Below are 144,071 nucleotides of genomic sequence, written 5' to 3'. Positions count from 1 at the left end.
AAATAGAAAAAAATATAAGTTGCAAAGCTATGTTTTACCTGAGCTTGAAGAAAATTATATTAAGTACTACTACTATAGTATTGTTATATCATGTAAATTGTATATTATGTTAGAGTTTCTAACCTTTTCCTTTCGTATTCTTTTCTACTTTCCCCTTCTACCTAATTGCCTTCTTATTTTTCCTCTAGCCCCCCACAGAGTAGGGGGTGGGGTTCTCATCTACCATGTATCCTGTGGTTCTCTAGATGGTCCTTCTATCCTCTGTTGTGCAGTGTTCAATGAGCCCTCAATTTTTCTTCAGGAGGAATTGTTCTATATGTAGGTGTAGATTCACTGTGTCCATAAGAGGAGGTAACTTCAGGGTCTTCCTATATCACCATTTCGGAACCCTTCTGTTCTAATTCTTGTTACTGAGGAAATAAAAACTGCAAGACAATAAGCAAGTGATGTTGTTCAATGTAAAAAGGAGACAAAATTATCAAAATTAAATAGTTACATTGTTAAATGTTTATCCTGTACCAGACTCTAAATACTTTTCTTGTGCAGCACTTTATAAATGTATAAACTTATTTAATATTTAGAGTAACTCTAATGGATAAGCACTATTATTATTTCCAGGTCACAAGTAAGCAACTGAGTCATGGGAAGATTAACAATATACTTAATGTCAAAGAACTAGTTACAGCACTGAGATTCCAACCCAGGCAGTTTGCTCCATAGGATATGTCTTTAACCACTCTACTATACCACTTCCTTGTTAGAAAAAAGTGATTCAGGGGATTGAATTAAATATTGAAGTTAGAACCTGTAGGTATCCATATATAGATATTTGATCACACAGGATGCATCAAAGGTGAGGATATAAATAACATGGAACTATTTAAAGATACTTCCCATTTATACAAATCACTTAGAGGAAACTATAATTATTCTAGAGATAACCACTTATTAATATAGACAACTTAATCATAGCTGTTGACCCATGCGTTGTTTTTGAAAAGGACAGCAGGTTTAATTTATTAAAATTCACCGTGTAATGACCCAGAACCACATTGTAACAACAGGTGATTTAACCTGTATAAAAATAAACCCAATGGTATTAATGAATCAAGGAATCTCAAGGCCTTGGTGTGAGGTGGTGCTCAGAACAAAAGGTCCTTTCATAGTCATGCTTTACATGCTGTGATTTTTCAGTCTAATTTTATGTGATACAAAGGATTTGTTCAAGGACCAAATTCATCCTTTGTATGTTTTGTAAATCTTATTAATTACATGTTACTTTCTCTGTGGTGATGGGCAATTTTGTTTTGTTTTGTTTTGTTTCTTCTTTCCCCAGACAAATTCATCCTAATAAGATGCTTCTGTATTTGTATAGTTTAAATACCACACTAAACTTCAGTGTCCTTGATTTTGCTTCTCGTATTTTGTCATCCTTGTCAACTGCAGGCAGATAACTCTCTTTATGGATTAGCTGTAACTCTACAAATGTGAGCTCACTTCAGCACATTAAAATCCCTTTCCCTTAGACCCCCCTCTCTACTTTTCTCTGTGGCTTTCTTATTGCCCTGAAATCTCATGTGCACTTGAAATTACTCTTCTTGCTTTTTCATGGCCTTGGTCACATACAAAGGGATCTTGATTGTGTTCCCCAGGGTTCTGTCCAGAGCCTTCTCCCCATTCTATGCTGCACTGGGTGATTATATCCAGGCCGATGGTTCCAACACTCATAAATATACCTATTGTTTATAACAATAGATTTTTAGATCCATCCTATATGAAAAAATAAAAAAATAAAAAAGACACTGGACACTCCTACCTTGGGAAAACTCACACTTCAGTGGGAAAGAAACAAAGAGAAAACTATAACTGAGAGATATAGGAAAGCACAGAAGAGGGGCATCCAACACAGTCTGGAGTGTCAGAAAGATTCCAGGAGGCTGATATATTGAGGATGAGTAATAGGAGCCAGCCAAGGAAATAGACAAATGGTGCAAAATCACTAAAGGCAACAGAGTGGAACTGCGTGAAACTTAGTCTGCCAGCAGCATAGTGAGTGAGACGATAATGCAGAGAAATGTGGTTTCAGAGGTAAGCAGGGCCAGATTCTAAAAGGCTTACCTTTTGAATTCTGTTGGATACATGCTTTAGAAATAGAACTCTTAGTGTGGCATTGAGATTAGATTTTAAAGTAGCAAGACAGGAGTCAAGACCAGATGTGAGTTTATTGCAGTAGTTCACGTGACAGAGATGGATTGAATTGGGGTAGTTAGCTATTGTGTTAGTGGTAAGCAAGCAGAATCAAGAAATAATTTAAAAGGTAAAACTGACATACTTTGCAGTTGGACACCAGGTATATGGAAAAGGAAATCTCAATGATGACATAAAATGATACGGCTTGTGAATGTAGGATCTTGGGTTAGAGATGGAAATTAGGATTATATTTGTAATATTCTAAATTGGGGTTTCTATGCAACATGTAGATGGAGATGCCCAATAGAAACTTAGCAGTTTGGGTCTAGGCTCAGGATGGATATATGGGCTCACTATTTGGCTTTAGATTTAGAGAGGAGCTAATAGCATATAAAAAATCAGTGGCTGATTCTGCATAGGGGTCTTCCCAAACTGGAAAGAAAAAGCAAGGATATGGATGTATTTGTTGTTAATGAGCACACTAGAAGTTGAAACAGATCATATCTTACTTAGTTCTTCATGATACAGAAACTAATGATACCTACTAGATGTGAAGTGGATGAGACTGAATGGTGGCTTGAAGAATGTTTGATTTTGGACTGGTCATAAAGATAATGGAGAATGAATTGAGTAAAAGCAAGTCAGAGAGTTGCTAGATGATATAGAGAGCTGTGCTTAGTGTGAAGAGTAGAAATTCATTGCGGTGCTTGTGGGGTAACAGTGATGTGGTCCAGTTTGTGGTCAGTTTGTGATTTTTTATATGCTATATGTTTGTGGTCATGGCCCCAAGAAGAGATAGATGTTACCAGCATCAATGGGCTTATTCATAAGCACACCGATAACATAAACCCAGTTTTCTGATAACTTCTTGTAATATGTGCTAGCTTTGAAGTCCCTAAAATAATCCCATATAGTAATACCACTTCCTTTTGAGTTTAAAGATGAAAAAAGTATTTAGGGAGAATAAGTGATTTGCTCAGGAAAACCCAGAAAGTCAATGGTGAAACCATTTTATGTGGACAAATAATCTGTTTCTTAGTTTGATAAACTTGCTTTCCTCATAAAGTGACTTAATTGTGTGAGTGGCAATGGCCACCAATCTCTAGTCCGAGCCAGTCTCTGATCCGACTGGTGATGCCTGCCTAGAGGCACTGGAGGGATTTCTGCCCAGAGCTGAGTTGGATAAGCATCTTCTCAAATTGAAATTTGAAATTCTGACTATCCCTCTTTTAAATGCCAATGACAGTGTCTTTTTTTTTTTAATTTAATTTCATGATGTAAAACTTCAGAGGTGTCTGAAATTTTAAGTAACTTAATTGCCTTCTTCACTTGCTGCTAAGATAAAATATGAGTTTGTTTAGTGTGGTTGTGTGTGTGTGCACAGAGCCAGAGATTTGACTTTTGGTCTTTATTACATTTCTTAAACCAGCTACACTTGGCAATTCATTTACATCAATAATTGAAAAGTCATAAGTCTCCTCTTGTCTTAAACTCCTTGCTATGCACACTAATGATATGCATGATTGGCTATTGCCATAAAAATGCACCATAAATTTTTTAAAGATAATTCAACTACAGAGAATGAATCAATATGAACTATAGTGATAACATATGAGACAATCTCTATTGCCACTTCAAAGCAGTTAGTGCTCCTTTGGATGAGAACCTATCATTGCTTCCTGTTGGGGTCTTTAGGCAGTGGTTTAGGATTTTCCTCTTTCAAAACTTGCCATAGGTACTGTGTTCTCTTCGACCCAATTTTGTGTATCATACATCCCTAATGCTTCTGCTTTTGTTCTGTGCTTTCTGGTTTCTACCATTCTTCAGTGCCCTGTAAGTAGAAAAGACCTGTTGAGTATGTGATAGACTGTATTCATTCATTCATTCATTCATTCATTTCACAGACGGTCATTGTCCTTAAACTGAGTAGCATATATGTGAGATTATCATCCATTAGAAGGCACAAATTGCATTAGAAATCCAAAATAAAACCAACTCTGAGGCTGGTCAATACTCCAACAGAGGTGCAGTGTCTACACCAAATGAGAAAATTCTGGGCACTAAGCATGTGATGATTTTGCTTATTTTTTTATAGAAAGCTAGACAATTCCATTTCCAGGTAATTCATCAGCCTGGAGAGCCACCCTGGGGAAAAGGGTCAAAAGACAGAAAATCCTCTTCTAGAATTGTCTCTCCTAAGTCAGCAACAATAGGGTTGTTCATAGAGACTAAGCTTCACACTTCAACATTTTAAGTGAGAAAGAGTTATGGTCCATACTTAACCACTTTCTCTATGTAGGTGTTTTTATAGAATATCCTATCATCAGATGGGAATGTAGTTCTGTTTGGGCAACAAAGATTTCCAGATTCCTCTCCATTTTGCCTTATAAGATAGTCTTCTGTCGAAATGCACATTTGTAGCATGTACAAACATATATGCAACAACACATACTTTGGGACTCAGTTTTGAGGTATGTGATTCATTCTCTGGAGCTACTTTGCATGTATTTGCAGAGAACTAGGCCCCAAAATTTTTTGTTGGAGTGGGAAGTTTCTAAAGCCTCAAAGTAAATTATTTTTGAATCTCAGGAGCTAAAATCCAGTTTATTATATTTTTGTTACCTAAAACCATAATCATTAATTAAAGAGATACCTTGCTTATTGTTTTTAAATTTTCCTTCTGTTCTGCTTATAATCCTTTCCCTCATTAGTAGATATCCATTCTAAGATATGTATAACTATATATATTAGGTAGTATTGTTTGCCATGGATAACTTTAAACTGCATACATATTATGGTGCATTACTCTCATTATATTTCTTACATTATTCTTTAAAGGTAGATTTTTGAATCTACTTATATTGCAGTGTATTATGACTAGTTCTTTGTTTCTGTAACATATTTCACTGGATCCACGATATATTGCTTATCCATTCCCCTGCTAAGTATCCCTCAACTTTTTGCTTACAATAACATATGCATCTATACATGCCCATTGCAATCAGTTATTTGATGGATCCCTTTATAGAGCTCCTCTGAGATGTGTGTGACAAGGAATGGAAATGGTTAATCATAAGGCATAGCCTTGCTTAATTACATGATATATCTTCTGAATACTCTCCACAATAGCTGAGGACTGACATGATCAATGTGCCTGAATTCTTGTCTGGCCACATCTTCACCAGTATCTAGCATCATGTGCCTTTCCAAATTCAAAAACATTTTATGTCTGAGTGTTGCCAAGTATAGCATTATTGTTGGATTTTCTTTTGTCTCATTTCAACTTAATTTGAACAATTCTTGAGAGAACTTTCAGATATTTTAGCATACACCCATGTGGCTTCTTTTTGCTCATTTTTCTGTTGGATTTCAAACCTATATTTTTAGCGTTGGGAAAATATTTAGGAGAGGCATATTTAGGAAAGGCATACCAAAATAATGGTAAAAAATTGGGATTCGGAATCAGATAGGGTCTTGGATTCCTGGATTCACTATTTATAAGCTACATGACATGATGCAAATTGTTTAAGCTTCTATGCTTTCTTCTGTGTGAAGTGGATAAGGTCTTAGCAATGTAGGAATCAATGTAGGCATCTATTTACTGTTACTGCTGCATGGCCCATAAGTACCATTCAAACTGTTAACTGATGTTACTTATGGTAAAGAAGGCCTCATATTCTCTATCTTCTTCCCTCCCTAACTTACGGAAATTTTTTGCCAGAATGGCCAAGGTAAATAGTGTTAGACTACCATCTTTATATTTTTTGTTACTGTTACTTTCTTTTCCTTTTTTGACAAAGTAATATTGTACTGAGGTATAATTTAAGTATAATAAAATGCACAGATTTTAAATGTTCATTTCTATTCTTTTTGACAGATTCATACATGGATGTAACAACCACTCAAAACATTTCAAACATTTCCATCATCTCAGATAGTTTCTTTATGCTTCCTTCTGGTCAACCATCTTCGTATCTACACCTCTGACACAATTGTTATTTTGATTACCACATGGCAGTCCTGCCTGTTCTTGGGCTTCATATAAATATTTTTGTGCTCTGTTGTGTTTGGCTTCCCTGGCTCAGCACAATGCTTTCTAATCCACTGTGTCATTACAATTATCAGTAGTTCACTCCTTTTCATCACTGACTAGTACTCTATGATATGCAGGTGCTGCAAGAAGTTTATATGCTCTCCTATCGATAGACACTAGGTTATGTCCAGTCTGGGGGTATTATGAATAAGGCTGCTAATGAAGATTCTTCATTAGAAGCTCTGTGCATGTGTCTGTCTACCCATGCTTTAATCTAATTTGGAAAAATAGTAAGGGATAGACTAACTAGGCTTAGGGTAGATGTATGTCTAATTTTATTTTAAGAAGCTACTAAATAGTACTTCAAAATTATTATACCATTTTACATTCCTAGCAAAATAATAGAGTGAGGGTACCAGCTCATCCAGTCCTGATACCTGCCCCTTGGGACATAGGACAGGTCAAGCCAATCCCTACACTCTGGCCATTGATTATATGATTATACCATTTTACTTTCTAGCAAAGTAATAGAGCTCCAGCTGTTCCACATACTTGCCAACAATTGATATTGCCTATATATATATATATAAATATATATATATATATATATATATATATTTTTTTTTTTTTTTTTTTTACTTTAGCCAACCTTCGCCAGCCCTCCTCAACTGTCTGTCATCCCTGAAGTGGGACTCTGCTGGGTGGGGGAGTGATAGTGCAAGGGTAGGGCTGGTGGAGGGCCACATGTCTTTATTTGTGGAGTATCTATTCAAATCTTGTTATGCATTTTTGTTTGCATTATGTTGTCATCTCTGTTGTTGATTTGTAGGATTTCTTTATATATTCTTTATACAAAGTCCATCTATATCTATACCCATATGTATAATATTATCTTTTTAATAAGAAGAAAATCTAATTTCAATGAAATTCTATTTCTCTTTTCTTTCTTTTTTGCTTTGTGCTTTTGGGGTTTATTTTCTATTTAAGATATCTTATTTCAATGTCATGAAAACATTCTTTGGAATTCTTTTATAAGATTTATTTTTCTAGCATTTATGTTTCAGGTATTTTGATCTATGATTCATCATTTTTTGTTTGGAGTGGAGTTAGAGGGTCACACATTTTTCTTTAAACATGTAATTCCAGTTGTTTTAACACTTCTTTTTTATTTCAACACTTTTTCTTCCTATTTAATTGACTTGGCTTTGGTAAAAAATCAATGGACTGAATATTTATGAGTGTTTGTGAACTCTCTACTCTGTTTCATCAATCTTAAGCCAATGCCACACCTTTTTGTCAAGGATTTGTATAAATCTGAAATCAGGTAGTATTAATCCTTTAATTTTCTCCAAGATATTTTAGCTATTTTAGACAATACACATTTCCATGTAAATTTTATGATCAGTTTGTCAATTTCTTCAACAACAAATGCTTGGTGGGGTTTTCATTGCCGTGAATTGTTACTATAGAAATTTAATGAGAATTGCCATCTGAACAATATTCAACCTTCTAATCCATAAACATGATATAAATCCCTAGTAATGTCAGTCTTTAATTTCCCTCATCAGTGTTTGGTCATTTTCAATTTAGAGGTCTTGCACATCTTTCACTGGGTTTATTCCTAGGGCTATGGTGTTTTTTGATAATTTTATAAATAGTAGCCTAACATAATCTTTCAGTTGTTTGTTGATATTATGTGAGCTATCGATGTTATGTAATCTATTTATCAGTAATTTTAAATTAATTTTTATGTTTATTCCAGTAAAGTTCACATTGTGTTATATTGTTTTTAGGTGTACAACATCATGATTCAACACTTCCATGCAACAGCTAATACTTATCACAGCAAATACACTTTTTAATCCCCATCGCCTATTTTACCCCTTCCCATAACCATCAGTTTGTTCCTATAGTTAAGAGTCTGTTTCTTGGTTTACCTCCCTCTCTTTTTTTCCCCCTGCTTTGTTTCTTAAATTCCACATATGAGCGATATCATATAGTATTTGTCTTTTTCAGACTGACTTATTTTTAGGATTTCTTTTCAGTATTGAAATTATGCTGGCCCCCTAAGACTAATTGGAAATTGTTCCCATCTATTTCCTGAAAGAACTACTGTAGGATTGGTATTATTTTTCCTTAAATGTTTAATAAAATTCATGAGTAAAGCCATGCAGGCCTGGAGATTTCTATATGGGGATGTTTATGATTATGATTTAATTATTTTAATAGCTATAGAGCTATTATAGTTTTTAAGTTCTACTTGTATGACTTGTTTTTGAAGAAATTCATTAATTTTATATAAAGTGTTGAAATTATTGCCATAAAGTTGTTTATAATGTCTCCGTATTCTCATGTTAGTCTTTGTAAGATCTGTAATAATGTTTCCATTGTGCATTTCTAATATTAATAATTTGAATTTTGTCTTCTGTTCCTTGATTAGTCATCATGGGCTTTATCAATTTTATTAACTTTTTCACAAAGAAACAGCTTTAAATTCACTGATTTCCATTTTGTTTCTCCATTTTCTGTTCAATTTATTTTTGCTTTTATTCTTAGTACCTTTTTATCCTTAGTTTTCACTTACTGTACTCTTGCTACTTTTACATACTGGAATATTATTCATTTAACATTTTTCTAGCATGGGCATTTAAAGCTATAAAACTCATTATAATTAACATTTAGCTGCATTTCATATATTTTGATAGTCTATGTTTTCATTATCATTTAGCTTGAAATACTCTATTTTCCCTTGTGATGTATATTTTATTCATGAATTATTTGAAATGGCATAGGTTTTATTTTGTAATACTTGGAAATTTTCTTCATGATACTGATTTTTAACTGAGTACCATTGTAGGGAGAAAATATGTTCTGATTATAGTTACATAATATTTATTATGGTTGTTCTATTTTTTGTCTTAATGTTACATGTTCCTTTAAAATTAATATGTATTTTTCAGTATGAGATTGTAACATTCTGTAAATGCCAATTCAGTCAAGTTAGTTGAGAGCCATTTATTGTTTTGAGGGTTTTTCCTACATCCTCTATACTTTCTGACATTTGGTATAAATGTTCTGTGAATTATTGAAATTGTAGACTTATCTGTATTCCCTATATAAAATCTCTTTATATTTCCCTTTAGTTCTGTCCATTTTTTGCCTGTGTATTTTTAGTAAATATTGAGGTGATATCCATATAACAAAATTGATCCATATAACAAAAGTGAACAATTGAGGAACATTTAGTACATTCATAATGTTGTTCAACTACCACTTTTATCTAGTTTTAGAATATTTCCATCACTTGCCCACTTAGCAGTTTCTCCCCATCCTTCCTTGTCATGGTCCCTGGCGACCACAAATCTGTGTTCTATCTCTGGGTTTATCTTCTTTGGATAGTTAATATAAATAGAGTCATACAATATTTGTCTTTTTTTGTTTGGATTTTTAAATTTAGCTTAAAGATTTTGAGATACCTCCATGTAGTAGCATGTATCAGCACTTCATTCTTCTTTCTAGTTAAGTAATGTCTATATATATATATATGACACAATTCTTTTATCTACTAATCCATTAGTCAACATATGAGCTGTTCACACCTCTTGGCTATCACGAATAGCATGCTACAAATGTACATGTATATGAACTTGTATAATTTTTTAATTTTAGGAGGTATTTACCTAGGAATGGAACTGTGGGATTATATGATAATTCTATATTTAATTTTTTAAGGAACTACCAAATGTTTTTCTACAGTAGCTGAGCCTTTTTGCATTCCTGCCAGCAGTGTAAAAGTGTTCCAATTTCTCACGTCCTTGCCAATACTTGTTATTTTCTATCTTTTTATTATTACTATCCTTGTGTGTATGAAGTGGTACCCCACTGTGGTTTTTATTTGCATTTCCCTGATGACTAATGATGTTGAGCTTCTCTTCATGTATTTCCTGGGCCTTTGAATATCTTCTTTGGAAAAAAGTCAGTTCAGGTCCTTTGCCAATTTTGAAATTATGTTGTTTGTCTTTTTGTTATTGGGTTATAAGATATATCCTAAGTAACAGGCCCTTATCAAATATATGATTTGCAAATATTTTTGTAGGTTATTTAAGTTTTTCATTCTCTAGGTTGCCTTTTCAATTTTTTGATTAATTCTTTTTAAAATTTTTTTAAAAAATATTTTATTTATTTATTCATGAGAGACACAGAGAGAGGCAGAGACATAGCCAGAGGGAGAAGCAGGCTCCATGCAGGAAGCCCATGCAGGATTTGATCCCAGGAACAGGATCACGCCCTGGGCCAAAGGCAGATGCTCAACCACTGAGCTACCCAGGCATCCCTGATTAATTCCTTTTAAGCATAAGCATTTTTAATTTTGATGAGTCTTATTTATCTATTTTTTTCTCTTATATATGTTTTTTGTGTTCTAAGAATTCATTGTCAAATCTAAGGTCATGAAAATTTACCTCCAATATCTTCCATTGGTTTCATGGTTTTAGTCAATGCAATAAGGTTATAATCCATTTAGAACTACTTTGTATACATGGTATGAGCAGTCCAACTTCATTCTTATATATATATATTCAGAATATATTCACATATATATATGAATTCATATATATATATATATATATATATATATATATATATATATATATTCAGTTGTCCCAGCACCATCTGTTGAAGACATCCTCATTGAAAATCATTTGATAGTAGGTATATCAGCATACTTATGGACTCTAAATTCTATTCCATTGGTCTCTCTTTCTATCTTTATGCCAGAACTGCACTGTTTTTGTTTGTTTTGCTACTGCTGCTTTCTAATAGGTTTTAAAATCAAGAACTATGAATTAGCCAGTTTTGTTCTTTTTCAATATTGATTTAGCTATTCAAGATCCCTTTAGTTCTGTATGAATTTGAGGATCAGCTTTTTCATTTCTTCAAAAAAAAGACCATTGGAATTTTTATATTCTTTGCATTGAATCTGTTAATCATCTTGGATAATATTAAAATCTTAACAATACTGAATCTTCTATTTCATGAATATGAGATGCCATTCAATTTTTTTAGGTAGTCTTTAATTTATTCTTTTAATGTTTTATAATTTTCAGCATGCAAGTCTTTCACCCCTTAGTTAAATTTACCCCTATATATTTTATACTTTTAGATCTACTGTAAATAGAATTAGTTTCTTAATTTCCTTTTGGGATTCTTTAGTTTTGGTGTATAGAAATATGAGTGTAGAATATGTGTTCTAGTTTCAAATGGCAGTGCCAGGAAATGTTGATTAACACGTAGCCTTGTTTTTGATTTGCTGATTGTAGAACTGTGGATAGCTCACAGTGATTCCTAAGCCCCTCAAATTTGATGAGATACAACCTTCAAATTCTATTCCCCCGAGGGTCTTGTTAAGGTTTGGTTTTAGTGTTCTTTTGTTTGTTCATTTTGGGTTTGTTTTTGTTTTGTTTTTTGTTTTTATTGTTCATTACAGTGGGTATAGAATGAGTCTTACTCTAAGGGGTGACCTCTATTCCTCAGGAGCAGCCTGTTATTTTAACTGGCTGCTAGGGCTATTCAGAACTTGTTAATGAGATCTCTCTACTCTGGCACAGCCAGTACTCCAACATCCTTCAGCTTTCTTTTCTCTCAGTAGTGCTCAACCCTTCGTATCTCTGTTCCATTCTCAAGCTCATAGTGGCTGCTCTCCAGATAGTCTTGGTTGGTCTCTTCCTGAACACCTATGGCCTATCTGTTAACCTCAGACTTACAGAGATTTCTGAATCCATTCTCTTCACAGCCTCCATTCACCAGTATTCTACTCCACAAATTTGATGCATTTCAACAGCTTCAGATTTGGATTTCTTCTCAATTTCAATAGGACAGTTCTGCTCTACTGAATTACATCAGTTCTTGCCCAAATAGGGATACTGTCCCCAACCTGGTGATCAAAAGCTCAACTTAGGAGTTCCTTTTCTCATAGGTTCGTCTTGTACTACCTGTTTTCCACTTCCTGAAAAATAGCTGACAACTATAACCATTTTTACAGTTGTTGTGGCAGGAAAGATAGTCTGGTAAAAGTCATTTCACCATGACCAGAAGTGGAAACTCCACTGTAATTATTTTAGTTTCCCTGTCTGTTCATCTCATCTAGGCCATATTTGAATGCTTTTTCCTCTTGACCATCAGGTGCATTCCTTTGCTTCATCATGTGCCTTGATATTTTTTATTGAATGTCAGTCTTTGTGTAGAAGAATAGTAGAGATTGAGATAAATTCTAACTCCAAAAGAGGGCATGCCACTTCTTCTGTTAAGATCTATTTAAGATTATATATTAATATATATTGGAGGTGAAGGTCTGAGTGAGTTTAATTTTTTGGTGACTTAGATCTGGGTGTTATTGTAGGTTTAATTGATTTAATTAATCTCTAATTTCAAAATAGTGAGAGCCATATCAGGATTTTTCCTTGGGAATGGCTTGGGATATGAACACTAGAGGTATTCCAAATATCTTTTTGTGCTTTACAGACAAGTGTCCAGCTTTCTGAATGCAGGAGATCTCTTTGTAGTTTCCAGACTAGCTCTAAGCTTTTAGATTGGTGAAGAATTCTCTTTTTATCTAATTCCTACCCATCTCCTACTTCCTTCACCTCCAGAGATTTCTCTTCTCTTTGCTGCCTCATTCCAATTTTCAGAATATAGCTGCAGTATTCTTTTTTTTTTTTTTTTTTTTTGCTGCAGTATTCTTGTATTCTTGTTTAAAAGGGATTTCTCTCAGCTTTCCTACCCTGTGTGTGACCTTTGGTATATTACCCCTTTGCATTTGGTATGGAAATGAGTTTTTGTGTGGGTGTAGGTTCAGTCTGTGGCTAGGACTATTTAGAATTCTCATCCATTTGCCAGGCCCCACATGTATTTCATGCATTTGTAGAAATTAGTCTTTTTCTTCAACATCTCAGCCTATGGCAAGTTTGTTCTCTTTGTGCTTCTTTGTTAGGGATTGTAGCAGTCATGGGTCTTTTTTTCTACTAGCAAGTGCTCATGACTATTAAAAGTTCAGTTTAAGTTGTTTAGGCTATTCAGTGGGTTCCCAAAGAGTTACCGTGTTCTCATTATAAGGTAGAAGCAATGTTCTCTTGAAAATATCCCGTCTGTGCTTTTGGTTTTGTACATTTATTTCTAAAATCAAGCTTCCCCAAAAAAGCCCAAACCGAGATCTACCATACTTTGAGTCTTTAGTTTTTTTGTTTTTTTTCGACTTTGAGTCTTTAGATAATCACAAATTAGAGTTCACAAATGCAGTGTGCAAAAGACGAAATTCTAAGAATGATCTAGTTAGTACTTAGGGGTTTGAGAAGTTTAAATACTATATAAATATACCTTAGAAGCCTAGAAACCATGTATAACTGTTCTCCTTCTGGGCTATAAGCCCTCAGAATTCTCCCTTCTGACTACTTAATCTACTGACTGCATAAATAAACTTCTATACTTAACTGTTCCTATATGACAACTTCCTAGGATAGCCCCTTGCCTTTCTTGATTGAAGAAGAAAGGGTGAGGAAATGAGGAAGACTCCAAATGGGAGAACCCTATAGAGGGAAAGGTGAAGGGATAGGAAAAAGGCAGATAAGGGGAGAGGCAGTGTGGGGCTTGAACATAGGGAATAGTATAAGCAGGGAGGCTTTGGGGAGAACTGAGGAAGGCTTCCTAACAGAGCAGATTGCTGATGGCTAGAACTCAGTAACTCAGTTCCCGTGAGTCTTCAGCATCATTTGTGGAGAAAGTGAGCAAAGGAGGAGAGAAGGCTGGCCTGTTCCTGTGAGTTATTTCTGGATGCATTATTCATATTTGATAAATCATTTAGAGGCAGCTACTTTATTAGCTTATAAAGCACATTATATGGTTTTAAATTGTTAATACAGGCTGTTGTGATGCATATTGTACCTCAGAAAAGCTATGCATCACTTTAATTCATAGCCTCATTATAAAGCTTGTTACAAAGTGCTGCATTATTGCATGAAGGATAGTGGAGTAACATTTCTGCAAGAAACCTGAATGTTTTATTTACATCATTGGTGGCTTGGTATAACCTATAAGAAATGACTTGGAATAGGGAACCAGATTGGATTATGAGTTTTGAGGACAGATACCTAATATCTGCCTCCTCCAGACTTATCTTAATCCAGACTTTGCACCTGGTTCAAGGCTGCATAATAAGTATCCAGAAAAGTCTTGCTAAAGTGATCACTTCCTTGGAAGGGTTGGCTTGTCCACTTCTCTCAGACCCCAGAAACATTGGTGAAAACCTGAGCCTTGAATTTGCTTTTCATTTATTCATTTAAGAGACAATGATCTCTGTCCATTTACTAGGCACTTTGGTAGACATTAGACATAAATAGTTAAGAATATTGCCTTATTCCCTGATTTCATGAAGTTTGCCAGTGCTTCCATTAAGAAGAAGAGAAGGGTGGATTTGTGCTGGAGTACTGAAATTGAGTTACAATCTACACCTACAATTTGTGGGTGACAAGAGTAGTATGCTACTATATAACCAATTTTTTAGAAGTCTAAGTGATCAATAGACCATTCAAACAAATTCAGACTACCTCCTCCAGGAATCCCACCTTGATAAAAGTGTCAAACAAATCTAAGTTGGAATCCTGGTTCACTTACTGGTTGTTTGTCTCGGGTAGGTAGGTCAGTTAGGCTCATTGGTACTCAGCGTTCTTATCTGTCAAATGAGAATAATTCTTGTCTTATCTCACTGACTTGCTATGAATATTAACTAAAGGACTTAGCTGAGAGTTTGAGACATTTCAAGTGCTCAATAAATTGTTGGTGTTTCGATCATTCAGCAATTTAAAGGAAGAGGTAGACATGCTCCTCAAACTCACCTGAAACATTCCTAGGTACACACCATGGCATTCACAATTATAAAGTATCACAGATAAAATTATATTTTAGGTTAGTGTTAAAGCCTCTAAAAATTAAAGACTCTTATTAGAACATGTATAATAGAATTCAGTATCGTGCCTTAGCATCTTTCTCCCTTGTGAATTGCTACTCTGTGCATGGCTCTCTAGAATTTAAAGGTGGACACTGCCTCTCATTTGTAACCAATGGAAACACTAGTTAGCTCATGATGAGGGTTCATATTGAAAAACAATTGGGAATGATGTAGGCTGGAGGAGGAAAAGTCATGAAGACATTAAACATTAGTTCAAAGGATGCAGGGTTGAAGAGAAGATAGTAGGCAGCCAATGCCACTCCCCAAAAATTTAGAAAAAAAGGTTATATCATTAGAGTTTGACTTTTGGGAGTCATGTGGATCAGTATGTGGTTTTGGCATGGGGGGAGGCTAAATTAGGGAAAACCAAGTATTGACCAATTTGGATGGTAGAACAGTCTTAGCATCTTCCAGATTCTGTAGTTACTGCCTTCCCCAATTTTCCTGACATCTCAACCACCAATTCATGTGGGGCACCCAAGTCCTGTGTTGTTATAGTCTTCCCTCCATAGCACAGAGAAAAATAATGCCACCTACAATTCTCATTAAGAAATAAGTGCATTTGTAAGTTTCTTGAGGATCTCTAGGAAAACCAGAGTTAAGAAAACTTTGAAAAGGAAAGAAAATTAATACCTGAGTGATACTATTATATTAAAATTTGGAATTGAAAAGTTCCTTCTTCGTATATAATGAAAATGTGCAGTAACATTTGCCTTTATGTTTATTGCTGGCGTATGGAATGATTGAAAGTGGATGTCTGTGCCCCCAAATCACCTGCATGCTACAACTTAAGTCTTACTAGAAATAATTTTTTATGATTTATGAAACACTTTTTTGAATGTCAAAAACAGAAAAAAAGACGAGACTCACATATTTGAGAGTTAATGAAGCTCAGTGTTAGCTAGTCATTTACATTAAAACTAAGCATAGAGGAGGAAGGAGAATCTGTGCAAATACTTTTTTTAGATGATATCTGTCCTAACAGGTGAATATCCAGACCAAATAAACTTCTTATCTGGCATGCTTTGATTTCGGAATCCATTAACTAGAGTAAGAGAGAGAAGTGCCAACATCTCAAAGATCCTCCAGAAAATGAGTTGCTAACATTGGCTGACTTCCTTCTAACTTTTCGCTTACAAAACCAGTACTTCTACATGCTTTCACTCTAATTTCAAAACTTTGGCATTTTTATTAAAGTAAGTAGCAGATGAATGATTAATTCCATTCACATTTACTCGGTGTTAGATATGGCAAGTGAACAGAAAACCTAGTCTTAATTGAAATACAGGAACTCATGAGTCCATACAGTAATCAAGACACAATCAACACAGTATCTGTCCAAATGATATGCTCAGGAATGGATTCTTCTCTCTTTTCTCCTCTCTCTCTCAATCTCTTTCTCTCTCTCTCCCTCTTTCATTTAAAGTTGAAATACTTAGATAGAGAATACCTTCAGTCATTTCCAAAGCTATATTTACCAAGTTCAATGAAGTTTCCCAGGAGTCACCAAAAAATGGTTCCCATGCGGCAGCTGGATGCTGTTAGAGGAATAGGATCTCCTTCAGATTTTGAACTGTAGACAGTTTATCAGTCCCCTCGTTGCCTTTTCCTAGCCCTCAAGAGCTCTAGGACTTGACTGCTGTTTTCTGCTCTCTTTTGGGGGTACTTCTTCCTTCCCAAAAGAAGAACAGAGCAGAATAGTTTCCTAGATACCCCTTTTGTTTCAAAAAAAAAAAAAAAAAAAAAAAAGCACACAAGCTCCTTTTACATTTTCTGAGGTGTTTACTGCTAGTAAAAACAAAGAAACAGGGGGTTAAGAAGAAGCATAAGACACACATGCACATGCAAACACACACATGCACACACACATACACAAAATATCTTTTGCATTTATGTGGATTTTTACACCGTGTAGACTCACTCTATAGACAAGATCTCATTGGGAAGGGGCAGCATTATATCTTTACACTCTTTCCTACTTTATGAAGCTATGAAGGATATGGAGGTCCAAAGGATTTGAGAGGATTTACTCTGTAGCTAGTAATGGTGAAAGTGGACCTACTATCAACGTAATGTGAGTCTTGTCTGCATGGCTCCTTCTATCAAAGCATGAAGAATATTTTAAAGTGCCAGGAAGAGTTTCTCTAGAATTTGCTAAAATGTTAGTGGAATAAAGCTGGTTTATATGTAATTGTTATCATTTTGAAGTATTTACCATTTGCTAAATAATACATGTGTATGCATGGACAAATGCATGGACATTTGATCCTAACAACAAACTTACAAGGGAGGAATTTTCTTCCTTATTTTATAGACCGGAATCTTGCTTTATTCTGTGTATTTCTGAATCATGTACTTAGTCCTTTCATTTCCCTCATGGCCTATTACATACTTTCTCCTCACAGACCATTCCATAGGATGCTCAGACATGATCATATTCCTGCTCTTCTAGGCATGGGTTTTTCCTACATCACTAAGGGAAGCAGGGAAATATGGGCTGGAGGATGGGAGGTAACTTCTTTTCTCATTCCTCACTGCCTGCCCCCATCTGTCTCTTCGAATCCCATCCTCTAAGTGCCATCTGATTATCTTAGACAGTAGTCACTGTCTTCTTGTACATGGCTCAGCCCGTCATGCAAAGTTTCACTGGTTGTACACTGCAACTCCAGGGGGTGCCATTACTTTTATAGTAGCCGAAAGGTATTTTCTGGAAGCCAACAGTAAAGGGTCTTGAGGAACACATGGCTTTTTCTTCTTACAAATGCATCGTTTGAGCTATATGGTGACCATGGTTTGGCGGTGCAGTCTGGCTGTACAGTTATCTGGCTGTGCTCCCTGCATATCCAAAGTCTTTCCCAATTATCTGAATGGCACATAGTTCTTTTTCTGGATAGAAGGTTCACAATGTGATTGTTACAGGTTATAGGTATATATTTCTGTCTACACATAACTAGATGCAGCATTTTAGTCAAGTCTAAACAAGCACCCTGTTGTCAACAGAACAGATTGTTTTACATTTGTAATCTGTACAATTGCCACATTTCCTTTGCATTAAAAATAAAAGTTTGTAGCATGATAACTAAATTGTGCAAAGTATGTTTATTAACTCCTTTTTAAAAAAGAAATTTCCTTTTTCCTTGACTACAGGCCACTGGTAATATATTTTTTGAATCTTTTCCCTGCTCTTTTGATAATTGACTATTTAAAATTTTTATATTATTCTCTGAGAACATGAGCTGCTACATTTCTTTATATGAATATTCTGAAGTAGAGTAACCACATCTTTTTATTGGACATGCAGAGTGCTTCCATTTCATTTTGCTATTATAAATATTGTGAGCATCTTTTTGCACATCTAAAGGATTTTTTTTTCCTTTAAGATAAATTCTGAGAAATGGAATCATTTGGTAAAACAGCAGAAATATGTTTAACGATCTTGAAACACAGAACCAAATTGATTTACAAGGAACTCTGTTATTTTATTCTCCTAATAGAAGCATTTGAAAAAGCCTGCCTCATTGCACCATCACTAACCCTGAAACAATTTGATAGCAAATAGAATACCCATTTTTATATGCTTTTCTTTCTTATTTTATAGAAATGTTAAATATTCTTTCACATGTTTATTAGCTATATTATTTATATTTCTTCTTTTTAAAACATTTGTTCATGTTTGTAGTCCATTTGTCTCTTATTGTGTTAGTGCTTTCCTTATTTATTTTCAGGGGCACATTACTTATTAATGGCATTATTTATTTATTTATTTATTATATATTTAAAATATATTTTTGAGTTGAGAAATTTAATCCTTTATTTTTTTCAGCTAAGAGAGTCTGCTACCCTGAAGTCTCCACAGAGGTCAATGAAATATTTTATGGTTTTAGAATGGTATATATTTCTTGTTTAAAATAATGTCTTAAATTATCTGTAATTCATATGTTTATGTGACATGTATCTCTGTTATCCAAATAGTCAATTTTTTCCTCTACTTTTACTAAATATCCAACTTTTCCCCATTTGTTTGTGGCTTTCCTCAGTTCCTGGGCAATCAGCTTGAATGATGCCCATTGCTGACTCTGCTCATACCACTCCAGCTCATCCTCAAAGGAGTATACCTTTCTTCCCTTTGTTTTTTTTTTTAAGATTTTATTTATTTATTTATTCATGAGAGACACAGAGAATGAGAGAGAGAGAGAGAGAGAGAGAGAGAGAGAGGCAGAAACACAGGCAGTGGGAGAAGCGGGCTCCATGCAGGGAGCCCGATGTGGGACTTGATCCTGGGTCTCCAGGATCACACCCAGGGCTAAAGGTGGCACTAAACCACTAAGCCACTGGGGCTGCCCCCTTTCTTCCCTTTGATTTGACCTAATCATCTTAATAATCTGAAGTTTTTTAACAGATATTTTAAATATACTGTGTACCTAAAGTCAAAATATTAATACCCTGTTGGATGTTTAATATTTAAAAAATTCATTGGATAACTTTGCACATCTTGTCTGTTTTCTTACAAAAAAATAAAACTACAAAATACCTGATAAGACTGCTGAACTGGTAATAATATACAGGTAAATTAAGAAAATATGATAGAGAAATAGCCATCTGCATCTCCATCAGAAGGAAATATAAAGGGAGAACCTTTTGGTAATTGGAAAAATTTGGAGTTATGTTGTTATGTTACCTGAAAGCACTGAGTTCTCTAAGTTGTCTGATATTCCCTTAGGAGGTAAACTCCATAACCATAAATATGAAAAAGGGTAGATTTTGAGGCTTTGTGGAGGATGGATAAGCATTAGGAGAATGGAAATCTTTAGGAGAATTGAACAAGGAAAAAGAAGGCTGTAGTCAAGGTGGCTGTAAATCAGGTGAGAGCATATATGAGTATATTTCAAATACTGTTTTATTTCATCTATTGGCTCAAAAGTGAATCTTAGCTGTTGTTTTGGCATTTAGCTATCTACATTTTAGCTGTTTTGATAAATCTATATATTTTCACATATCTCTTTTTAATATTTTATTTAAAGAGTCTGAAATTCTATTCTTTAAAGGTATCAGAACTGCTTCCCCTGACCAATTAGTGGTCCTTATCACAGATTTAGGGACTCTCAGATAAAGAAAGCCCTTTAGTCAGTACACAAGTGTTTAACTTATTATGGGAGTTGGTATCATGTGGATATACGGAATTTAGACTCTAGCATCAGAAAATAAGTGTTATAGGTATTCTTCTACTACCTACTTACTAGACAAACTCTCTATGCTTCAGGTGCATTCTTCATAAAATAGAAGAGTAATCATTGTAACTACTGTTTTGAATATTGAGGGGGAAGGCAGGTTAGGGGAGAATTCAATGATAACCGTTGTAAATTTTTTTTTGTTTGCATGTTTTTGTTGTTGTTGTTTTTTAAACCCTTGTACAATTCTTATTCTGGTACTGAGCATTTAGCAAATACCATACATTAGCTGCATAATTGTAGCGTCTCACCCTCTGGGGAATGTGAGATGTTGTCTAACTGAGATGTGGAAGAAAAGGAAAGTTATAGCACCTCACTGGAACAGCATTTTATCACAGCAAGAAGAAAAGTTTGCAGATAAGTTCTTTGAGAGCTAAGATTGTTCAGAGCTCCTGATGTTTGGAATACAGTCCCTAGACTTTAGCAGATGAATAATTAATATTTGTTAAACTGGGAATCAAATCCACTATGTTTTGACCTTGGTAAATAATCATCTCTAGGGTCTTCATTGGATCTACTATGAAGGCAGTCAGGACTGTTTTTAAGCTAGCTCTCATGGATCTCATTTTCTTTATGGGTATTAATGTAGGGAAGGAGAAAATACCCTTTCTGTAAGCTCCATACCAGTTCTGTGCTGCTGAAATTCTCAGACTCTCTCCCTAGTCTGCTCTGACAAAATCTTGCTCTCTGAAAATACAAAAGGCACCAAAGCTGGGTTGGGTGCAAGATGGAATAAATCTGGAGGTGCAGAGCTGTACTGTCTAGCCCTAGGTCTTGAAGCCCTAATGCACATCCTGTTTTGCCTCCTTTCCCTTCCAATTAACTGGAGTTCTGCTGCATTCCAACTGCAAGATAAACAAGGCATTTATCCCAGTCAATTTTAACAACCTTCCCTTTGTACATTTGCATATAGCTTAACTTTCATACAACCGTGGGAAGCTCATAAAATCTCAGCCTGTGCTGACCATAAAAAAAAAAAAAAGCATTTTTGTATATTGTTGAGTTTGTATACTTCCTTGAGGCACTGGAGGAACTGCAGGAGCCTTTAAAACTAATTAACAGCCCCCTGTTGGGGACATGGCACTTTGCAGTGATTTATCCTAGGTGGGAGTGCAGACCTGTGCTAAGAGAACTTCCAAAGCAGTGTGCAGATCTGAGGGGATCTGTGAAGTGGTGTTATTTACCACACACCTCCCACTACCCATTTTTTTGGTGGAGTGGAATAGAAATATTTAATACATTCCCATCTTAACAGGAGAGGTAACAACAGGTAATTCTTTACTACCATGCCACTGCCACAATGATAGCCTCCCAGAACTTAAGATGAGTCTCCCCTCCTCCAACAAATGTTACTGTGTGTTTTAGAATGTCAGGTAAAGGCACTGTTCCTGTACAGCCTGCAGTACTTCTGATGTGTTTTAAAATGTGTGACTCTAGAAGCTGGTGTAGTTATTGCTGCCATAATGCTTTGGGGTATCAACAATTTCCCTTTCTAACAGTAGCAGAATGATCTGATGCTACCAGATACTAGATTTTTAAAACACCTTTACCCTCGGGTTATTTTCTAGCTGCGGAAGCAGACTCATTTTCAGCAGTGAATTTCCCCCCAGAAGTCCCTGAAGTGGAGTCATTAAGGACAGAGATGAGGGCAGGGCAACATGGTTGCTTCCATTCCCACTGACTCCTTCCCCAGGTTCCCTTCTCTCACAAGGGGGTTTATTAATTGACCAACAGGTAGGCTTGAGATGAAGCAAGAAAAAAATGAAAACTAAAAATAAACTTAATATAGAAGAAAACCCATATAAGCATTCCAGAGAAGAGGATCCAGAATAACTGAGAGGATCATGGGTCCACCTACATCATGTGCTAGCTGAGTAGCCATCAGGAGTTACTACAGCTTTCCAATCCTCAGTTTCTTCATTAACAAAATGATAATTAAATGAGACAATCTTCTTTTAAGTCTTAGTATAGTCAGCATCCCATGGGAAGGTTGAAAATGGATTTAGAAATGAAAATAGCTTTGAGTGTAGAATTTCTGGCATCAGAGAATTTCACCATGTTTGAACTATCTTTGGGCCCTATTCTTACCGTGATAGGTCTGCCTGGTGTCTGAATGAGAAAAACAAGTAGGCTTTCACTTTGTCCTTCATCTCCAATGTCTTGTGACATGTTCTTCTTCTTATCTAGGCTCTCAGGGAATCTCCACCCTTGGCTCCCTGTCTACATATGCCCTCTGAAAGGCCACAGGAACTCAATAAGCCTTTCTGACACATTCCTAAATGTTTCCATAATTATTTTAGTCTTGAGTCTTGAATTGTAAACCTTTATAGCCAAGAGAGTAGCAAGATCCTGTGTGTACTTGCTATGGCCATTTGAACGTACAGATACTTCAACTAGAAATACCATCTTGAACTGTAAGAGGATAGAGTGAGATTTATTCCTATCTTTAGAAGAGCATTATATATTTTAGTATTTCCATTCTTTGTTTAGTCTGAAGGATATGAAGGAAGAAGGAAGAGAGAGAACATGCACAGAACTCAAGCACAGAGAGGCATAATATGGACACATTCTACTAAACAAACAAAACCAACTTTTAATTCAGTTACATTTGGATATAGCAGATTTTTTACTGAAATAAAGCCATTGAGGAATATGATAACATTTAGTAAAACTCATGAATGAATGAGAGGCATTGAAAAAGAAAAAAAAATTAACAACAGAAAATACCACCTTTTATTTATACAGCACTCTGTATATTTTAAGGACTTTTTAAGACCAATAAAAAACTGAATTTCACATTACTCGTGAAAAGAAAGCAGGGAGGGTATTTTTATCCCAAATTATGGATAAAGAAATGGCTTCAGGATCCAAGGTTATGCAAAAAATAAAAAGTTCTCCTCTATGACAATTATACTTATGAAAAAAAAAAAAGGTCAACAAAGTCTAGAAGGTTGGTGTGGTTTTTTTTTTTTTTATATTGGGAGATCCAAAATTCAATCCAGAAAAATAAGATATGGCAAAGGAAGTCAGTGGAAGAAGAGAAAAAAATTTTCCTTTTTTCTTGAAATTAATTAAATGCAACTGCAGTTATCAGAACCTGAATATGCAAAATCTGAAATTAGCCAGTACTAGAAACGCACAGTACCAATTTGGATTTATAAGACTTAAACAGTGAAACCTGTTTTTGTACTTTTAGATTAATGACAAAATTCATTCTCATAAGTTTAAAATAATTGAATAGATACAGGTCTATAGATGTGGAATGATATGGTGATATCCATTATATACTTTTAGGGGAAAAATGAAATGAAATGTAACTTTGTTTCTGTTTAAAATACATGTTTTCTTATATTTAGCATTCAACAATAGAAAAAAACCTGAAATAGCAACATGAACATTTTTTCAGCTTACTGAAGTATAATTGACAAAATTATAAGATATTTAAAGTGTACAATGTGCTGATTTGATATATGTAAACATTGTGAAAAGAGCACAAACATTTAATAGCAGCTATCTTGGAGTGGAGGGATGATGAGTGTTGTTTTCTCACGTTTACCTTTGTGCGTGTATGTGTGTGTGTGTGTGTGTGTAAGAACATTTAAATTCTACTTCCTCAGCAAATTTCAATTACACAATACAGTGTTATCAATTTTAGTCACCATGCTATACATTAGATCCTCAGATTTTATTCACAATGCAACCTTTTACCAACCTCTGTCTACTTCCCCTACTCAAAGTTTCTGACAGCTACTTTTCTACCCTTTGTTTCTATGAGTTTGACTATGGCTTAGATTACATATGTATATAATACCTTAGTGTTTGTCTTTCTTGGTCTGGCTTATTTCACTTATTTCACTTTCACTCTCCAGTTTCATATATGTGATTACAAATGACACAATGTCATTCTTTTTCAAGGCTGAGTAATATTTCATTATATATATATATGATATATCATATATATCATATATATATCACATTATTTGTTCCCTTCACTAAAAATAATGTTAACCTCAAATATTTCACCACTCAGAGAGAAGAATGCCTTTTACTGATCATTTTATTCTGGAGGTGATAATATAGAGCCAGTGGTATGATTTTGGGGCAGAAGTCACAACAACATTCAAATCATGCAGAATCATACCAGAAGAAAAGCACTGTGCACTTCACTGGTTATTAGAATTCCTTTTGTAGGTATTCATCTATGCAAACTCCTTTTTCCTTTGTAACAAATTGCTGAGAACTGATCCTGAAAAACTGAAGTTTTGTTGGAAATTAGGAGAGAAAGAAGGAATACCTTTGGAACCAGAATTCCAAATCCTTCCTCAGATTCAAACCTCAGCCCTCCCAGTTACTAATTTTGTGCTTCAGGAAAGTTTTTCGACATTTCTGTACTTTAAGTTATAGGATTGTAGTACCTATATCCTAGGGCTCAGTGAAGAGTACATGAGATATAGCAGAGTACCTTAGCATGAATAAATAAATGCTCAATTTCATTATCAATTGGCAGGTCTGATGACTTGCTTGAAAGCCCAAGACAATGGCAGTTCTGAGGAGAACAGAGAAAGATATCACATTAATAATTAATAAGATGTGCTTGACGGCAAGTAAAAGAGGCTTTAAACAATGTTGGTATTTAATACCTCATTTATTACACAATCCAGTGATAGCATTTCTAGTGTCGGTCTCAGCAGCTTATGATGACACCAATGACTCAAGGGTTCAGTCATCCTCAAATGCTACTTTGTCTGTGCATGATACATATTGCAGCTCTAGCCAGAAAGCATATGGTGGAAACCAAATTATCTGCAAGGAAAAATTTTTCTAGGAACAGTACCCCATCCTTCTTCACCCCAAAGATTTTACTTTATGCCTCATTGCTCAGAAATGGGATGCGCAGCCACCCATAACTGTGGAAAAATCCAGAAAGCAAAAATATGTAAAAAAGAACTATAATGCATTATTCATTCTCTTGAACTGGCACATAGTTGTCTGAACAGAGTAGAGAGGGGTCTTGACATGGATGGAACTGGAGGGTATTATGCTGAGTGAAGTAAGTCAATTGTAGAAGGCCAATCATCATATGATTTCACTCATATGGGGAATATAAGAAATAGTGAAAGGGACCATAAGGGAAAGGAGGGGAACTGAGTGGGAAAAATTAGAGAGGGAGACAAACCATGAGAGACTCCTAACTCTGTGAAATGAACAAAGAGTAGTGGAAGGGGAGGTGGGTGGGAGGATGGGGTAACTGGGTAACAGGCACTGAGGAGGGCACTTGATGGGATGAGCACTGGGTATTATACTATATATTGGCATATTGAACTTCAATAAAAACAACCAAAAAAAGAGAGGTCTTGAGCATGGATAGAGGAGGATGTGTGGGATACTTTGGATATACATTGATTGTCATGGAAAGACTTAATTGGACCTGAAATCTCCGTACCACTATGGCAGGCATTTTAGGCACCATTGACCCAAAAGCTTGGCATTCAGTGGTGAACATGGCAGGTGAATGTCACGTCATTAACACTGTGGCATATTTTGCCTTTCCTTTTTGGAAAAAGTATTGCAAATGTCACTTTACAATATAGTTTAACTTGTGTAACTGGTTGTAAATTCTGGGCAAGGTAGACTTTTAGGTGGCATGGAGAAGTACCTACAATTAAATAAATGCTTTTAATAATAGTGCCACAAATGTGATGATCAGTTTATCTCAGAGGATTTTACAAAGAACTTGGAGGCTTGAGTGGGGCTTTTTTTTTTTTTTTTTTTTTTTGCTTACATAGGTTTTGCAGTGAAGACTAAACTTTCTTAATTGATTTTATTACTTGTTTCACCAAAATCTCATTTTTGCAGTGCTTTGCACATTACCACATAGCTTCACAGCCTGAAATCATCCCTGATTTAGATTTATGGGAAGAGTTTGCATATTTTACAAACATGGATTTTCTTCTAGTTCTAACAAAGTGCATTTATTTTGTGTACAAACAAATAATATATCTATTTTGGAATACTTTTATTCAAATCCTTATGATTTATGGGCACTATGGTTTGGCTGCCCATGTAGCATTTTATCTGGCCCTTTCTAGAACTCTAAGTCTTTAATTGAGCACGGCTATACTGCAGAAGCTCGTTGATCACTAACTTTTGGCTTCGGCATTATCTCTATTGGGGGAAAGGGGGGGGTAGATAAGGTTCTATTTAGTTTTTGTTTGCTTTTATTATTTCCTTCAACTCTCTGGCTGGTTATTGCATTCCTGTATCATTTTGAAATTTATAGTCTATTTAATAGCATTTTTATTTTTTATGATTATGTCAGTCTTACCCATAAGAGGGTCTTAGGGAATATGTTTTGAGTTTCTTTCAATAGCAACCACATCTAGAAACTACCTAACTGAATTATGAGTTTTATTTTTTTACCAGAGGGAGCTATGAAACAGAAATGATTTTAGATGTAGATTATAATAATAATTTGGAGGCATCTTTATGATGTGTGAGTTTCATATGACTCTCAAGCCTAGTGCTCCTTTGATTATTACTGTTCTAATAGAGCACTGGAAAACTTCTAAATGTATCCAGTAACAATCTCCACTTCAGGGGTAGGTGCAAGGAAGCGGGATATGCTTAATACTGAATCATTCACCAAAATGTCAAGAACAGTTTGTTCAAACTATCCCAACGGACAGCACAAGTTGGTGTTTCTTCCTCAGAGATTAGGTGTTTACAAGGACTAAAACATTAAACTATCATTAGTGGGAGGGAAAAAGGTAATTTATAGGAAGGCTACAGGGATGTTTCAGGGAAGCACAAAGTCCTTTTATTCAAGACCAGATCAAGAAACTATTAAATTATCTAGAACAAGATCTCTCCCATCTGTCCCTCTCACCTACAGAAATGTGATAGTAGGTCATCCTCGTAGATGTATGATGTATGATGGTAGATTAAGAGGATAGTCATAATTAGGAGTAACATTATAGAATGTATAGCATGTCCCAGGCCTGCTTCCAAGTGCTCTACTTATATTGGCTTGTTGGATCATCACAGTGACCCTACGAAAGATTAAATTAATCAGAGAGAAGTTAAGTAACTAGCTTAAGATGTCATAAACTGGTAAATAATAAAAAGTAGAGACCTGATTTGATGCCAGCTACCCAGCTTCAGACATGAGTTCTATTTTGCTCCTCTCTCTATTGACCTTTCATTTCTATTTTTCTGCTTCAGCCTGTGAAAGACTGCCCAGCCCCAATATTATGCATTTTTCTGGTTCAGATGTTTGATAGAGATAGATTAGATTCTCTGGGTTCTAATTCTGAATTTCTGAAAAACACAGTCTGGATGAACAGCTCAATTGACTGTGGAGAGGGTGATGGAGTCGTATGGTTTGGACCTAGATGCCTGTTTTCACTGTGAGTGGTTAGGACAGATCTTGTAGAGGGGATATGGCCGATTAGTCTCTTGCAAAAGCTGTCTTTTTAATTTATAACCAGTAATATAAATATCCACATCTAAGGAACTCATTCACATGATCTCCAGTACTTCTCTATATATCGTCAATTATTAATTTTAAATCAATTTAATTTATATTTCCTTAAGAACAATTTCTGAAAGATGAAATAATGGTGATGTATATACTTTCTAGAGTCATTTTATTTCTGTCTTTTTTTGCATCCACTGCTATCCAGATTAAATTCAGAAACCAAATAAATACAATGTAGATCTATCAGTCTAAAATTACCCTTAAAGATAATAGCTAAAATTAATTACCTTAATCTTCACAATAAATCTATGAGGCAGATTCAATACTATTCCCATTTTAACAATGAAGAAACTGAATCAAAAAGGTTTAAATGAATAATGCAGTTCACACAATTAGAAAGTGACAAAATCCAGGTCCAAAACCAGTCTAAGCACAGGAACTGTGCTGAACTTTAAACAATTATACAAATTAACACATGTGCTTGTTTTTACTTATTTCAGCCAGTATTCAGGGAGTGGGGGAAGCAGGCTCCTGTCTAAAAATATCATAGGAATCTCAGACATAAAAGTTGTTCATAGAGCAAGATCTTACCATGTGTATCTGCATCTGCTCACTCTTAGAAGTACTTGCTACGAACCTTTACAACTTCATGCACATCTGGCACTACTTGCCTCATCTCAGGGAACCTTTGGGAGCTGGAAGCAGTTAACCTTTGTGGCTGAGACGGGAGATGGGGATCTGGATTCAGGCCACTGAGATTGCAATGCTAAGTACATTTCTTTAATCTGTGTAAATTTGAGCAAAGAACCAAACCATTCTACACTTCATTTTTAAAATCTGGGTGTTGATGCCTATCTCCCAATTTCTGTGAAGATTAAATGAGGCATGATACCCATTTAGTTAATTTCGCTGCTAATTTTAGAGCATCCTCAGTGCTTAGTTTCAACTGCCTCCCATCTCTTCCATTTCTCCATCTACCAGTATTTAACACCATGGTCCTCACTGGCCCTTGCACATTTTAGCTTTAGAACTACTTTAATTGTGTGGCTCTTCAGTCTGCTGTCCTGTATATCTTCTGCTGTCAAATTGTAGCTTCTGTAATAAGTGAGTGAAACTCAAGAACTTGTAAATCTCCCTGAATTCTCTGCATAGGAAGGCTCAAGAGGCAATACTGTGGTATTTTAACTGGTCTTTGGATTTGCAAAAAGCCAAGGAAATCATCATCCACTGGTAATAGCTTCCAAGGAGAATCCAGCAGAATAGAGAGATGTTAGGTCATGCTTGGCTTTTTTGAGAGAAATATGAAATATATTCAGCCATCACTGATTTTTCATGGGTGGAATATTTAGGAAATATGACATTTTATGTTCTAAAATCATATTTTATGATCAGCAGAATCTGAAGTCTTAATACTGCATTAATAATAATATAGATCTAATTTCTATTGCTCTTAGTTTCTGTAGAATACTCTGATATAAATTTTTCCATCAGCCCTTATAAAAATGAATGAAGTATTTGTTATGATCCCTATTTTATAGGTGAGAGAATTGGTTTCCAGAAAGATTAATGGCTTCTCACTTCATTGTTCCGACCAAGGGCTCTCATGCCTTGCAGCATATGGCTTGACAGCATTGAGTTTGGAATCAAAGGAACTGGTTTACATCTGAACTTGCAGGGTAGCAAAAATAAAGATAGTAACACCTCCTTCATAAATGGGAAATGTGTTTGGCTGCAAGTACCAGAAAGCCAATTTACAGAGATGTAACCAAGTTGGGGCATATAGATCTCTCACAAAAAAGAGATGTGGGCCTAGTCAACTGCCAGTACTGATTTCCTCCTTTGACAGTGTTGTTGACAACCAATCTGCAGTTGCCTTGGCTTTTCCCTATGCCCCACCTCTTCCAGAGCTTCAGACATGCTGCCTGTGTCTAGGGTAGAAATAAGAAGGATTAAATATTCAGCCTCTGTTTCCTTTCATAGACAAAGCAAAAGCTTTGCTTTCTGTAACCTCCCCATGGACTTTGCTGCTCTGCCACAGTATGAACTGTTAAACATGACCACCACCTGCTGCAAGCATCTCTGGGAAAAAGAATGCTGACCTTGGGGCTGGCAGTGCTGCTGGCCAACTAGAATTGGGTCATTGTTAGTAAAAAATAGAGGGTGGATCTTAGCAAGTGTGTCTATCTCACATAGCTTTTAGAGATATTTAGTGTACATTGTTTTGTTATAGAATAGATAGTTAATAAGCAGTATTATATGTAATAGCATCTATAAGATTAATAATTGATGATATGATGACAGCTCTGTTTTTTTCTTTTCCATAGACAAAAAGCCCTTTTGAAAGAAAAATGGTAGTTACTAATAATTATCAAAGTCAAATGCTATATTTTTATTGTGTTGAATTCTTAATATTTTTCAACTTGTCTTAGCTTCATAATATTTCTCCAAATAATGGTCAAAACTATATTATTATATTACAGACAGGAAAACTGATCTCCATAGAAGTGAAGGGAATTGTTTAAATTAACAGCAGGGCATGGTTTTACTTCAAATCTTGTAGTTGGATCTGAATATCATGTACTCAAAAGCCACTCCTTCCTCCAAACTGATACAAGGAGTGTCATAATGATAAGTAATGGTCATTTTATTGTTCATTCATTGCAGAAAAATTAAAAACAGTAATATTCTCTAGTAATAGGAGCCCTTGCAAGTTAAAAAGTAATTCACTATTTGACATTCAAAAAACACGAAGTAGACATTTGATTTGTATATCTGCTCTCTATAGGCAGGTAAGTTTGTGACCTCTAATTAACTTCTAGAGAAGCCATTTCCTGGAACTAGTCACTGGAGCAGATGATACAGTATTTTTCCTTTTTCATTTCTGAGATTTCTGTGGGATCTTTGTACATTCAAAATATGAAAGGAAACTGATTATTTTCAAGTGAGATGGGAAAAATGTACTTGCGTTTAGTCTGTTTGGCAGTGATTGGTGTACACTAACTGCATTCAGTAAGGACTGGATATACATTTGACATTGTAGGCCTTGTCTGAAACAGAACAGTGAAGTTGAATGAAGCAGCTAAAAATAAGGCGATGGGACATGGATGTAGATTGTTGTATGAAATAGGCCAATTCCGCACAGGCTCATCTGCCACCAAAGCTCAGATTTAGGCCAATTGAGGACCACCGCTTGACAGAGAACTCCATACTTACTCACCATTAATAGTAAAGGAAGCCTTCTTAAAGGAGTTGACTTATCACTTGTTCCCCCCACCCCCCCACATAAATATAATTAACTATGAAAGGTGGTGATGGCAGCAGAACATCTGTCTTTAGCTTTCAGATTTTTCACAGTCTGTTGATTAGGTTATGTTTTGTATTATTCCAATGTCCACAGCTGTCAAGTGAAATGGGAACAGGCCTGCCCGAATCAGGGAGCTGAGGTCTGCAGCGGCTTTTCACGTTCCACGTGGTAATAGCCGGTGACAGCTTCTACTCCGAACAAATTGTTTTCCGTTGGTTGATGGGTCTCAGCTGTTCTAACCTGGGAAGTGATGAGTTTTGCTTTCATTTGGAAAGTAAGATCTGTTCAAATAGAGTTGCTGGCTTCTTTGGGTGTTACTGTTTGTTTGATTTTTTTTTTTTTTTTTTTTTTTAGCTACGCGTGTATGCACATGCAGTGGTGCCTTTGGTCCCTTTTGACTGCAAGTTCCAAATTTACCAAAGCAGAATATGTGGAGGCTTCCAACGTCTGTGCCGTTCTTGGTGCATAGGAAGGAGTGATCAACACAAGGGCAGAGGAGCATTTTGGACAGTCTCACTCCCACCAAACTGACACTGATTGCCCATCTTGACTCAGGAGCATTTGTTCCCGGGCTGATACCTTTTCCTCATGAGTGAGGTTCGTGCACACCAATATCCTTGGTAATGCCAAACAGTGGAATGCTAATTAAAATAATAGGATGGGAAAACATAGAGGGTCTTCCTTCAGAGTTGTCGATCTACTGACTCAATTTATTGCTGTAAGTGTGAGCAAATAACATGGGAGTTGAATGTGTTTAAAATGGGAAAGTTGAGAAGAGTTTCCTCAGTACCTTCATGTTCCCTTCCCTTTCTACATATCAGAACATGGCCTTAGAAAAGGATCTAAACATACTTTGTCCCAATGGTATAAATAATAAATGATTGCTTGGTAACTTGCACTTTAATAAGAAACAATGAAAGGTATCTATTGCTATTCAATACAACTTTCTGTGATGGTAGAAATGTCCCATAGGAATGTGGGTGGTATGCCAGAGGGACTCAACTTTTATTTTTATTTCATTTCAGTTAACTTTAAAGAGCCACATGTGTCTAGTGCCTACCATATTGGAAGTGTGGAAATAGGCCATTAATGATGAGCTTTAAAGCCTTCAGCTATTTCAAATGAAGTATGTTTTTTTGACAAGAGTTTAATCATCCTGGCATTGCTGAAATGGTACCATTGCCACCTGAAAGAGTAGCACTGACCATTTCTAGTGTCTAGCACAGCAGTATTAAATCATAGGCAACAGTAAGAATGAAGAATGAATGTATGAGTATAGTGTCTTAGATTTCCAGTGTTACCTTCCTTTCTTAACTTGATGATTATATTTAAAATAAAATGTCTATATACAACTAGCAAAGAGTAAACACTCCATTAAAGGCAGCTATCTTCCTTTTTGCTATCATCATAATTATATGACATTTCTAGATACTCTAATTGCACATGTGGTATCAGTTAGAATGGTCATTGAGTCATAGATGAGTCCCATAAGTGATTCTGCACTTAATGTCACCAATGACAAAAATATCACAAAATTATTGTTCTAAAGATTTAAGGGTCCCAAAGAGAGCACTAAAAACATCACATTCCAAACAGAAGAGCTTTTGTCATATGTGATTCTATTCTCAACTCAAAATCAGCAATGCTGCTTAAGAATATAGTTACCAATATCACAGAATTTTGAAATTTAAAAAAATCTTATACCTCATTGTCTAAATAACTACTACACAGTGATTTTCGTGAGGGTGAGGAAAGGGAAAGTGTATGTAAACTATATTGAATTGTTAATTAAGAGTGGATTGAATCTACCATCATTTCCACTGAGTGCAGTTATAACTTTCTGCCGTTCATTCTCCCTGAAATGTATTTCCTAGTGTTCCCACCCATAGGACTTGTCAGCCACTGCTCCAGGCACTGAGATTGGTAGAAACTTATCTACTGGTTATATTAACATGAGAAAAAAAATTCTACCACAAGGCACTTAGCTGTCAGCCATATGATCTGAAGTAAATTCAATGAAATTGATTTGTTTTAATTCTTCAGTATTTCTAATTGGCCCCGAGCTGATTGCCAGTTAGTGTTTATAACATTAAATTCAGCTTAACCATTTGATTGTCAGTCTTTGCATTATCATGGACTCCGTAATTTCAGGCTTTTCAATTTGACTCTAACTCCTCAATTTGACCATATTAATATTTATTTTCTACTTTTCTGTTACATACAGAATGGTTCTGATGATGCAAAATATATTCAGTGGGCCTTTAATAGATTAGCAAAGCAGATGAATGCCTGGAGAAGGGATCAAGGTGATGAATTTTTTTGGTCCTGTAGCAAAGAAGACTTACAGATATGGTCTGCTGTGCATTAAGATGAAAGTAAGAAATCAAAATAGACATCATAAGATATGTGAGGCTTGGAAAACCCAGGAGTAAGAGTGTAGACTGGTCATTGGGCAGGAGTATTGGTGAGCAAAAGGCCAGTGTTGAAGGCTGAGCCTTGAGAAATGTCAAATATTTGAGTAGGGTGAGGAAAACATGGCAGGCCCAAGAAACTGTTTAGGATAAAAAAATAGAGATGAAGCAGAGTAAAAAGATGAGCTTGAGTCCTCTGCTAGAGAGCCGAGCTTTGTCTCTGTAAACCCAGGCACAGCATCTGAGACTGGATAAGTAGGACACCGGATTCAGTTTATTTTGTGCATTTTTTTCCTTTGATAAAAATATAAATCTCTATTCACTCATTTCCTTCATTTACATTCACATTGATCTGTTAAGACAAGCAGTTGAGATGGGGATAATTTTCCAGTTGAGCATGTGTCAGCATGATACTAAAAAATGTAGTTGGTGCACTGTACTCACCCCCCAAAAAAAGTTGTATATATTTCCTTTTAAGTAAACAGGCCATGAGAGAGGAGATGTTAATAAGTAATAAGGAAGGAAGGGATAATAAACCTTGAAAAAAAGTTAAAAGTTAAAGCACAGGCTAGATCAGCAGCATTTCATTGAGTAAAATGATGGTCCCTCTTCCTTTTCCTGCTATAGGTTATAAGGAAAGGAAAATCACATTGACTTGGTTCTGAAATTCTTTACTGGGAAGCCTGCTCATCTGAGGCCATACCTTTGCCTGTAGTGAGTTTTTACAAACAAATAAATTCTAATCAGAAATTAAAGGAGGGCATATTAGGGTTGGTTATGAAATAAATTATAATCAGAAGTTAAATGAGTGCAGGCCAGAGATCAAGGTTTGAATAATGGGACCTTAAGGAGCCAGAAGCTGCCAAATATTACCACCACAATTTCATGCTTTGAGGGGTCAACTGAGTTGATGGAAAAACCAGGTAGCAAGGGCATATAAAATTCTGCATAAAACATTCTGTGATGAACATTCTCTGCTACAGCTCTTCACTGTGTACAGGAAGCAGAATCTTATGCATGCTCTCAGAAAAAGCATAGAAGTTTCAAAGAAAGATCATTATGCCATAAAAACACTTTCTTTAAAAAATATATATGTATGTACATGTGTATGTTTCCTTTGAGACAGTATCTTTTGTGCTGTTATATAATATGCTTTTCTCACTTGTATATTTCCCATATAAATATTGAAATCTAAATTCATATTAATGGTTCTATATGGTTCCTATCCAGAAAAAAAATGCTGTTTGGTTTATATCAGCCAGTTAATTTTATTGATCTCATGATATCTGATAAATCACCATTGGAGCTAAAGATATAGTGACCCAAGATTATCTCAAAGAAGCAAACTTTCACAAAGGTTTAATGGGCATCAATATATAGCTTTTCTCTATTCTGCTCACACTCAATATTGTGACGTTCAGAGGCTATAATAAACGGGGATAAATATTAACAATATAGGTTGGAGGAGGGAAAAATCTAGGTTTCATAGGTTTTTATTTGAAAATTGTATTGAGATAATTATAGATTTAGATTCAAGTGAAACAAAAGCAATACATTTGTACACTTTTCCCAGTTTCCCCCAAAGGAACCATTTTTCAAAACTATAGTAGAATATCACAACCAGAATATTGACATAAATACAATTCACTGATCATACATAACTTTCCCATTCTACTTTTACTGGTGTGTCTTGTATGAATACACAAGATACAAGAATACACAATTATATTTTTTACTAATGCAAATTTAGTAAAGTATTTTTACTCCTTGGTCAGATTTTTCTAAGTTTGAATATTTAATGCATTTTACATTTTTTTGGTGTCTGATATAGTTTAGGGCTTTTTTTTTTAATATGAGTATAGTTCAAATGCAATGTTACATTAGTTTCAGATTTAGTTCTTTTATTTTCTAGGTGTTGAGCCTTTTTTAAAAAAATACCCTTTCCCTTTGGATTCGAAAGACTTACTTGATCATATACTATGAATGTAATATATTCTTTCCCCTGATTTTTCCAACATGTAGCACCGATGCTTCTGCCTTTTCTTGGCTTTATCCCACATCCTTTAGTTACTAGAGCTTTAAAATATATTTTACATTCTAGGAGAGAAAATCTACTCCCATTACTTTGTTTAAAATAAAAAACTTATTTGCAATCCTTAGACATTCTTCCAAATAAATAATTCATATAATTTAGTATTTGCTTTCATTTCTTAAGCAAATTATATCAGAATAAAATTGGTTTGTATTATGTTTGTAAATTAATACTTGGAATTTTCTTTCTTCTTACAAATTTTACCATATAAATTCTTGCCATTGAACTTAATGTTTAGATTTTTATTTTTTGTCCAAGTCTTTTTCATGGACCTCAGCAAAATTATTCAGTTTGCCTCAGGTTCTGCACATTTCCCAAGAGCCTCAGAGAAGTTTCCCTAGCTCTTAGATTGAATCATTAAACATGAGTGCTTCAGTGCATTTCTTTTCTTCTGACAGGGTGGCCACAACTGTTGGAGTGTTACCAGTAAGTAAAAGGAATATGAGTAACATGACTGTTTCTCTCTGATGGAAACTCAGGGTCTTATTTGGACTGAGACTCAAAGGTGTTACTCAATGGGGACAGGATTGATTCCTGAGTAGGCTCAATGATCTCAGAAGAGTCCACAGCTTTCAGTATGGGTTTATACATCTCCCTAGTTGTGTTCTCTGTGCAATCCCATTTCCCTTAACTCCATCTATGCCCTCAGAATACAGAAAAGACAGTGAATATGCAATGTCACTTTTAAATGGCAGCTCAGAGAAGTAAGCAAATGCTTCACATTAGGCAGGAAGAGTCAAAGGTAATTCAAGTAGACCATATCAGAGAAAATAGAGGATTTGGGAATAGGTTGCTTGGAGTAAAAACAACATTTCTCCACTGCTTCTGCTACCGAAGTGTGACCATAGGACTAAATTTTGACCAATGGGAAGTGAGCAAGAAGAATGTGTATGAATTACAGGAAATATTGTCAGAGGAACATCATTTGCTCATTTTCAGCATTTCTCCTTATGGTGCTTAGAATACTGACATAGTGGCTTCCTCCAGATTTTTTTAGTATGAGAGGAAAATAAACTATTATCTTGTTAACTCACTGTTATTTTGGGTTTTACTGATAATTGCAGCTGAACTTGATTTTAACAAATATAGGATGTGTCTTTTGCAGAAGAATTCATACATAACAGCTACTGCCACAACATATCCTCAACAAATTACTGAACTTCATGAATGGAGAAAGGAATGTTCAGTCATCCAAGCAGAAAAACAACTCTCAAAGTGAAAAAAAAATAATCAGATTCACTTTCTGATTCTTTACAACAGCGCTGAATTTTTACCAAAAAAGCCTAGGTCTACAAGTTCAGCACGCAATAGTTTGTGACCAAACTGTCATAACAATCTGAGATATGTCTCATATCCAAGTGTCAAATAAAGACATCCTCAAACAGGGATGAACTTGGGAACTTGGGGAACTTCTGTACCTGTGAGAGAGTCTTGGGGAGAATTCTTTTAAAGGAAGAAAGACAGAAAAATTAAAACAAAAAACAAAAAACAAGAAATCTATGACCATGAAGTCTATCCAGAATCATGAATAGGAGCACCATGCTAAAAAGGGCTGGTGCTGAGTATCGGTTTTATTTAAATATTACACTATAAAAAGTGACACTGGAAGAAACGCCATTCTCAATCTTATGCATAATGAATGAATAACAAAACTCCCATAGTGAGAAAGAGGAAAGTGGGAGAAATGATAAAGTACAGCTCTTCTTTTTGTTCCAGACTTATATATTATGTCTTCTTGATGTTATCTTGGGCATATTAAAGTCAATATATATAAAACCAGATATGTTGTCTTTCTCCCCTAATATGGGCCCTTTGCACTGTTCCGTATCAGTGAATAATCACATCATTTATCCACAAACTTGTCTGAAAGACTCCAGTGGTCACTTTTCATAAGGAGCCAAGTCTTCTTGGTGCACAGGCACATGTGTGCTTTCCCCTCTGTCTCTTTCTGTCTCTTACCTTACCACCCTTCTCCTTTCCTCCCTCAGATGCAGACCTGCAGTAAAGCATCCTTTCACTTCTACTTCCTGGGACATGATCATGGGGCCAGAACCCCTACAGGTACCTTCCTTGAGTAGATAAATTCAATTCAGATTTTAAAGCTATGTCCCCAATATAATTTTACCAAAATAGGCACTGTATTGTGCCTCATCTGTATTCTTAAGTTCCAGCGTAGTTCAGAAGCAAGTGAGAGGCTTATAATTAATCTCTGCCCCCTCAAATCACATCATTATCTATTGTTTCTGCCTGTGTGGGTGAAGGACATTTTACCAACTCTCTGTAATTTAAAACTTTTTTTTTTTTTTTTTTTTTTTTTTTTTTTTTTTTTTTTTTTTTTTTTTTAATTTTTTTTATTTATTTATGATAGTCACAGAGAGAGAGAGAGAGAGGCAGAGACACAGGCAGAGGGAGAAGCAGGCTCCATGCACCGGGAGCCTGACGTGGGATTCGATCCCGGGTCTCCAGGATCGCGCCCTGGGCCAAAGGCAGGCGCTAAACCACTGCGCCACCCAGGGATCCCTGTAATTTAAAACTTTGATAACCTTTCTAAATCATTTGTTTTAAGTGTTTCTCTGGTATGGAGTATATGAGGTTTTGATTTGTGGTCTAAATGATATTGTTTCTTTCAATTGGTATCGTAGTCAATTTATATATGGGGTGACTGGGTGACGGGCACTGAGGGGGGCGCTTGATGGGATGAGCATTGGGTGTTATGCTATATGTTGGCAAATCGAACTTCAATAAAAAATATACAAAAAATGTATGTATGTACATATATGACAGATATCTTTAGTTTTAGATTTTTTGTGATATGTCCCTGTGCTTTGTAATCTCTACATGGTGATTTTCTTTGTTATATTCTGTGCATATGTTCTGATAATTTTGAAGGTTGTATCTTTTCTTCTATGGTGTTTCTAAAGGTAACTATAACTTTATGTAATATTTTATGTAATATAATCAGCACTTTTAAAAAAAGATTTTATTTATTTATTTGAGAGAGAGGGAACACAAGCAGGGGAACAGCAGAAGAAGAGGGATAACCTGCTAAGCAGGGACCCCAACATGGGACTCTATCCTAGGACCCTAAGATCCTGCACTGAACCAAAGGCAGACGCTTAACCAAATGAGCCACTCAGGTGCTTCTAATTAGTACTTTTTAAAAGTAATATCTACTTAGCAATAATAGCATTATAATTTTACTCTCTCTTCATGTTTCTTTTCCTGACCTCCTATGTTTCATTGACCTTTGGTTACAAAAGATGAAGAAAATAGTATCTATGTTATTTTTCCTGCCATTTGTCTGGTTATAGCATTCAGTGTTTATGACTCAATCTAAAACTAAACTTTATGACTAAATTTAAGCATAATCCCAACATTTCTTCTACTTCATTTGCCAAATGAAGTCAATGCACGTGTCTATAGACTTAATTTTTAGTAGTTTAGTGATTAAAAAAAATACAAAGGACCATGACAGAACCATTTTCAAGTTATCATTGAGATACTTGGGCAGCTCATGAAAAGTATTAAAGTAGCAATTTTAATAACCACCATAACATAACAAATATATTTTTTAATTACCCTCTGCTCCTATTTGGTTTCTGAATTGGTCAGTGTCTATAGACGAAAGAGATTCATTACTAACATGCAGAATTCAATAGAGAACATAAAATATACAAAATGGTAGCTAAAATAATGGCTAAGAGTTGTGGGATCAATGGCCTGCTTTGAAGCCTAACTTTACCACCTACTATTTGAGAAAAGTACTAATATTTCCTGTAAAATGGAGATTAGAAATGAGACCACAAGTTAAATGAGGATTATAAAAAAAATAAAGCATGTAGAAAAATGTCATCACATAGTATGTACTCAACAAACACTGACCATTATGGTATTATCCATCTTCTTACTGTTTGCTGGTCTGTTAGGTGAAAAATGGTAGCTAGTTGTTGTTTGAATTTGCAGCTTCCAGATCAATAATAAATTAAACATCTTTTTAAAAACATGTTTATTAGCCATTTGTATCCCTTCTATGAGTTGCTTGTTAATGCTGTTTGCCCATTTTTCTCCTGGGTTATTTGTCTTTTTTGAATAAATTTGTTGGAGTTTTGTTTTGTTTTGTTTTGTTTTACATTAGACACAGTAATCTTTTTTGTGTATTATATATATTTTTTTTTTCTGCAAACTTTACTCTTAGCCTTGGGTTTATACTTTTAAAGCATTTTTAAAAGTGATATACATTTAGAAAAAGGTGCATCTCCATGAACTTTCATAATCTGAACACATGTATATTCAGCTAGCACCTAAATCATAGAAAAAAAAAAATAATCCAGTAGCTCAGAAACTCTCTTCTTGGTCCATCCTTGGCAGTATCACATCCAACTGTAACTATTATCTTCACTTCTGACAACATAGATTAATGTGTTTTCATGTTTTTGTACTTTAAATGAATTTAAATCATATGGAATTGAACTCTTTTGTGTCTGGCTTCTGACATTTGTAATTTAATTTTGTTTAATTATGGCACCTTTCATTTTAGTAGGGTTTTTTATGTGTAATTATGTTTAATAATTTAATCCCGTAAAAACTCAGTGAAGTGAAAAAAGAAGATACTTTTACATATAGTTATAGAAAAGTTTGGACTAGTAAATTTTAGTATAAAGTGACTTTTTTTAGTAATTTCATCTTCTAATGTTTCTCAGAAAAGAGAATGAAAACATTTTAATCATTGGGATTCTAATTTTCAACAGTATCTCATCTAATCTTCATTATGTAGTTTTTAAAGATTTCTATAGTCTAGCTCACCTGACCTTTGCATCTATATTATGTGCTACTCTCTGAAGCAGTCTATAAAGGCAGAGCTGTCATTATCTTCCAAACCTAAGGTCTCTTTGCATCTTTCATTGTGTCTGGAGTTGCCCGTTTGGTGCCCCTTCACTATTCAGATACACGTTATCTCCGATACCTAACTCTACAGTCACAGTGTCTTGAGGCCAATGCATATTTATTGAGCAACTCCAGTGTTTCATTGAAGTCCTGAGGTTAAAAAAAAATGTGATGGAAAGTCATTGTTATTAATGTGATCACAATCCAGTAGGAGAAACATTATTTAAATGTATAATTATAATCAAGTAAGTTTGGAAATACGGACAAGTTATAAAATTTGTATAAGGGAAAGAGTGGTTCACTTTGCATACATCAAAACTCATTGAAATTAAGAAGTGAAAGCTTGACAGAGTGATATATGATGAGTGTTAGGAACAAAGCCTATGAGTTCTCAGACATGACAAAGAATGTTTTAAGAAGAGGGAGCAGATTGTGGAAATTCACTGAAGATAGAAGCATTCTAGCAGTTAGGTGTGGAAATCCCTGCATCCTAATGGAAAAGACAGAAATTGGTCCCTATTTGGAAAAGAACTCACAAAGCATGAAGCAAGATTAGGCAGTGGGGCATTTATTAAGAGGTAAGGTTAAAGAGGTAGATTGTGCTCATATTATGAAGGGATATGTCACATAGCATCCATAGAAAAGGGTATGAATTTTCTCCTATTTTTAGTGAGGAGCTTAAAGAATGTAAGGGATGACTCTATTTTATGTAGATCACTCTGCACTTATGACAGGTGCAAAGTGACAGGGCTAGAGGAATAGCTGTGCCACTAACTGATGATGCATCCGAACTTCTCTCTTACTAGAACCATCAGTCATCTTGCTATCTGCCACCTAACTCCTGGCAGCCCAGGCTGGGGGGGTGGGGGGCGGGTAACCACGGTCTGCACTCTCTATTTGTGTGCCTAGGTGACTGGTAACTTTTGAAGAAAATACCACCATGCCTGTATATGACATCTAAATCTGTGTCCACTATTACAGGAGTCTCAGTATCACTCAGCAATCATTTCAGTTTTCTTCCTGGGAAGGATTGCTCTTATTCTTCTCAGTTACTCTTTTAAAACTCAGATCTTGTCTTAAAACTGTTATCTGACTACATAAATTTTATCCTCAGCGAACAAATTTGCCTTTTATTTCTTGAAGAATATTGAAGACTTCAAGAACAATTTTTCTAAAAACTTTTTTCTCTCTCCCCACCAAGATAAAACTGCTGCTTATTACTGCTAGGTATTACTGAAGGACGCAAAAATACTGATTCAAAGGGGCACATGCATCCCAGTGTTTATAGTAACATTATCAACAATAGCCAAATTATGGAAAGAGCCCAAATGTCTCTTGACTATAGAATGGTTAAAGAAAATGTGACACACACACACACACACACACACACACACACTAGAATGTTATTACTCAGGCATCAAAAAAGAATGACATCTTGCCATTTGCAATGATGTGGATGGAACTAGAGTGTATGATTATGCTAAGCGAAATAAGTCAGTGAGAGAAAGACAAATACCATATGATCTCACTCATATGTGGGATTTAAGAAAACAGATGAACATATGGGAAGGAAAAAGAAAAAAAAAAAGAGGGAGGCAAGCCATAAGAGACTCTTAACTACTGAGAGCAAACTGAGATTTGATGGAGGAGAGGTGAGTAGTAGGGGATGGGTTAAATGAGTGATGGGTATTAAGAAGAGCACTTAATGTGATGAACACTGGGTGATATATACAAGTGATGAATCACTAAATTCTACTCTTGAAACCATTATTACCCTACATGTTAACTAACTGGAATTTAAAAACTTGAAACAGGGACATCTGGGTGGTTCAGCAGTTGAGCGTCTACCTTTGGCTCAGGGTGTGATTCAGGGGTCCAGCATCAGGTTCCTTGTAGGGAGCCTGCTTCTCCCTCTGTCTATGTCTCTCTCTCTTTCTCTCTCTCTCTCTGTGTATCTCTCTCACTTTTTTTCTCTCTCTCATGATTAAACAAACAAAATATTTTTAAAAATAAAAATAAAAACTAGAAACCACCCAACAAACTAAATATATTGCTTATTTATGGCTATATTTAGCTCTTTCCCCTGGAGGGTCAGGGACAAGATTTCCCTTCTCCTGTGTGAAAAAATCCCATCCAGTTTTACCTGTAACTCCATATCCCTGTATTTCCCCACATTGACTCATCTTCTCTGTTAGAACTTCAATTTCTCATGTCCATTTTATTCAATTTAGCTTATATTATTCAAGACCCCATCCTAAATTTAAACCTAGCAACACTGATGTGTTTCTTTGCTAGACTTAGCATTACTGCTTTATGTAAGGAAGAAGCAGTGAGCTACTTCTCTCAGTGGAAGAGACTCTCTTCTATGTGTCTTTTGCTCCTAGTACAGTTGGAGGCCACCATAGAAGTGTAAGTCTTCAGTTCATGTGCCATGCATGGTAAAAGTTCCATGTGAGGACTATCACCTGGTATTCTGTTTACAAGCCTATGATTAATTTCCCATAAGTTAATAGTTAAAAATTTCCCCATCACTGTGTTATAGCTAAATCTTGACTTCCACCCCTGCCACTTGGAGCCCAAGAGTACAGATGGGATAACATTAAATGGCCCTATTCACTTATTCCTGTGAACAACTTTTTCTTTGCTTGTGAGACTCGTGGGTCAATTAACCCTTTTCTTTCTCAAGCTGAACTGTTTGCACTTGGTTTCTCCTTGATTACAAGTGCTAAGTATTTCCTAGCTTTTGTATGATTTTGGTCAACTAATCCAAATATGTTTCCTGGAAACCTTTGTGCCATGTACTGGTCTAGATTCTGAAAATATAAATGTGAATAAAACAACTTTCCTGAACTCATGGGTCTTACATTAGGAAGAGTAGATGGTAGTGGGTAGCATGCAAACAGACAATACATAGTTTTTTAAAATAAATAAATGCACAAATTGATTTTTTAAAAGGAGTGAAGGTTAGGTAGGAGTAGTTAGAATCATTTTGCTTTCTTCGTTTCATACTGCCTGAATGGAGTTTTCACACTTCTGTGCTTTCAGTCTTTGCATTTTTGTGAGTATGTTCTGCAGACCTCAGCACAGGTCTCATTTATACAGCCAAGATTTTGCAGAATAATGTGGTCATCTTTGACTTTGAGAAAATGTCTCTTAGATCATTGAGGGTCTGCTACAGAGGGTGTTGTTTTGTTTTCATATCAATTTGTCTATATTTCAAAATATTGAAACTCTATCTCATTCCATTAAGCTAAATTGGGATGAAAGCCCTTTCTTATGTGATAACCTCTCCATTCAGTTCTTGGCATGAATTTTTGGTTTCCCACTTGTGTTCAGTCTTGGAGGAACAGGACCTGTGTCATCCTTGCATCAAGTGTAATTTTTTTTCACGTGTAATTTTTTTAAGATTTTATTTATTCATGAAAGACACAGAGAGAAAGGCAGAGACATAGGCAGAGGGAGAAGAAGGCTCTCTATGGGGAGCCTGTTGTAGGACTCGATCCCAGGACCCTGGGATCATGATCTGAGCCAAAGACAGATGCTCAACCACTGAGCCACCCAGGTAACCTACAGTGTACTGTTGAACAAGGTCTGTGATAGATGGGGCAAAGGATTTTTTTTTTAAATGGGAAGGACTCTACACTGGAAGAAAGCAACATGCTAATGTTGCTTTGGCAAATTCAGAAATCAGTCAAATCAATTAGGCAGCAAGATGAGGACCAATCTCTAGCTTGTTCACCCATAGTTTGTCTTCCTACCATCTGTGTTAGCCTCCTATGTTTCTGTCATTGGGAAAGATTTAAGTGGCTTCGGGAAGCTGTGTTTTCATCTTTTATTTTGCTAACAGTGAGTGAAAGGGCTTTGGCAAAGAAGTGAGAATGGTAATAGTATACTCAGGTAGATTTCAGCCTTCTATCCAACATGAGCCAGGTCTACACAATGGAAGAAGAAAACTTTTAAGCGTATCATATGTAGAGCTTTATAGATTGCAACCCAAAAACTGAACATTAAAATAACACATGATGACCATTTCTTTCTGGCCTTTAATGAGCCACTGCTGAGACAGGTTTTGTCATTTCCTCCTAAGGCTCACAATAGGCACTGAGTGGTCAGCAAAAGATTAATAAGACACAGAATTAAAAATTGAGTGTTTATCTACAGCTCCATATCCAAGCTTATGTTCAGGAGTAGGTGGAATAAAAAAAAATAGATCATAATGAAGGCATATTTCACAAATATCAAGTCTTCCCTGGGCTTCTTTCTCAGTGCATATGATGAGTTATGGTCAATCGTGTTCTAGATATTGGCACAAAGGGTGCTCTGAAGGAGTAAAACTTCTTCTTCTTCCACTGTCACTTATGTCATTTACTACTGACTGTTGATATTCAGGCCTGTTTTTACATGTGATAGTTTTTGTGTCAACGTGACTCATCCTAGGGTACCAAGATATTTGCTTAAGCATTACTCTGAGTATGTGTGTGAGGATGTCTCTGGATGAAGTCAATATTTGAATCTATATACTGAGTAAAGCAGATTGTTCTCCCAATGTGGGTGGACCTCATTCAGTTAGTTAAAGACCTGGATAGAACAGACAGTGGGATAGCTGAACCTCCCATAAGTTAGAGGAAATTCCTCCTGACTTACTGCCTTGAGCTGGGACATCAATTCTTTCTTGCCTTTGAAGATGAACTGAAACACTGGCTCTCTCTGGGTCTCCAGGATGCTGAATCAATCAGTCTCTCTTTCTCAACAATTGGATCTGTTTCTCTAGAGAGCCCTGACTAGTGTAATACCCATGTGATCCTGTCCTAGGGATGGTGTATGTATTTTGAAGGGAAGGACAATGAACATGAGGAGACTAAGGAACATTTCTGAGTTTTTAGAAGGCTCATCCTTCCCTCTGCTTCTTCATTGGTTCTCCTCTTCCCTGAAAAAGGGCCTTTGTAAGAAATAGCATCTTACTTTCAGGAGTTAATAAGCCAATGAAGGATGGGAATTGTACACAATTGACTCCAAGTATAAAATAAAACTCTTAAGAAACTCCCTCAGCCAGTGTGCTTGCCAGTGAATCTAGATCATTCCCAGTTTTCATTAAGTGAAACATTCCCAACTTCAGCAAAGCTCTTCTTCTCTAATGTAAGTAGATATCTGACTCTGACTCAAATAGCTTTCATGCTGCATATTATTTCCAGTGATATAGGCAACAATTCCAGAAAACAGCAGGATAGTTGTTTGCTAAAAAGAAGTGTAGGAAGAAGGAAGAATACTTAAGAAAGTGTACTTAGATTGCATTCCTCCTTATTCCATGTATTTCAACATGATGACAAAAACCTAACAAACACCTAACATTGGTGTCTCAGGAGCTTAGAGCGAATTCAGACTTGGTCTTCCTGAATATCTTAGAATCTCACATCATTTATTTCTATAAACAAGCGTCTGTAATTCAAAATAATTTACATTTATTGATAAAAGTCACTGTGGATAGACATTTCATTTTTTTCCTAATAAAGTTGTCTTCCTAGTATATCTAAATTTAATAAAATTATAATTTTTCAAACACTAGAAAAAGTGAGTGAGTACTTTACCAGTTGTTTCTTATTCACTCTTCACAATGAAAAGGAAAGATGAACATTTTTTTTTGCAGATGAGAAAAAATGAGGCTTAGAGTGTTAAAATGAACTACCCAACTGGGTGCCTGGGTGGCTCAATTGATTAAGTGTCTGACTCCCAGTTTCCACTCAGGTCTTGAGATGAAGCCCAGTGTTGGACTCCTTGGTGCTCGTCACAGAATCGGCCTGAGATACTTTCCCCTCCCTTCTCCCTTCCCCTCTGCTCTTCCCCCCACCTCACACACTCTCTCTCTCTCAAACATATTTATCATCTATTATCTATCTATCTATCTATCTATCTATCTATCTATCTATCTATCATCTATCTGTCCTCTAAAAGATTTACCCAGTGTTACCCAGTTGGTAAGTGGAAGCACTAGAATTTAATTTTAAATTTGCTAGGCTTTGGGACATGATTCTTGATATCCAACTATGGATCCTGAAGTCACACTCACATCACAGTGGACATCTAAGGAAAGGGTGAAGTGGTAGACAAATCAAGATGAAAAAAAAGTCCAGCCCTCTTTTCATTCAAACATTTATTCATCAGTTTGTCCATTTATCATGCATATTTAACCTCCCTTTGTACCAGTCATTGAGGAGGATGTCACAGTACATATATTAATCATAGTCTATGATGTCAAATAACTCACAGTTGTATCCTTTGAATTGGAAGCATTTTGTTTTTACAGTTGTCTCTCCTTTACCTCCTCATCTTCACTGCCATTCCTGTCCTTTGCTTACTCACATGCCTTGTCCCCTAATGCTTAATCTCCAGGTAGTGCTCAACCCTCATCTTTTTCAGAAAACCTGCCCTGAGTACACTAATCCTCCTCAGATACTTAACATGAGATGCAGCCCAGTAATTAATTGCTCCCTAAATGTTCTCTCTGATGTTTCCAAAAAACTGTCAGCTTATGGACAACAAGATCTGTGGATAAGACATTTTCCCCCTTATCAAAAAACATAATACTGGCCCCCTAGCAGCTGTTAAATAAATTCAGTATAATTTTTAGCTAGGTGTATTTCTTGAAATTCAGCCATACATTACTAGGGCATCACTTAAGTTGCTCAGCCCTTTGTTTAAACATTGAAATGACTGGCATCCTCTCAGTTATCTAGGTCCTTCCTTAACTCCTGGTACATATTCAATCTCCAATCTTGTCCAACTTCTCCCAGTTCCAAGGAGAAGGATTCCATTAATTTGCAACCACATTTGTTCTTCATAATAGCAGGAATGAACTCCTGAAGTCCCATTGGAAAAGCAGGTAGCTGATTATCTAAATGGTTCTCATGCACAGCAACATAATTTTTCATCTGGGTTTTAAAAAATTGCAAAACATGATACTCCAAACACAAAACTGCTGATGTACATTTTTTGTTTAATTTTGCCAAATGCACTGGGCTCAAATATGGAAGAGAATTCTTCTTTTTTCTATCAGCCAAAATTTTCTTTCATTGCTAGCACTCTGGAACCTTGTACCTTGTTGAGATTTGATGGTGACCTCACAGGTACCTTATTAATAATAAACCAGAGGGGCTCAGCAGAGCTTGGGTTTGGTGTAATAAATCATACTGTAAGTAAGTGCCGTGTTTGCAGTTTTGGAATTTAGAGGAATATAATAACTGAGATTGAGGGTCTGGCAGGTGGTAAAAGTGACTAGGGGTGGGGACTGGCCTTTTATGGATCTGACATGTGCTTATGGTTATTAATTACTTTTGAGTTTTACATTGCTAATTGCCAGTATTCTTTCCAGTTACATTGTAATTGAATTTTTAAAAATGAAGCTTCAAATATCAGGTCCAGATATTATATTGTGCCTCTACCTAAGGAAGTATATACAGTTTAGTTTACTTGAAATCCTAGATAATAAGATAACTAATGATATTCAAAGCAGCAAATACATAGTATGGGAAATGCCAGGAGGTTATAAAAGAGAAATAAGATCTCAAAAAGTTAACATGTGGATTTTTGCTATTCAGTGACCCAGTATACATTCAGTTGTTCTGTTTAGCAGAAAAATCCTTTCAGTCACTAAGAAAGAGCACTGCTAGTGTATTTCCAAGTTCATGTGTTTTAAAACACAGTCTATTTTCCATACATTTTTGTGCCCACACTGTGCTAAATGATGAAGGTGAATCTGTTAAAAGCATGTCTTCAGTCATATGAACATTGCTATGTGAGCACTTTAGCGTAGTTCAGTATTTCCTAAAAACTTGGATATGGACATCGTGGACAGTCTGAGGAAACTGTGAACTTCTTTCTCATGCACATGTATACAACATAAATACACTAGAACTTGTCAACAAATTGGGGAACACAGGTAGGGGATCCTTGGGTCTCTGTTTTGATGGATCCCAGAATAGGAATGCCTGGTGCAGGGTGTGCTGACTGATGATCCAACTATATCACCACTCCACTATGGTAATGGATTGTCATAATAATGATCCCTGGTTACTGTGAAAGATTACACCATGTCTTTTGTCCTTTCTTAAGAAGGCAGGTAGTTGGGCAACTCATTTGTTGGTTAGAATTTTCAAATAAAGTAGCTATTCCTTAATTAAGCTTTACAGAGCAAACTGTAATGGTGAAATGCTGTTTATTATAATGACAGTTTACTCTTTGACAATAATTGCTAAATAAGGAATAAATGGAAAAATGACCTGCCCAGGGTTACCTTCTGCACATGGGAGACTTAGAGTAAGAAGCTGTTGCGCAATCCCACTACCTCCTCTCAAGAAGTTAGAATGTCCTGCATGAGTAGGGCTGCACACATTTCTCAGAAAAGCCAAATTGCCCCACAACTGTACCATTAACATCTTGAAACATCACTCTTTTCCAGCATCCCCTTCCTTATCACACTGCCTACCTGAGACTTCATTGTCATCAAAGAGGAATTTGATTGGAAGCCCGAATTTCACATAATCATAAATCTCTGCAAAGATGAGAAAATAGAGGCTCCGAGAAGGAAAGGGAATGATTCTTCTAAATCTCCACTAAGCAAGAGATTGGAAATGAAGGCCAATTCAGTGCTCTCTCAGAATTGGGCTCCATGCAACCACTGGGAGTACAGTTCCTTGGGATTTAGCAAACCCGTGGTAACTGCTTTCAGGGAGAAAGCAGCCTGGAAACAACATTATTGACCTCTGTTAGAGAGAAGCCTGCTCACAGATCTAACAAAAGTTCATGTCTAATGGATGTGTTCTTCAATGCCTCTCTGTAAGGCAAGATGCCTTTAACAGCATCTTTGAAATTATAGTACTTTGTTCTAGTTTCACAGTAAATGCTCCGATGACTATGTGGACTCTCTTGGGTTTCTTCTTTCTTTGCTGTGCTGTGAAAACACACACTGCATATACATTGTTATTATCATTGTTGCTAAGAAGTAAGAGAGCATGAGTTTCTACCCCATCATCTGTGCAGAGCAGAGGCAGTGAATCCTACTGGAGCGTAATAACAATCTATAAGTAAACCAGTCATGGTAAAATCTATCAAAAATGTGGCAATTTACGAAAATATGTCCCTCAAGCACACCAAAGTTGTCATCAAAGTGAGTTAGCTGCCAATTAACTTCTACATCTTGCACAAAGGGCACAGAATTCTAGTGTAAAAATGAAACCTAGTGAAATTCTAGTGAAAAATGAAAGTTAATGCATATCTACTGTCTATGAACAAATAAATCAGAAACAAAAAATGAACATGCTACTTGGTGCTTTTCAATGTATGTTACTATCTTATGGAATGGTGCTGTTTAGACTTCTGATTTAGGGAAATTATTTTCAAAGGAGACAATGATAAAGATATTTTTGCCTACAGATTTGAGTTTCAAATTTCAGCCGGTGAGCACTTAATTGATCATCAAATACATTTTAGGCACTAGGTCACACAAAGCAGGATAATTTGTTGAAAACTCATAGCGCTGCTATTCATTCTTGTCATAGATTACAGTCAGTATATTTATAGTTTCAACAAATCATTCACTTTTCACACTGAGAATTCAGTTAATTCACTTTTGCAAAATTCACCTATACCCCAAATAGAAGTATGTAGAGGATGCTACATGTGCCTGAGAGAGAGAATGAAATGTTCAGGAAAGGAGGAGATATTTGTATTGGGCCTTGAGGGATACTTAGGTTTCTATCATTTCCAGCCAACCTATTAGTGTGTTCTTGTTCTGCTTCACTTATTCAGCTGAATTCCCTCAAAAACAAAGAACTAAACAAAAATAACAGCTACCATGCCTGTAATCTACCTCCCAACCCTGAGCTTACTCACTCTGAAGAGTTTCTGCAACACTTGTCTGTGGCACAGAAAGTTGCACATTTTTCCAGCATTCCACTATCCTGGTATCATGGGGAGTCTCTTGATGCTTTATGACTGACTCTAATACAAGACTTTCACATCATACTTCAGAGCTCATAAGCAAAGTATGTAGTCACGGAGAGTACAGAGTAATTTTCCCCTGCCCATATTCATTCACCCAGCCCTCAGCCAACCACTTACTCATTCATCTTGATGGTAACACTATGTATGATGGGCTCTTCCTGGAAAGCCTCTATGCACACCTGCACATTTGCTACTTAGCTCACCATCAAACCTTCCCTGATCCTCTGTGCCTTTCAAGATAATGCTTTCACCTAAAATCTCATCATTCATCAGTTCTACTTCTTTTATGCTTTGATCATTTTCTTCAGTCACATAATTCAATAAATATATATTGAGCCTACTGTATTCTAGGTATTGTGGAAGCTTTGAAACAGCACTGACTCAAAAACAAAAATGTTTGCCCTATTTGAGTGTACAGTGTATTATGGGGAATGAGATGATAGATAAATAAGTAGCATATATTGTAATAAGTGCTCTGGAGAAGACCAGATTATAACAAAGACAAGGAATGCTTGAGTCTTGAACAGTAGTAAAAAAGATGATCAGGGAGGCTTCATGGAGAAGGGAATATTTGAGCAAAAATCTAAAGGGGTATAATTAGACAAGCATTTATCAAGCAGCTGTTGTTTTACTACCCCCTAAGATTGTAAAATAAATAGATAGATCAGTCTCTTGTCTCTATATTATTTCAATACTATATTAGGCATTAAACAGCTTGAGACCTATTCATTATTTTTATTTTTCATATCCAATACAGAATCAGATACTTAGTGCTTATAAAAAGAATACTTAGTGCTTATAAAGTGGATGAATACTTGAAGGCATGAGCAAATGAATGCTGATCTATTTTTTCTAAACTTTTAAAATCTTAGTTTGCACCTCCCCCCCAAAAAAATGCTTTGGAAGAGGCACTAAGGTAAATTCAATATTTCATGAGTTCCTCCATATTTCCCAGCTTCCTTTGCAGTTAGCAGGGCAGACGACTAGTTTTATCCAATAAGGCACAAGCAGAAGTGAAATGTATCACTCCTAAGCCAAGGCATTTAGGAGACAATGCATGGCCCTCCAACACCCTCTTCCCTCTACTCTGGAGATCTTAAAGGCTACATGTTGAAATGAGATTGCCAAAACAAGAATATCATGGCTCATTAGATGGAGAAGGGTCTTATTAGCTTGCAGCAGATTTTAAGGGAGAGAAGTAAATTATTTTTTGCTAAGTCACTAAGATGTTATAAATTTTTTGCTACCATAACACTGTCTAGTTTGTTCTTATCAAGTGAGTTTGAGCATATCATCGTTGGGAATATGTCATCAGTCTTTTAGGCATCACTGAAAATATAGCAGAAATAGGAATGAGTGCACTGAGAGGTCTCAGTAATTATATTTAAACATTTTAGTTAGCTGAAAAGTCATGATATTGGTGTCAGATCAGTTCGAGGAAAGTAAAAGGCTTTTCTGAAGATATCCATATGGCATCTGGAGATCCTATAATAAGAAGGCCCTCAACTAAATTTCTTTGAACTTTTAGTTGCTATTCTATTCACCCTGAGTTGCATTCACCCTGAGTTGTATGGGAGAGGGGTCAAAAATAGTATCTTTGGCTTTTTAAAAATCTTTAACTGCTCCTAAGGAAATGAGGGACATGAAGTACTGAGACTCTTACTGCCTTGGAAATGCTCATGTTGAGTATATATACCGCAACTGACAGTTTATTCTCAAGATTTTCACTAGACTACCTTGCTGTCCTATGAACTCCTGGGTATTGGGAACTTTAATCTGTTACACTCCTCACATTACTGAGCAAGAGAAGGATCAATAAAATATTGATAACTGTATTTGGTTGGTTAGTTCATTAGTTGGTTGCTTATTTGGGTAATGAAAGAAAGAAAGAGAAAGAAAGAAAGAAGAAAGAAAGAAAGAAAGAAAGAAAGAAAGAAAGAAAGAAAGAAAGAAAGAAAGAAAGAAAGAAAGAAAGAAAGAAACCAGACTGGTGAGAACACAAACTTACTTTCAAATTACTTAGATATTTGAGTCTGAATCTGACCTTCTTAAATCTGAGATTTATCACTCACTTTTTTATCTTTCTCCAGTCTAGATACTGAAGACCAAACTATCAGTAGGCATACTCATTTGCAAACAAAATAAACTAACTCTGGATGATTTAAGCAGAAAAGTCAGGTGAGTGGACAGCCAAGATCACAGATATAAAGCCAAGAACATGCTCAAATCATCTAAAGACCTGATATGTGAGGTCACCAAAACCAGACACCACACTGGGCACTAAGTGCTACAATTTACACCACCAATACTCCTAGCCTTGGCCACTGGAAGGCACAACCAGCATTATTGTCACTGATGCCTAGGCTATTCTCTCTGTAATCTCTTCCTCTCAAAATGGCTAAGTATCTCTTGTATGTTTTTGATAGTCAATCTTCTAAGTATACCATTTGCTGTATTCATTTGTTCACCTCAAATTCATATTGCAACCCAAAACAATTGGCTTCTTGCTTCATCACTCCACTGATGCTGCCTTTTGGCTAAGATCTCAGTGATGTTCTAATTAGTAAATGCAATGACCACTTTGTCCAACTAAATTCTGATAGATTTAATATTCTTGATAACTCCCTTTGTCATCAGCACCTGTTTTCCTGCCCATGCTTTAAAATACTAATATTCCAAGGATTTAGTCTGCAACCCAGAGATCTACTCACTAGGAACTTCCCAGGGATCTCATCCATTCTTGTGATTTTAACTACCACCTACACGGTGATGACACCAATATCAGGATTGTCTTCTGAGCTTCAGACTTGGATATAGAGTTGCTGCTAAACATCTCTAATTGGGTATCTCACAGGAACTTTACGATTACTGTATCTTCAATTTAGCTTACCATGCATCCCCCAAAGTGATTTTATTTTTATGTTCCTTGACCCAATGAATGATACTTTCCTAGCTTCTCAACCAGCGAGCAACCTGGTTGTCATCCTTTGGCATTTTGCTCACCCCCATACTACTAAATCAGACAGTCTCATGTGCTATAGTTTTGTATTCTTTTGAGCCTGTTTGGTGAAAAAGAATAACCTCTTAGTTCAGGCTTTCACCATAATTGTCAATAATTTGCAACATAGTCCCTGCTGGGTGGGACACATAATGCTGAATGGAGTGCCACTTGCTCTTCTTCTAAAGTGAAATCTTTTTTTTTTTTTTAAGATTTTATTTTATTTATTCATGAGAGTCATGAGAGAGAGAGAGAGAGGCAGAGACACAGGCAGAAGGAGAAACAGGCTCCATGCAGGCAGCCTGACGTGGGATTTGATCCCAGGTCTCCAGGATCACATCCCGGGCTGAAGGCGGTACTAAACCGCTGGACCACCAGGCCTTCCCTGGAATCTTATTTTAAAGAGGTAATATGTTGAGATCTTTGCCTCTATGAAACTTATTCTCTGTAACTCCCGATTTGGTCTTGAAATTAGGCACTCTATGCTTATTAATTTTCACTGAAACAAGTTATACCTCTCAAATCATTTATATATCTGGCAAGTGTTGTTTGAGCATATAAGAAATATAAGATAGTTCCCGCCATCAGACAATTTACTATCAATAGAACCAGGGACAGATACATGTAACTATTTACATATGATAAAGGCCATAAATGGGCTATAAACCCAATATGGGAATTCAAAAAAGGAAACCCACCAGCACATTAGGATCAGAGGAAGCAGTGCTGTGAAAGTGTCATTCAAATGGGGTCTAGAAGCTTTTTATCTTGATTAAGTCCCAATAATTCATTTTTGCTTTTGTTTCCCTTCCCTTCATAGATGTATCTTGCAAGAAGTTGCTGAGGTCAAGTTCCAAAAGGGTTCAAAAAAGGTGTTGCCTGTGTTCTCCTCTAGGATTTTGATGGATTCTTGTCTCACATTTAGATCTTTCATCCATTTTGAGTTTATCTTTGTGTATTGTGTAAGAGAATGGTCTAGTTTCATTCTTTTGCATGTAGATGTCCAATTTTCCCGGCACCATTTATTGAAGAGACTGTCCCTTTTCCAGTGGATAGTCTTTCCTGCTTTGTCGAATATTAGTTCACCATAGAGTTGAGGGTCCATTTCTGTTCCATTGATCTATGTGTCTGTTTTTGTACCCGTACCACACTGTCTTGTTGATCACAGCTTTGTAGTACAACCTGAAATCTGGCATTGTGATGTCCCCAGCTCTCTTTTTTAATATTCCCTGGCTATTTGGGGTCTTTTCTGATTCCACACAAATCTTAAGATTATTTGTTCCAACGCTCTGAAGAAAGTCCATGGTATTCTGATAGGGATTGCATTAAATGTGTAAATAGCCCTGGGTAGCATTGACATTTTCACAATATTAATTCTTCCAATCCATGAGCATGGAATATTTTTCCATCTCTTTATGTCTTCCTCAATTTCTTTCAGAAGTGTTCTGTAGTTTTTAGGGTATAGATCCTTTACCTCTTTGGTTAGGGTTATTCCTAGGTACCTTATGCTTTTGGGTGCAATTGTAACTGGGATTGACTCCTTAATTTCTCTTTCTTCAGTCTCATTGTTAGTGTATAGAAATGCCACTGATTTCTGGGCATTGATTTTGTATCCTCCTGCACTGCCGAATTACTGTATGAGTTCTAGAAATCTTGGGGTGGAGTCTTTTGGGTTTTCTGTATACAGTATCATGTCATCTGCAAAGAGGGAGAGTTTGATTTCTTCTTTGCCAATTTGAATGCCTTTTATTTCTTTTTTGTTGCCTGATTGCTGAGGCTAGGACTTCTAGTACTATGTTGAATAGCAGTGGTGTGAGTGAACATCTCTGTCATGTCCCTGATCTTAGGGGAAAGGCTCCCAGTGTTTCCCCATTGAGAATGATATTTTCTGTGGGCTTTTCGTAGATGGCTTTTAAGATGCTGAGGAATGTTCCCTCTATCTCTACACTCTGGAGAGTTGAGCCTTGGTGTCCATCGAAAGATGAATGGATAAAGTAGATATGGTCTATGTATACAATGGAATATTACTCAGCCATTAGAAATGACAAATACCCACCATTTGCTTCAACGTCGATGGAACAGGAGGATATTATGCTGAGTGAAATAAGGGGTAGTGGAAGAGGAGGTGGATGGGGGGATGAGGTGACTGGGTGACAGACACTGAGAGGAGCACTTGATGGGCTTAGCACTGGGTGTTATGCTATATGTTGGCAAATCAAACTCCAATAAAAAATATGCAAAAAACAAACAAACAAACAAACAAAAATAGGGCCTAGGAATATAGCATTGAGTGGTTCAGTGGGAAACAAGCAAGCTTGTACGGAATAAGCTTAGCAAAGTTTGTGAAGTTTGTCTTGAACTTCAGCCCTGTCCATTAGCTGAGGGTCTTAGAGTCCATCCTCATCAAGACTATGAATTTCCAGTCATATTGGTTATTCCTCCTCCATGCTCAGTTCATCTGTCCTCCCAGGAACACCTACAAATCCTATTTACTATCTATACAAGTCAACAATCCTGTCTCAGGTATGAAGTGCAATCACATACATACACCAAGATTTGGCATTTGTTATTATAAATGCTAGAGTATATAACTTACTGCTCTTTTCCATAGTGAAAGTGTCTTTGTAAATAAGAATATATTTAGTTTTTAGTCCAATAATATATTATTATGGAGTTATGTAGAAAAGTTAAAAAAGAAATGTACATAGTTTTCAGAAATGGTCTAGTTTTTAAACTGTTTTTCCAGCCACTTTTGCTTCTTAGCACAAAGATGGGAAGGGTCTTTGGGAGGAGGCAATCTGAAACCAGCCTTGGCCAGGCTGTAGTTGATTCTCAGTATATCTGGTGAATGAATAAATGTGTGTCTTCAGTATTTTCCAGAGACTCAGAAGTAAGTTTGCCTGGGTGAAAAAGCAAGTGGGAACAGGAACTAGAATTAGTGGGTCAGTTTCTGGGATCTTGGGAAAAGAAGATGGATAAGAAATAGTATCCCCTTGTGAAGTGGAAGAGCGAGGTTCTTGTCTCATGGAGTTGAAGAATTAATCTCACAGACAAAGGAGAGTGAGTAAAGCAATAAAGTTTATTAAGCAAGTATATAGAAAAAGTTGTCAAGAGTGAGAGGGGTCCAAACAGGGTTGCCACTGGGAGCTTATAAGGGTTGGTCTTTTATTGAAAGCCAACCAGGAAACCTAAATCCTTTTAACATCTCTACTGATAGCACCATTGAGTAAGGACTAGCAATAACACCTTCAATGGCTTACTTCCTTTATAAGGTCTGATGATTCTTTGTTGGTCTCAAGTAGCTGTTTTATAATAAGATCCCACCTCTGAAACCTAGGACAAGACAGTCTGGGTTTGTCTCTTATCTCTGGTTTCCTTTCACTTCCATATTTTTGGGATTTTTGTGAGCCTGATCCCATTGCCCTCCACCTATATTTCCTTATCTAGCTCCACTTGTCCCTTACTCACTTGAAATCATCTTGTTAACAGAATTAGCTTTGGGAAAGAAATAACTCAAGGCTACTAGATGGTCTATAGATCTTGACTTGGGCTTCCACTTACCTCTAAACTCTTCAATGTCTTAGGGGAGAAGAACATGGGAAATTTGCATTTGTTTTATTTTGAGTTAGGTTAACTGAAAACAAAAGCAATCTACAATCATAGACTTGAATATTTTTTTGCTGCCTCTTCTGCTCATGTAATCCTCCTGTGCCATATGAGCCGTGTTCCCATGGAAGGTCGGAAGTGGTGGCTGAACTGATAGAACCAGTTAAAGCAAGAGAACATCCAACGTGAAGGGGTGGGCAGACAGTCTCCCTCCTGCCCAGTCTCATGCATGTGTCCGTGTGACAGGGTGATGCAAACTTGACCAAGTGGGAAGGTTGATAGACATTTATGTGTGTATTTTACACTGGATCTCATGCCAGTGTAGCCTTGTTCAATGATAGTGATCAAGACCTTCTCTAGGAGTGCTGAAGTGACTGGGCATCAAACCACTCAGCTGTGGGTTAGCCCTAAGGGATTCATGCTGCTGGGCCCTGGCCTCCAGGTCAGAAGCTCTCCAAAGCAACACTGACTCCATTCCATTTCCTGACAGCTCCAAGGCATCCCAGCTGTGCCTGTGATTGATTTCAACTGGGCTCTCCAGCCACATTCATTTCGGCCAAAAGCTGATGTTCTTGTTTACCATCCTGTGTTAAATCCTCAGCACCAGAGAAGGGGTGAATACTCTCACTGAATGCAGGAAATTAGTTGAATTTTTAAATTAAAGTCGTTTGGCAAAATGGATGCTGAGGAAGACCATCCCTAAAATAATAAAAACTAAAAAACTAAAAATAAAAAAATAATAATAATAAAAACTAGATAATCTTACCTGTGATAAATTTGCCCCAGGGCCAGTTCTCTGAAATGTTACTATTTAACAAACAAACTAGTCCTGTGTCAAGTGAGTGAGAGGGCTTTGATCTAAGTGTAAAATCTCTTTTTCCCTTTTATGGAAGCTATGTCATAGCATCTGTTACAATCTGGCAGGCCTTTGTTTGTATGTAAAATATATCAATATTGAATATTTAATTTTGCCAGTAAGTATTATCTATTTATTTTTATGGTAAAGATGCAACAGTATTTTTCAGCTTTATTGAGATATAATTGACATAAAATTGTAACATATTTAAAATGCATATCATGATGATTTGATATACATAAACATTTTGAAGTTTCTTAACCTATTCATCACCTCACATATTTATCTTTTTTTTAAGAACATTTTAGTTTTAGGCTCTTAATATGTCAATTACATAATATAGTATTATCAACTATAATCATCAGGTCATACATTAGATCCTCTGACCTTATTCATCTTATAACTGAAAGTTTGGATCCTTTAACCAGCCTCTCCCAAATCCCCTACCTCCAGCCCCTAGCAACCAACCTGTCTGGTCTCCAGCTGGTTTATTTCACTTAGCATAATGCCCTCAAGGCCCATCCATGTTGTTGCAAATGGCAGGATTTCTTTCTTTCTTGTTGCTGAATAATATTCCATTGTATGTATAATTCCTTTATCCATTCATCCAGGGATGGGCACTTAAGTTGTCTTCCTGTCTTGGTTATTGTAACTAATGGTGCAATGAACATGGGGGTGCAGAAATCTCTTTAATATTCTGTTTCCCTATCCTTTGAATATATATACCCAGAAGCAGGATTGATGGAGCACATGGTAGTTATATGTCTAATTTTTTGAGGAATCTCTATACTGTTCTCCATAATGGCTGTACAAAGAAAGTTATTTTTAAAAAAGTTTCTCTTTGACTAGTTCAAGGGAATCCTCAAAACATCTGCTAGACCATTAGAGAAGCAGAGCAGAGGGGCTGAGCACTGGGCTTGAGCCCTGCCTCCACTATTGACTGGCAATGAGAGCTTGGTCAAGGACTCATTGTACTCATATATCAAAATTATTATGATAACAACATGTTTACTTACAATAATTCACACTATTATGTATATGCAATGAGACAGTCATAGGAAGCACTTTTAAAATACTTTTTTGCAGATATTAAATCCGCACATTAAAAAAACTATTATTACAGTAGCATTTTTAGATAAAACATTTGGCTACAAAATACCTGAGGGCTTCCTTTGTTCAATATTCAGAACAGAGTAATATGTAAATAGAAGCAGGTTAAAGGAATTTGATGTTGATGGACTAGAGAAAATAATCATTTAAGCATTTTTTGGGTGATTGGATAAAAGGAATCCAAATTCTTTTAAGATTCTATTCAGTAAGAGTTGGGTGTGGGAGAAGGGGGCTTTTATACCAGCCTCAGCATATCCATAAAGAGCTTTTGAGGTCAGCAAAGAAGGAATGCAAGAGTTTTTTCTTTAAAAAAAAAATATTTTGTTTATTTGAGAGAGAGAGAGGGCACAAGGCGGGGGCAGACAGAGGGAGACAGAGAAGCACACTTCCTGCTGAGCAGAGAGTCCAACATGAGCTTGATCCCAGGACACTGAGATCAGGATCTGAGCAGAAGGCCGATGTTTAACCAACTGAGCCACCCAGGTGCCCTCAGGATGGTTTTTGTTTGTTTGTTTGTTTGTTTGTTTGTTTTTGGCTTGAGCTTTAATCTCTGGCAAACTGTGGACTTCCACATCACTGTTGTTATCCAACCAGATGGCAGTGGTCTTGAGGATAGGAGTCATCTCATCTTTTCTGAAGCAGAACAGTAGAGGGCACAAGGTAGGTGTTTGATTAACACCCCGCTGATGGATTCTCTTGCTTCATTTCAGTTCCATCCCCAAACAGAATGTAAAACGCTATTTGATGCCTGAAACATAGCAACACTAAATATTTTTATAGATTCAGTACCATGGATTTTGTGATATGAGAACCCAGTAAATTGCTCTAAGGATACACTGCCATGCAGGGCAGTGTCTCCGACCTGTTTTGCCTTGCTCGCATAAGCACAGACCCATCCTCCAGCATCTGCGTTTATTAAAGATGGAAGAAATACCTCTTAGTGCTTGTACCCAGACCTAAAAGTGCTGCTGCACTGCACAATAACAGTCTAGTGTTCCTTATCCCTCTTCTTCTATTAATAATACATTAAACCTCAGTTATAAAAAAAAAAACTCAGAGAAAAAAAGAAAAAGAAAAGATAATGATTTCTTGACAGATCTTGAATGAAAGGCTTTAGCACAGCTTTAACTGAGCTTGACACACTATTTTTTAATGTGCACGTCCCTTCTCATTCCCAATCCCTTCATACTTAATTGAGAAGTCCCACTTAGGGCTGAAGCAAAGAGTTTAATGAACCTCCTCCCTAAAATCATTAATTCAAAATATCTGATGTTGATTATGCATTTTTTGGTGATAAGTACTCTCCCTGGTGATGTCTGCATAGAAATGGGCTGAATAACCATGTTTTGTGAATAGAACCCACACTGTTCAAATTGGAATGTTTTATTAATCACAGTTCTTAAAAGATATTGAACATTGGAGGGGGTAGATCAGGAAATAAATAATACATACTCTTGAAATGGCCCTGAGATGAGTAGCTGTTCTCTTTATAAATATTACAAACCTCACATAATCCCTTAGGTAAAGACACAATATTCAACACACATAATGATAAACAACAAAAAAACCCAGCATTTTAATTTGAACCAGAGTAGCCCTGGTTGTGGTTTGCTTATCCTGTTAATATTCCCGTAGGTCTTATTAACTAGGCTATTAGTAGCCCCAAATAATAGATGATTATCCTGAGATACAACAATCGACCCACATAGTAATACATTTGGTCACTGTCAGTGATTAAATGATATAAAATGGAAGAGATAAAGAGATAATCCATATGTAGGGAAGATGACGATATCATTTTCTGATCATGTCTAGTATCAAATTAATGTTGGACATACATGTTTTTATAGCTTCTTTAATCATTTACCTATAAAAACAGGATCTTGGAGTTGCTGAAATTGAGAAAAATTTTTATTGTATTTATTCTTTAGTAAGAATTATTATGGCATACATTAGCGCTGTGAAACTAATTGCTCTAATTAGCAACTGCTATCAGTGACAAACTAACACAGAGTATTCTGTTTTCCACAACTGTCATTAATAATTTGTTTTTTTAAGGAAAAAAGGAAGAAAGCAAAAGAAAAGGAGTTTTCAAGTAGCCATTGGTTTCTCTTGGACCAGATCGATTCATGTTCCTTTTTTCCTGTATTTTGGCTCCAGCTCCTGAGATCAGATGTTGGTACTAGGGTGGGTACATCAAGTCCCTGGAACTCTTTCTGTCCAGTGGTTCATACATTTTTGGCTTCTATTTTCACACTGATCTCCCATAATCTTTATAGATAATTATTTGTTGACATATTTTAGGCTTGTCCTTTCCAGTAGCATGAGGCTGGCAACTATGCCTAATTCATCTCTGCATGACCAATATTTGAGCCTGGGATCATGTCTTATTACAATGTCTTTATACAATAGTACATTCACAAAAAAGACAAGCTGGTTGGTTGGTATTTGAATGACAAATCAATTTAGGATAAGCAAGTCTTTCCTCTGAAAAATCAGGAAAAAAAGCATATCTGCTTATATTATCCTAAAGTAGAAATGATGTATCATATATTTGCAATTCCTGATCTTGTTCAGATTGTAATAACAACAGATAGCTCTTCAGGTTTCTCTTTACAGAGAATCATACTTATGGGAAGATAGATTCTGCTTTATTTTACCAAAAATTTTTGAGGACCTACTATGATCAGGTGATGGAGGATGCAAACATATGTAAGATAAGGCATTCCTGAAGGTACACTTTGGAGAACACAGATATACATATATGATGGAAATAAAATAGATATGATAGAATGAAAAGAATTTTAAATAAACACAAAATAGGCTTGCTGTTGTCTGAAATTTAAGGTTGTTACACACCTGTTGAACTCACAGGCTCCTTGAGTACAAGATGTATGTTGTTGTTGTTGTTGTTGTTGTTTTATGTCTCAATTCCCAGGAAGTCCTACAAAGATAATCATATTATCAGACATTTATCTAACAAGGATACGCTCTAGAAATTTCTCTTCTTTTCTGATGCTCTTTGTTGTAGTTTTACAAGCAAGTAACCAACTCATATGGTAAGATTAACAGATTTATATCTGTATTTTTCTTCTCATTGTGTGACTGGTACCTCAGTGGGAATAACACATACAGGTCAAGAGGCAGATGTTCTCTTACAAATTGCTCAGCTTGTTCAAAGGAACAAGGTGTTTGGCAAAGGAAGAAGTCAATTTAATAATAATTTATCTAATAATGCTCTGAATATTTTATCTTCAAATGCTTTATTTTCAAATAAATTAAGAGTTCTACAAAGGTAAAAATATAGTCATAAATTGAATGAGGGACTGGATGTTTTATGTAAGAGCCAACAACAACAGGCATGAAATAATTACAAAAATGAAATGAACTTTGATTAATTTGCTGCCAAATTTGCATATCTGTCTTGTTCTTTTATTGGGGCATGGAAGAGAGGGTTGTGTGTTGGAAAGGTGAGGTTGCAAATGCAGTTGCAAATGCAGTAAAGGTAGTATTGCAAACATCACAAATCAAAGAGTTTTTTGTTTGTTTGTTTGTTTGTTTGTTTTTCTGAAACTGGTCACTCTTTGGTGTTTGGTAAGGTTAATCTTACAGTATTATTTCCAAGCACTTCATGTTGAGTTCTGGATTTGAGTTAGTTGAAATACTTCTCTCATCCCATGTATTAGAGTGAGCAAACCCTACCCAGGAACTAGACTAGAAGAACTAAAGAAATTCTGCCCACAGTGTGGCAGAAGCTTCTGGAAGGTACCCTGTTTTACAGTAAGTTAAAATGCATGGTGGTAACTGACAACCTAGCAAATCCCCACATGATTTGCTCTTTTATAGAGTGAGTGCTCCCTGAGAATGAGAAAGCTTATCCCCAAATCTTTTGTTAAACTCTTCTTGGGTTGTGCTTAAAGAGCATGAGCTGGTGTCTTTTGGGGTTTTTAGTTTGTGTATTGTGCTGAGAACATAGGAGATCTGGGTAAGCCACCTCCTCCTCCTGCATTAGAGCACATAACTTTCTGTAGACCTCAATAACATGCACACCTTCTCCCACTCCCTCACAAAGCCCTTTACATCTTCATGAAAAGTCTTCATCGGAGCTCCCACAGTGAAGAAGTCAAGGAATGGAACCCTGAGTTTGTTTTAATTCACGAATCCAAATGTCCACAGCACTTCAAATAAACCTATCTTTGCTGACTGCTGCAGTGCAGTAAGGACGGTGATCTTGAGCAAGTTGCCAAACCTGCCTGTGCCTCAGTTTACCTGAGTTTACAGGTAAGCCTCAGTTTACAGTGCCTTATCTGTAAAATGGTGCCAGTGATGTACCAATCTTAGGAGACTGTTGTGAAGATTAAATGAATGAACGTATGGTAAGGGCCTTGAACATTCTCTGATAAATAGGCAGCATCAGATACATCTAAGGCATGTTGCTGATACTGTTTCCTGGGTCCTCTGTATACAGTTCCTTGAGATCCACTGTATCACTGTAGGAATGGGGACTGAGAAATCCTTGCATCCTTGGATTCCTGATCCAGGAGGTTGACAAGCCCTTTCTTATCTCTCCTTCAGTAAAAGGCATCACGTTTTTCTCCAGTCATTCATGTAATGGGGGGCACTGAACCCATATTCTCCAGGCCACACTGATCTACTCTCCCGTTCCCCAACACAGGTACCCTGCACAGCTCACCATATCACCTCTTACAGGATTCTTGTGCTTCTGCCCTGCCATCCTACCTAGACTGGGAGGTCCTGCCAGTCCTTGGTATTTTATAACTTTGAAATTCTTTAATGTTATAGTTCACACATGCAGAGTACATGGAGGCTTGTTAAGGCAGTATCTAGTGGGAAATACATTTGTGTGTGTGAGGGAGTACTACTGGGGGGTGCATATTACTCTTCTTACCATGTGGGCACCAGAATTCGATGGTAATTACACATTGTACCCTCCTTGCCCTAAAACCCGTATTTAGCAATCCCTGAAGGGGCTCTCAGAACTGTACATAAAGGCAAGAAAGATTAAGTAACAATGGCTAAACCCAGTTGATAGAAATAACTCTGTGTAGCTTTCTAACTTAGCATAATTATGTATTTAGCAAACTATAAATTGATGTTGGAAGTGTGCAGAGATGTTTCTTTCATTGTTAAAGCACTGCAGAGGCTTTCAAACTACTTTACGCTATTCTATTTTTAATAAATTATTTTTTTTACCTACATGCTTCTTTCTTCTAACAAAATCTTATGCTGAGAACCAAGTACATAAACAAGAGAGAGAGAGAGAGAGAGAGAAGTATGTGGGGAAGTGCAAGTGGTAGAGAGCTGTTCTGTCTAAAGAGGGAGGGTGGGTGCATGAATGGCAGTCCTAAAATATCCCTAGTCATCTCCTAGGCACCATCCATGGATATTTAGGGAAAAGTAGAACCTACTGGCTTTAAAGAGAATGATCTGTGGAATGGAATGAGTCTTGGCTCTGTAACTTACATGTAAGAAAATTGTGGAATGAATAAGTCATGGGAATAAAAGGCACAGCATGAGAAATACAATCAATGATACTGTAGTAGAGTTGTATAGTGACAGATGGTAGCCAGACTTATAGTGAGTACAGCAGAACATATAAACTTGTGTAATCACATATTGTACACCTGAAACTAATGTAACATGGTGTGTCAAATATACTAAAAAGGAAGAAAGAAAGAAAGAAAGAAAAAGAAAGGAAATAAAGAAAGAAAAGAAAGAAAATTACTGGAAAGTCTTCAGATGTCTATGAGCTACAAGATAAAGATAATAGTCAATATATTACCTTCAAGTGTTAGAAGAATCAACCAATATGTGGTATGGGATACAGCATGTCCTCCTATGAGGTGGAGACTATTATTCCTTTCTGTGTTTCACCTCATGGGAAGCCATGTGCCAGACTGGGTTGAAATCTATAACATGATTATCACAGGCCCTAGTGGAGAAGATAGAAGAGATCCATCACCACTTCACATGTTGCTTATTGTCTCTAATGCCCCACCTGCTTTACCCCAGTAAGTCCACCAAGTCCAGACAAAGAAATCTATCAAGCAAAGATATGCCCCCTGGTTGGTGTTCACTGCTCTAGCATAAGCCTCATCCCCTGAAGGTGCTGCCAAAGTAGTGTGGCACATCTCTACTTCTGCTCACTCATTATTTTTTTAAGTCTTCACTTTCAGATTTCCTTGAAAATATGCCTACATTGCTGATGAAAGCCCACTACAAATGGACCTCAATATAAGAGAAACCTTTCACTACTCAGTCAAAGGGAGGCAAATGGTTTTTCATTACTACTTAAGGCTGGAGTTCCACGGAAGAGTTGTCTAAATTGGTTAACAGTGATTATTCACATGACTTGACGATCCAAGTGGCCCAGGGACTCCTGATCATGCTTGGAGACACCCAGGAAGGTCAGAGACCTGCATTCATCATCATTGCTGCCTCTAGACCCCACATGTCCTGCTGATTTCAGGAAATGAATAACACAGTGTTCCTAGGTTGTGCTCAGACAGGAATCAGGTCAAGGTTTCTTGCACTTTAAAGTGCCCTAACAGTGAATGACACAAGCTCTCAACAGCCACACCCAGTTCCCCCCTCCTGAGTACACACAGCCAGCTGGATGGATCTGAATGACTTCTGGCATGAGGTGATATATTCAATACTGGAAACACAGTCACTGTTAGGATATGGACTGTATCACTGTTTGATAATCTTTTATAAATAGAACACACTAATAGTTTTTATGCTCAATACTGTAGAGTATATGGGGCTTGAGCAGGGTACAAAGCAAAGCTCACTTAGGACTTAAGAATGGAACCACTTTAAATATAACTCTTAAGTGTGCATTGCCTGTATTTAGAAATGCTTCAATGAGGTTTCCTTTCCACTTTCTCAAGTGGTTCGTTGGGAAGGAATTTGAGGAGGTCTACAAATTGCAATCTGCCTTCTTTCCTATTTTCTTTTAAATTCCAAAGTGGAAGTTTTGCACCTTTGGGCATGTTGGTAACCTTGGGGCTCTGCCAGGGGGAAAAGAGAGAGTTCAGCTCAGAGTTGTACCCTGGCAACCCAGAGCAGTTTGCAGAGATGCAAGAGTGGGCAGAAAGTCATCCTGGGCCCCACAGTCCATCCTATTTCCATGGGCCTTTCTTTTCTGACTGCAATTTTCACCTCATCCAGGTGTGAAAACCTCTCCTGGGGAGAGGAAGATGCGAGCTCCTCTATCAGCAGCAGGTTGAAGTCACTGTCCTCCTTGTTACCGAGGAAGTGGGTCTGTGGCTTGGCCTCTGATTTTGCTCAGACACTTGAACTATTCATACTCTATTAGACACATATGAAGGAAGGAAATTGGACTTTCTCAGGTTGCAGATGCATCAGCAGGGATGTAGGACTGAAAATTAATTCCCTGACACAGACTGATGAAGACAGCAGTTTCCTGAAATACTGAGATACATTTTATATTTTTTATAACACATGATCTCAATGTTACATATTTTCATATTTTCCCTAGTTCAAAGTGATATTGATATTTTGACAACCGGACCTGGAATATTCTGTTTTCACCACAAAAAAACACCTTTTTTGTTAATTAGTCAAGATGTTATGAAGTTGGTCAGTGTGTCAAGCAATAAAAATACTTTAATGAAATCTATGGATCTTTTAAGGAACACAGAATGTCACTTAACTATAAAGTGCTAGATGAACTGATGCCTTTTTTAGATCTAGAGTTTAGCTATAATTGAAAATTAAAAGTCCCTTCTCTTAGTGTTCTTATGTATTTTTAAAATCTATTTTTTACATGTGATTTTTCCCTTCCCTCCTTTTATAGTAATAGTGTAACCATTGCTTATCCCTTAAGATTCATTCAGGATGCATTTGGTGAGTACCATTCTTAAGTCAACCTTGCTTATTTCTAAATCTGATCTTGTTTTTCATTTTTATTCTTACTGTGGTAAAGTCTCATGAAATCTCTGGTCATTAAGTTTTCCATGTCACTATGATCCATGGCTTCAAGAGTAAGTCCCTTTATTTTTCTGATCCCTTGTCCACTTACTTGAAATAAAGTAGTATCTGCTTGATCTCACGTCTCATTGTTTTGATGAACAAATTGCTGATGTATGTTAGAGAACTTCAAAAACTATGAAATTTTATACAAATTTGTAAGACTGTTGCTATTACTATGTTATATGTGCCCACATGGTGCTTAGTAGCAGAAGCAGTAATCTAATGAAGATGATTAAAATCTATAACAGGGACTAGCATTCAGAAGATCCTCAATGTATTGACTGAAAGAAAGACTGACTGAAGGATTTAATAAAAGTTGGCAGGATTCTCTTGACTGTGCATCAAAGCCCAATAATTGGGATCTTTTTATGCTACAAACACTTGACATCAGAGAGGACTTTTAGAAACCATAAACCATGTTGGAGAAAAAAGGCAGAAACAAAGAATCAACAAGACACAAAGGTTGCAGACATCCTCCAAATGCATCCAAGAACAACTTCCCTTCAGCTCCAGCAGCTGCCTGTGGCAGGGCTGAAGTCAGAGATGAAAAGCAGTAGTTCTTTAAAATGCTGAGTAATTTGGTGATGTGAGGCTTGTAGTCACCTGTAAGCCAGGTCTCTGTGTCTCTCCAGGTTTTAAACAAATTGCTTTGTACAATGAGTCTTGACAGGGATTTGGGCAGATCAGCCAATCTTCCTATAAACGTATGAAGCTGCTCATTGTACCTCCAGTAATGGCTTTTCAGAACTGACTTTGGGGTATGTGTGTGTGTTTGTGCATGTGCACATGCACACACATACATTGTCTTCTGAAAACCAAAGCAATTATAACCATAGGCTACTGTTTCCTTCTTTTTTTTTTTAAGATTTTATTTTATTTATTCATGAGAGACACACACACACAGAGGCAGAGACAGGCAGAGGGAGAAGCAGGCTCCATGAAGGGAGCCCAACACAAGACTGGATCCCAGGACTCCAGGATCTCACCCTGGGCCAAAGGCAGCGCCAAACCGCTGAGCCACCCGAACTGCCCTAGGGTTTTCTGAAAGCAATTCTCTCTACAACCGAATTCATTTTACTTAAGATAAAATCTGGAATGGCAGTTAAACAAAGCACACTGCAGTTGTTGGAACAGTGACCGGTTACTTACATTGTACTTATTGGTGGATAAAATGTGGAGAGAAAACATGGATAAATGAAACACCAGTGACAAAGAAGAGAGGAAGTAACTGAAACAATTCTGACTTTAGACTGTGTTATTTCTGGGTTGAAAGGATCACTGGGAAAACCAATAGGTAAAGGAGGTGGATGGTTGTAGGGGAATCTAGAAAAAAAGGTCCTCCTTTGAGATATTTTCGGATACTAAGGTACTCACTCATTTATTAGAATATGGAGACTTGCAGTGCAGTAGCCAAAGATAGCTTTCAGAGTTCATGACCCCTTCAAGATTCAGTATACATTTACCTGGATCTTTGAGTTTGCTAGTGAGAGTGTAGAGCTTGTTTCCCTCTCTGTCCTATAGGAAGGAGCCATTTGGAAGTTCTCAAAGCAATCTCTTGCATAGAGGCAACTCCTTAATTGTTATTCTCCTTCTCTGTTTAACCTGTTGATATGAAAATAGATATATAAAAACAGTTTTATAGTCTATCCAAATGTGGAGTAAGCTTTCTTGAATCTGCCTGTCTGTTTTTTACTGGGCATGGGGTATCATACTCGGAGATGAATGTAGAATAACAATATAAAAATTAATTCCATGTCTTGAGCTTGAGGAATTAATGTTGTGTTGAGACCTGCGTATATATGGTAGAAAATAAAATAAAAAAGGAAAGCTACAGTAGTATCTATTACAGATATAGTGCACTCTAAGTTACCTAAGGGTTTGTAAGGCTTAGAGTCAGGTATGTGAGGGGAAGCCTGATGGTAGAGACTTCAATTCAGTAAACATGTATCAAATACCTCTCATGTCTCTTCCTAAATACTTAGGACATCAAAATGAGCCCATCGCAGCCCTTGTTTTCTGCTTGCTTATACATTTTTTAGAAAGGATTGGACAAATAGAAAATGAAAGTAATAGTATAGTGAGTAGGAAGGCTATTTTGTTTGTTTGTTTATATGGGGGGATTGGAAATGAAGTTGACCCCAGAAAAAGCCATGCTGCAACATTTTAGCTCTAGTACCATTGCTTTCCTAAATGAAAGGTCCAAATAGCCCAGTATTTTCCATACTGAAAGTTAGGAAAGAGATGGGCTAGGTCAGCTCAATCTGATAACTGACTTGGTTTTCTCTCCATGTGCTCTTTTTTTTTTTTTTTTTTTTTTGACATCTCACTCTTATGGGTTAGAACATTCTGGAATGCAGTTTCACCACAATGCTCTTTCTATTATTACTCAAAGGACCTTTTGCTCAGAGAGGGCAGGAATTGGAAAGGACAAGTTTGGAAATCTTACTGGTATGAGAACCAAGACCTGCGATTTCTCTTCATTTTCTTCTCCTTGACATGCCAACAAAGTATTATTAAGCACTATTTCTCAGAGAAGTGAGAAATCATGCTTGGCTTGTATATCAGGAAAGACTTCACAGAGTAGTTGGAATTTGAAAAGAAATCTAAATACAGCTTAAGATTTTCATGGGAGACAGAGTGGAGAGAAGACATTTAACTTGCAGAGAAAATGAATGGAGATACAAAGATAAAATAATGTGAAACATTACAGGGATAGTGTGTGATTTTGTGGGAGCTTAACTATGTATTGATGAAAAAAATGAAGTAAATTCTGGAATGTAGGTGTCAACCATGTTTTGCACAATTTTAAATGCTAAAATGTGTGTAAAATCCAGTAGACAGGGAGAGAGTCATGGAGGTTTTGTTGAAGTTAGTAATGTGGTTGAAGTTTATCTTCACAAAATTAGTATGACTGTCATACGTGAATTATCTAGACTAAGGCAAGTAGGTATTAGAGAAACCAATTAATGAGCTATTAAAAGAGCCAAAGCAAAATATAATAAAAATCTAATTAATTCGATGGCAATGGGCAGGGAGAGGAGTGGGTGAATGAGATGAATATCATGAAGGTAGAATTATGCATGACTTGGCATGTGGATTTAGAATATAGTGAATGGCTCCAATGAATATAAAGAAAAATGGAAGGGTAAGTCAATATGACTCCAGAAACTGGTTGTTTAGGAACAAGAGAGTGCCATTATTGGAAACTAGATAATCAGGAGGAGAAGCTGGTTGTTCCAAACGATGGATACACAGCCCTACGGAGGACTAGATGTTTTTAGGAACATGGGTGTACTCCTTGCGAGGCCCTATTTTAGAGTGATCAATTTGGTGGGAGTGAGAGGATGGACTGAAAGAGGTAAATGCTATGAATAGCAGTTGGTTTATCATTATTAGAAGCTTCAAAAGAACCATCACAAAATGGCAGGATACATAACTAGGAAATAGTGGGCATCACAATAAAAAATGATGATTTGTGAGTCTGTAACTACACAGACTTTATGTCTAGCAAATGGTTATGCCCACTGATTTTTAAGAAAAATTTTCAGGGGCATAGAACCCACATAATTTACATATGGAAGGCAGTTTTCACCAAAAGGGGAAAAAAAAAAAAAAAGCAGTCCTTACTAATCCTTCTGGAAGGCACACACATATCCACAGGAGAGGAGGGGAGAACTCCATGTATTTTCATTGAGGGCCCCCCATAGTCAAAGGATAAAGACAAGAAAGACACATATTGATAAAGAAATTTTAATAACTGGAAGGAAAGGATAACACTTTTCAGCTTACAGAACTTGAGTACAATTACCTGACATCTATTTTTTAAGAAAGAGAAGGAAATTTAATTGAATGCACAGTTAGACATCTATCAAAATGAATTTTCTTTAAAAACCTCATATAACAATATCCCATTTCTCTCTCAGCATAATGATTTCTTACCAACAAAGCCTGTCAGTGTTTCCTAGAAGCAATATTGAAGTGACTTCTTGCTGGAAATTCAGCAAATGAACTTTTTCTGCTCCTAGAATCTCTGTCCTCATTAGGCTAGTTAGAAATTCGCCCGGGGCTCCCAGCCCTTCTTCTCTCTGACGGATGCTAAGTGTAGAGGAGCTAATGGACACTTTAACTGTTAGGGGGCTTTCGATTCAATCCCTTGCAGCCTGGCAGCTCATTCCAAGTCCTTTCAGAGGAGCTGCAATCATATGCTCAAATATGATGGTTAAATATGGGCTGGAAGGGAAATAGCATTTTTACCCCTCTTCACTAGAGATACTTGTTAAAAACAGGAAGCCATTCCTGAACTTTTCCAACTGGCTGGAACCCTTACCCATTCAAGAGTTACCTCCCACTGGATGTCCTTGTAGCAATTTCCTCCTTGTAAGGAGAAAAGGGGGGAAAGAAGGCCTTTCTCTAGTCCCATCAATGTTGACATGGCCTCCTCCTATGGGCCATAATGTCATATATCTCTTCTTTAAAAAACCATCTAGTAGCAATTGTTAATAAAACAAAACACTCTTAAAACAGTTTGAATTTCAAAGAAAGGAAAACTGACAAGTACCCTGTGAACCTGAATCATGTTTCCAGATAAATGTGTATTATCTGAATAGGTGTAATTAGTAGTTTTTCCAGTTACCTTATCTTTCTCTGACCACCCCTCCACACCCTTCTTGCCCCAATATCAGCACCGATAAATGGTCCGTGATTGTTCTCTGATTGTCTGTGTCCCCTGCTTCAGCATTTATTTGGAAGGATTTTAAGCGTTTGTTTCTTTCCTTCCACTTCTTAGTTCTCCCCCAACAAGCCTGGCACTGAAACTCCATTTTGCAATTCTTGATTGGATTCTTAATCTACAGGTTAAATTTGGTTTGGGGAACATTGTCTTGATGTTTCAGATGGTTTAGATTCAATAATCCACAAATGTCTAGACATTCAAATGAGGTCAGGAAAAAAAAATCTATTCTTTGAAATTTATTTAGCAATTTCAGACATCGATTTGGAAAATGTGTCTTCCGCAGGCAACTGAAAGAGAAATTTGTACTGGTTCTAAATATGAATCAAAGTGGCAAGACCCAGACTGTCTTATCTTTCTAAATGTAAGCCTTTTGGAATCTATAAAGATGCTCCTGTGAATTTGGCTGGTGCTGAAGTGTCAAGGCACAATTTATCCAAAATGACTGCCATTGCTAGGAGTCCAGAGCTGAATGTAAAGAGGCACTGTCTTGCCGAAGCATTGGAGTTCAAAATTCAATATTGATAGGATTGTTTTCTCCAGAATGTTACCTCATGATTTTTTCAAGTCTATTGACTATTTTTTTTTCTTGGAAAAAAATGATATATTTTGTCTGGTGGCTACAGAACTTGATATAAGATCTAGCTCATGTGTCTCCCAAGACTGTATAAAAACTAAAGACTTTTGAATCTGTGGTAATCTATATGCTGCTGCTCTGGCAATAGCATGTCTCATTGTTAACTCTGATGGCATGACCTAACATAATATGACACACACTAGAAGAAGTAATGTGACAAGTGGATCACACAGGCAATGCTGCACATGAAAAATATGACATCTTATCTGAAACCAATCCTGCTTTTAGCAAAGATACTACCTCAAAGGGCACATCACTTTTGTCCACATCCTTCAAGCTTTTTGATAATATGAGATACATGTAAAGACCACATTGGCTATGGGAACAGAAGTAAGCAGTCTTCTGGCAATGACAAAAGTCAATCTTTGTGAGCTGATGTGCTCCAGCAATCAGAGGAGATATAATTAGGCAGTGAGCATAAAGAGGGGCCCCCTCTCTCCTACACTACCAGGTCTCTAAGACTGAGCTATACAACAAAGCAGTCAAGTTATTCCTGAGGAGGATAGTTGAGATAAAGGCTGTTTCTACTTGAGAAAGCATTAATCTGTTCTCCAAAGATTTCATTGCAGAGTTTCAGAACTTGGTCCTAGTTCATTTCCTCATTCAATTTATATAATTCATGTATATATTACATGCATCAGCCAAGGTCCAGTCGGAAAGATAGAAATCACTTTAAGATTTTCAAACAGAAGAAAATTAAGTGTAGGAGCATATTTACAAATTGTTGGAAAGGGCTATAAGGAAATATAGAAAATAGTGGTTGCTACCCAGGGATTAGAAAGCAGAGGAAGTCACTACTTCCTCCTCCCAGGGCTAGAGAAAGAAAAGTGAGAAAGTGGAGGTAATTCCTTATCCCAAGCCCCACATACTTTTGGAGTCCACGTTTTCCCTTTAACTGATACTTCTGTTACTAGGACTTAACCCCAGAATCCAACTGATAAAGGAGTCCAACAGATGTAGTTTCTAGGCTTCCAACCCCATAATACAGAGCAGAGGATATTTGTCAGGTGTGGTGGGGGGTGGAGTGGGGCTTAGTATATGAATACAATATTTGCCATATTATGCTTTAGTTATTGTTAAGAAAGGTAAACAGAGCAAGGAGATGTATACATACAGACACAACAAATTGTGAATGCACTGTAGGTGGGTAAGGTAAATGCTCATTTATTCTCAGCTATCTTCATACATCTGGAACTGGGTAGTAATACCTGATATGCATTTGCATTTAGTGGGATACAGAGGTTGCAGCATTATCTAAAGATACGATATGCTTAGCCACAGTGTACATCAAATGCTTTAATATGGCTTATACTTTAATCCTATTTGCCAAAGGTTTGCAAATCATTTTAGCACTACAGTTCTCAAAGTTTGGATTTGAAATAGTGGGTTAGAACTTATGTTTTATTATTTACTGTCTTATCAACTGAAGCATAATGAATATTGGTTATTTAACTTAAAGATTGACCCTGATGCCCATGGAAGAGAGACACATATTTAATATGTTACTATAAATCTTATAGAACACCACTTTTTTCTTTTTAGAGCAGGAAAGAATAGGAAAAAAACAAATTATGGAAAATTGGAGAATTTATATTTAAGTCTCAAAAAGAATTTCCTTTTTTTTTTTTTTTTTTACATGGCACAGAAATGCCTCATTATATTGATCATCAATGGGAAGTGAGGTGTTCCACTTAGCTGGTTTCTTCACATAAACAAAGACTACGTTTTTAATTTATTTTTAATCATTGGAATATTTTTAGAGTTTATTGTTTTCCTGCATACAAAATTAATACCTGATGCAGCGGTTTGATCAAGATTGCCAACTTAGGCCATTTTTCTACTTCCATTCCTGAAGTGAAAGTGAACTAAGAGGACAGAATAATATTAAGAAATATTACTTCTGTATCACCACTAAAAAATACGGAAGGATTCAAAGCATAAACCTTCTTCATTTCAAAGTGCAAGGTAGGATTATCTTTATTCTGAAGATAACAGAACTTTTTTTTTTTCCCTTTAAAGCAGTGCCACAGTTTTAAGTATTTTGTCAATGATCAAACAGCATGTAAAGTGGTGCATCCAGGATTTAATCCAAGTCTGTTTGTTACTAAAGGCCATGCTCTTTACTTCTCCCTAAATTTATTATCCTAGCTTAAGTCATCAAGTATGATTTAAACTAGGGCTTAAAAAGTGAAAAGAATTTTAACACTCAGAATGACAGAGGTAGGAATACTAAAAGGTGAGAAAAGTTGGAAAACAATTCAAAAGCAAGAAATCACATAACATTTGGAAAGGTATCTACTTTCTCTGGAGTATATGTGGAGCAATAGTGGCAAATAAGGCAGAAGATAATGCATATCAAACTATTATACCCCAAACTAATGAAGGTAGACATGCCTTATGTAGGAGTTGAATGTCATTAAAGCTGACATATCTTTGTAGTCTAGCAATATATGATTGGAATGGAAGTCATTATAAAAGTGGCAAGGCCCATTAAGAGAATTTTTTTGATTGGAGGTGTGTTGTATGGGAAATAAAATCAGGCTTCATTCTGGGGGAATCTTTGAGGAACTAGATAAATGCAACATGAAGGTATATATATGACTGACTTAAATAACACTCATATTACTAATATTATCACATCACATTAATCTAAGAAGTAAGTACACTCTTATTTTCAGAGTAAAATGTAAATCTTTGATATGTTGAGAATGAGGATTACAGGTTACCCAGTAGATTATGCCCAATAAACAATCTGGATTTAGATCCATCAGATAGCTGAGGGCTAGATTTTGGAGTATTTATAGATAAGTGGTCATGTATCCAGTACAAAGTAACTGCCCAGATATTAATCAAACTGAATTGAATTGCATTGAACTAAATTGAATTGAACAGGATCATCAAGTGCAACAGAGAAAAAGTAGTCAAACAATTAGCAGGAAACCGACATAGTTAACTTGCAATGTTACAGAACTACAGGAGGAACAGTAAGGTATTACATGGGCATAAGGCAACTCTGTTGGAATTGGAAAGACATCTCTGGAAATGGCGATAAAGTAGTCAGAATGGTAGCCATAGTTCAAGGAATCGTGGAATGTGTGAGTGATTTTGCTTTAAAAACCTATTTATTGAGAGTCTGCTATAGTAAATACAACAAATAAAATAGTGTGATACTTTCACATGGATGTAGGTGCTTCCAGTTCATAAGGTGGACAACTCTGCCAGGTGCTAATGTAGTACTGAAGTGAATCCAATGGAGAAATTGCCCTTGAGGAGCTTACATTTGTCTTTGAGAGATGGAACAAGTACAAGAGTAGCAAAGTAAAAGTGTCTCAAGAGAAGATAACAATTTCCCCTTTACCCCAGATATTCCTATTCTAGCAACATCTGGTCTTTGTCATCAATTTCTGATGAATTAATGAGAACATAAAATACATTCTTCCTTTGTTAGACTGTAAGCTCTATGAGGTCAGAGACTGTGCCTCCCTTGTTCATGCTGCTTCCTTGGTATCTAGAACATAATTTGGCCCAAGAGTTGCTCAATAAAACATTAAAAAAAGGAATGGATGGATAGATGGATGGATGGATGGATGGATGGATGGATGGAAAGGTGAATGCATTAGTAGATACTAGACCATTGTTCATATGTGAATACTGTTTCACATCAGTGTATTTCTTTTTTAATTGTATTTACCCATTCATATATTTCTATTATTTCAATATTTATTTTGAAAATACGAAAGGTAGTGAAGTACTCAGCAGCTCTCCTGTTTGAAATCTGCCACATTGCATCTCTCAACCTTGTGTCCTTGATTTGTTCCTTCAACAACTTTGGCAGCAGCCAAAGTACCTTAAAAATACAATAAAGGATAGTTAGATTCTTTTGAAAGATAGAAAATGCAATTTTCTTCACTTTCTCAAAATGATATAGCTTTTGAAAATATTAGACTTTTGACCAACTTCTGAATTCAGAGCTAAAGAGTTGCCTTTCAATTACTTCCCATATGAACATAATGTGATTTGATATTGTCACCTGGTTTGGATAAATGGGAAGTTATTTGCAGTTACTGTGAGAGGTACTGAAGGACTCCTTTTGGAGAGTTGATCAGATTTTGCTAGACTTTGAAGTCCTTGGGGTCCCTGCAACCACCCAAGTACATCAAATTATTTGAGGGAGATGAGAAAACTTGTTTTGATTAAACTGAGACCATTCTCCGACTTTCTAAGCCCTCAGACAAGTTAGGAACTAATGCACACTGCACATGTCTCTTTCTGAAATGTTCTCCACCTTAGCTTTTATATGAGACTGAAATCACAGCTCTAAAATACATGAAGAAATCTGGGGATTCTGTAGAAACAGGAGTGGTGTGACATAAATATCAGGAAGGCATCTTATTTCATAAATGTTCCGGTGAATTTCTGCTATTTTGTGAAGCTGGGCTCTGCATTTCTTTCAAAATCAGTCAGGAAGCCTTTTGAGATGACTTCATTAGAAACTAATATGCCTGCAGACCAAAGAGGCCATACCCCCATAGATCAGATTATATGTTTAAGGATTGTTGTCCTTTAAAATTATATTATAAATACATGGCTAAATGTGTGCGTATTTACATTGGTGTTAGGTGTTAATCGGCTTCGTGTGAGAAGGGACATTGAGCTCATTCTCGGGAACTTTTGTGTAGGAATGCCAGATAGTCCTCTATCTAGGGAAGTGCATGGTAAATAAAGGGCAGAAAACATGATATATCGTGACATGTCAGACTTTTTTTTTCCTAACCATTTCCAGCACTGGAGAAAGGAGAGAAAAGAAAGATATTTGCAGTAAGCATGTGAGTGTTGAAGGCCAAGTGTATTCTAAATAAATAGAAAAATGGCCAGGGTACTCTAGTGATAGAAATAGTACTGGGGAAGAGATCTAAGAAGAGTGAGAAGGGAGAAGGCAGTGAAGCCACATCTGACAGTTCTGTCCAGGAGAATTGCCACAGGAGAAGCAGAGGCATCTGGTTATGTCCATACTTACAGAATTTTCTGTTTACTTTTTATAAAACAGATGGTTCTCTGCTAAGTGAAAATGCTTAGGCTTGATCTCTACACATTCAGAAGCTAATTTATGTCCTTGATATGGAAGAGAATTATGATAAAAGGTTTGAAATTAAATCTGCAATACTTACTGTTGACACCTATTTTTTTTTTTTTTTTTTAGCATATAGCTCATGTCAGGCACTATTCCTTTATACTTATGAACTAATGTAAACCTCAGAACAATTTGATGAGATTACTATTACTACCTTTGTTTTACAGATGAATAAACTAAGAATCAGAAAAGGTAAATAATTTGCCCAAGAATACCCAGGGAATAAAAGGCAGTGTTGGGAATCAAGCCTGGACATTTGTACTCAAGAGTCTGCTAAATCACTGTGCTATGATTTCAGTGTGTTCAATATCTCTGTCTCATATCTTTAATGACAATGAAGTTTAATGACAATGAAGTTTTTATAACAAAATAACTCCTAATAGTTTCATATTATTGTTTGTTAGGAATATGTAATGTTATTTACTCAGTTCTTTCTTTGGTCAACAGTTAGATTGTTTTCCATTTTTGAAAATGCTATGATAAACAAAGCTGTATGAATTTTTATCTTTGCAAACACACCTCCAGGAAAACTCAGTTCTTAGCAGTGAAATGACTGGATCAAAGGATATGCATATTTTTAAGGATTTTGACATATGCTATCATAAATCATTCTCTAGAAAGATTGTCCCAAATTGCATTGTACCATCAGAGACTGAGATGATCAATATCCCTAAACCTTCATCAGAAATGATCATCTTTTCTTTATATCCGATAGTTGCTAATCTCTGTATAACTCAATGTAGTTTCATTTTGAATTTCTGATTGTTAATCAATAAAAGTTGAATATTTTCATGTGTAATGTTAATTAGATCTCCTTTTTTAGGAATTAAGTGATCTCACTGTTGTTTAATTAAGTGATCTCATGTTGTTAACACGATAATATTTTATAAAGTACAGTTATCATCTCTATATTTGAAAATATTGCCCAAGAGATTTAATTTTATACTTTTTAGATATAAAGAAGCTTTTTGAAAATTCACACGGTCAAATGCAACAATATTTTTCTTTAGAGTCTTAGCATTTGTTTAGATGGTTAGAAAACCTTTCTCTAATCTCAATAGTATATAATTGCTCTCATTTTGTATTGTTCTTTACAGAGTTTAAAAAAAGAACAACTATGTGATTTATTTTGATGAATGAGCTGAAGTAGGCAGCTTGCTTTTTGTTTGTTCTCAAATAATTAGCACTTGTCCTGTTTATCAAGTGACTTTTTAGCCACTAGTCATTATGATCACAATTTTTATTCATACTATTAACCTGAATTATTATATTATTAACATATAATATTAATGTATTGAGTAATGTTGAAACATACTTCATTAATTTAGCTGCTAATATGAATCAGTTCTTTTCTTTGAGATATTTATCTTAATTATCATGGTGTTTTTATTTGGCTACTAGAAAATATCTTGTTTTTAATTGTACAAATAATACAGACTTATTGCAGAAACAAATCACACAGTAGAAGAAAAAAGACAGGCCATACTTGCTATTAGGTTTTTACATTAGATCCTTCCATCTCTGTTGGCTGTTGTTTTTGACAGACGTCTTTCAAGATACTGTACATCTGATTTACAATCTATTTTTAAATTCAATCATAGCGGGTTTTTTTTTCTCTCTACCTAGATAAACGTCTTAAAACATCAAGTATAATGACTAAATAGTTTGGCACACACACAAATGTGCTGCAGTTTATTCAACCAATCATAGATTTTCTTACATTTTGTCATTTTCCAGTGTTGCTTTTATGAACAGTAATATAACTTTCATATGTTTAAATCTTTGGGGAAAGATATGCTTGATTGTAAGAAGGTAAAGCATAATTTTTCTTGGGAGTTCTATCAGTTTTCCCTTTTATCCTGCATAACATACCTCAACAAAAGTCCTTTTCCTAAAACACTGTTTTAAATATAGGAATATTTTATTTTCATCGAGGTGCATACATTTGAAACGCCCTGCTTTTGAGATCCTATTTACATACAAGATTGTGTAACCACCATACAAGAGGCTCTATCCTGCCTATGCCACTCAGGACCCTGATTTGTCTCTCAGCTTCCCTGCCTGCCTCCCAATTGTCCTTAGTTGGAAGCCTGGAGTTCTGGGGCTAAAGGATGTCTGTGCTGCCCTCACCTGCATTACTTGAGGAAAGAGGACCTTCCAGCACTACTTTTCTTACTGCCCCCTACCTTTTGAATACTCCTCAAGTGCTTCATGGAGGGACATAGGGATATGTTGGCAAGGTGTTGGATTCCTGCTTGGTGGCTTGCCATTTGTGGATTCTACATTGTCACACCATTTCAGCTCACAGCCTGATGGATAGCCCGATGGTCTATCCCCTTTCTTCCTAATTGGATAAATTTGACATGTAACATTGTGTAAACTTAAGTTGTACACAGTGTTATTTTAATACATTTATATATTTCAATATGGTAGTCATTGTAATAATATTTATCACATTATGTACTTATTGTATAATATTGTCTATGTTAAATAAACTGTATGTTAAATGTCTATGGCTATTTGAACACTTTAAATAAATTTGTATTTTTTTAAAGATTTTATTTATTTATTCATGAAAGACACAGAAAGAGAATCAGAGACACAGGCAGAGGGAGGAGAAGCAGGCTCCATGCAAGGAGCCTGATGTGGGACTCAATCCCAGGAATCTGGGATCAGGCTCTGAGCCAAAGGCAGATGCTCAACCACTGAGCCATCCAGGCATCTCATAAATTTGTATTTTTAAACACAATTAATCTTATCCTACCACCCACCCCTGTCCCCTGGTAACCACCATTGTACTGTTTTTTTTTTTTTACATGTTTAATTTTTAAAGATTGCACATTAAGTGATATGTAGTACTTGTTCTTCTCTGTCTAGCTTATTTTGCATAGCATAATGTGCTCAAGGTCCATCAATGTTGATGCAAATGGCAAGATATTCTCCTTTCTCATGACTTAATAATATCCCATTGTGTATATATACCATATCACTTTTATCCATTCATCCATTGATGGGCATTTGGGTTGTTTCCATATGTTGGCTATTGTGAATAATGCTATAATAAACACGGGGCTGCATATATCATATCTTGTCAAATTCCTATTTTCATTTCCTTTGGCTATATTCCCAGAAATATAATTGTTGGATTGTATGGTAGGTCTATTTTTAATTTTGTTGAGGAACCCTCCCATTGTTTTCCATAGTAGTTGGACTAATTTACATTCCCATCAACAGTGTATAAGGGCTCCTTTTGTTTTTTTTACCACTTTCTTGCCAGCACTTCTTGTCTCTTGTCTTCTTGATGATAAGCCATTCTTTTTTAAGTAAACTCTATGCCCAACATAGGGCTTGAACCCTAGCTTGAGCTAGGCAAGTGCTCCTTGATGATAGCCGTTCTTTTTTTTCTGTTTTTTTTTTGTTTTTTTAATTTTTTTTTATGATAGCCATTCTAACAGATACAAGCTGATATTATATTGTGATTTTTATTTGCATTTCTCTAATGAATATCGATGCATAGCATCTTCTCATGTGACTGTTGGCCATTTTGATGTCCTGATTTATCCCTCCTTAGAAGATTCCTCACCTTTCTGTATTGGCAAAGATAAAAGAAATGGTCTCTTCCTTCCTATAAGAAAGCCACTCTGTTGTTTAGTTCATTTCAGTTTCTTTGTGTCCTTAATCTTCAAATGCTTTTCAAAAACTATGGTATTATAACTTCTTGGACTTGTTTTGGTATTTGGTGTATGCTCTATTGTTTCTTGTAAATTTTCTACATCAGAACCTAGTGCAGGACTTGTAATGTTTCTAATCTTGAAATATAGATCCTTAACTACATCTATCTATCATCTATCATATATATATACACGCACTCACACACATAGAGATATACACCAATACCAAAATATGAAATACAGATATATATATATACATATATATATCTGTAACTATGGGTATAGCTTATTTCTCATTTATAATGCTAGGAACAGTATATTCCCTGATTTCACTGATGATGCTTGCTGTGATTTGTTCTGTTATATGGCTCTTTTAAAAATTTTAGTTGTTGAGTAAATCAATTATACTATGATTTCTTTCTCTAATTGTATTAATCATTTTTATATCTTAAATTCATTTCTTCTTATGTCATAATGTTTACTGTTTTACTCTTTTCTAATTGTAATTAACTTAAACATTTTATAAGCTTAAATAAGAGTATGTAAATCTATAAAATTTCCTCTAGTTATATCTTTTTTTTCATGTCATAAGTTTTGGTAAAGGCTTCTTACATCTCTTAGTGATAAATAGATTTTTATCACTGTTTTACTCACTTTTTGATGAAATAATTACTTATCAGAGTGGTTTTTTCATTTCCTAGTTAACAGCACTAATTACCGTTAGTGCTTCTTTGCATGTAAAGTATTTACAGCTTATAGTTTCATTTTTCTTTACTGAGTAGAATATGACCAGTGTTATTCCTATTCTGAAGACAACTGAAAAGCATGTTTAATTTTGTTTATAAAACATAGATTTTGAACATTTACCAATTAAATCAAGTCTGGTAATTGATTTAAATTCCCTCCATTTTTATTCCTACATGCCACATTTCTCAATGAAAGGAAGTTATAAATATAACTTGATAACCAGATGATTTGGAAAGCAGAGGAAATGGGAGTGGAGCTAACATTCAAACACCTGCCAGAAAATAAGATAAAGTCCTAAACAAGAGGTAGTATCAGTAGAAATGTGACTCAAGTAATAGATAAATCATCAAACCCAAAAGATAAAATACTGATCTTATATTGATATGCACTTTACCTTTTCAAAGTTATTTTGTATGCGTTTTCTCCTATTTGTAACAACTAAATGTTTGTTTAATGCAGTTTCTTTATTTTAGAAGATTTATTTATTTATTTTATTGTTTTAGAGAGTGAACAGGGATAGGGGCAGAGAGAAAGGGAGAAGGAGTCTTAAGCAGACTCCATGCCAAGCACAGAGCCCAATATAAAGCGTGATCCCATAACCCTGAGATCATGACCTGAGATGAAACCAAGAGTAGGATGCTTAACCATTTGCACCATCTAGGCACCCCTGGTTAATATAATTTCTAATTCATAGATATGGAAATTTACAGAAATTAATCAGTTTTCCTGACATCACACTACTTTTAAGTGGCAGAGCCAAGGACTCAGATAATTTTTCTAACCATTAATTGTCTTTATACAACATTGGAATTGTCTGTATACATAGTTTAAAAGGTCTTGCTACTAAATGAATTGGAAAAAAAATTAAAAAGTATAGAAGGCTAGAGGTTAGGTTAATTCAGCAGCTCATCAGACGTCCAGGTTATCTCCAATTTTTCTCCTATTCATTCCCAATAAAGTTAGTTTCTGTTCTTAGACTTATACCCCTACATCCTCAAGACAGCTAGAATGACTACAAGCATCACATTCTCATATTATAACATCCAAAGAACCCCCTTTCCACAATAAAAGCTGTCTCCCTTCCTTGTGTCACCTTTTAAGAGTGAGGAAATCTTCTTAGAATACTCCTCAGGGGATTGAATTGTGTTGCATGACCAATCCTAACTAATTATGGGCAAGGAAAATGAAATTACTGTTATTAATTTATACTTATCAAGATTTAGACCTTGGGACATGAGAGGTTAATTGACTTCTGATCCTAAAAAAAGAAACAGAAAAAGAAAAAAAAGTACAAAATTCTATTGTCAAGACTAAGGCAGAGGAGTGGCTTTGGGTAGATGACAAACAGTGTCTGTGGTACAGATATAAAGATGGGAGATAAGATGAGAGGATGAGCCAAAAAACTATCATGGACCACACATCCTGGGAAATGGGAAAATAGATTATTATTGAGAGAAATATGAAAAGAACAAAGAGATGTCAGTCTTGACAGAAAGATGATAGCTTTGGTTTGGCACAAGTTGGTCAGAGGTGGTATTTTCAAAAGGAATCGCAGGCTCATAGTTAGAAAAATTTGAAGCACACAACAGCAGTCAGAGGACGATATTGAATCTTGAAAACTTCTTTAGAGATACGTTTGTCAATGCCATGGAAGTAAGATTGCTGAGAATGACACTGAAAAGAACAAAGACTGAGCATTAGGATTCATCCCTAATTGAGACTATAAAGACTGAATAAATGAAGAAGGTACAGGTGGAAACAGAGTAGATATTATTTTTAAAAAGCCAATGTCCCTCTACTGCAAACAAAGACTACCAGACTCATCATTGAATTATTAACATCCTCCATCGTTTTTCTTCTCTATAAGCAAATATTTTAAAATTTTTAGATGTTCCATCTCGTGGCTGTACATCATTTATTTAATCATTCCTCTGTTCTGGGATATTTACTTACTTAGAGTTATGTTTTTTTACATCGGCTCCTTTAATCTAGTTTCAGTTTTCTACCTCAGAGTCTGAGCCAAGAGGTATATAGTCCCAGAGCAAGAAAATAAAGATATTTTTAGCAAGACAATTGTCTTGAAAACAATGATTAAGATAGAGAAAAACTGCTTGAAATTCCTTTGGTATATGATGAAATAAGCTTGATCTACTGAGACCATATATTCTCTCAGTTCAGAGTGATACATTTACAGTCACTAAAGCTTAGCCACAAGGTTGGATTCAGGAAGAAGGAGAATGTGATGTAAAGAAAGTAAAAATAAAATCCTATCCTTCTTGTCCTGAAGTATTGTGCAAAGACAAGAAGACAATGGAAGAAAAAGTAGTTGGATCCAATGGGTTTCCCAATATTCTTTATCAGACTTAAACCCACAGAGTTAAAAATGAGACGTATTGATTGAAAAAATGGGGGGTCAGGAGGCAACTCTTCTTCATTTGGTGCTGTACAAATATAAGGAAACCCTGAATAACTAATAGATAAAATTTCTACTCAGAAAGGATTCTGATTTGCTTTCCTAAGCTTCCCATAATCCCTGTGTAGCCTGGACACTGTGGCAGGGGTATGGTGACCCTATAATATAGGCTGAAAATGAACTAATAATGTTGTAGGTTGTATGACAGAGGAAGTGACATAGAATTAGGAATATCTAGAACCTGAGCTAGATTGAACAACAATGGAGTTAGGAAAGAGATCAATAGGCTTTAACTGAAATGCTAAGAAACTGATTTACATTTTATCAATTAAGGATATTAGCAATAAATGCCAGAAAAAAATGCCAAGGAATATTATGATAGCTGTCTCCAAAGTGGCCACTATCTATTTCTTTTCTCCCTTTATATGCAATAATATTATTCTGTTAAGAAGTAGAGTATATGACTGTTCCCTTTGAATCTAGATTTTCCTTTGGGACTTGTTTCACCAATAGAATGTGATAAAAGTAATGTTCTAGGACTTCTGAGGCTACATCATTAGAGGCTTTGAAGCCTCCACCTAGGTCTCGGAACTTCAGGTACCATATTAGGAGAAGTACAAGGCACATAGCAAAGGTCACCTGTTGGCTTTCCATCTGACAGCCTAAGGTGAGCCTCATCCATGGACAGAATCAACTGTCAGCCATGTGAATTAGCCATTTTGGATATACAGTCCAGATGAGACTTTAGGTAGTTTCAGCACTGTAGCTGCAATCCTGAGTGATCTGGAGACAGAAATATCCAGCTAAGCCCAATATACCCATAAAACTATGAAAGATACTCTCAATTTCCAATTTTCAGAGTGGTTTGTAACACAGCAAAAGATGACCAGGGCAGATGAGATCAGTCCAAACACCCCAACAGAGGCCTCTGCAGCCAAGTTCAAACTGGATCTGGGGGATGGCATTTTGGTATGAGGACTCTTTCACTACGTACACAAGAGGTCATGAAGCCTTTTTCCTAAATGCATTTTTGAGTAGAGCAGATTAGTGGATAAGCATAAGAAAAACTGAACATTTTTTCCCAAATAGTAACCATTACTTGAAATAATTTTGAGAGGATCCCTGGGTGGCTTAGCGGTTTAGCACCTGCCTTTGGCCCAGGATAGAATCCCACATTGGGCTCCCTGCATGGAGCCTGCTTCTCCCTCCTCCTGTCTCTCTCTCTCTCTCTCTCTCTCTCTCTGTGTGTGTGTGTGTCTCATGAATAATTAAATAAAATCTTTAAAAAAAAGAGTTTTGAAATTACCATATAAGGCTAATTAAGATTATATACAGTAAGTGGAAGCCTATGAGGAAGATGAGATCATGTACAGGCAAATAAAATGTATTTTATATAGGTTGCACTGAAATCAAATAGAACAGGAATCAGTCCATTGCAACCTGTTTTTGTAAATAAAGTTGTACTGGAACACAGCCATATCCATTTGTTTACATATTTTCTGGAACTTAGTGCTATTAACAGTCGCAGCAGAAACTGGCCTGCAAAGCCTAAAGTATTTACTCTCTGGCACTTTAAAGGAAAAGTGTTGGGATCCCTGGGTGGCGCAGCGGTTTGGTGCCTGCCTTTGGCCCAGGGCGCGATCCTGGAGACCCCAGATCGAATCCCACGTCGGGCTCCTGGTACATGGAGCCTGCTTCTCCCTCTGCCTGTGTCTCTGCCTCTCTCTCTGTGTGTGACTATCATAAATAAAAATAAATAAATAAATAAAAATAAAAAAAAAATAAAGGAAAAGTGTACTGACCTCTATTTTTTTCAAAGATTCTTTACCTCTGACCTCTATATAATGAAAATTGGAACTGTGGTTCACACATAGATTTTAAATATTTTTTGCAGTTACGTTTTCAGGATAAATTCCTAGAAGGAGAAGCGCTAGGCCACAGAGTTTGTGCAACAAATAAAATCTTTCATATATTTTGGTTCCAATTTATCCCCAGAAAAACAGTGTCAGTTTACATATAATCAGCTCAACACAAGATGGCTAAGATCTCTATATCCTCACCATCTCCTAAAATTTAACTTTTCAGTCATATAAAAAAGGGGGGGAGGATGCAGAGATAAAGCTCTTGTATGCAAATCTTTACCATTTTTTTAAAGGTTTTATTTATTTATTAATGAGAGACAGAGAGAGAGAGAGAGAGAGAGAGGCAGAGACACAGGCAGAGGGAGAAGCAGGTTCCATGCTGGGAACCTGACATGGGACTCCATCCTGGGTCTCCAGGATCAGGCCCTGGGCTGAAGGTGGCGCTAACTGCTGAGCCACCCAGGCTGCCCATCTTTACCATTTTTAAGGATACTTCCTACAAGTAAAATTACAGGGTCAAGGGATAGTGTATTAAAAGTGTACTGAGTCCCTTATCAGTTATTGCCAAATTATTTCTAGAAGAGTTATAATGTATGAAATTGACATATTTCACTTTACAAATAAATATATTAAATGGACATATTTATTTCATGTAGTTGTGTTAAGTAAATTGTTCACATATTATGCAAAAACTCTATCCCATATTTGTTTTTATTTGCCCTTTATTCCTCAATAAATTTGAATATTTCCCAAAAGGTTATTAATAATTTTCATTTATATAAAAGGTCTCTTAGAGTCTTTTGGCCAGCTTGTTTTGTTTTCCTAATTGTGTTCATAATAACACAATTCATTTTTAAAAATATGCATATGAGTCAGTTGCTGGACTTCTATTTCATTTCTGTGTTGATCTACTTCTATACTAGCACTAATGAGATATAGGTATTATAGATTATGATATGTTTTGGCATCTGGTAAGGCTTAGATACATGTATTATTCCTTTTCAAGTTTCGGGTTGTTCATATGCCTTTTCTTTTTCAGATTATTTTAGAAACACCCTGTCAAAGTCCATAAAAATCTTATTGAGATTTGCATGGAGATTGACTTGGTATGTTCGCAATTTCATCTAATTTTCTACTGAGATGTTTGCCACAAAAAATTATTTTGAATTGATTATTAATTAATTATTACTATTTGTGAGAATTATAGCTACCTTTTAATTCTTAAAAGTTGTTTTGGCATAAAGATTGTTTTTATCTTGATTTGTTCATTATATTGATCTTTTAAATTGTGTATTTTCCCTTTGTTGACATATTTTATTTTCTTGACATATTTCAAATGGCAAATACTCTATTTTGTAAGTGTTTAAATAAAAGTTTTCTTCAGAGAATGAAAAATGGTTTGTTTCCTATAATGTAAATATAAACTATAATAAAATATTAATTAAAAAGAAAAACTATAATACAACTTGTTGAGATTTTTTTAAAATAGTGAGGCTAGTTTGGGTATAAATAAAGCCTTTATTTTGAGGAATTCTAAGAGTGCATATAAATAATTTTGATAGGAAAAATTTTAGGTCCAGACTTCATGGCACTCAGCCCTCATTAGTATATGACACTAGGTGGGAGGGTGGGGCTCATGGATTCCATGGTGTTTCTGATTCATTTATATATCAACCCAGTTGTATCCAGGAGAATGGCAGCAGGCTTTCATTCTTGGTCCTACTATGAGGTTTTTTGTTGTTGTTGTTGTTGTTGTTGTTTTTTGTCTGTAGGTTATGTCTAAAGATCCTGGCCTTTTTTAAAGTATCAGCTGCCATATATTTCTCTCTATGTCAGATCTTTCTATGGGCTCTTTAGTTGACATGGTTATCTTACTATATAAAAATTACTTTAATTTGAGATGTAGGTCATCTGTTGCCTCTTCTTAATCTGAATGTAGACTGTATGTGTCATTTCAGAAGCCAGGAGGAATGGGGCAGTCTAACAATAGGATGCTCTGAAACTCAGAGTAGATACTGAGCACTGCTAATGGAAATACGATGGCGGTAACAGGCCCCTCAGTAGGCCTCTAGGGATTAAGCTATCAACCAACAAATCCTCATCTTAATGGATCAGCCAGTGAAGCTGATATCAAGATTCCTAAAAACTGTAAGCTAATATTAGCCTTTACATTAAACAAAATACAACAAAGCAAAATGCAATAAGCTCTGCAGCTTGAGATGCAAGGGCCTATGCCCATCAACCCAAGCAACTTTGTTGCTCTTTTTACTGTCATTCTTCTCTGATCCCTACCATGGATGAAAGGCAGCCATATTTTTACTATTTTTAATTTATTTTTAAATTAGGCCTTTAATCCATTTTGAGCTTATTTTCTGTATGGGTTAGACAGTGGTCCAGTTTCATTCTTTTACATGTAGCTGTCCAGCTTTCTCAGCACCATTTATGGAAGAAACTGTCTTTCCTCATTGAATAGTCTTGTCTCCTTTGTCATAAATTAATTGACTATATAATCATAGGTTTATTTCCTGGCTCTATTCTATTTCATTGATCTATGTGTCTATTTTTGTTCCAGTACCATACTGTTTTATTACAGATCTGCAGTATATCTTGAAATCTAGTATTGTGTTACCTCCAGCTTCATTCTTCATTCTCAGGACTGCTTTGGTTATTTGGGGTTTTCTGTGTTTTTTTGCAAATTTTAGTATTTGTTCTACTCTTGTGAAAAATGCTCTTGGTATTTTGAAAGGGATTATATTGACTCTGTAGATTAGCAACCTGCATACAATAATACATTAAAAAAGAATATTCACCAGGATCAGTTGGGATTTATTCTGGGGATACAAGGATGGTTCAATATTCACACATCAATCAATGTTATATACCACATTAGGGATAACAAGGGATATACACCACAAAAAGGATAAAAATCATATAATCATCTCAATAAATGCAGAAATAGCATATGCCAAGAGTCAACATCCATTCATGATAAAAACTCTCAAAGAGTGGGGTTTGGGGAAAATACCTCAATATAACAAAGACCACGTATGAAAAACCCACTGCTAACATCATACTAATGGTGAAAAACTGAGAGCTTTGCCTCTAAGGTCAGGAAAGGCAGCTATCTTTGATGATGATCTTGGAACCATCCTATAGTCCCCAAATGTAAGAACATTTTTTTCCCAAGATGCCAGAATTATTTGGCTTTCTGTTATAATGGTTATATTCCAATCCACGTAGCCTCTGAGTATTAAAAACGCTTATTTGAGAAAATGGGGCCTCAGTACTTTCCAACTCTGGCTCCAAGCTGTAAGTTTAATGCTCTTATTTTGGAAATATCAGAATCTGAGCAGACTGTCCCACAGGGCCCTGGCCTACACTCATGCATTCACGTTGACACCACCTTGCTCTGATTTCTCCCACCACAGCTTTCTTCTCTAGCTATTGTTCTAACTAATTTTTCAGTTTGCCTGTGTTCTTCATTCCCTTAACTTTTCTTCAGATTTGGATTCCAAATTATTTTGGCTCTAGTTTTGCTGTCTTCCCAGGTAAAGTACACCACTATGAGTATCATCTTTTTTAACTTTTTTAACTTTTTTAACTTTTAGCTTTAAGCACACCACTATGAATAGATGCTCATGAACTCAATAGTGGTGGTGCAGACATCAAACAGTCTTACTTTTCTCTAAAGATTATTCCCAACGATGCTGTGGAAGTATCTTCACCTACTGGCAAATATATATCCTAATAATATTTGGGGGAGGTTTGGCCACTACCCTATCACTTTGTCAAAGTCAGTCCCCTTCAGTTTATATTTTTAATTTTTTTTAAATTTTTATTTATTTATGATGGTCACAGAGAGAGAGAGAGAGAGAGAGGCAGAGACACAGGCAGAGGGAGAAGCAGGCTCCATGCACCGGGAGCCCGGCATGGGACTCGATCCAGGATCTCCCGGATCGTGCCCTGGGCCAAAGGCAGGTGCCAAGCTGCTGCGCCACCCAGGGATCCCAGTCCCCTTCAGTTTAAATCTAAAACCACATGTCTGTATCAAAGCTGGTTCTTTTCCATTGTTAGCCACCATTGTGATTCAGAAGCTTTGAAGTGAGGAGACGTTGTGGACCAACTCTGGCATACAACCATTTAATAATATTTATTGAGTAATTATTGTCTGAAAGGATCAGATCTAGGCAATTAGAATTCATGCTTAGAGTAGAGACTGCTAATAAATTGTGGGGTTCAGTGCAAAATGAAAATGTAGGGCTCTGGCTAGGGTTTCTTGGTCTCATGAGTCCACTGCACCAACTCATCACAGATAGGTAGACCAAGGGCTTTAAAATTCTTCTTAGAGGGGCATCTGGGTGGCTAAGTCAGTTAAGTATCTGGCTCTTGATTTTGGCTCAGATTATGATCTCAGAGTTGTGAGATAGAGCCCTGCATCAGGTTCCATGCTGGGTGTGGAGCCTGCTTAAGATTTTTTTCTTCCTCTGCTCCTCCCTTCCTCTCTTAAAAAAAAATATATGCTTAGAAATGTTTTCAGTACTTGGACTAGTTGGTGAGTAAGAACTAGACCCCATCAACTGCTTTACCTAGAGATTCTGCTAGTCTTGCATCTGAACCTTGCTGATACCCAGGCCCCTATCAGGCTGGAGAGCAATGGTGGAACACAGGTCTCTATGCCACCACCACTCCCCAAGGGTACAGGAAGGCCAGGCAGTGCCAAAGATGCCAGAGACCAGGAAACTGGCAACCTAAAACTTACACTCTGGAGGTAGTAGGTAACAGGAGTTAGGACAGCACATTAGGTTCAGAATATAACCACCACCACCCCCCGCAAAAAAAACAAAAAACAAAAAACAAAAAAACATAAACCCTGTAGCCAGACTGATCTGGAATTGGAATGTGAGCCTGTGAGCCCTTACATTACCAAGAGTAGTCATGGATAAGTCACAGAACCCTCCTCAGTGTAACAAAAGAATAAAAATAATAGTACCAAATAATAATAAGTTTGTTGTGAGAACAAAATGACCTCATATATAAAGGACTTAGTACAGCACCTAGAATGGAATAGATGCTATATAAAGGTTATTGCCTTATGATTATTACCTTTATTATTATTTGTTGCCTACCATATATCGCCTTGTATCATAGTGATTTGTCAACATTTAATTATCTTAGGCTTCTTGAAGGAAGAAATCATGTCTCATTTTCACTTCAATAATTATAACAAATCCATCTGTTCAATACATGTTTATTGGGGACTACACTAGGCACTGGAGAAACAATGATGAGCAAGATTGGCATTGTGTCTATTGCATGGAGCTTACAATCCAGAAGAAGTTTGCTTAAACAAGTAACTATAATCAGTATTAATAATTATAGTAGGAAACACACATGCTGTGAGGACACAGCAATGGAATCCAGCCAAGGGATTACTATCAACTTTTTTTTTATTACTATCTAATTTGAGACTCTATTTATTTACTAAAAAATATTGTTGAATGGATGTATACCAGAGTCGGGCCACAACCTCTTCCTATTTCAGAGCTCCTGAGTAATAACTGTGACTAGAAATGGAAAAGAGACCGTTTTTATGTAGATATGCACCTCAGGATTCATATAAAAAGTGATATTTAGGGAAGCCTGGGTGGCTCAGTGGTTGAGCATCTGCCTTCGACTTGGGTAATAATCCCGAGGTGCTGGGATCGAGTTCTGCATTGGGCTCCCCATGGGGAGCCTGTTTCTTCCTCTGCCTATGTCTCTGCCTCTCCGTGTGTCTCTCATGAATAGATAAAATATTTTAAAAAGTGATATTTACACCAAAATGAGTAGAATTTGGAAAGGCAAATAGCAGAATGGAGTAGAGATTGATTTAGGAGAGAATAGTCCAGGAAGAGAGAAGAGTTAAAGTTTTACAGGTGAGGGGAAGCATGGCACATTGGGTAAGGCAGCCGTCTTTAATGACAATCTTGGCACAATATTGTAGTCCCTAAATATAAAAACAACTTTGTAATGCCATGCAATTGAGAGTCAAGTCGAGAGCAACCTTGGAGTGCCTGGGTGGCTCCATCAAATGTCTGATTCTTGATTTTAGCTCAGGTCATGATTTCAGGGTTGTGAAATTGAGCCCCATGTCAGGCTCTGTGCTGGGCATGGAGCCTGCTTAATATTTTTCTCTCCTTCTCCCTTTTCTGCTTACTGATCCCCGACTACTTATCGGTATGCGTGTACTCTCTCTCTCTCTCAAAAAAGGAACATTATGAGACATTTCAGTAGGTTTAGACTATAACCTAAAGAAACTATTGAATGACAATGAAGAAATAAAAGAATCATATTTGCATCATAAAACGATCATTCTGTCCTCCTAGAAAAAGAAATGTATTGAAGAGATGCAGGACTATAGGTAGAGACAAGGACTAAGAAACAGTATTATTAATCTAGTCAGTAGAATTGGACTATAAGGATAATTATAGCTAGAATGAGAAAGAAGGGATTGGTTAAAGTTAAGTAGTGGAATCAATAGGAATTCTTGATTACCTGGGTATAATTACTGAGGGAAAGACCCTAGGATTACACCTGGGTTTCTGTTGGCGATGCCAATTACTGAAATAAGCACAAAGAGAGGAAGGTTTGGGGTGGAGAATGAGTTCAGAGTAAAGGGAAATGGTTCTGTTACCTCCAAGTGGTAATGTCCAGTAGGGAATTAGTGTAAAAACTTAACAGTGTACAACCATCTCATGTACATATCATCTGATTTCCAGAGTCCTTGGAAGTAGGACTGACATGACATTTTAGGAATGAAACTGAAATCTATATAGGTGAGATAGTCATCCACATTCACCCAGAAAGTAAAGAGGCTGGGCAGAAAAGAAGCTTTGCCCTCTTATTTCTTGTCTAATGCTCTTTGCTCTGTGGCTTATGATCTCCTAGAAGGTACTATGCAAGAGCTCACAGAATGGGTGAATTTTAATTCTTTGTATAGAATACAATGGACTATTTTACCACATTTATTGTACAAGGTTATTTGTAGATATTGAAGGATGAAGTGAGCAGACCATGAAAAATGAGAAAAATTATAAAGGACCTGAAAATAAAACTTCTACTTCATTGGAAAGGCACCTCCATTATTTGGCTTTCAGCACATTTAATTCTTTATTTTAAGAATGTGTGTCAGTGCAAAATGATCTCAAATTGCATTTCTTTCTCCATGCTGTTGATGGAATGCTGCTTTTTAAAGTGCTGATTACAAATTAATCAACATTACATAAAATAAATTGTGGGAGGTGGTCAAAGAGAATCAGAAATAATATTTCCTGAATGGTTGCCCTTAGTATCATCACAGAAATGACATCTCATATAAGGTTAGCACAGGAGCACATTTACAGAATAAATTATAAACAAGATTGAATGGAATAACAGTGAAGAAAAATAGGGAGGCTTATGACACAAGGAAGAGAAAAAATGTTGGAAGAGAAGTGAAAAATTATAAATGGTGGCACATAAACATTGCAGTTTAGGCAGGGAAACTATTTGAATATAGAGGAACAAGATTGGAAGATAGATGGAGAAATAAATCCCAGGCAAGGACAGGAGAGAGCTATGTGATTGAAAAGTGTCAGTCTGACTTCCTTCTGGAAGAAGCTGGTCTCTCCCAAGACCTGACATTGTGCTGAAGTGGCCCCAGCCAGAGCAGGTGTGACAGCTCTTGTTTCCATTGTCCCTGGTACCATCTTCCAAGCCTTGTTAACTGCATGTCTAAAAGAATATTTTCTCCTTTAAAGAGAAAATACAAAGAGAAATAAAAAATAGAGTTGCAACTCTATACATTTTAACTTAAACAAAAGTCTTGTTTGTATTTCTTGTCAGTCTTTAGACTATGATCTAGATTAATCTAAGGTCCAATTACTAGAATTCAGATGTGTGTTCTGAATGAGTGAAGTATCAATCATAGTACTGCTGTTGGCTTTATCTATGTGATTAGCTTTGAAAATAGCTCCTTAATAGGTCTCTGAAAGGAAAAAGAAGGAAGGCTTTTTCTGCCTTAAAAGTGGCAAACCTTGGCTCTAGCTAATCACAAAGACTCCAAAGGTGTTGTCATCATCCTTTCAAAAGGAAGGAACAAAATGTTCTCCAAAACCTGAGCATACATTTTCCACAGAGCCCTTTAAGATTCTGAGCCCCGTATACTAGTCACTTTTCCCTTGTGGGGATCTAGATGTAGTAGAAGGACGTCAAGTCCAGGAAATAGATGACAAGAGATATTTTTATCTGTGGCTGAAAACTTCTGATTCTAGTGAGCTCCTTGATTTCATGTTGATAAAGTACAAAGTGAGCTGTGAGGGCAGTGCAAATAAAGACAAATAAGTGCGAATTCACAAATGCTTAATCACTTTAAAATGGTTCTCAAACTTAACTGTACTTCAGAATAATCTGGAAAGTTTGTTGAAACATTGCTGGGCCCCACCTCCAAAGGGTCTTAATCAGTAGGTAAGGTAAGGCCTGAAAATGTGTATTTCTAACAAATTCCAAAGTGATGCCGACGCTGCCAGTCCAGGACCACCCTTAAGAACCACTCCTCAGTATCATACAGTGATTAGTGGCAGTGCCAGGACTGAAGCTGAGTTAACCTCACAGCCAGCATGCCCCTTCCCCCTGCATGCTATATGGTCTGTGCATTCATCAATCTATGTGCTTATTTGTTCCGGCAAGTCCTGGTTTGGATTAATTAAGCTATTATTCAACAAGACAGAGGAGGTCCTGTGACCTCTAGCCAGTTCTGTCTGCTTTGTTTTCAGCATCACAATCTTCAAATAAACCACATACACATGCACACTATTTAAAATGGCTAAGTTCTTCCAATGGATTACTCTTAAACTCCCTGACCTATAGGGTCAGATAAGTTCAAAGGTACAGAGTAACAGAGTATGGTTTACCCCTTTAGGTATCTTGATCTACCCACTGAAACCCATACTCAGGAACACGTGAAAAGCAAGCAGTCATCACACATGGTCATTTCCATGATACCCTGAGTGTGCATATCTATCTGCCCTGTTACTCTGCATTCTCATCTTTCATATTTTTAGCTCCCTTTAATTTCCATATTTGTGCTGCCCTCGTATATGCTCATTCTTCTTGTATGTAACCTATTCAGAAAGTGGTTCTTTTGCTTTTTATTTTTTGAGTTAACTTCTTTTTCAAACAAGATTTTGACATTTACCTTCTGGAGCCACCCACTCCCATGTGGGTAACAAAACTAACAACAGACAAGGTGCTGCTGGCCATGCACCTGTCACACCTGTTCTGCTGATGGGTGCTGGTTATAGAGGAGGGTCAGAGAGAAACAGCACATTGTACCTACAGACAAGACCCTGGAGCTAAAAGATAAGACTCCTTTAGGAATACAGCTTCAACTCTGTTGCTTTCACTGTTGTTACCAAATTGAAACCAAACAAAATATCCAGGTAAATCTAAATTTTTGAAGCCACTCTGTATCTACCTCTTACAGGATGCTTTCTAAAGCATCACAGCCCCAATATCTGCCATCTGAATTTCTGATAAAGACTGTAATATCTGTGAAGTTTGAGCTCTTGCCAAGCCCTGACCGAAGTACTTCACTTGTATTATGTCATTTAAGAACCACGTGCCTTTATCAGAGAAGTATTGTTTTTTTTCACATTTCACATGTGAGGAAATTAAGACTTGGTTGTTAAGTAACATGTCCAGAGTTACTCTTGTAATCAGGGTCACAGCTAGTATTTCAGCCTCATCAGTCGGATGCCAGACATCACACGAAGATGGGTGTGATGTCTGCTTTGCTGTGGCACAGACAGCCAATCACATGGCACTTTCACAGTTATTGTTTGACAGATTTGAGATGAATATCTTATGAACAAATGTACCTCAATTCAACATAGACATGTGGTGCACCAATTGGGTTTCCAGCCAGCTGTGTGCAAGGATCCCTTGCAATGTGGAGGTGGGAAAACGGAACCATTGAATTTGGTTCCTACCTAAGGAAACTTTATATATGCAAATAAGCTGTGGAGAATTGGATGGAAGAACATATGGCTAAGAGGCCAAATGTGTGAAAAGCAAACTATAAAATATGTATTTTAGCTAAAACTGAAGACTAAAAAAAGAGACTAAGTAGGGTAAATAGTATAAAGGAGTATCTTCCAAAATCAGGGGCAGAACTGCCCCCAGCTCAAATGGTGACAGACTGGCTGCCTAATGTCCTAGGGACTTAGGCATGTATCTGTTGCGCTGGGGGTATTTACAATGCCCTCTCATTTTAATATTTATTTAGAAGTTAATTACTGTCACTGTCAGCTCTTTTATCTCAACAACATTTCAGAGAAATGTATTCAGGCATTATGTGACTTGTAAGTAAGATTAACAAGAAAGTTCAGAGAAGTGTAATAATCAAGGGATTTGGCTGTTAATAAAGAACTTAATGAAAAACAAATGAGTTAACACCACATTGAATTTGAATTTGGCTAAAGCAAATTCTAGAATTACATACAGTACACTTTCTTAAGCATATGTCATTGTACACTTAGAATCAAAATTAACGATCAATGACCACATTCGTGTGCAAGTGGGCAACGAGAATACCAACTTTGAGGATTATTTTACATTCAAAACCCAGGGCTTTGCCTCTATCACTGAAACCTTTAAATAAACACAAATGTGCTTTCAGGTGGGTTTCATTGGATGTACTGTCTGCATCATGCCCTCATGCACACATACACACACACACACAGACACGCTGACACACTACTGATGAATTGATAGAGTGTATTACTCCTGTTCTACAGATGGCTAAAGGGATTAAGCAAATATCGTTGCTGCAGCATGAGGCTGAGCCTTTGTATTCATTTATAAAGTTAGGGAAGTCACTGAAGAGAAAGAAAAATCATGCAACTGGAATGGAGAAGAAAAGCTCCAATTATAGTTCCAGAATTGGGCTGCCACCTTTACTGTTAACAGAGTGTGCACGTTTCTCAGAAGTGACACCTGCATTGTCTATTGGGAAACATTGAATCCCTGAAGTTGTATTAAGGAGGCTGGTGAGCACACAATTGAATGGAAATGATGTCAGTTCTTTCTCCGATAGAAGAAGCTGCACTAATTTAAATAGGAACATATCAGAGGGTTCTCTGGACCCCTCTTAATTTGATTTCAGTTGCAATGTACCATTCTGCCCTTACAGAATACCTGGAGATTGCATAAACATATGACTATTTGAATGTAGGCATTGCTCTGATGTTCCCACTGCCCTTTGTATATGCCTCTATCCACGATTTGATTAGTTTGTGTTAGCTAGAAGGCCATGTTTTATTTAACGTAGCATGGCCCATGACCAAAGTGTGCTGTATGCAGATGGTCGGCACCTGAGGAATATTTTTTGACATGAATGGCAGTACACTTACAAAAACACCTCTTTTTCTCAGGGTCACATCCAACAGCTTCACCTATGATAGACCACAGCTGAGCACTTGAGAGGCCAACTCCGAACAGTTAGACTGGAAGTGACGGTGAGGCCAGTGATTAAAATCTGTGTCTTACCAGAAGGATATTCTTTTGAGCCTTCATGTAATATCCAACTTCCTGTCCTTATTTTTGTCCCTAGTAATCGTTGCAGTGCCTTGAACATAGTTGGTTGTCAATATATGAATGTTGCACCAAGAAAGTGTTTTTTGTGTGTTGAGAGATTTCAACCGGAAAATGTTGAATGTGCTTAATGTTTGGGCACTTAAAAAACATAAGTTCTGGTAATCTGGTAAAGCAGTTCATGGTAGCAGCTGATTCTCTTGTGATTAAAAAAAAAAAATGAAGTGTTTTCGTATTGACTACTTCCAGACAGCATCATTTTTTTTTTTTTTTTTTTTTTGTCCACATCAGGAGAAGACCTGGGTTGCTCAGCCTGCTGCTAAGTTTGCTATGAGAGTATAAAGTCAAGACAGATGCAGATGCTAACAGGATGCTGACACCTTTTCAGATAACTGGCTTCATCTGTCTGCCTGTTTATGGGGAGAACTGATTATCAGTCATGTGCAAATGCAGGGGAACCGATCTGATCTCTGCGCTGTTTTACACCAAAGGCAGAGCCATCTCTCTATCCCACATTCACTCAGCGAGGCAGGAAATATAATTAAGCTTTCATGCATATTCCCACAGTACCCTGCATAGTCATTCAATCATTAGAGGAAAAAAAAAATGAGTCCGTGTCAGCAATGCTTGCTTGTTTGAAGACACTACCTAAAACTTAAGAGCTCTGAGAGGCAGAAGAGGGGATGTGAGGCGTGGGTATGGAGGGTGGGTTTCTCAGGGAAGTAAAAGGGAAGCCAAAGGCAATTGTGGGCAGTTTTGGCAATAGACACAAAGTATATTTAGTCAGTTAACACATATTCCAAGAGTTTTTTTTTTTAATAAAAAAATTAATGTCAACATTGAACTGCTTAAAAGAGTACAAAGTCCTTGGCCACAGTCAGGTGGTCAGTATTTCTAGAGTATAGTAATCGCTAGTTAGCTGGACCTAGAGTGTCAAGGGACTTCATGATCGTTTGTAGAAGCTGTTCACACAAAGAAATGTTACTGTAGCAATGATCATAAGACCTGATTTGAATTCTAGGTTTGTTAATTATTGTGTGAACTTAAGCAAATTATTTAACCACTAGAGCATCAATTTCCTCATCCATAAAATGCATGTGCTTATACCTAATCGTAGTATTATTGTGTGGATCAAATCAAACAATGTATTATATTCCAAGCAACCCATAGACTGCCTAGACCTCTGTAAGCTGTGGTTGGTTTTATTAACCTTTCGTCGACATTCCCAGAATGTGTTCCGTGAAACACTAGTTATACCAAATGTAAATATATACAGAAATACATTTAGAAAGCACTACATACTAGATCCTCTTTTTGATAGTTATAGTCCATGCTAGAATTTTAAAGGCTCTGAAAAGGCCTGAGGTTAAAGCAATAACAACAACAACAAACACCTATGTGCTTAACCCAGCATTTCCCAAATGTATTTGACAATGGGTCCTGTGTTTCACATATTTAATTCTTACTAATATGTCTAATTAGTCACTAATTGTGGCTCCTTTGTCACAAAAATGTGCCACAGATTATATTTTGAGGAAAAGTCACCTTTATCCAAATTCTTCAGTTTCCAGGTCTCTAAAGCTCCTGAATAAATTTTTACCCTATACAAGTTTCCCCTGCTATCTGAAAGTAGAGCATTCCTGTGAAATCTTTCATAAGCCATAATGGTAAAAACAAAGGCGCAACTGTCATTAAATTTTATGGACATTTTTTTGAGCATTCTCAAACCCAAAAAATAACCTTTCTTGGGTTTTTCAGATATCTTAGGACACATCTTGCTAACAGAATCACAAAATAAATTGAGATAAAACACACATGCTCACAGACAGTTCAGAGCCTTGGCAGCTTGAAACTGAGATGCTGAGTGTGATTCCAGAGGAAAGAGCTGGGTGGTGCCACTGTCACTGCTCGTGCTACGAGCTGCCTCTATAACAGCTTGCTACTAAACAAATGCTGAACACTATTTTCACTTTTAGCCTTTTTTCGTAAAAGGAAAAAGCACATTTGAATTTCTTTCAGTTAGCAAAAACAGGTATCGATGTTAAATCTTTCATAAAAGTAAAGTGGTGTAACATGAACTTTCAGGTATTGGCCCTTACCCCAGGGCACTTCATATCATATTGCATTGGAAGACAAAATATTCTATAACTGAGATTCAAATTTGGCTGCATACTGCAATCAGCTAGAGTGTTTTAAAAATTACTGATGCTTGGGTCCCCTCCCTAGAGATTCTCAAATAATTGGTATACATGGTGGCCTAGGAACACTGTTTGAAACACAATAGGTAATTCCAAATGCAGCCAATTTTAAGAACTAGTACAAAAAAAAAAAAATCCCAGGGCTATTATTTCTAATGCAGTTGACATATTTTTCACTCAAATTTGAGGGAAAGACTGCAATGTTTCTGACAAAGCTCAAGAGTATGGTAAATATGCAGTGATTATGAACACTATCACTCATCCTGTAATTAATTCAGTTAACAGTCATACTCTGGTCACAAAGGCAATAGCCATGTTCAACAGGTTTTGTTCAACCTTTACTTCTGGCTACTGCAGTTCTCAAAGCTCTTTTGATTCTCTAAACTACTACTCATCTGGTTGCCCAGTTAATTACTTTTTGGTATGTGTCTAGCTCACTCTTCCCTCCAAGCTGAGACCACGCACTTTAAACGTAGACAACAACTATGAAGCATGAATACAGAGATAGCATCACACAAGAAACAAGAACTTCGGAGGAAGACAGACATGAACGTAAACACTGATTCTCCTTCTTATCAACAGTGTGATCTTAGACATTTTCTTCAATTTTTCTGAGCTCAATTTCTTTATCTATAAAATAGGGCTGATAATACTGACCTGGAAGAGTTGTTATGAAGAGCCTGTGGGACACGGTCCTCAAAGTTCATATACCAGGGCATAACCCATGAGAGATAACCAAACAAAGGAAGCTCTTATTACTATCCATGTTGACCATCTTGAGACCTCAATTGATTGCACCCATATGTGTAGTGAGCAGAAGAGTTGACTCTTCAGAAGGAAATCTTGCAAAATTCTTATCTTTGGGTCCAAGGACTTCTGGCATTTTATGCAGAGTGATTTCCCTTGAATTCATTATTTTCCTGCTATTAAAAAAAAAAAAAAGAACTGAAGGGGGAATTAATATGGTCACATCAATGCATTAATTTGGGGAGGGAATATATTACCACTCTGGATAAGTAATGTCCTTAAATAGAAAAAAAAAAAAACCTTGATGAAATCTTATTTCTGTTGGACTTGAAGGTATTTCCAGTAAATACCATGAGAGGCCAAGAGAGAGAAAAAATGAAAAAGATTGGAATACAATATAACAAACACATTAGCAAGTTATTATCCATGCTAATGAAATCTGTAAAGAAACCACCTTTCATTACACAGGGAGACCCCAGAGCTTGTGGAGGTATGTGTGGTTACAGTATGGCCTTAGAGGTTTAGGGCTTTGGCTGCATATCTGTACCAGACCCATAGTCATTCGATATATTGAGTTAGTTATTACTTTCTCTTCTATCAGCAACTCACTGACATCAACAAACATGCTCCATTTCTGTTATGGTTGGGCCTTATTGACTTATTCCTGGACTAGCTATATAGCACTTGCTTCCTAGAATGGAATCAAAGTTGGGTGTAAAGTAGTGGCCTTATGGCCTTAGCTTTGCCTGTTCTCAGTGTAGACACACAAAGTTCAGAGCAAAGGTTATCATAGAGGGAAGCAGAATGGGAAAAGAATGCAGGAAGTCACTAAATAATCTGTCATAGGTCTGGGGTGCTATGCCTGCATCTTTGATTGCCTGATGAGTTGCTCTCTGATTTTCTGAGGCCTTTATCTGGAGCCTGTGACTCTTTCCCAAAGATACCCAGGCAGAGAGGAGAATACGATCAGAGCCTTGGCACAACCAGCAGACAGGGTTTAGAAATGGTGATGTACCTTTCAAGAGGGTATCCAGGATCTGCAGGTATACAGAGCCCTGAGAGGACTCGTCACTCAACTCCCACTGTATAATGGATACCCTAGTCATTACGGAATATGCCAAATTCACATGTCCGGAAAGAAAAAAACAAAACAAAACAGTGTTAATTCTTTCATAGCACAATGCCTGGAAAATATTCAAAACTCAATAATATTAGCTATTATTATTATTACTATGAAACAAAGGGAAGGAAGTATAACATCTGGTGATACAAAAGGGTCTAGTAAGGTAAGAAATGGTCAAAGGTCATTGGCTTTAACAGCATGGAGGTCATGGTAACCTGATAAGGCACTTCTGGCAAAATACACTAAGTAGTGAATGGAAGGGAAAGAAACTAGATGGAAAGTAGAACACCTTTTTAAGAAATTTGCATGAGGATCAGGGAAATACAGATCAAAACCACAATGAGATCCCACCTCACACCAGTGAGAATGGGGAAAATTAACAAGGCAGGAAACCACAAATGTTGGAGAGGATGCGGAGAAAAGGGAACCCTCTTGCACTGTTGGTGGGAATGTGACCTGGTGCAGCCACTCTGGAAAACTGTGTGGAGGTTCCTCAAAGAGTTAAAAATAGACCTGCCCTATGACCCAGCAATTGCACTGTTGGGGATTTACCCCAAAGATTCAGATGCAATGAAACGCCGGGACACCTGCACCCAGATGTTTCTAGCAGCAATGTCCACAATAGCCAAACTGTGGAAGGAGCCTCTGTGTCCATCGAAAGATGAGTGGATAAAGAAGATGTGGTTTACGTATACAATGAAATATTCCTCAGCCATTAGAAACGACAAATACCCACCATTTGCTTCAACGTGGATGGAGCTGGAGGGTATTATGCTGAATGAAGTAAGTCAGTCAGAGAAGGACAAACATTATATGTTCTCATTCATGTGGGGAATATAAATAATAGTGAAAGGGAATATAAGGGACGGGAGAAGAAATATGTGGGAAATATCAGAAAGGGAGACAGAACATGAAGACTCCTAACTCTGGGAAACGAACTAGGGGTGGTGGAAGGGGAGGAGGGTAAGGGGTGGGGGTGACTGGGTGATGGGCACTGAGGGGGGCACTTGACGGGATGAGTACTGGGTGTTATTCTGTAAGTTGGCAAATTGAACATCAATAAAAAATAAATTTATTATAAAAAAAGAGAAAGAAATTTGCATGAGGGCAGCCCAGGTGGCTCCACGGTTTAGCACCGCCTTCAGCCCAGGGTGCAATCCTGGAGACCCGAGATCGAGTCCCACGTCAGGCTCCCTGCATGGAGCCTGCTTCTCCCTCCGCCTGTGTCTCTGCCTCCCTCTCTCTCGCTCTCTCTCTCATGAGTAAATAAATAAATCTTTTTTTTTTTTTTTAAAGAAATTGGCATGAGAAGGATCTGCCAAAGACTAGGCTGCAGCCTGAGAGGGAACACTGGGTCAGTAAAATCATTTTTGTCTTTTTAAATTTTTTTTTTCTCATCTAGGTTATGGAGCTTGTGGTAATGCTGAAGTAAGCATGATTCCCAGCAGCAACCTCACACCTCCCCTACTTCATGGTCTTATCTGCTGGAGGTCTCTGAAGCATCCATGGCTTTCCTGGTATCTAGGTACCCTCCAAAAGCAAGACCTTCTAGAACAACTGGGTATTTATGTCTAAATTGCTAGCCCATAGGAAATATGTAAGAAGGGTCAGAATGATGTTTTGTTTTGTTTTTTTTTCCCTCTGTGTTCTTTATGCATAGTTGTGACCTGAAGTTGAAATATTAGAAGCCTTTTCTTTCTTGAGTCATGACTCATTCACTCCTCTTTCTGGGAACCCAGAGGGACTAGATAGATCCCACAACACAGGCCTTATGGACTGAGCCTAAAGAAAGCCCTTGAGCTGCTTGTAGGGCAACTGTTCAAAGGGTGAGCAAAGACTGCTGTCTGCCTAAGAGGGGTTGAGTGTCCTGCCCTGGAGAATGACAACCCTGTAGTCTTCTACTAGAATTGCCCTTTTGGGGGCTGCCTGGTCTTTGTTTGAAGTCTTCAGTCTTCTTAAAAAGATTCCTAAGAGGAGCGCTTGGGTGGCTCAGTTGGTTAAGCTTCTGACTTTGATTTTGGCTTAAGTCATGATCTCAGGATCTTAGGACCTCAAGCCCTACATGGAGCCCCAGGGCACCATGGAGCCCCATGGCAGCATTGATTCCTGCGCTCAGCAAGGAGTCTGCTAAAGGTTCTCACTCTCCCTCTACCTCCCCATGCTCATGCTCTCTCTCACTCTAAAATAAATAAATAAATCTTAAAAAAAAAAAAAAAAAAGAAAGAAAGATTTCTAAGAGCTTTGAAAGCTTGGGTACAAAAGCATTATGGAATCAAACCATTTCTACTTTCTTTCTGTTGTACTTTTTGTCTATTCTTTAAGGAGTATTACAGATGGACAGTTGGTTGTAAAAATCAGTCTTTGGTCATTCCCCCTTCCTGAAGTCCCTTAAATGCATTCATACAGTGATTTCCCTTAGAGTTTACTTCCTAAACTTCTCTCCTTCAAGTGTGTTAGTGATTCTTTTCCCCTCTTGTCGGTCACATCTGCAATTTTTTTTTCTTTTTTTTGTGCAATATTTTCTTATTGACAAAATAGCTTTTGAGAGACACTGAACAGTTGGGCTCAAGATTGTATATGTGAATCCTTGTACTCTATGATTATCCAAACCTGGCTGGTTGGCACAACTAGCAGTGCTCATTATCTAAATGATATATCTTTGTTTTGAGAAGATAACATGACTGAGACTTTGGAAACTTTCCAGATGTTGATTAAAAAATGAACTCTATGCAAAGTTTATTCATTTTTAAAATTAAGATGGTATGTCCTTTTAAACTCTGCTAGCTCTCTATTGCCTTTAGGATAAATTCTAAGCCCTTTGGCATAGCAAAAAAAGTACCTTACAATCAAGCCCTGACTTACTTTTCTAGCATCATCTTTTGAGCTTTTCTGAATCTGTTTACTAAGCTACAGTCATACATATTTTCCTCACATTTGCAAATGCTATTTCCCTGCCTAGATGTCTCTAGTTCCACACCCAAGTCTAATTGGAAATTATTCCTGATAATTTTATATCTAATTCAAATATTAACTCTTTTGTAAAATTTCTGGCAAATCCCTACATAGAAATCTCATTTATATATACCTGTACTGCAACCGTATTACATTAATTTTAATTGGTTGGTTTCACTCACTGTGGGCATCTTACATTAATATCTGATTCCAAATGTCTCACTGAATTTCTTGTAAATAGTAGTTAATAAATGAAATGTTTAAATTATTTATTGCTTACTCAAAATAAATTGCTCATATTATTTCCAAACCTTATTAAAAATGCTGTAGTCACCAATCCTTGACCAGCTGGTTGTTCCTGACATCCTCCCAAAAGAATATCATTCCCTTAAGTTAGGTCTTTGATTTCTATTAGAGAATGTCCATTGGCTTCAGAGAAATCAGAATGGTTAGCTTTTGGTTTCTTGGTAGGCTAGGTGATCCCAAATGAAAATGTGGGTAAAGAAAACCAACTTAGTGCTTATCTGTCTCGTCTTATTCTTGCTAAATATGGAAAGAATCAAAGAATGGGTAAGCAGCCAAGCAATGATCTGGAATCCATACAGGACTAGAATGTAGGCCATCTAATCAACATTTCTAGGATTATGGAAAATAAGATTAGATTAAAATATTCGAGTCCTATTTTTGGTTATGCCATCAATAAACTGGGTAATTTAAAACAAGGCCCTTATATTCTGAGTTTTGGTTGCTCTATCTGCAAAATGAGCAAAACTACTCCTGTATTATAAAAGTGTTATGAAGATTAAATGTGATAAAGGAGAGGCATGGAACACTGCATAAATCACCTCACAATATGTATTATAATTTTTATTACAAAATTAATTCTAGTTAATGCCTTTGTGGCAGATAAAGAACCCTGTAGGTCACAGCTGTGATTGACTCTCACTAGCTTTGCTTCCTCCATAATGGCAGAATTTTCTCATGGAGTAATCACTGGCAGCTTGTCAGGAATATGCCTTTTTGTCCCTCCCCTGTACTATGCACCACTCAAAGGAAAGGTATCTGAATGACTGGATTTCAGGTATCGGAGGGAGAAGAGAATGAAAGGTCTAGAGTGCAGTAGTAGAGTGCTTTTCAGGGAGATCATTATCCACAATGGTCTCATATGATCTCAGAAAGCAGTCACCCTTACTAGGGTATGTCTGCACGAGGCTATGCCTCACACGCCCAACCAAGCCTTCCCTCTAACCACCAGGACTGCTGGAATTTTCCCTTAGCCTCTCTGTAGCTGATAAACACTTGTACAAAGATGGCAACGAGGGTAGGATGCAGGTAGTTTTACAGCTTTCTCTGTTTTGTAGTAAGGGTGGTGGCGAAGAATACTTTGTAGAGGAGAATTTAATATGTGTCCATGCACAAAACCTAGATTTCAATTTCTTGATGGAAATTGGAATTTTAAAAAATGTAACGTGTCTTACACCTTAAGCATTTGAGAAAGATCCATATCAAGCTAGATTTCTTCTACATCTTCACACTGAAAACAGTGTGTATTGATACCTGTATCTGTACATAGGTAGTATATACTATCTATCTATCTGTCTATCTATCTATCTATCCATCCACAATGAAAAAACATGGACAACATTGTATTTGCCTTGGCAATCATGATCAGACTGGCCAACTCCTATTACCCTATGATTGTAGCCTTTAATCACCTCTTGTCCAGGTTGCTAATATTGCTAAAGGCATATATGTTGTGTGTGTTTGTGTGTGTGTGTGTGTGTGTGTGTGTGGATTAGGTAACACTTCGAAAGACACTGTATGATGAAAAGAGACATTCCTTGGTGGATACCTTGTTATCTTCTTATTAATAAGATGCCCAAAGCTCAGATTAACTCCCTAAGACTTTGAAGATTGCCCCAATAGGCTTTTCTGAAAATCAGAGCATTGTAACCACTAGCTACCCTTTAGCCACCCATATTGAAATTTGGATATAAAAGTGATCCCATTTTTTTTGCCCCGTTTTATTTCCCCTTGTGGCTCTATTATCACCAAGGGGCACTCGGATTTATTTACCTTAATAGCATATTTCATTCTTTTCCATAGGACTAGAGATAAATGGATTTGTAAAGAGAAATGGAATTTGGTTTTTCTCCTTTTGGTAACTTAGTAGGAATTCCAAAATTATTACTTGGGAGATTTTCCTCACTGTGACTAGATTATTGTCTGTGCTACATTTTAATTTCTTCTGCCCATATCAACATTTTTAAAAACATTTAAAAAAACATTTTAAAAAGATATGACTACTTAAAGACACATTGTGGTTCACTCTCTCTGGATATGAAGAAAAAGAGGTGAACAAGTTTCTGTTAATTAAAAGTGTGTGCTGGAGGGAGTGAGACCGTTGTGGGTCATTCTTTTGGTTGTTAATTTTGTGGTTAGTAAGCTGTGCCCTGTAGCACCTTGTGTCTGTTTCACTATCACTCTGGATATTTAAATGCTAGTTATCATGGTTTTTAAAATTATTGTATGTGAATTTTCCATATTTGGTTCCCTGGACATGATAAGCCATTGTTAAGCTCATGTTCATGAAGATATCATAGCTCTTATTTCTTTCCTGATGGTAAGGCACATACTTCATGCAGAAGTATAAAGAACTGATAGTGTTTTCCAATTTGCTGGGTTATTAGAGGAAGAAGCTACATAGTAAGGAGATGGAGGGAATGGAAACTTTTGTGCAACAGAGCAGGGAAAGATGGGCCAGAAGTGGGGATAAGGAGGCCCTACAAGAGCCACAGAGGCTAGTGTTTTAGATTTTGCTAACATAGCTGGGCATGTAAAGGCAGACAATTGGCTAGAAAGCTAGCTGGCTCAACAAAGTATGCTCACACAAAATTACCTTCTTGACAATGAACCTTACTAGACTTCCCCCAACTTTGTGTGTGTGTGTGTGTGTGTGTGTGTGTGTATTTCATGACTTATTAAATAGATTAGCTACATTGATTTTTACTTTGAGATTTCCAGGCAATCACACAATACTTGAATTTTTCAATCATGTTGCTACATTATATGTTAATAAAAGCCAATAGCAAACATTTAAAAAGTTTTCCTAGATTAGGGTCCTTCCAAGAATCAATAATCTCATTGACACGGTTCAAAAAGCTATCAATTCTATGAGGACCACTAATGGCTGAAGAAAGCATGCATGTAAACACCACCAGAAAAATCAATGTTCTTTCCAAGTCATCGATAATTCTTGATGGAAATTGGAATTTTAAAAAATGTAACATGTGTCTTACACCTTAAGCATTTGAGAAGGATCCATATCAAGCTATCTAGTGTCCTGGTGTCCAGGACAAGGCAACTATGGGTTAGATCTTATTGATCTGATAACTTATGCAGGTTCTAAGATTACAGTGTCGTATATATCACTCATTTGATAGCAGAGCAACCCTGTGAAGTGGAGAAGAAGGTATTCTCCTCTCACTGTTGTAAGACTTCTTAAGTCTCAGAATAAGAGAAGTTGTACATTGGCTGAGACACTTAGGGGATAGCTGGGAGTAAAGGTCTTCTGATTCCTATGTTTTTGCCCTTGGCGGTGATGGTTGCCCACACTATTGTGACTGGACATGTCATAATTACTTCTTATTTACCAATTCTCAGTAGGTTACAGATAAGCAGTTTCCAGGGAAACCTGAAAACTAGTAAAGGAGTAAAGGATCTGGAAGGGTCAAATACACAGTGTACCTCACCGTGTATTAACATAAGAGTATTCATTGAAGGTTAAGAACTGTACTTTTTCATACCCTACTATTGTCTCAGTGGTTACTGGAGTATCTCTACTTTCTCAAGTGGAAAGTATTGGGCATTTCTTCCCATGCATTCCCATTTTAGAGGAGATAATGATAAACAGAGAGTTCCTTAGTGAGATAGCCATAGCCAGCTACTAACCCCAAGACTGCTTCTTCTAGCAATGAAGAAATCTTTTATCCTCTAACAGTGTAACTTCTCTGTAGTGGATTCTGTCTTTGGTTGAATATTTTTACAATACAAATTTTTATTAAAATGAAAAGAAATGTTTACAAATGAAATGAAGCATCACCCTCAAAGAAACAGAAGTAATAGGTGAATGAAATGATCCTAGAAACTCCTCAATGTAATAATGAATTCAACATTCTTCAATCAAATTTAAAATTTAATTATAGGTAATTGTTCTGTTTTTAATGAAGTACTTTTGACATAATGCTCCATTATTATATAATTAGATAATTAACTCCATTAATCACCTTACAACTTATTTTTCTCTATGTTTTCTTTAAATATTTATATACTATGCCCATTTTTACAGCCACAAAGCTCACCATAATCAAGAATGTGAGTCAGGGAGAGCAATAAAAGAACTTGGTGAAAGACAGTTACTGTGATTTCCCCAAGTGTACCTCCCATGCTCCTTGATTTATCAAAAAATTAAATGTTTGCAAAATCTTTCATATTCTCAAGCCTATCACAGGCATTCAACATTTCATCTACCATTTGCTGACCATCTAATATGTGTCATTCATGCATGTCACTAGTCTTGGATTTGAAGGAAAGAGATAATAAGAGATGACTAAGGTGTAATCTTTAACCTAAAGGAGCTCATAATTTATTGATGGAGAACTTTTGAAGGATGTTCATGGCTCCTTCTCTTAAGAAGTTCACAGTGTAAAATAGGAAATCTGTCACAGATAGGAGAAACATATTAGATTTAGTGCCCTCAAAATGGCAGGAGAGTTTTTCTAGCTGCATCCAATCTTCTTCTGGTGACCTTGACCTGGTTTTGTTTACATATTGAGTTAACTCTGCACACACATGGGTCCTTACAGGTCTGCAGTAGACAGCTCAGGTCCCTGTTTACATTCTTGCCTCTTTGTTGATATACTAGTATGGCATGGTACTCATTTTCCATGTTCGTATGTCATTAAAGAATTATGTTTAAACTGCACTTACTTGGACCAGGAACAGTGCCTAACCCAGCTCTGCAGTCTTACACTGTATAATCTTAGGCAGGTTACTTAACCTTGTCATGCCTCAGTTTCCTCACCTGTAGAATGGGATATTCATAGAGTAGTGAGAATTTTAGAAGTTAACAAATATAAATCACATCACTTTCTAGCACACAGTAAAAATGCAAAATGATAAGTATTATTTCTATTCTATTTTTTATTAACATTAGCTAGGGATGCAATGAAAACAGACTCTATCAATATCTTCTTTCCTTTCATAAACTCACATTGGAATATCCATGAATTATTTTCATGGGAGTGGTTACAGGATTGTGTGTATTATGAATCTTCTTTTTTTTCGGAGGCAAAAAAAGAAAGAGAGAGAGAGAGATTGAATTGATTATTGTCTTAAAGTATCTTTTCCATTGCTTTGATTGTCTTAATGGTTATTTCCATGGGTATTGCACTAGTGAGCATTCTCATGGCTAAAAGAAGAAAAATAAAATGGAAAGGATGAGCAAAAAGATAGGAAAGTAACCTTCTCTTATTGCTGACTTAACTAGAATTTCATTGCTTAACTGCTTCAATTCTATTTACATGTGGTTACCCTAGATTCTGTACAATTTATTTATTGTCATTGTAGAGGACTCTTTCAAATTTGGTAAGCCACCTGAAACCTGGATATTGAAAATATCTTATGGAGGAACTATCTGCTTTGGGAGAAAGTTCCTGAAGAAAGCCTTTAGGAATCTCAACATTAGTTGAGAAATCAAGTGATTAAATATTGTAGTAACAAATGTTTTCTCTTGGAACTGTCCCAAAGGTTTTTTTTTTCTCTTTTTCATAATTAGTAAGAAAAAAAATCACACACTCAAAGGAATACTATAATGGACACCCTAATAGAGTATACTATGGGCTTTCTGCTGGGTGTCCATTATGCACTGAACTGACTATGGAACTCATGGGCGCATGGTAAAGGCAGGTTTCACTGAGAAAAATGGCGTTGCCCCTCAGGTTGGCCTTCTCCTCACACACCAGTGGGAACTGCTGCTCACAGAAGAAAATACAGCCAATCAGAAATGAGACGGAGAACCTGATATTTCACTAAGATACTGAGAGATGGGGCAGAAACTGACCCAGGGATTTTTGCTTATCTTGTCTCTAAAAATATTAAATTTCTTCAAAGTTGAGGTTCACATATTCTTTCTTTTCTCCAAGCACCTAGCTCACTGGTTATGCTCAGCAAAGAATTGTTACTTTGTTGATTGGTCATGGGTGGAAACTAAGATAACAGGTACTGAAATTTAATGATGAATATGGGGCAAGAGATCTGGAAAGTTCTATACTTTCATTATGTGACTTAATCCTCACAGCCAACAGTACCAGTAGACCTAAGGTCAACAGGACCAGTTCCAAATTGCAGATGAGTAAACTAAGGCTCAGATAGGCTAGATAAATTTTCCATAATCAAAACTATGTTTCTATCTCAGTTCCATCTTTGCACATTACCTGGAAAAAAAAAATGAGGTTTACACTACAAAGTAATGATACCTTTTGCTTCTTTACTATTTCTTGCCCTTAATGTTAACTATTAATGTCAGAGCCCTATTTCTTTTGCATATAATTATTCATTAAGGTAGCAGGATTTTTTGAGGATTATAAGAAAGAAGAGCTACAATCTGACTTAAGAATAAAAAATCCAGGAAAATACCCCAAGACAAAAAATACAAATAGTATTTTGAAGATATTCTTCCAGCAAATAGCTTAACCAAAATGAATCCATCTTTAAATCCAGCTGCTGGGGATACTAAATTACATTCAGTTAACTGCATGATACCAACAGATTCCTAAGCACTTCAGTTGTGCTCTTTTTAAATTGCGTAAGGACTCCAGGGACTTCTTGGGAGATGGGGAAAATGGGAGTGGATATTGATTAAAAGAAAGCCTTATAACTCATCAGATGAATGAATGTAGAGCTGTTGGAAGAAACTGAGACCTCTTTTTCATAGGCATTTATAATCTAACCTGATGGGAGACACCAAGGGCTCAGAAGCAAGACGAATCTCTATGAACTTCAGTTTCCCAACCTGTAAAATAGGAAAGCAAACACCTGCTCCCACGACCCCCACACCTTAGCAAAAGGAGAAAAGTTGTATGATAGTCACATGTTGGAGCTCAGCAGCTCCAGGTTCTCTTTTTTTCCCCTCCTAATCTCATCCCTGTGCTTTGGTTGAGGTGCTGTTTGTAAGGCAATGTTGTTTGCGAAGGTTGCTCTGTCAAATAGCCTTTTTCTTCTTCTCTGCTCCATGAAAGAGTAAAACAAGGCTCTTAAAATCCACAATTCCTGGGACGCCTGATGCTCAACAGTCCAGCAGTTGAGCATCTGCCTTTGGCTAGGGCGCGATCCTGGCGTCCTGGAATCGAGTCCCACATTGGGCTCCCTGCATGGAGCCTGCTTCTCCTTTGTCCTATGTCTCTGCCTCTCTCTCTCTCTGTGTCTCTCATGAATAAATAAATAAAATAAAATAAGATCCACAATTTCTACCAATGTCAAAAAGAACTTTTCACAAGTGGATAGAGCTTCAGGTACTGTGAAGGGCAGATGGGCCAGAACTGTTCAGTAGAACTCCATGCTGGCTGGGGAGTTGTGAGGCTATACCTAGATTTTATTTATTTATTTATTTATTTATTTATTTATTTATTTTTAAAGATTTTATTCACTTATTCATGAGAGACATACAGAGAGAGGCAGAGGGAAAAGCAGGCTCCTCACAGGTAGCTTGATGTGGGACTCGATCACAGGACCCTGGGATCATGACCTAAGCCAAAGGCAGACACTCAACCACTGAGCCACCCAGGCATCCCTATACCTAGAGTTTAATAAGGAAGTCTAAATGTCTGACAGTCTTGTCCTGGCTAAGTCAAGTGCAAGCCAGACTGCCTTGAAGGGAAACCCTTATATTATACCAGTTAGTTGATGAGCAAGGAAAAGTTAGTGATGGCAAAGGCCAATTTCTCTGCATGGAATGGATTCAAATATACAGAAAGTACCAGGTCAAAAGTGAAAAGTGGTGCTTGTTCATTCCTCTGATAGAAGAAGGATCATAAGGGAGGAGGAGTTACACTTTGCAAGAATTGAAAAGAGAGAGGACTCAGAAGACATATCAACCAGCCCCAGTGAAAGGGCAGCTATACTGTACTAGACTTCTATGACTACAGAAAGTTTCAGGCTGATGGGATAACTTCATTCTGATGGGAAAAATAAAAATTGTTTCCTCTAGTTCTGGCAGCCCAGCAAGGAAAAAGAGGTATTAGCAGAAGTCTGAGCCTTCGGGGGTCTGGCCCACATCCCAGCCATATCCTGAGAAAATGGCAGGACTTCCAAAAATTCTTGTGGCAGGCATTCGCATTTCCTGTCCTAAATGGTTAGGCCATCTGGAATGTCTATTATGGAAGCATTAAACTTATGGAACTGTCCTCACGGGCTCTCAAAACCACTTCAAGTATTCCACAGAATAAAAATAAGTTGAATAAACACAAACTATGCAGATTACCAACTCTTCTAGAGGAGGAGGCACAAATGTACCAAAGTCATATGGAATTATAAAAAATAAAAACTAAGAATTTTTAAAGTGCATTTTGTTGAGTGATTTCAAAGGGTAAATTTAAGATATAGAACTGAATCTAAGGTCAGGACATTCTGGCCATGGTCTTCTGGACTTCTGACAGCTACCTAACATCTGTATGCTAACGGTCTCCACACAGGCAAGACAAGACCCACCTCCCAAAAAGCAGCCAAAGTGCTTTAACAATGGAGAGGCAGGCATATCATCTGTCTACAAACAAGACAGCATTACTCTTCTTTAGATGTCACTGCCACTTTAGAATGTGCATGTAAAGGAATTGACAAGTAAAAATACATAACAGGAAATCTAGTCATGGTGCAAACATGCCCACACATAATATAAAAGTTTTCTGTGCCTGTTTAGCAAATTTACCACAAATTTAGCAACTTTAAACAATACCGTTTACGATCTCCCAATTACATAGGTCAGAAGTCCAAGCAGGCCTCACTGAGTTCTCTGCTTTCAGGCCAGAAGACTAAAATCACAGTATCTTCTAGGCTGGGCTCTAACCTGGAGGCAGTGGGGAAGAGTCCAATTCCAGGCTCATTCTGGCTGCTGGAAGAATTCAGTTCTATGTGGTTGTAGGACTGAGATCTCCATTCTCTCGTTGATTGTCAACTGACTCAGCTCCTTAAGGCTACCTGCATTCATTCTCACGTAGCCTTCCCTGTCTTCAAACAAGTAAGGCCACTGATTCCTTACAATTTCTCCATTACTCCCACCTGGATAATCTCCATTTCCATATATGGAACATACTCACAGGAATAATGCCAGGAGGCAATGATCATGGAGATCATCTTAAAATTCTGCCTACCATACATAGTTTATGACTCATTCTAGAGACAGAAACAACTCTGTGCTTTCCTACCAAATGATGACTTTGGTTAAGAACATCAGAGAGGAAGCAGCCTGCATTTTTGTGTGGAATGTATAATCACAGATAGTCTGATACATGGTGGTAGATGTGGTTGTTAATTTCATATGACTACTGCTTAGTATTCTTTAAAATGACCTTGGGCATTGACCCTTGGTCATGACCTCTGCCCATATAGTTCCTTGACTTCCAATCTTACCCCATCCCCCATCATAGAAGTCTCAGGCCTGAAGCTTGAAGAAACCTCAACCTCTGGCCATAGGGCTCTTCTGAATACAGTCAGTTGTTGATGTTGCTCTGTCCACATTGATTTCCTTATATAAACCTTTTTCTCCTCCAGTCTACTCTGAATACCTCAAGGGCAGTTAAAGTGCCCAAGGGGATTCTACTCACCTGTGAATCCCCTGGTAAATCATTTCTGAGACCTGACCCAGAACAGATGTGCAACAAATGATTGTAAAATTGAGATAGGTAGTGCCATTCCCCTGTACTGTGTTATGCATAGGCAGTAAATTATATGCCCAACAGTTTTGCATGCTGTTATGTTAGCAAAACAGATTAAGGTTTTAAGTCCCACAATAGCCAATCAATATATATTGCAACACAGAATCCATACACTTCTAAATGAGTTTGTACAGTTCAGTTACTTTCTTTCCCCATTCAGGTAATACAATCCTCATATTTAATCTGTCGTCTGATATGTGAGCTCTCAGAAGCCAGGGGATTATCTTCTTTGCTCCTACAAATGATATCAGAATTAGCTACAGTGAATATGTCAGTGCCACTTCTGCTACAGGTAACCACATGATGTGGGGAGTAGGCAGCTATGGTCAATGAAGTAGCTCTTCTCCACTCAGATTATTCCAAAAACAAATCGTCAACCCATAACAACGCCATTTTAACCCAATGAACATAGGAGGTTCAGGGCCACCAATTAAAATGTGAATAAATAAAGAAAAATATTTAAAAAATAAAAAAATAAAATATGATGTGGAAATCTAATAGGTATAGCCAGGTCTATGACAAACGACTGCATAGGGAACATACCTACAGGGCTTCACTGCTGGATGGCACTAGGTGTGCAGACACTTCCATCCAGAATATGGCATTTAACTGCTGCCCATAAAGGATAAGGAACCACTTCTTAGATAAGCAGGGTCAGAGTGGGAACATAAGTATGCATCATTGGGGCTGCTCTGAGGAACCCCCTGATTGCAGAAACGGAATGTCTCCAGTGAAATGCAATTAAATGCTGTCCAGAGGCTAACACAGACCCAGGGACTTTTGTGGAATAAAAGATGATTGGAGAGCTGCCAAGTGAAAGAAGGGGTAGGGAAAAACTATTGTAACTTTGAATCATAAATGATCTCTCCATGGAGGGTCCCTGAGACAGGCTCAAATGACCTGCCTCTTTGCATTTCCAATAGATTAACAATGGACAGATGTCCCAAGGAATGAGGGACCATGTCAGATTTGGATACTTAAACATCAGCAAGGTCACTGAGGACAAGTTAGTAATTTAACATTTTTGTATAGGTGCTTTCTATATGTTGGTTAGGCATTAGAATATGCTAGGCTATAAATGTAAAAACCAATAGATGAGCTGTATATAAACTGATGCTAGAGAGAAAAACTAGAAAATGAAGATGGCTATGAAGGTGATGTCTTTATTGTTTACCATCATTATAGGTTACCATATATTCTATTCTAAGAATAATCCCTGGCTTTAAGCTTAAAAAATTATAGACTGAGTAAATGGTCTTCTTAGTACATCAGCATAAGCTCCTTTACATAGGGCTCAAAAGCTGTTCAGAAAACATTGCAAGTGTATTTTTCAATGAATAAGTACATCATTGAAGTAGTTCTAAATAGACCAAACTTTATAATATTTTGGTTAAAGTGGTTTTTCCCCCCCCAGGGAGCCCTCTTGTGGGTAACAAGCATATTACTGAAACACAGATTATCAGTGACTTGGTTGAAATTGAGTTGGGAAGAATGCTTCATGTTTCATTCATGATCAGCCTGAATATGTATTCACTTTTCTGCCCCCACATTGTTTCTCCATTTATAACTTCCCAAATTTATTTTATTTTTATTTTTTTTAAAATATTTTTTTTTATTTATTTATGATAGTCACACACACACACAGAGAGAGAGAGAGAGAGAGAGAGAGAGGCAGAGACACAGGCAGAGGGAGAAGCAGGCTCCATGCACCGGGAGCCCGACGTGGGATTCGATCCCGGGTCTCCAGGATCGCGCCCTGGGCCAAAGGCAGGCGCCAAACCGCTGCGCCACCCAGGGATCCCAACTTCCCAAATTTAATTTTAGAATCCTTGACTTCTAAGTTTTCAGAGAACTTAAAGGTCATCTGGTCTGGTGGCTCCTAAACTGACTGATCATCATTATCATCCAGGGAGTATTTGAAAAGTATATACCCTTGGGTTATACTCAAAGATATTCTGGGTAGGTATGTCTGGAAAGGGGCTACCAATCACTAGTGTTTTAAATATCCTCTGGTGATTCTGATTCTGAATCAAACTTAACAATGCAACTGTCCAGCTCCCCTTGTGATTATACTTGCTGCAACACAAAGGGTATTCATCCTGAAAGTTATTCATTCTCTCAGCATATCCAACTGTGCATCTGACAGGGATAAGGTCCTGCTTAACTTCCTGTCCCCCAAGAACCTAGTGTAAGAATGAGTAAAGGGTAGATAATAAAAGTTCTTATTAAATTGAGTTAGGTAATTCCAATCTAGTAATCAATATTGCTAATCATATTAAGGCCATAGTCCCATTGACTTTGTACATTGGAAAACCTTAAACAAAGAGATCTCAGTATAAAGTAACCAATCAGTAGAATGACCTCACAGAATCGAGGAGCATTCAAACAAGTATCATGCATATTTGTAGTCTTTATGTTGAATGGTGGGAATAAAATTGATATTTGTTTTCCCTCACTTATATTTTAAAAGAATCTGCTGTTATATTTCAGTTCAAGTTAATAAAGTTTTTCAGCCCTTCTCACCATTCAATGTAATGTACTTGTATGACTGCAGTAATGGAAAAAAGACAATCATGGATACTCTCATTTATATGCACAATTTTGAATTCCAAGAAAATAGGAAGCAAGTTACCATGCATTTACCTTTACAAATGCTGGGATGAGGCAAGATTGGATATAAGCAATTGGATCTGACGATAATATATTCCATTTGCAATTGTTAGAGATTTATGCAAGATAGCAGGTAACACCTTCCTTTTGAATTTCAAATGCTGTATAACCTTTTGAAGATAACAAGGGATATTCATCCGAAATAATGGTAGGAAATTTATAACAGAGACCACATAATTAGTTGTTATTTTTTGCAAGTATCATATACTCTGATAGGAACATGGTTAGGGAAAAAATATATATACTCCTTAATAAAAAATCAGCCTAGCTTCTCTCCTTTCCTTTCTCTCCCCTTCCCTTCCCTCCCCTCCCCTCCCCTCTCCTCTCCTCCTCTCTCTCTTCCCTCTCCTCTCATCCCCTCCTCTCCCCTCCCTTCCTCTACTTTCCTGTACTTCAGTTGAACAGCTTGGTACATAGAGTATCCAACAATTTAGAAGAATGTAAATTAAATGTAAAAGCATTCTGAAATGCTTATGAGCTCTATTGGATTCTCAGGTTTATTTCTAAGTGTATCCTTAACAAAATAGAAAATTATATGGTTCTAGGTTAAATTCCTCATCACGATAGGTATCCATCGTCCCAAACCTAGCAATTCAATGTAAGAAGGAAAAAAAACACGAATTTAAATATCTTAGAGTGGCCATTCTTTACATGATATTTTCCAGCAGAATTCAATACTTCACCTTCAATATCAGAGTAAAGCTACTTCAAAGCAGCCTTACTCCAACATGAGTAACTGAACAGGTGTTCCTTTAGAACCATGGCCTGGCAATTCTGTTCATTTAGGCTAATGTTTTAAGCTGATATTTCCAGATATGACCATTAACTGGTTGAGATAGCTCATGCAGAGCAACCTACTGCACTGAGTCTTCATATATCTCTAGAAAATTCTCCAATGTGCAGCGGCTACTCGTAAGTGATCGTATGCATCTCTGCCATTTCAACTTCGTCTGGTATTCAGAGAGAGAGAAAGAATCTTCTATCTCATTTCACCAAGCTCTTAATCTTCGTCAAGTGAGGTAGAATGATTCTCATTTTGCTCCCTAGAAGACCCTTTCAATTCCAAGCGTAGTTTTAAAGGCACTTCTTTTGTACCAGACCTCTTGATGCAATTTCAGAGGGAAACTCCTTGACTCCTTGGCTATTCCTCTGTCACCTTCCTCCTACTTGTATACAGCCAGAGAAAACATATTCCTAAACATAGTACCAGCTGGATAGTCATTTACTCCTCTTTACATTTATCCAGTGACTTCTAAGTCCTGCTCTGTCAAATATTAAATGAGGGATGTCCTCCTCCCTCCCCACAACACAAAACACCCTCCTTCTTTGCGAAGACAAAAAAAAGGTAATGTGTTAATAGTAATATAAGTTCTCATAAAGTAATAGCAACAAAAAATACTGTAGACAATAAAGTCTATAGGAATTCAGCATATTACATGGTTACATGGTTACATTTTCCAGAATAGCTAAGGGAAGCCCTAGGGAGAAAGAGATGTGAGAATTTAGAGGATCATGAATTTCCAGAGGAGAAAGAATATATTTTGTCTGTGGAACTCGCTGCCCTCTCAAGCAGGAGGAGGTCCAATCTGGATGCCACTCTTTAAAGGGGACTGATCCCTAGGCTGCTCAATATTTTCATATACATAGTTGTTGGCTGGCTATATTCAATCTTATGTCTGTCCTTAAATTAGAACCTAAATGTCAACTTAAGACAACAAAACTTTAGTTGAAAATGGTTGGGCACAAACTACTAAATGCAAATTATATACTGTTTGCCAAAGACATGACTTGGGAGCATACAGACAATTTCACATTACAAGTGATATCCAGAAATATCTGCATTATGATTCTTGTGTTAACTATAATACTAATGTTCCATAATTAAGTGATTTAGGTCTGGACTTCTTTTTCCTAGCCCTGATTCTGTAATTCTCTAGTTGGAAGATCACTTCTTTTTATCAGAGTTCTTCCTTTCCTTCTTCTCCTTCTCCTTCCCATCTCCTTTTCTCTTTCTTTGTTACAGAGCATTGATACTATAAAACTCAGTGTTTAAAATAAAGACCCTTTTAGTTTCCATAAAAGACCCCACTGACCATATTTCAATTCTGGGGGAGGAGCAAGATGGCGGAAGAATAGGGTCCCCAAATCACCTGTCTCCACCAAATTACCTAGAAAACCTTCAAATTATCCTGAAAATCTATCAATTCGGCCTGAGATTTAAAGAGAGAACACCTGGAATACAACAGTGAGAAGAGTTCGCGCATCTATCAAGGTAGGAAGGCGGGGAAAAGAAATAAAGAAACAAAGGCCTCCGAGGGGGAGGGGCCCCGCGAGGAGCCGGGCTGAGGCCGGGGCGAGTGTCCCCAGGACAGGAGAGACCCGTCCCGGAGGAGCAGGAGCTGCACCGACCTTCCTGGGCGGAAAGGGGCTCGCGGGGAGTTGGAGCAGGACCCAGGAGGGCGAGGATGCCCTCGGGTTCCCTGAGACAGTAACAGACACCTGCACCCCGGGAGAGTGCGCCGAGCTCCCTAAGGGCTGCAGCGCGCACGGGGGACCCGGAGCAGCTCGGGGGGCTCGGGCGGCGGCTCCGCGGAGGGGGCTGCGCGGCCCCGGGAAGCAGCTCGGAGGGGCTCGGGCAGAGGAAGAGGCTCCGTGCGGAGGGGCCTGCGCGGTTCCAGGAGCAGCTTGGAGGGGCTCAGGGGCGGCTCCGCGGAGGGGGTTGCGCGGCCCGGGAGCGCGAATCCAACAGCGCAGGCTCCGGAGCACAGGGCGCCGGGACACAGCCCAGGATCCGGCCTCCCCCCGGGACAGGCAGAGGCCGGGAGGGCCCAGGACAGCGAGGACGCTCCTGCCCCAGCTGAGCAGATCAGCGGCCCCGCCTCGGAGCCTCCAGGCCCTGCAGACGGAGAGCTCGGGAGTCCCTGCGGGGCTGAATCCAGGTTTCCAGAGCTGCCCCGCCACTGGGGCTGTTCCTCCTGCGGCCTCACGGGGTAAACAACCCCCACCGAGCCCTGCACCAGGCAGGGGCACAGCAGCTCCCCCAACTACTAACACCTGAAATTCAGCACAACAGGCCCCTCCCCCAGAAGACCAGCTAGACGGACAAGTTCCAGGGGAAGTCAAGGGACTTAAAGTACACAGAATCAGAAGATACTCCCCCGTGGTTCTTTTTTTTTTTTTTTTTGCTTTTTGATTTGTTTCCTTCCCCCACCCCCTTTTTTTCTCCTTTCTTTTTCTTTCTCTTTTTCTTCTTTTTTTTTTTTCTTCCTTTTTTCTCTTTCTCTTTTCTTTCCTTCTTTCTCTCCTCATTTTTCTCTTTTTCCCAATACAACTTGCTTTTGGCCACTCTGCACTGAGCAAAATGACTAGAAGGAAAACCTCACCTCAAAAGAAAGGATCAGAAACAGTCCTCTCTCCCACAGAGTTACAAAATCTGGATTACAATTCAATGTCAGAAAGCCAATTCAGAAGCACTATTATACAGCTACTGGTGGCTCTAGAAAAAAGTATAAAGGACTCAAGAGACTTCATGACTGCAGAATTTAGAGCTAATCAGGCAGAAATTAAAAATCAATTGAATGAGATGCAATCCAAACTAGAAGTCCTAACGACGAGGGTTAACAAGGTGGAAGAACGAGTGAGTGACATAGAAGACAAGTTGATAGCAAAGAGGGAAACTGAGGAAAAAAGAGACAAACAATTAAAAGACCATGAAGATATATTAAGGGAAATAAATGACAGCCTGAGGAAGAAAAACCTACGTTTAATTGGGGTTCCCGAGGGCGCCGAAAGGGACAGAGGGCCAGAATATGTATTTGAACAAATTCTAGCTGAAAACTTTCCTAATCTGGGAAGGGAAACAGGCATTCAGATCCAGGAAATAGAGAGATCCCCCCCTAAAATCAATAAAAACCGTTCAACACCTCGACATTTAATTGTGAAGCTTGCAAATTCCAAAGATAAGGAGAAGATCCTTAAAGCAGCAAGAGACAAGAAATCCCTGACTTTTATGGGGAGGAGTATTAGGGTAACAGCAGACCTCTCCACAGAGACCTGGCAGGCCAGAAAGGGCTGGCAGGATATATTCAGGGTCCTAAAGGAGAAGAACATGCAACCAAGAATACTTTATCCAGCAAGGCTCTCATTCAAAATGGAAGGAGAGATAAAGAGCTTCCAAGACAGGCAGCAACTAAAAGAATATGTGACCTCCAAACCAGCTCTGCAAGAAATTTTAAGGGGGACTCTTAAAATTCCCCTTTAAGAAGAAGTTCAGTGGAACAGTCCACAAAAACAAGGACTGAATAGATATCATGATGACACTAAACTCGTATCTGTCAATAGTAACTCTGAATGTGAACAGGCTTAATGACCCCATCAAAAGGCGCAGGGTTTCAGACTGGATAAAAAAGCAGGACCCATCTATTTGCTGTCTACAAGAGACTCATTTTAGACAGAAGGACACCTACAGCCTGAACATAAAAGGTTGGAGAACCATTTACCATTCGAATGGTCCTCAAAAGAAAGCAGGGGTATCCATCCTTATATCAGATAAACTAAAATTTACCCCAAAGACTGTAGTGAGAGATGAAGAGGGACACTATATCATACTTAAAGGATCTATTCAACAAGAGGACTTAACAATCCTCAATATATATGCCCCGAATGTGGGAGCTGCCAAATATATAAATCAATTATTAACCAAAGTGAAGAAATACTTAGATAATAATACACTTATACTTGGTGACTTCAATCTAGCTCTTTCTACACTCGATAGGTCTTCTAAGCACAACATCTCCAAAGAAATGAGAGCTTCAAATGATACACTGGACCAGATGGATTTCACAGATATCTACAGGACTTTACATCCAAACTCAACTGAATACACATTCTTCTCAAGCGCACATGGAACTTTCTCCAGAATAGACCACATATTGGGTCACAAATCGGGTCTGAACCGATACCAAAAGATTGGGATCGTCCCCTGCATATTCTCAGACCATAATGCCTTGAAATTAGAACTAAATCACAACAAGAAGTTTGGAAGGACCTCAAACACGTGGAGGTTAAGGACCATCCTGCTAAAAGATAAAAGGGTCAACCAGGAAATTAAGGAAGAATTAAAAAGATTCATGGAAACTAATGAGAATGAAGATACAACCGTTCAAAATCTTTGGGATGCAGCAAAAGCAGTCCTAAGGGGGAAATACATCGCAATACAAGCATCCATTCAAAAACTGGAAAGAACTCAAATACAAAAGCTAACCTTACACATAAAGGAGCTAGAGAAAAAACAGCAAATAGATCCTACACCCAGGAGAAGAAGGGAGTTAATAAAGATTCGAGCAGAACTCAACGAAATCGAGACCAGAAAACTGTGGAACAGATCAACAGAACCAGGAGTTGGTTCTTTGAAAGAATTAATAAGATAGATAAACCATTAGCCAGCCTTATTAAAAAGAAGAGAGAGAAGACTCAAATTAATAAAATCATGAATGAGAAAGGAGAGATCACTACCAACACCAAGGAAATACAAACGATTTTAAAAACATATTATGAACAGCTATACGCCAATAAATTAGGCAATCTAGAAGAAATGGATGCATTCCTGGAAAGCCACAAACTACCAAAACTGGAACAGGAAGAAATAGAAAACCTGAACAGGCCAATAACCAGGGAGGAAATTGAAGCAGTCATCAAAAACCTCCCAAGACACAAGAGTCCAGGGCCAGATGGCTTCCCAGGGGAATTTTATCAAACGTTTAAAGAAGAAATCATACCTATTCTCCTAAAGCTGTTTGGAAAGATAGAAAGAGATGGAGTGCTTCCAAATTCGTTCTATGAGGCCAGCATCACCTTAATTCCAAAGCCAGACAAAGACCCCACCAAAAAGGAGAATTACAGACCAATATCCCTGATGAACATGGATGCAAAAATTCTCAACAAGATACTGGCCAATAGGATCCAACAGTACATTAAGAAAATTATTCACCATGACCAAGTAGGATTTATCCCTGGGACACAAGGCTGGTTCAACACCCGTAAAACAATCAATGTGATTCATCATATCAGCAAGAGAAAAACCAAGAACCATATGATCCTCTCATTGGATGCAGAGAAAGCATTTGACAAAATACAGCATCCATTCCTGATCAAAACTCTTCAGAGTGTAGGGATAGAGGGAACATTCCTCGACATCTTAAAAGCCATCTACGAAAAGCCCACAGCAAATATCATTCTCAATGGGGAAGCACTGGGAGCCTTTCCCCTAAGATCAGGAACAAGACAGGGATGTCCACTCTCACCACTGCTGTTCAACATAGTACTGGAAGTCCTAGCTTCAGCAATCAGACAACAAAAAGACATTAAAGGCATTCAAATTGGCAAAGAAGAAGTCAAACTCTCCCTCTTCGCCGATGACATGATACTCTACATAGAAAACCCCAAAGTCTCCACCCCAAGATTGCTAGAACTCATACAGCAATTCGGTAGCGTGGCAGGATACAAGATCAATGCCCAGAAATCAGTGGCATTTCTATACACTAACAATGAGACTGAAGAAAGGGAAATTAAGGAGTCAATCCCATTTACAATTGCACCCAAAAGCATAAGATACCTAGGAATAAACCTAACCAAAGATGTAAAGGATCTATACCCTCAAAACTATAGAACACTTCTGAAAGAAATTGAGGAAGACATAAAGAGATGGAAAAATATTCCATGCTCATGGATTGGCAGAATTAATATTGTGAAAATGTCAATGTTACCCAGGGCAATATACACGTTTAATGCAATCCCTATCAAAATACCATGGACTTTCTTCAGAGAGTTAGAACAAATTATTTTAAGATTTGTGTGGAATCAGAAAAGACCCCGAATAGCCAGGGGAATTTTAAAAAAGAAAACCATATCTGGGGGCATCACAATGCCAGATTTCAGGTTGTACTACAAAGCTGTGGTCATCAAGACAGTGTGGTACTGGCACAAAAACAGACACATAGATCAGTGGAACAGAATAGAGAATCCAGAAGTGGACCCTGAACTTTATGGGCAACTAATATTCGATAAAGGAGGAAAGACTATCCATTGGAAGAAAGACAGTCTCTTCAATAAATGGTGCTGGGAAAATTGGACATCCACATGCAGAAGAATGACACTAGACCACTCTCTTGCACCATACACAAAGATAAACTCAAAATGGATGAAAGATCTAAATGTGAGACAAGATTCCATCAAAATCCTAGAGAAGAACACAGGCAACACCCTTTTTGAACTCGGCCATAGTAACTTCTTGCAAGATACATCCACGAAGGCAAGAGAAACAAAAGCAAAAATGAACTATTGGGACTTCATCAAGATAAGAAGCTTTTGCACAGCAAAGGATACAGTCAACAAAACTCAAAGACAACCTACAGAATGGGAGAAGATATTTGCAAATGACCTATCAGATAAAGGGCTAGTTTCCAAGATCTATAAAGAACTTATTCAACTCAACACCAAAGAAACAAACAATCCAATCATGAAATGGGCAAAAGACATGAACAGAAATCTCACAGAGGAAGACATAGACATGGCCAACATGCATATGAGAAAATGCTCTGCATCACTTGCCATCAGGGAAATACAAATCAAAACCACAATGAGATACCACCTCACACCAGTGAGAATGGGGAAAATTCACAAGGCAGGAAACAACAAATGTTGGAGAGGATGCGGAGAAAAGGGAACCCTCTTACACTGTTGGTGGGAATGCAAACTGGTGCAGCCACTCTGGAAAACTGTGTGGAGGTTCCTCAAAGAGTTAAAAATAGACCTGCCCTACGACCCAGCAATTGCACTGTTGGGGATTTACCCCAAAGATACAAATGCAATGAAACGCCTGGACACCTGCACCCCGATGTTTCTAGCAGCAATGGCCACGATAGCCAAACTGTGGAAGGAGCCTCGGTGTCCAACGAAAGATGAGTGGATAAAGAAGATGTGGTTTATGTATACAATGGAATATTACTCAGCTATTAGAAATGACAAATACCCGCCATTTGCTTCAACGTGGATGGAACTGGAGGGTATTATGCTGAGTGAAGTAAGTCAGTCGGAGAAGGACAAACATTATATGTTCTCATTCATTTGGGGAATATAAATAATAGTGAAAGGGAATATAAGGGAAGGGAGAAGAAATGTGTGGGAAATATCAGAAAGGGAGACAGAACATGAAGACTCCTAACTCTGGGAAACGAACTAGGGGTGGTAGAAGGGGAGGAGGGCGGGGGGGTGGGAGTGAATGGGTGATGGGCACTGGGGGTTATTCTGTATGTTAGTAAATTGAACACCAATAAAAAATAAATTAAAAAAAATTTCAATTCTGGCCATTTCTGATGTTCTTTGTTATTGTGTATAAGAGAGAAAACTCAGTCAAGGCCTAACACTTCCAGTGCAAACATTCTGCTAATGCTCTCCACAAATTGCTTGTACATGGGTTTTTACAAAATGTTTTCTGTTGCAATAGTAGGAAAGGTATTGAAAAACTTCCTGGCTTTAGGTAGAACAAAATATCTTTTATTCTGAGACCCAGGGGAAGGTTTGTTTTTCTCTCTGTAATAATTGGGCTCTTAAAGTTTGCAAGGACGAATCCTCCCTGGTTACATTAGTAAGGGGGTTCCTGCATGGATAACAAGGAATAGCTCATATCATGAGACTTAAAAAAAATCATTTAGGGTACCAAGTGAGAAATTGCGTGCACTGAGTGTTTTATCATGAGTCATTTAACAGGCACACCTTCAAAGAGAGAGGTTCTTTATGGATCAGTCACTCTTTACTATGAAGCACCCCACTGAACAGAAGTTTTCACCAGAACTCTTTTTTGTATTAATCCAAGAACCTATTATGTGCCTGACACTTTCCTAGGTAGTGAGGTGTCATTGTTTTTTAAGTAACACCCCACCTTCTTTGAGCTTACATTGTAGTAGTAGAAATGAGCCTTTTTTGTTTTGTTTTGTTTTGTTTTGTTTTGTTTTGTTTTGTAGCTAGTCCAAACACAATTGACTTTGGCTCAGGCAGTAATAACCAGAGTAGCACAACTGGTTCTACTTGACCCAAATGGTGGTAGCCATTATAATGTTATACAGACAAGGCCTCTAAGAAATCTTATTATTTTTTTTATTGGATGGTATTTTAGCTTTATGAACTCTATAAGCATTGCTCCAGGGACACATTATAATTTGAAACTCTTTTCTCTATGGTCTTTCCTGCCCTCAGCCTTAAATGACCCTCTGAGAGGACTTGGAAGTAAGGCTGGGTCTTTTCTGAAAAATAGTAGTGTTGTTTCTTATGTATTTTATCCCCATGTTTGCATTGGTCACAAATATCAGGTAACCTAAAATACATATAGTAAAGATACAAAATAAGCAATGATTGAATCATGGAAAGCATGACTATTATGGTTTTACTGAAAATAAAAGAATTATTCTGACACACAGACACATCCCTTTTCTATTCAGAAAATAAATTTCTGTGCATTTAATTTTACTTCGTAATAGATCTGTGAGACTGATTCTGGCAGCATTACTGCTCCCATTTTACAGATGAATAAACAAGGCCTCATATTGTGGATACAGGAGAGTTAGAATTTAAGTACTTTCCTGGCTAGAAGCCCAGTCCTATTTCCATGTTACATGCTGCCATCCCTAAAACTGCTAATTTGATTCCGCAAATATTTATTAAACGCATGATTGAGTTTTATTTCCCCCATGCTTGCTACTTGATTGACTAGTGGTTAGAACTGATTGGTATAAGTAGCAGATTCTACAAGGCAGCTTTCATAAAGGGGCATTTTTGTGCATGATTTTAAGTGATGATGTTTAAACAGCAGGCTTGCCAACATACTCAACACTCAGAGATTAGTACCCCATAATAAATTTACACCCAGAGTTACTTGAACAAATAATTTGATTAGTACAGATATAATTTCAATGCTTAGAACAAGTAGAAGTGACTTAGGTGAAGGACCCAGGCACCTGGAGCCTGGGTATATAGGTAATAGGAACAGTGTGTGTCTGAAAACTCTAATCTTCATGTTTTCCCTGTCCTCTCAGATTCCAGAATTCTGTTTGTGGCACCTTTTGGCTCACTCACCTTTCCGATGATCTATAGCATGTAGTAGGAGACATTCATTTTGCTTTTTTTAAATCAAATTGCATTTTTCATGATTTATGAATACATAGTACATCTTATGCACAATATGATTAGGCGTAAAGAGTATTTTCCTACTTCTTGAGGTACCCTCCCCCTTAGCTTTTAGCACAGTAGTGGTACTCGCTACATTTGGAGAATAAAATTACAACATCATCAAGCAACAGAAATGCCCATTATGGAAGTAATATAAAAATGCCAAAATCCTAGTTCTCAATTCACTTCTTTGCCACTGGAGTCTATTAATTTGGCTGATTAGATTCTAAACATGTGCACCCATGTTTCTAAGGAAAAAAAACATGGAAAGAATTTGTAGTCCTTTTAAAGAAAACATTCTACTTATTGATTCACTAAAATACTCCTTTTCCCAGAACACTTTCCCATGTTTGTTCTAAGGGAGAAACGTGGTACAAAGTCTTCAGGCAGAAATTAAAGAGAGAAATATGCTTCCACTGGGATCCATTGACTATACATTTGAATAATTCTGAAATGGAAAGAAAAGTGTTCATTATTATCCTAATTCTCAAGTGTTATGTTTCTTCCCTTCAGGGTTATAATAGAAGCAGTTTCTTATGGGTCATGAAACGGTAGCCTGAGTCTCAGGAATAGGCTTCCACAGGGTCAAGGCTGGATGTCCTTGAAGTGGAATTAGAGAAATTTTACACTTGGCATCAAAAGAAAATCTAGGCAAGCCAATGGAGATGGATATTACATGAGGAATATTTACTGGGCATTTTCTGTGTGTTAGGCGCAGTCCCAATTGCTGCATATCCAATATTATACACAGCCTACAAAAGTCCATTGCAAATTAGTTATTGTGTTCCTATTTTACAACTGAAGAAAATCCATTTTGAGGATTCTGGGTATTGGGGCATGAGTATGGTCGCTCATTATAAACTGTACTTCTACAAACTGTCATAACACAAACTTCTCTGTCAGCCTGACCAAACTGAACAAGGGTTATATACATCGCTTAAGTGCTTATTTCCTATCAGAAGTGCTTTAACTCCAGCATAGGTGGAGTTCTTCATGCCTTATTGTGATGGAATATAGTCAGAACCATGATGTTCCTGATTTTGGTCATTTTTAAGTTTTTTTTTAAAGGTTTTATTTATTTATTCATGAGAAACACACAGAGAAAGTCAGAGACACAGGCAGAGGGAGAAGCAGGCTCCATGCAGGGAGCCCGAAGCGGGACTCGATTCCGGGTCTCCAGGATCACAACCTGGACTGAAGGTGGCACTAAACCGCTGAGCCACCAAGGCTGCCCAGTAATTTTTAAATTTTGATATATTTTCTAACTCATAGAAAAGTTACAAGAATAGCATAAGGAACGTATGTATAATTCTTACTCAGATTTCTCATTGAGAGTTTTCTTTTTTCTTTTAATTTTTATTTAAATTCCAGTTGGTTAACAAATAGTGTTATATTAGTTTCAAGTGTACAATAGAGTGATTAGGCACTTCCATACATCATCCAGTGCTCACCACAAATGGACTCCTTAATTTCCATCAACTATTTCATCCAGGCCCCCACAAATCTCCCTTCTGGTAATCATCAGTTTATTCTTTATAGTTAACAGTCTGTTTCTTGTGTTTCTTTTTTCCCCATTGCTCATTTGTTTTGTTTTTTAAATTCCACATATGAGTGAAATCATATGGCATTTGTCTTTCCCTGACAGACTTATTTCACTTAGCGTAATACTCTCTCACTCTATCCATGTCATTGCAAATTCATTTTCTATGACTAAGTAATATCCATCTTCTTTATCCATTCATCAGTTGATAGACACAGGATGATTCCAAAATTTGGCTATTCTATGAACATCAGGTGCATGTATCCCTTTGAGTCAGTATTTTTGTATCCTTTGGGTAAATACCTAAGTAGTACAATTACTAGATGTCAGGGTATTTCTAGTTTCAACTTTTTGAGGAAACTCCATACTGTTTTTTAGAGTAGGTGTACCAGTTTGTATTCCTATCAACAGTGAGAGAGGGTTCCATTTTCTCTGCATCTTCTCCAAAACATATTGTCTCTTGTATTGTTGATTTTAGGCATTTTGACAGGTTTGAGGTGATATCTCACTGTAGTTTTGATTTGCATTTTCCTAAAGATCACTGACGTTGAGCATCTTTTCATGTGTCTATTGACCATCTGGATGTCTTCTTTGGAAAAATGTCTATTCATGTTTTCTGCCCATTTTTATTTTATTTATTTATTTATTTTCAAAATATTTTATTTATTTATCCATGAGAGACACACAGAGAGAGGCAAAGACATAGGCAGAGGGAGAAGCAGGCTTCAAGCAGGGAGCCGGATGTGGAACTTGATCCCGGGACTCAGGAATCACACTGCTGAGCCACCCAGGCATCCCTCTGCCCATTTTTAAATTGGATTATTCATTTTTGGTACGTTGAGTTTTATAAATTCTTTATATATATTGGATACTAACCCTTTATTGGATATTTCATTTGTAAATATCTTCTCCCATTCTGTAGGCTTTTAGTTATATTGCTGTCTTTGTTATTGGTGGTAGTGGTGTTTTTTGTTTTGTTTTGATTTGCTTTTTGTTTGATTTTTGTTTTTTTCCTGTGCAGAAGATTTTCATCTTCAGGAAGCCCCAATAGTTTATTATTTTGGCTTCTGTTTCTCTTGCCTCAGGAGAGATACCTAGTAAGAAATGGCTAAGGCTGATATTAGAGAGGTTACTGCTTGGGCTCTCTTCTTGGATAGTTATGGTTTCAAGTCTTACATTTAAGTTTAATTCATTTTGAACTTATTTTTATAAGCTGTAAGGAAGTGGCCCACTTTTATTATTTTGCATGTTGCTATACAGTTTTCCCAGCACCATTTTTTGAAGATATTGTCTTTTTCCCATTGAATACTCTTTCCTGCTTTGTCAAAGATTAATTGGCCATATAATTCTGGGCTCCTTACTGGTTTTTCTATTCTGTTCCATTGTTCTATGTGTCTGCTTTTGTGCCAGTACCATACTGTTTTGTAATATACAGCTTTGTAATATAACTTGAAGTCTGGAATTGTGATCCTTCCAGCTTTGCTTTTCTTTTTCAAGGTTACTTTGGCCACTTGGGGTCTTTGTGGTTCCATACAAATTTTAGGATAGCTCTGTGAAAAATGCTGTTGGCATTATGATAGGGATTGCATTAACTGTAGATTTCTTTGTGTAGTATAGATATTTTAATAATATTTGTTCTTCCAATCCATGGGCATGGAATTTCTTTCCATTTCTTTATGTCATCTTCAATTTCTTTCGTCAGTGTTTTATGGTTTTCAGAGTACAGATCCTTCACCTCTTTGGTTAGATTTAATCCCAGGTATCTCATTGGTTTTGGTACAACAGTAAATGGGATTGATTCCTTAATTCCTCTTTCTATTCCTTCATCATTGTTGTATAGAAATGCTACATATTTTTGTATATTGACTCTATATCCTGTGATTTTACTGATTTCCTTTATCAGTTCTAGCAGTTTTTTAGTGAATTTTTGGGGGTTTTGTATATATAGTATCATATCATTAGTAAATAGTGAAAATTTTACTTCTTCCTTGCCAATTTGTTGTCTTTTTGCTGTCTGATTGCTGTGGCTAGGACTTCTAGTACTGTGTTAAATAATAATAGTGAGACTGGACATCTTTTTTTTAAATGATTTTTATTTATTTATTCATGAGAGACACACACGTAGAGAGAGAGAGAGAGAGAGAGAGATGCAGAGACACAGGCAGAGGGAGAAGCAGGCTCCATGCAGGGAGCCTGACTTGGGACAGGATCCTGGGACTCCAGGATAATGCCTTGAGTTAAAGGCAGGCACTAAACTGCTGAGCCACCCAGGGATCCCCAAGATTGGACATCTTTGTCTTGTTCCTGACTTAGAGGAAAACCTCTAGTTTTTCCTATTGAAATATATATATATATATATATATATATATATATATATATATATAGCCTTTATTATGTTGAAGTATGTTCCCTCTAAGCCTACTTTGTTGAGTGTTTTTATCATGAATGGATGTTTTACTTTTCCAAATGCTTGTTCTGCATCTATTAAACTGATCATATGGTTCTTGTGCTTTATTTTACTAATGTGATGTATCATGTTGATTGACTTGTGAAAACTGAACCATATTTGCAACCCAGGAATAAATCCCATTTGACTGTGGTAATAAGTTCTTTAATGCATTGTCAGATTCAGTTTGCTAGCATTTTGTTGAGAAATTTTGCATTCATGTTCATCAGGGATATTGGCATGTAAGTTCTCTTTCTTTGCAGTGTCTTTATCTGGCTTCAGTATCAGCCTCACATAGAATGGCTTTGGAAGTTTTCCTTCTTTTTCTATTTTTTAAAATAGTTTGAGAAGAATAAACAGTAACTTTTCTTTAAATATTTGGTAGAATTTGCCATTGAAGCCATTTGGCCCTGGATTTTTGTTTGCTAGATGTTTTTTGATTACTGATTCAATTTCTTTGCTGGTTATCAATCTGTTCAAGTTTTCAATTTCTTACTGCTTTAGTTTTGGTAAGTTATCTGTTCCTAGGAATTTATCCATTTCTTCCAGGTTGTACCATTTGTCAGAATATAGTTTTTCAATCTATTCTCTTATAATTTTTTGTATTTCTGTGCTGTTTGTTGTTCTTTTTCTTCCCTCATTTGTGATTATATTTATTTGGGTCCTTTCTCTTTTATTTTTTATAAGTCTAGCTAGAGGTTTATCTATTTTATTATTTTTTTTCAAAGAATCAACCCTTGGTTTCATTGATCTGTTCTGTTGTTATTTAGTTTCTATGTCATTTATTTCTGCTCTAATATCTATGACCTCCTTCCTTCTGCTGGTTTTAGCCTTCACTTGTTCTTTTTCTAGTTCTAGTTAGAATACAAGTTTGAAATTTTTCTTACTTCTTGAGACAGGCCTGTTTTGTAATATACATCCCTATTAAGACCACTTTTGCTGCATCCCAAAAGTTTTGGATGATTATGTTTTCATTTCCATGTCTTTTCATGTATTTTTAAATTTCTTCTTTCACTTCCTGGATGACCCACATATTATTTAGTAGCATGTTGTTTTACCTCCACATATTTGTGGTATTTCCAAATTTTTTCTTGTGGTTGATTTCTGGTTTCATGGCACTGTGGTGAGGAAACAAGCATCATATGACTCAACCTTTTTGTCTTGTTGAGGCCTGTCTGCAACCTAATATGTGAACTATTCTGGAGAAAGTTCCACAAAGAATGTGTATTCTGCTGTTTTAAGTTGGAATGTTCTAAATATGTTAACTCCAACTGGTCTACTGTGTCATTCAAGGACACTGTTTCCGTCTTTATTTCCTGTTTAGATGATCTGTCCATTTATATAAGTGGGGTGCCAAAGTCCCCTACTATTATTATGTTATTATCAATTAGTTTTTAATTAATTATTTTTGATATTTTGGTGCTATCATGTTGGGTGCATAAATATTTACAAGTGTTATATCTTCTTGTTGGATTGTCCTCTTTATAATTATATAATGTCCTTCTTTGTCTCTTTTTATAGCCCATTTTAAAGTTTAGTTTATCTGATATAAATATTACTGCTGTGGCCTTCTTTTTGACATCCACTTGCATCATAAGTGTTTCTCCACCCCTTCAGTTTTGATACCCAGGTGTCTTCAGGTCCAAAATGAATTGCTTGTAGGCAGCATATAGATGGGTCTTGTTTTTTTCTTCTTCTTTTTTTAATCCATTCTGTCACCCTACATCTTTTGAAGGAGCATAAAAATAAAGTAATTATTGATAGATATGTATTTATTGCCTACTTGGTTTGTGGTTGTTTCTGGAGATTTTTCTCTCGCCTTTTCTTGTCTTTGTTACTTTTGGTCTCTCCTTTATACTCAAATGTTCCCTTTTAATACTTCTCGAAGGGCTTATTAAGTGGTCATGAATTCCTTTAGTTTCGTTTTTCTGGGAAACTCTTTATCTCTTCTTCTATGCTGAATGATAGCCCTGTTGGATAGAATATTCTTGGCTGCAGATTTTTCCCATTCAGCACGTTGAATATGATCATGCCACTTTCTTCTGGGTTGCCAAGTTTCTGTTGAGAAAATCTCCAGCTAGCCTTATGGGTTTTCCCTTGTAAGTTAAGAACTTCTTTTGTCTTGCTTCTTTTAAGATTTTATTTAAAATCACTATACTTTGCAAATTTAGTTACAATATTCTTGGTGTTGGCCTGCTTTTGTTAATTTTGATGGGAGTTCCTTGTACTTCCTGGATCTAGATGTCTGTTTCTCCAGTTTAGGGAAATTTTCTGCCATATTTCTTAAAATAAATTTTCTGCACCCTTTCTCATCTTCTTCTGTGACTCCTTTAATACGAATGTTATTATGTTGGAGTCACAGAGATCTCTAAGTCTATTCTTGTATTGCGTATTTTCCTTTCTCTCTTTTGTTCAGCTTCATTATTTTCTATTATTTTGTCTTCTAAGTCACCAAATTGATCCTCTGGTTCTTCCAGCCTCTGCTCATTGCATCAAGCCTGTTTTCAATCTTGTTTTTTTTTTTTGTTTGTTTGTTTGTTTGTTTTTTGCATTCTTCATCTCTGGTTCTTTTGAAATTCTTCTTTCTCTATGGTAAGGGTCTCACTGATGTCTTCTATTCTTTCCTCAAGTCCAGTGAGTATCCTTATGATTATTGCTTTAAATTCTCCATTAGGCATATCCCTTATATCTCTTTTGCTTAGATATCTGGACTTGGCTTTATTTTGTTTTTTCATTTGTGATAAATTCCTTTGTCTTGATATTTTGCCTAAGTTTCTGCCTTCTGCTGTGTGTTAGAAAAGCCAGTTTTGGGGGGCACCTGGGTGCCTCAGTTGGGTAAGCATCTGCCTTTGGCTCAGGTCATGATCTCAGGGTCCTGGGATCAAGCTCTGTTCAGGCTCCCTGCTCAGTGGGAAGTCTGCTTCTGTCTCCCCTTCTTCATGTTCTTTCTGTCTCAAATAAATTAATAAACAAATCTTTTTTAAAAAAGAAGAAGAAGCAAAGCCAGTTATGTCTCCTGCTCCTGAAATTTATAGCCTTATAAAGAAGAGGCTAAGTGGTACCCAGGGCCTGGCACTTCAGGAAGTGTCTCTGCTGTATGCTACATGCATTCTGGTGTTGTATTTTGACTGGTTTATCCTTTAGGCCAGTTGTCTGCAGAGTTTCTCCTTGCATGCTAGGCTGTTTTTGGTTCCTTGCCTGAAGGTGATGAGTTTTAACTAGATGTGCTCTGGTCTGCTTATGAAATGAGATCTGACACCAACTCCAACAGAACTGAAACCCCACAGAACACTCTGGTTGGGATATGTGGGAATTTGTGCTGGTATTCTGGGGGAGGGGCCTGCCATACTGGGACTGAGGCAAGCTTTATTGAAAAAAGCAGTCCCACCAGAAGACAGGGGACCAGCACTTGGTGTAAGCAGGTTTGGTAGCCAGTGTCCATGCTATGCTACTTCCCATAGGTGGCTCTGTGTTTATGATGAGGCTCAAGGGACGGAAATGGTGCCAGCCAGCTCTCTTGTTCCAGGTGAGGTGTTTCCATGAATGCTGCCTCTCAGGGATGTGCTCTGAGAAGAGTGAATAATCTACCCTCTATGTGCCCCAGGCATTCTTCAGATAACTATTTCCACAGTGTCTGCCTCCAAGTTGCTTGTCTGCCTTCTCTTCAGGAGCAGTGCAGTGCCCTCCAGGCTCTATCCTAGCCCAGTTAAAGAAAGGCAAAAAAAAAAAAAAAAAAAAAAAAATTCAGCCCCTCTTGTTGACAATGATCTTGGGGAAATGCTCTCCATGTGCATTCCCTGGTGTGTTCCCTTCTTTCTCACCCTTTCCAGAGACCATGGCTCCCTCCTCTCTGCAGCACCTGATCCATTGAGCCCCTAAACCACATTTCCACACTTCCTACCTACTTCAGTGTGGCCTCTTCTCTCCTTTTAGCTGTGGAGTTTGTTCTGTCAGTCTTCAGATTGATTTCTGAGGTATTTAGGATGATTTGATAGTTATCTAGTTGTGTTTGTGGAACAAGACTAGCCTAGGGTCTTCCTCTGCCACCACCATCTTCCTCTAGTCTTTCATTTGTATTCTGACCCATTTGTTTTATCATTTTTTCTCCCTCTGTCCCATGTATTACATTATGTGAATCTATGCATATTTCTTTTCTGACTCATTTGAGCATAAGTTCAAGAACTTCATAACCATTTGTTCCTATATACTTTAGGGTGTATATTTTTTTAAAGATTTTATTTATTCATGGGAGATGCAGAGAGAGATAGGCAGAGACACAGACAGAGGGAGAAGCAGGCTCCATACAGGGACCCAGATGTGGGACTCAATTCTGGGACTCCAGGATCACGCCTTGGGCCGAAGGCAGACACTCAACTGCTGAGCCACCCAGGCGTCCCTAGGGTGTATTTTCTAAGAGCAAAGTAAAAATTATCTATAAATTACTCTTAAATAATCATAGTACAGGTAGCAAAATCATAAGATTAAGAATTAATGCAATACTATTTTCTGACTTCTAGCCCACATTTAAATATCATCAGTTTTCCATGACTCTCCTTTTAATTCTTTTTCCCAGGTCAAGGTCAAATCCAAAATCATATGTGCTTTTAGTTGTCTTGCTTCTTTGCTCTCCTTTAATTGGGAATAGTTACTCAATCCTCCCTCCCTTATTTATTTATTTATTTATTTATTTATTTATTTATTTATGTTTTTCTTTCTTTAACTGGGCAGTTTTGAAACACACATGTCGATTGTTTTTTAGAATTGCCCTTTATTTTAGTTGTCTGATAGTTGCTCTTATTTAGATTCACGTTACACATTTTAGCAGATGTATTATATGTTCAATTTTATTTCTCTCTCACTGTGTCATTGCAAGAGACACATGCTATTGATTCATCCCTGTATTGATATATTGATGGTATTAGCTTTGAATCACTTGGTCAAATTGTTGGCCTTCCCCATAAGATTAGATTTTCCCTTTGTAATTAATGGAATTTATAAAGATATACTAAGTAATTTATGGTTGAAATGATGTAACTACTCTTTCATCAAACTTTCACTTGTTAATTTTAGCATTCATTACTAATTTTTTTACCTCCATTACTTCTCCTATAAGGTAGAATTCCACATAAGGGAGACTTTCCCCTTCTTCATTTATTTATGTATTTATTCATTTATTTATATCATTCTATGGACCCATGAATTCTTGTTTTATTTATTAGATTATAATCCATTCATTACTATCATTATTTATTTTGAGGCTCAAACTGTCCTAGATTTGATCAATGCAAGTCCATATAAGCTGGCTACTGTGTTCTTTTCATATGGCTTGTGGTTCCTAGAACATCCATCACTTTCTGGTTCAAGTTATTCTTTTGTACTATCTTTTAAAGGCTGTGTTGACTTTTTCTAATTATCCTAAATTTACTTTCTCTTTATTGCTCTTTTGTCTCAGTTTACTACTTGTGGGCACTTTGGAAACACAATGTACCCCCTAGACTGGTCTTTCTCTCAGTGATTGAGGGTAAACATGTTCCTAGTTCCCTGGATCATGCAAAATGGCAGACTAGTTCCATAATCAAGGCTTCTCTTTTCTGCATGTACTCTAAAAATGTGAATGTCAGCATTGGGATAGTCTTTAAATCTCTAATTTGCATCCTTGCCTCTATAACCTCTCCTTGTGGCAGATGTAGTGCTATGTGGCTCAGAAATTATTCCTTATGGGTTAGTTAAAAGGCCTGCTGAACAGAGATTCTGTACCTTCACCAGCAATATGAGTACCACAAATACAAACAGTAACTTAGCAGGTTCAGACCATACCATGTGAAAATGGAGTGCCAAGGAGAAGGTCTCAAGAACTCCCACATACCATTGACTGATTAAGTGGAAATGAGTAAAGTATATCCTGATACTTGATACCTGCTACTTAGTAGCTGTGATTTTGGAAATTCATTCATAATCTCTGATTTTCAATTTCTTCATCTGCAAAAAATGGAAGACGTGACACTTGTTCTTTTGAATTTGAAGAGATTTTTAACAGAATGCAACTGTAAATATAATGTCTTGCTAAAACACAAACTAGTTTATTGAGTTTATTTTGATATTTACTTTGTCAAGCTAAATGCACTATATAGAGTACATTCTCTTCTGGGGCCAGAACAGAAACTCAGTCTTTAATCTGCCTCCGTACTATTCATCCAGAAGTAACAAAACAGAGGATCATAGAGGAAGAAAGGAAAAAATAAAACAAGATAAAATTAGAGAGGTAGACAAACCATAACAGACTGTTAATCATAGGCAACAAACTGAGGGTTGCTGGAGGGAAGGTGGGTGGGGGGATGGGAAAACTGAGTGATGGACATTAAAGAGGGCACTTGATGTAATGAGCACTGGGTGTTATATAAAACTGATGAATCCCTGACCTCTGTCTCTGAAACCAATAATATAGTATATGTTAATTAATTGAATTTAAATAAAATTTAAAAATTAATTTTAAAAAATAGAAGTAATGTTTCTACTATGAGAGGAGTTGATTGGCATTGTTTTTCTTTTTCTTTTTCTTTTTTTTTTTTGGCATTGTTTTTCATAGGCCAATAAGAAGGAAACATATTGAGTAGTATAAGTTGAATGCAGATGCCTTAGAAACCCCTGCCATTCATCTTCTCTAGGGCACATGGTACCTTTAAAGTTCTCTTTGGCCAGGATGAAAGGGGTAGTTTTACTGAGTCATTGTGGCAGGGCATGTAACCTAGGGAGAAATAAACTTCCTAAGTTCACTTTCCTTAAGGGAAATGGAGCATAAATGGAGCATCATGGAGTGTGAAAAACACTAGGGTATTGCTCCATATTGGTTCATAAGCACAGAAAAATGTTTCCCAGAAGACAAACAGACAAAATCCACTATCCTGCCAAGTACCTTGGCTCTGATTTATGCCTTATTTTAATGATATCCTCTCTTACAACTGCCTCCTTAAAATTGAAATAGCTTTGCTTTTGGATATTGTGGCATCACGTTAATTGATTATGAAATGTTGATTATATAGCAATGGGAAGATCCATAACAAATGAATTGTACCATGCCTGATAAATATTTACTGCTACTGTAACCAACTAGCTCAATGCATGCCATATAGCAGATGCTCAATAGATGCTGAATTCTTTTATCTCCTTGAACACATCTAGTTTTACATATGTGCTTTGCCTAACATAATGTTTTCCAAATTCTGGAAAAATAAAATCAGCGGAATCAATTTTATCATGATATAGTAACACTTTTTCTGAACTGATCATGTTATTGTGAATTAAGAATCAGAATTCTGAAAATTATTTTCCATAGCCAAGTATTTAGTGCAAAGTTCATCTAGAGGTATGTTCAAGGATTCATGTTATCTGACCTCAATTCTAAATGGCAAAAGTAAAACTCAACTGTAATTTGTTTGCTACATACCCAAAGTTAATGAGAACAATGACCCAAAGAAGTATCTAAGGCAAGCGCTGTGCCAATAGCAAAGTTTCAGGGCAATATGCCTCCCCTTAACTAGACCAGTTTCAAGCCACAAAGAGCCATACATTAACTATTTAAGATCATAAACTATTCAAACATCATTTTTTAAACCTCAAACATCATTAATCTTCATTTCCCCCACTCAAAGAATGCATTTCAAAAGAGTGGTTTTAATAAGAAATCTCACATTTGTCTATATATAAGGTAGCAAAATATATTTTGATAAATATTTAATTATTAAGTTATATTTATTACAGTAAATGGATCACATAAAGAAATAATGTTCACAGTTTTGAAATGTCAAGTAGAAGATTTCCCACAAATATACCTGCTCCTTAAGCACACAATCTTCAACTTTATTACTGTCTCTCATGAGTCAAAATAAGCATACAAACAAAAGTGCTAAAATCTTCATAGGGAGTGACATATAAGGGAATGTAATATAAGATACAATGAATGATTTGTCAACATTATACTTACAACTCTTTAATAATGCTTCTACAGAGAGCTAAATCTTTTTCATAATCTGTAAGTCAAAGCCTATATTAGTTAAAGTCAAACCAATGTATCAATATAAAATTAAAGGAACTAAGTTAGGTCAGTTTTATTGTCATTATATTGTCAGGACCTCATAACATAGAAAGTGAGATAACATCTTACAAAGCAGAATCAAATTATACTTTTGTTTTATTACCAGCTCTCTTTTAAGATTTCTAATCTTACAGCTAATTCACTGCAACTGATTTTTATGCAAAAATATCTATTTTTAGATTTTCCCACCAAACCACATTGAAACTTCATACTGGGTAAATGATTATTAAAATATGATATATATATGTATAATTTTTAAAATATATCCTAAATTTACTAATTTTGATATAGTTGCTAATGGTAACGTGTTTTGTCTGTGTTTACCATTCTTCCATTTAAATTAAGAAAGCATATGCTGCTCTCATTAGGAAAGTTGGCATGAATATAATTTGTATGGCCTTACCCAAGGCTTTTAGTTGGAAAGGGTAAATGTCTTTAGGCAGTCTTTGGATTAAAATAAAAAAAAATAAGCTCCCCCAAATGCCTCAAAGCTGGATCAGTGGCAAGTCAGTCTTGATGAGCTTTCATAAAGCTGGGCTTTTATTCTTGGCAACAGGAGGAAGGCCTTACTGGACTTATCTTTTTCATTTAAAAATACAAACAACAGGCTATAGCAACCAAAGCCATTTCCAGTAAGCACTGCTATGATTTAATAATTGAAGGCTAAACACTATCAAATTGAACTATTCTTTGCTATTCCCTCCACAAAATATAATTGAGCTTTAAGGCTTAACATTGACAAAACAGACCCATGAAATACATAAAATTCCTGAGAATAAATTGTACAACAGAGATAAGAAAAACACATTCTACTTAGGGGCCAAGATGATTCATAAGTAATGGACATTTGGGACTTGCAATACCTTTGAATCACGTAGTTAAGGATGCATAATCTCTTGATGGTGTCTTTGCTTCTATCTTGCTTTTGCATACAGGTCTATTATTCACATAGAAGCCAGAGAAACCCCTTTAAAACAAAAATCAGTGCATGTCTATCTTCTGCTCAGGGATTTTCAATGAGTTGTTTTCTTTTTGTGGGAAACACTTCCAAAGATACCAATATGGTTTACCATTTTATGTCATTTGGGTCTCTACTCAGATGTCACCTCCTCAAAATGTTCCCTAAATACCCTAAGAGTAAATGTTATTCTTTGTTTCCTCTGCTTTATTTTTCTTAACACTTTTCAGAGACAGATAATTTAGTGTTCATTTGTTTATCTGTAAAGTAACATGAACAATCACCACTGTACCTCTAAAACTCAGAACAGAGTCTAACACATTCTGGACAATGAAAAATATTTGTTGAATAAATGAAGGAAGATGTTCTAAAAATAGACCAGTCCAAAAACATAAAACTCACTAAGAAGGTGCACTGAACAAAGAAAGAGTAGCTACACAGTAGCCAAGACTTAGCAGGAGTCAAAGAAATAGTCTAAACATCTCTAAAGTTGAAATGGTAAGGTGAATGTTTCAGTTTGAGGAGACAATTAGAGAATGTTTCCAGTTTATTAGAGCAATCCAAACTACTAAGGAAATGTGAAAATTTGCAAATATTCCTTTCCCTAGTCATCATTTTGTAAGATTTTTTTTGAAAATAGTATAAGTATATGAAGACTAGAATATCTCACAAAATAATAAATTTTGCAAAGGTTTACATATATATACATATATATAGTCTCCTACTTGCCATTTCTGAACCAATCTTCATCTTTATGGCAGAAGTAAATTTGTCAGCATGGAGTCTCTTCTCCAAAGATCTACATATATTTTGACCATGATTTCTTAAGGCAGAAAGAAAGTCTTTCTCCTGTGCCAAAAAATTTCATGTCATAATTGCACAGTGATCTCCTTAAGGAAAGGAGTTGTTTCATTCTTCTCTGTATATCCTTTTATTATAGCACAGTGCATCATATCGAAACTGTGGTCAAGCAATATGAACTTTTGATGTTGCTGGATGAATGATTCAAGACTTAGGTGCAAGGCATATATGTTAGCAGTTCCTGAGATTGGAAGAGAAGAGATAGGGAAAATCTTGAAAAAGACTTTCTTACCAAATCACTGGAGGACAATGGAAACTAACTGGGCCAAAGAACGTTGACTCTAGAAATGTACCAAGATGGGCAAGCCAAGGTTGTGAAAATTCATTAAATCCAGGTACTTCTTGCAGATCAATATTAATGCCTGCTAAACTGGAGGCTGTAGTCTCGAGGACCAGGTTAATTTTTTTTTAAGGAAGCCAAAGGAAACTTCCTTATATAAAGAATATAAATTGTACAGTGGTGAGAAATAAAGTCAGAACCAGGAAAGTTATAGATAGTGTCAGGTCTAAGGACGAGGCAGTCCTATGTTTAGAAGAAATGAGAGATTCAGGACAGGCTTGACATGAGTCAATTACTACTAAATGATAGTAAGAGTCTGAAGTAAAGAGTGGTCCAGACTGCTTCAAAGGTCCTGGTGCATGGTGGATTTAGCCACAGTCCAGAAGTTAGTAGCTGTTTGAACTACAGGGTGGGAACAACATAGTGAAAGTATAGACTCTAAGTCTCATAACTCTAGTCACTTGCATCTGATACTCCATTAATGAGCAGCAGGCAAGGATACTTAGGAAAGAGTTTAGATCTGAGTATAAAGAGTAGGCAACAGTATCTGGACACACAGGGTGGGTGTTAGGAAAATTTCTATTAAAAAACAATGCAAATTGGGTGCCTGGGTCAGTTGAGTCAGTCAGTTGAGTCTAGACTCTTGGTTTCAGCTCAAGTCATGATCTCATAGGTGGTGAGACTGAGCACCCATACCCCTGTTGGACTCTGTGTTCAGTGGGAGTGTGCTTGAGATTCTATCCATCTGCCCCTCCCCTCCACGTGTGAAATGAGCACTTGCTAGCTCTCAAATAAATAAATACAAATCTATAAAAAAAAAACAATGAAAATCCTGGTAAAACTATAGAGCAGAGCCACCCAATAGTCCTTTCACGATGGTGTATTCATGGCCACTAGCCATGTGGTTATTGAGTACTTGAATTGTGGCTAGTGTGACTGAAAACTAAACTTTTAATTATAATTTTAATTTTAATTTAAATGACTGTGTATAGCTAGTGGCTACCATATTGGACACCATCAGGTCTAGGGTTTAACTGACAGCATGGAGACTCAGAAGCAGTGGTATGCCAAGATGAGGTAGAAATAGAAACGAAGCATTACAGGATTGCTTAAGAGTGTGTTTTAATTTTCAGCAATACATATGTGTTTATTCACATTAGTCCTATTTCACATCTAGACTGTTCTAGGAACTTGGAAGGAACTAAGTCTTTAGGACATTATTGCATCATTGGCTTTTTGGAAATCTGGGGAAAGGAAGGAGGGGGACGTGGTAGGCTTCAATATACTTAATTGTAAACCCTTTGAAGTCAGAAACTGGTTTTGCTGCTAGGGTTTTTTTGTTTGTTTGTTTGTTTGTTTGTTTGTTTACTGCTGTATTCTCAGTACCTAGAAAGTAGGTACTTAATATATATTTACTTCAATAATAAAACAGAACATAGTGTCTGATATTCCCTGCATCAATGAATTGGTAGAGATGGATTCTGGGAATCTGTGGAGACTTTCTGTTGGCTCTATAAAAAAACTTAGATGACAAAAACAGGCATCAATTTCTCCTTTGGATAAATTTATTCCTGGTTATTATGGCATTTTACTATTATTATTACTAGGAAGAAAGAATAATCATTGCTATTGCCACTTACAGCATGGGGGAGATTTGACAATCTTAACAACATTGGTGAAGGAGGGACTTCAAACAGGGCTTGCTTTTGAAGGAATGATGTGCTCTCTTACCTATTTCACAGAGGTGTTGTGAGAATTTATAAATATTTGGTCATTAAATGCTCATAAAAATGCCTGTTAAACGCCTCCGGAGTCTGTCACAGAAGATGCTTGTTTGAATGTTTAGTGGATGCAGCGCTGTCAGTGAAAAGGCAGACACTCACTGAGGAAAGGGCATTCGTAGTTTTTTGTTTATTTTAATGCTTGTTTTTCTGACTATGAAACAGTGGATTCTCACTAAAAAAGAAAAAAAAAACATGTAAAAGCTGAAAA

The 144,071-nt window shown here is 36.9% G+C and overlaps 2 long non-coding RNA genes across 4 annotated transcripts in view; both read right to left on the bottom strand.

The window, feature by feature from the left end:
• Positions 1 to 59,618: 59,618 nt before the first annotated feature.
• On the bottom strand, positions 59,619 to 117,951 carry LOC106559880. 3 transcript variants are annotated; one of them, XR_005371832.1, is made up of 8 exons: positions 117,655 to 117,951; positions 110,012 to 110,105; positions 101,963 to 102,045; positions 100,858 to 101,123; positions 68,666 to 68,804; positions 64,987 to 65,136; positions 62,043 to 62,127; positions 59,619 to 59,931 (listed from the first exon to the last, which is right to left on the bottom strand). It is a non-coding gene; the product is annotated as an uncharacterized LOC106559880 (long non-coding RNA). The 3 variants fall into 3 exon arrangements; XR_005371833.1 differs by lacking the exon at positions 117,655 to 117,951 and adding an exon at positions 110,295 to 111,887; XR_005371834.1 differs by lacking the exon at positions 64,987 to 65,136.
• Positions 117,952 to 140,363: 22,412 nt separating this feature from the next.
• Positions 140,364 to 144,071, bottom strand: part of LOC111090523 — a 76,977-nt gene continuing 73,269 nt past the window's right edge. The window contains exons 7-8 of the long non-coding RNA XR_005371831.1: positions 143,811 to 144,035; positions 140,364 to 140,947 (exon numbers count right to left, since the gene is read on the bottom strand). This is a non-coding gene — a long non-coding RNA (uncharacterized LOC111090523). The remainder of the gene's footprint in view (positions 140,948 to 143,810; positions 144,036 to 144,071) is intronic.

The sequence above is a fragment of the Canis lupus genome, chromosome 17 (genome assembly GCF_011100685.1).
Source record: "Canis lupus familiaris isolate Mischka breed German Shepherd chromosome 17, alternate assembly UU_Cfam_GSD_1.0, whole genome shotgun sequence".
NCBI classification, from domain to species: domain Eukaryota; kingdom Metazoa; phylum Chordata; class Mammalia; order Carnivora; family Canidae; genus Canis; species Canis lupus.
The sequence above is the reverse complement of the archived record's forward strand: the minus strand, read 5'-3'. Positions and strand labels throughout refer to the sequence as shown.